The 136445-nt window shown below is 52.5% G+C and overlaps 10 protein-coding genes across 12 annotated transcripts; 5 read left to right on the forward strand and 5 right to left on the reverse strand.

Annotated features, from left to right (window-relative positions):
* Positions 1-838: 838 nt before the first annotated feature.
* On the forward strand, positions 839-8319 carry TMEM97 (transmembrane protein 97). The gene is made up of 3 exons (XM_026517692.4): positions 839-1069; positions 6068-6212; positions 6945-8319. Exons 1-3 carry the CDS (start codon positions 941-943, stop codon positions 7202-7204), a joined length of 534 nt encoding a protein of 177 aa, XP_026373477.1. The 5' UTR covers positions 839-940; the 3' UTR covers positions 7205-8319.
* Positions 8320-8426: 107 nt separating this feature from the next.
* IFT20 (intraflagellar transport 20) lies at positions 8427-14495 on the reverse strand. 2 transcript variants are annotated; one of them, XM_026517693.4, is made up of 6 exons: positions 14343-14495; positions 11420-11660; positions 11131-11259; positions 9921-10006; positions 9288-9391; positions 8427-8841 (listed from the first exon to the last, which is right to left on the reverse strand). In XM_026517693.4, exons 3-6 carry the CDS (start codon positions 11255-11257, stop codon positions 8760-8762), a joined length of 399 nt encoding a protein of 132 aa, XP_026373478.1. In that variant the 5' UTR covers positions 11258-11259; positions 11420-11660; positions 14343-14495; the 3' UTR covers positions 8427-8759. The 2 variants fall into 2 exon arrangements, with proteins under 2 accessions (XP_026373478.1, XP_026373479.1); XM_026517694.4 differs by lacking the exon at positions 11420-11660.
* Positions 14496-14658: 163 nt separating this feature from the next.
* On the forward strand, positions 14659-24487 carry TNFAIP1 (TNF alpha induced protein 1). Of its 2 annotated transcripts, XM_026517696.4 has the most exons (7): positions 14659-14853; positions 17884-18201; positions 18778-18947; positions 19366-19455; positions 19530-19582; positions 20359-20554; positions 21895-24487. In XM_026517696.4, exons 2-7 carry the CDS (start codon positions 17997-17999, stop codon positions 22129-22131), a joined length of 951 nt encoding a protein of 316 aa, XP_026373481.1. In that variant the 5' UTR covers positions 14659-14853; positions 17884-17996; the 3' UTR covers positions 22132-24487. The 2 variants fall into 2 exon arrangements, with proteins under 2 accessions (XP_026373481.1, XP_057174203.1); XM_057318220.1 differs by having other exon boundaries at positions 14672-14853; positions 20359-24487.
* A 179-nt stretch (positions 24488-24666) lies between these two features.
* POLDIP2 (DNA polymerase delta interacting protein 2) lies at positions 24667-33434 on the reverse strand. The gene is made up of 11 exons (XM_026517695.4): positions 33184-33434; positions 31711-31792; positions 30609-30706; positions 29815-29911; positions 29569-29644; positions 29230-29337; positions 28642-28778; positions 27826-27852; positions 27527-27652; positions 26246-26325; positions 24667-25732 (listed from the first exon to the last, which is right to left on the reverse strand). The coding sequence occupies exons 1-11, from the start codon at positions 33342-33344 to the stop codon at positions 25618-25620; spliced, it is 1107 nt and encodes a 368-aa protein (XP_026373480.1). The 5' UTR covers positions 33345-33434; the 3' UTR covers positions 24667-25617.
* An 81-nt stretch (positions 33435-33515) lies between these two features.
* Positions 33516-37918, forward strand: TMEM199 (transmembrane protein 199). The gene is made up of 6 exons (XM_026517697.4): positions 33516-33763; positions 34856-34929; positions 35230-35319; positions 35827-35869; positions 36082-36194; positions 36518-37918. Exons 1-6 carry the CDS (start codon positions 33553-33555, stop codon positions 36611-36613), a joined length of 627 nt encoding a protein of 208 aa, XP_026373482.1. The 5' UTR covers positions 33516-33552; the 3' UTR covers positions 36614-37918.
* A 2043-nt stretch (positions 37919-39961) lies between these two features.
* SEBOX (SEBOX homeobox) lies at positions 39962-42744 on the reverse strand. The gene is made up of 3 exons (XM_026517702.4): positions 41540-42744; positions 41211-41371; positions 39962-41071 (listed from the first exon to the last, which is right to left on the reverse strand). The coding sequence occupies exons 1-3, from the start codon at positions 41688-41690 to the stop codon at positions 40691-40693; spliced, it is 693 nt and encodes a 230-aa protein (XP_026373487.1). The 5' UTR covers positions 41691-42744; the 3' UTR covers positions 39962-40690.
* An 85-nt stretch (positions 42745-42829) lies between these two features.
* VTN (vitronectin) lies at positions 42830-46043 on the reverse strand. Its single transcript, XM_026517700.3, has 8 exons — positions 45581-46043; positions 45368-45487; positions 44971-45291; positions 44751-44890; positions 44362-44518; positions 44022-44174; positions 43263-43607; positions 42830-43026 (listed from the first exon to the last, which is right to left on the reverse strand). The coding sequence occupies exons 1-8, from the start codon at positions 45642-45644 to the stop codon at positions 42914-42916; spliced, it is 1413 nt and encodes a 470-aa protein (XP_026373485.1). The 5' UTR covers positions 45645-46043; the 3' UTR covers positions 42830-42913.
* A 1079-nt stretch (positions 46044-47122) lies between these two features.
* SARM1 (sterile alpha and TIR motif containing 1) lies at positions 47123-68145 on the forward strand. The gene is made up of 9 exons (XM_048212364.2): positions 47123-47862; positions 53196-53814; positions 55769-55981; positions 56231-56322; positions 56413-56648; positions 58439-58541; positions 58639-58828; positions 62954-63075; positions 63159-68145. Exons 1-9 carry the CDS (start codon positions 47393-47395, stop codon positions 63286-63288), a joined length of 2175 nt encoding a protein of 724 aa, XP_048068321.1. The 5' UTR covers positions 47123-47392; the 3' UTR covers positions 63289-68145.
* Positions 66631-72871, reverse strand: SLC46A1 (solute carrier family 46 member 1). Its single transcript, XM_026517701.4, has 5 exons — positions 72590-72871; positions 71323-72175; positions 69291-69374; positions 67754-67910; positions 66631-67211 (listed from the first exon to the last, which is right to left on the reverse strand). Exons 1-5 carry the CDS (start codon positions 72815-72817, stop codon positions 67154-67156), a joined length of 1380 nt encoding a protein of 459 aa, XP_026373486.1. The 5' UTR covers positions 72818-72871; the 3' UTR covers positions 66631-67153.
* A 38978-nt stretch (positions 72872-111849) lies between these two features.
* On the forward strand, positions 111850-135301 carry SLC13A2 (solute carrier family 13 member 2). The gene is made up of 12 exons (XM_026517703.4): positions 111850-112059; positions 126393-126521; positions 127511-127647; positions 127766-127980; positions 128683-128860; positions 128970-129092; positions 130869-131087; positions 131282-131370; positions 131652-131773; positions 133147-133308; positions 133951-134088; positions 134592-135301. The coding sequence occupies exons 1-12, from the start codon at positions 111958-111960 to the stop codon at positions 134760-134762; spliced, it is 1785 nt and encodes a 594-aa protein (XP_026373488.3). The 5' UTR covers positions 111850-111957; the 3' UTR covers positions 134763-135301.
* The last annotated feature ends 1144 nt before the right edge of the window (positions 135302-136445 follow it).

Genomic DNA, 136445 nt, shown 5'->3' on the forward strand with positions numbered 1-136445 from the left:
GCTGACGCCACACAAATCTACATCTCCAGACAGGTTGATCCAACCGCCTCCTAGACTTCTCCACTCAGATGCCGCAGAGACTGCTCATTGTCAACACAGCCAAAATGAGATTACTTTCTCTTCAACTCACTTCTCCTGTGTCCCTCTCCTTAGTGAATGGCTGGGCGCAGCAGAGAGTTAAAGATCAATATTTGTAGAATGAATAAATCCTCCCTCATTCTTCACAGCCAATCACCAAGCCTGCCCATCCTCCTACTATATCCCTGTGCTTCCTGCCTAATCGAGGCTGGCTGCCTCCTCGGCAACCTTCGGAATCTCCGGGACCCCCCAATTTCGGCGGGACAGGGACCTTGCCGGTGTGCCCACGGCCCGAATGCCGAGCCACCGCGCGGATCACAACGCGCTGTGCGGCCGGCCCTGGTCTGCGGCACCCCCGCTGCACTGGGAGCTCACCCCCACCAGCGCCCGTGGCCCGCACACAGGAGCCGCTCAGTCAGCGTTATAGGTCTGCGGTGAATGAACGGAGTACTGAGCCAAAGGGACCGCAACGAGGACGGAATCTGCAGCTAGAGGCCCGGCCGGCGTCAGGCCCCCGTACGCCGGCTCAGTGTGCACGCCGCACGCCCGCCAGCTGTCCCACGCGGCGGGCGAGGAGCCCCGCCCCCGTCCCACGCGGCGCCCCCGGCGGCCAATAGAAGTGGTCTGCCGGGCGCCGCCTCGACACGCTATGCACGGACGAGCCAATGGGCGCGCTCTGCGGCAACCGCCGCTCCCGCCGTGGCTACGCAGCCAGCCAATGGGAGTGGCCGGCGTAGCCCTCAAGGGGGCGGAGCCGGCGGCCAGGGCGCGGAGTCCTGGGACGCTGTGCGGGCGCGGGCCCAGTTCCCACGTCGGCGGTCCAGGCGAGTGCGGCCTCGGCTCTTGCCCCCGCAACCAACGGATGATGGGGGCTCTGAGCTTCCGGCGCGGCCTGGAGTGGCTGCTGGGCCTCTACTTCCTCTCCCACATCCCCATCACTCTGCTCCTGGACCTGCAGGCGGTGCTGCCGCGCGAACTCTACCCGGTCGAGGTGAGGGTGACGGTTGGTCCTGACCGCCAGTAGCCGAGCTTGGGGCCCCTCCGCGCTGCGGTTGTTGTACCGTGGCGTCCCCAAGACCTCCCCTCCTCCGCCCGAACCCCCCCCCCCCGCCCCGGGTTCTGGTTCTGCCGCCCTTTCCCCCCCCCCCGCCCTCCTTAAGTCCTGCCGGTGCCCGGGCCCCTCCTTACCGGTCAACTCGACGTCTTGCTTGGGGTTTTCTTTGCCCCAGAGCCTTACCCCAAGCTCTTTGGGGCAGATTCTGTGGTCCTTTTGAAGACAGCTTTTCCCTGGGTATGTGTAAGGCTCCCACCCCCCACCTCTGGTCAGTGGTCAGTATTTGAGGGAAGTAGCCTGGATGAACCAGTGTCTCAATCACGTATTGGACTTGTGTGAAAGAGCTCTAAAATACCGTCTAATCCCAAAGAAATAGTGCAAGTAGAATTAGACCCGTAGAAAGGGCATTCGCAGATCGACATTACTTAAGTGTCAGGATCCAGCAACTTCAAAAGCTCATAAGTAAATTAAGGATACCTTTTTAAATCAGCCCTTTTTATTAGGTTCGAGTAAAAACGATCACCTGAGCAGAAACAGAGGCGAAAAGCCCCAGTAAAGTATACTTTACCCCAAACTTTGCTTTAATGCTTGTCATTCCTTCAGAGCTACCGTTTTACTTTCCCTGGTCTTTTTCATGTCTGGACCCCATAATCTTTTTCTGTAGAATTCCTATCCTCAGTTCTGTGCTTCTCCAAATTATCTGCACAACTGTGGGCAAGACTGACTTGTCTACCTAAAGAGTTGATTTTGCCTCTGTTTCTCTTTAGATGTTTTTTTCTCTGTAGTTCAGGGGTTCCTAACCTAAGGTCCATGAACCCCTGATGGGGTATGCAAATTGTGCCGTGTATTTTCTGGGAGGAGAGTCTGTAGCTTCCATTAACTTTTCTAGGGGTCTGACCCTCCCCAAGAGGCCACTGCTCAACAATGTACCCCCCTCCATAGTTTTTTGTTTGCTTCTAGATCCTGATCATAACCGGGTAGACCTCTGACCTGCCTTTTCTTGGGAAAAGTGTAGGTAGTATGTGGCAAGAGCATTGAACTGCAGTCTGGGGACCTGGTTCTTTCAAGAGCCGCTTCAGTATCTTGGGCAAGTCAGGGCTCTGTAGCCTCACCTGCCAAGTTAAGAGTGAGCTGGGTTAACTCAGGAGCTAGCCCTACAGCGTGTGTGTGTTTCCTGTTGCCGCTGTAACAAAATACCAGAAACACAGGGGCTTAAAACAACATTTTTAATCTCAACAGTTTGGGAGGTCAGCAGTTCAAAATGCATCTTGCAGGGCTGGTTCCTTTGCAGATCCTACCAATCTGTTCCTTGCCTCTTCCAGTTTGTGGTGGCTGCCAGCGTTCCCTGGCTTGTGGCCATATCACCTCAATCTCTGCTTCTGTCATCGCTCTGCTGCCTTTTCCTCTAATAATCCTGTCGCCGTCTGCCCCGCTTTTGTAAGGATGCTTACGATTACAGTTAGAGTCAACCAGCTGGCCGGCATAGCCTCCCTATCTCAGGACCCTTAACTTAATCACACCTGCAGAGTCTCTTGCCGTATAAGGTTAGGTGCAGAGATTCCAGGGATCAGGACGGGGATGTCTTTGGGGACTGTCATTGCACCTGCCACACATACGCTTTCTAAGCAGGACGCCGTCTCAGCTCTGCACCAGCTGTTAGTTGCCTCGGAGAAAGGAGAGCCTTGTCCGTGGCTTGCAGAGTCTGTGTGGCCAACAAAACTCGGGCAGGCTGTCTGTTTACAATCTTTGATGTTGTGAACCCCTTTAATACCGAGCTCTTCTGTTACTCCAGGTATTCCGGACTTAACAGCGGGTACTTCTTGGTCTTTTCTGAATGTGCCATTCCCACAGGTCCTTGCTCCCCACTCACAAAATGCAGTGAAACTGTGTCCGGCATCATAAAGACCCCATTTAAGCTTATATATCTGGTTTGGTAAAGTTTTCTCACCTTTATAATGTTGACTTGCTGTAAAAGGTTAAGGGCCATTGCAATCAGGAACTGGCCAGAAATTGTGTCTATGTACGTGTGTGTGTGTGTCTGTGTGTGATGCTGTTTGAAGGTGTTAGCAACACAGGGGCACCCTGTTTTGGAAGGGCTGTGTCTCTGTTCACTCTTGTTCCTTTGGAGTGGAGTTTGATGGTTTTGTTGCTTCTTCATGGGGAAATAGTAATAAAATCCTTCAGTTATTCTCAGCTTCTCTTTGAAAAAATGGCAAATCTTAACATCTGTTGTGTTTTTCTTCCCTAAACAGAAGGAATTTTCCCCTAGAACTATCAAGTTTGTGGAGATCCCATAATGGTTGGGCTAAAATTTGCCAATTAAATATCTTCCTTGGTTTGAACCGATCAGCACTTGGAAAAGCTCTTACTATGAAACAATAAGGATTTAGTTTGACTTAGAGCCTGGAGAGGACGGGGAAGCATTTTGTGGCGTATTTGCGGCGTATTTGTAGCACTGCTTCTGTTAAAGTAATTAAAGTAAGGAAAGACAGGGGGCACCTGGTGGCGCAGTCGGCGAAGCGTCTGCCTCCAGCTCGAATCGTGATCCCAGAGTCCTGGGATCGAGCCCTGCGTCGGGAAGCCTGCTTCTCCCTCTCCCGCTCCTCCTGCTTGTGCTGTCTCTCTCTCTGTCAAATAAATAAAATCTTAAAAAAAAAAAAAATAATAAGCAAAGACGGGTGAGCATCTCCGTGTGAAATCAGTCTGTGCTGTCATTCTTTTTTTGAGAGGGAGCATGATCAGGGAGGGGCAAAGGTGGAGGGAGAGAGAGAATCTTAAGCAGGCTCCACTCCCGGCCAGGAGTCCAACACGGGGCTTGATCTCATGACCCTGAGATCATGACCTGAGCGGAAATCAAGAGTTGGACGCTTAACCAGCTGAGGCACCCAGGCGCCCCTAAGCCCTCATTCTAAGGTAGAGAAAGACAGGTTTGTTCAGTAGCAACTCCTGGTTTAGAAATCCGTGTGCAAAGGCCAGGTGAACAGTTCAATAGATAGTAGTGGTAAGTTGAGTCAAATATGAGTCAGGTATAAACCTTTTTTGGGGGTCTTATCTAACAAGAATAATTCTTACGACCAGTTGCATGCTGAGATTTTAATAGGATTAAGCTTGAATGTCTCTGAATGTGGGTTAATTACATTCAATTAAGTATTGGGAACATTTTGCTATGTGCTTGCCATTGTGCTAAAGACCACGTACGTTAAGTCATTTTATCTTAGTGAGGCAAGTACTATAATTGGGAAACTAGTTCAGTGCGATGAAGTGCTTTGCCCAGAGCCAGGAAGTGTGTCCCCCACGTCCCGTGCTCTTCACTCTGCCAGGGACCTGTGCTTTGCCTTCCATCTGCCCTTAGTCCAGGCCTTGTTCTGGCACCATGTGGCTGTTATGTGACTGTGGGCAGGTGCTTGGATCCTAATTGATTACTTCAAGATCTGGCTGATTAGATTTTAAATTTTGCTAATCTCATCCTGCAGCCCTTAGAAATTCCTGTGCTGTATAGAACTGTCTGGATTTATGAAATAGGTGGATCTGAGAGGTTGTATACAAATTGAATAGAAAATGAAATTCAAACAAACTAGAATGCCTTTTAAATTCTACAGTAAATCTTCAAAGCAGGTCATTCCCTTGGGGACCGTCACTGCACCTCCAATATTTTTTTTTAAGAAAATCTAGATAGCAAAAAAGGATCTTAAACATTTGGTCCAAGTTGCTTGTTTTACAGATGAGGCAACAGCCCAGGAGAGGTGCAGGGACTTAACCTTTATGAGTATTTTCTACCCCATTACCAACCTGAAAAGTGCCTAGAAGGAAGCTAAGGGTATTGCCCTGGATTTCAATTTCCAATCAAGTACAAATTCGATATCACTTGGTCAATAAACTGGTTATCTAGCCAGAGCCTTTCTGAAATTAAGGCCATGCTAACAGAATGTTTGTTTCTGGATATTTGCTTAAAGCTTACTTTCAGCAGTGAGGCCTCTGTTTCACAATCGTGAGCCTTTATCTTTTGATTAAAAATTAACAGGAAAAATATCTTTGGATTTTCCATTGCAGGCTAAATTCTTACCCTGGAAGTTGCGTTTATTCATCATAATATCAAGACATAAATTTGGCTTTGAAGGCAGGTGTGTCAAGACAGGATGTAAAACACGACAGACCTTCGGTAGTCCCTGTGGTGTGGGGAGCCCTACGCTTTGGGACCTTACAAAGGGCACAAAACGGGCCACCTCAGACCTTCCTGCTTCCTTCCTGCGCCAGCAGCCACGTCTTCACAGATCTGCATCTTTTGATTTAAGTGTAATTAGGAGGGTGGGCCCCAAGCTGGAACCGAGACTGCTAACCCTCAGGCTGATGTAGCCTAGAAGCTCCGTCGTCTGTGGTTTGGGCACTTTGTTCTATTAATATCCTACTGGTCTCCTAAAGGAACACTCTTCAGAACTAGTGTAGTTAAGAATGAGGAGGAGCTGGAGATTTAGGGATTAGATTGTCTAAAATTGCATCTTTCTAGAGGTTAAATGTATCTCCCTGCCATCCCCCCCCCACCCCCCCGCCCCCAAAAGACAAACTCGGTTCATTTCTGTCTTTGAGGCGGTCTGGCCCTCGGAGCCCGGTGTGCGGCCAGACGGTGGGCTGCTTTTCACAGCTGTCCTTTGCCAAGGAGATTGTTGACAGATCTGTTGCCGTGGCGCGTTTGGTCCGCGCTCTAAGCGTACTAAGTGCTAGATAGCGTTGCTCGCGACAGGGGGCGACCCGGCGGGCTGTGTGCTGTCGCGGAGTCAAGAACCGATGCTGGGTAGCCCCGAGGGCCCGGAAGAGCTGAGGGAAGCTTCTGGGCGGAGCTAGTGAGTTTTTACGACGTGACCGTCCGGGCTGCCGGGGGGCGGAGCTGCGAGCCTGTCCCGCCCGCTGGCTGATCACGCGCTCGGCGTCTCCCCCCAGCTGACGAACCTGCGGCAGTGGTACACGAGGGAGTTCAAGGACCCTCTGCTACAGGACCCGCCGACGTGGTTTAAGTCCTTCCTGTTCTGCGAGCTTGTGTTCCAGCTGCCTTTCTTTCCCATAGCAACGTACGCCTTCTTAAGAGGTTGGTACCTGGTGGGGAAATCCCATTTTGGCTTTTGAAATCAGGTCCCAGAAATCTTTTGGGAGGGTGTCTCGGAGAAGGGGAGCGGTCCCCAGTGTGCGCGAGGGTGATCTCGGCCGCGGCGGGGGTGGCAGGAGAGCTCTCGGAAAGGGACGTCCCTGTGGCTCAAGCCCGTGGTATTATTATTTTTTTAACCCCTGCAGAATTTTCCTTTTATCCTTGGCTTTTATCTTTCTCATTTGGGTAGCACCGGGCTGGCTTCTAAGCAGTAGCGTGCAGCTCACCCCTGAAGGGCTTCACGTCTCATTTATTCTTACGGTGTTCCCCTGTGACTAACGCTTTTATAAAGACGGTGGCCCTACTGATGTACCAGCTCATACAGCCGTTTCCCCCCGGAGCCCCCAACTCCGCGTCCTGGCAGAGTCCGTCGATCTTCTCACCTGTGTGCAGTTACTTAACAGGGGCTGTTGGCAGGCCCTCCCCTCTGCCTTGTGTAAATTGCAATGGCCATTTTACTGCCCCGGAGTTTTTCTGAGCTCAGTTCCCGCAGGCAGCGTGCTCGAGCCCCGGCTCCGTGGGCTGGGCGGTATTAGAGCACCTCCGGCTCTCCATCTGTCTGCACTCAGAGGGTAGGAGGACTCAGCGGAAGAGAGCAGGCGTGGAGAATATCGTGGGCACCCCTAGGGTCACGAACAGACCTAACCTTCTCTCTCTCTCTACCCCCGACTTCAGGAGGCCGCAGGTGGATCCGCACCCCTGCGATCATCTACTCCGTTCACACCATGACAACGCTAATTCCAATTCTCTCCATGTTTCTATTTGATGATTTCTCCAAAGCCAGTGGTTTCAAAGGACAAGGACCTAAGACTTTGCGAGAACGACTGGCCCTCATCTCGGTCTATGCCCCCTACCTTCTCATCCCTCTGATGCTTCTGCTTTTCATGTTGCGGAGCCCCTACTACAAGCATGAGGAGAAAAGAAAGAAAAAATGAGAGAAATAGTGACTGGCCCCGGGGGCGGGGGGGAGATGCCCATAGGGCAGTTTCCCTGTTGGACCCAGTACGAGGGAAACTGCGCAGAACCCATGATGTCTTCAGTAGCATTTGAAACACACCAGCAACACACAAGAGCAAGACTCTGGCAGGAGCCACATCAGATCCTCGCCTGTGAGGGCACTGGTGCAGACAGACCCATCACCGCAGGTGACGGCAGGGGGTGGGCCAGGTCAGAGGGAAGTGGTGCCAAATACCTCACCGCGTGCCCGACTTCCAGTGTGAGCAGGACCAGACCAGATCCTGGATAAACTTCCAAGAAACGTGGCCTGCCTGGCGTGCTCGTGAGTCACCTGACCCACGGTGCACGCGTGATTAAGCCCTTGACTCCTGATTCTCCGCAGCATATCCTTTAACAGCAAAATGAAGAGTGGGATTTTTCAGGTTATTTTTAAGTTTGAAATTATGCCTCTTTAATATGCATTAAAACCTGTATCATGTTTTTTTGTTTTGGGGTTTGTTTTTTTCCTCCACCCTTGGTTGGGGGAAAGGTTCTGTAAGAGGCTTAAACTTGGTTTTACTCAAGGGTCAGCTCTGGCCTGACTTTCAGAAATAGATTAAGCCAGAAGGTGTTTTGTTTCTGTCTTAAACAGGTCATCCCAGAAAAGATTTTTTTGTAATCTCGTGATTCATTTCTCTTCCCAAACCTTAGTTTTCTATGTTTTTACAGACCACCTGACGTAAGTCCCTTCCCTCTGAGGTCTGGTGTGTCAAACCTGATCTGGGAGTGTGCTTCCTGTTGGATAACTTCACCCTTCCTGAGAGTTTCATCACCGTCCCTGGCTTGTGCTCAAAGTGGAGGGGCAGCTGGGCATGACCTGTCCATTGTGTAAATGCAGGGTCTCTTCACTGGTGTTCCTCAGCTTTCTCTAAATTCGTACTCAAGGTCAACTCGAAACAAACACACACACACCTGTGAACACACATGGAAAATGATAACTGGTCCTGTTTGCTTCCCTCTTTTTGTCTGTTTTGCTCACAGGCCGTACTGGTCTGATTGCTGGGAGTATCCTCTGACTCGTGTGTCTGGTCCAAATAAAGGCACCTGCTGACCACTGCCTGGTTGGTTTTGTGGATGAGGGAGGGGCTCGAGAGTCCAGGGTTCTCTCAAGGTGTTACATGTACACTTCAGGGGCACCAGGAAAAGAGGTAGATCAAGCCATTTGAAAACAATAATTTATTGCTCGTCCTCTCCAAAGCTTTGTGAATTTACAAAAAAAAAAAAAAAAAAATCAGCATTTACAGACGGCTCAAGTCAGGCTGAGAATGCCAAGAGGTGAGAGCCTGGAGCCGCGTGGCCACGGGTGTTCACCAGCCACTGCGCACGGCCACCTGCAACGAGCTCCCCAGATTGCTGACTGCCTTCGGAGACGTGTGTTCCTTACACACCATCTCTCAGGACATACGTGGGTCATTAGTCAAGTCACTGGAACAGTACGGAGGGTTTTTTGGGTTTGGTTTGGTTTTTGCCCTTCTATAAAATGACATTTCCAGTTCATTTCTGAAAAATAAATTGGTCAATAAATTCATTTTGTTCTGCTTCCACTTTACACAAAGCTTCGTATTCGACCCGATACCTGAAAAACAAAATTGTCAGAAGCCCTAAAAATGGATGAAATAAACCATGGATTTAATTCTTCTAGAGAAGACTATAAAGGATTTAAACGATGCCAAGAAATGGTGTGAGTTCACAGCGCAGAAGCTGGGTCAGAAAGAACAGAGGCAAAGCCTAGCCTACGGCCGCCCGTGAGAAGCCTCCAGCCCTGAGCTGTTGCCCTTCAGAAGAACCAGCGAACACTGGACACTTGCTACCCGAGCTTTCAAGCTCTCAATATTAGCTATGGTTTTGTATTAAGAAATTTTCTCATCAAATGTAATTTTATTTTTTAAATCTTCAAATCGGGATGACGTGTGAGACACTATTCCTGGGAGAACAATGATGGAGGAGGAGGAGAAGTGACCGTTCAAGAAGGAAAAACAGAATTGCAGCTGAGTAAAGAACTTGCCTTACCTCGTAACTTACCTTTCAAGCTGCATTTTCTTTTCTGCTATCAGTGCTTGGAGTTGCTGCTGCTGGGCTTCTCTCTGTTTCGCTATAGATTTGAGCAAGTTCCGAGCACCAATGGCCTAGAAAAACAGTATCACCAAAGAAGGTCATGGCTTCGTTAAAACCGTCTTCAGCATTCAGTCCTCAGCCAAGGAAGGGCCACTTGGGGGCTATCTCTGTGCCCACCTGGCAAGACAGTCGAGCCCCAGAGCCTCGGGAATAGGAGGAGGAATAACTGCCTGACGAGACCCAGACTGCAGCTCAGGGGCAGGGCTGAGTATCCCTGAGTCTGGCACACAGGTGGCCGGTGCCTGTGTGGTGTGCCACTTAGCCCTGGGGCCTTTGCCAAGTCATGGGCGCCCTGCATGCCTGCACTGCTTCGCTTATAAAATGAGCATAAAGCCACTATCTCGGTGAGACGAAGATTCAAGGAAAGAATGACAAAGTGTACTCGGATATAAGAATTCAAAAGGAGGTTAACCGCACTTGTTACTAAAATCCTGTTTTAGATAAATAAAATCCCACACCTCCCTCACCAAGTCAAGATGGCAGAGGAAAAGCAAGAGAACCATGTCCCAGGCCAAGATTTAGAAGACATGCTGATCTTACCTTCATCTTCTCATTTTCTGCTTCTTTTGCAAGTTGGTCAACAAGCTCAATTAAACCACCAACTATTTTCTGAAACTGGCCAATTTCTTTTAGGGAAAGAACAGAAAAAAAAAAAAGTTTTATTTTCTCAGCATCACCTCTCCCTCAGTGTTCCCTTGTGGCAAGAGGGCAGGGCTAACTGCCCCTTCTAATTTGTGTCAAAACAATTTGGTGCCTGCTGACCTGAAGTCTTCCACCCTTGGTCTAAACCAAGAGAAAGGTGGCCAGGTGCCCAGAGCCGCACCGGGGCATACTCGGACCTTGAGTCCCAAATGAGCCAGCCAGTGACTATTAACCTTAGGAATGAGGCTCCTGACCCTCTGCGCACACTGTATCCTGCTTTCCCAGGAGTGACAGGAGGCACAAAGGGCCATGTTCATGGAAGGACTGACTCAGGACATGAACAGAGCCTCTTGACTAGCCCCAGATAAGGAACTAGATTTCAGTTAATGGTGGTTAGGGGGTAGGGGTTTGCCAACTGTGACCAGAGCTCAAAGCATTTAAGTGCCTAATCTCCCATTTGACTTTTCCAATGTTCTTGGGTGTGGTGGGACCTCATTCTACTGAGGACTGAACTAGGACCCAGGGAGGAAGGACAACATGCAGTGAGAAGACTGGCAAGGGAGGCCATGCTGCCTTTGACCAGTCAAGCCCTCTACAGACACATGGAGTGCCCAGAAGGCTCAGAAATCCCTGCTCTCCAACAACAACAGCAGAAATCCCTGCTGTAGCTAGAGCTGCTCTGTATTCAATGCCACTGGGCGGGCCTGCCTGCTGGGACAGGAGGTGTCCTGTAGCTAGCTAAAAAATGACCTCATTGAGTCTGTTGAACTTTGAAGAAATCAAATCATGAGTACGTAACTCTTCCCCACCCTCAAGCCATAGCGCTGCCCCGTGAAGTTCAAGGTTTCTGAGAGCAAAAAAATCAAAGATGGGATATCCTCGCTCCATTCCACCACTTGTCTTGATTGGTGCTCTGTGTTTGACTACACGCGAGCATCAGAGAGCAGGCAGACGAGGTGGTTGGTACGTGGGAATTCATAAAGGCCAGACACAACTTCAGGGAGCCAGTAACCCCGTTCTGGCCGAGACGACAGCTGCGGGTGGGGACGGGGCACAGCTGGAACAGCTCAAAGCCCAGTGGCACCACGTCTCCCCAAATGACACTCACTGTCCACAAAGTCCTTGCACTCTTCTTTGAGCTCTATGGTCTGCTGGGTAACCTCAGGGTCCAACACGCGCAGCTTGTTCAGCTCGTCAAAGTGCAGCCCTGCTTCACCCAGGATGTCCTTGGCCATAGCTGTGAAGAAAGCAGCCTCAGTCCCCGATCACGTCCCAGCCACCCAAGGAAATGCCTGCTTCCAGCCCAGCCCCACTCCTGCCCCCAGACACCAGTGCCAAACCCCAGACGTTCCTCCAAAGGCTCCCCTTCCCTCTGCCTCCACCTCTCTGAGCCTCACCTGTTCCCTTCCGGCTTCCCTAGAGAAGAGAAGCTCTGCTCTGAAGGGGTGCTAGTGGCAGCCAGGAGGAAGTGTGTCATAGGAGCAAGGGTCAGGAAAGAATAAAGTCCAGTTGCTTGTCACGGGCATCGTTCATTCAACACACATTTCTTGAGTGCCTACTACATGCCAACACCGCTAGATGCTGGGGTACAAAGATGAGTGCGACATGGTGCCCGCCCTGGAGGAGCACATAGTTTGGCTGGAGGAAGACAGACATGGAGACTGAGAGAGTATACTGTGTTAAGTCTTTTACAGAAATATCACTCAAGTGTTGCAGGAGAACAGAGCAGTTAACAGGGTGAGGGAGTCACATTTGAACTAAATTGTGAGAAGCCATAAGCATATTTATCCCCAATTATGTACCCAAAAGGACGTGAAAAAGCTTTTCCAGTACAGTTCTAGCATAACACCAAAAGCAGGGAAAAGAGGAAATCTGCATGACTTAAAAATGAGAGTTAAAAAATAAGCCAGGAGTAAGGACATTACCCACAATGTAAGCCAGAGGCATGCTGGCCTGAACTAGGACCAAAGTTGGTTCTGTCTCTTTCTAGCAGGAAACACAAAAAGGAATGAAGCTGATGAGGATGAAAGGCTTTCCAAGCGGAGAAAACAGCGTGGACAGGAGTGTGAAGTCACTGAAACGGCCAGAAGATGAAAGGACCGAGGATGGGGCTGCAAAGGTCAGCTGGGGCCAGATCAGGAAGACCCTGTGTGCCCAACTAAGGAGTTAAGGTTTCTTTCCCTAGGCAAGAGAATCAGCAGAGGTATCTTTTCCCTTCCCAGGCCACCCTGCGTTCCTGGCCCAAAGGATGCCTCAATTCTGGGAAGGAAACACTGAAAACTCACCCTTGTTCTGGAAAACACACACACACACACACACACACAAATTAAAAAGCACACACTCTGTCCATACAGGGAGGCAACGCTACCTAGGTCTAGCCATTGGCTGCCATACCAATTCCCAAACCCCAGAGGTTCCAAAGGCTACCACCAGCTGGCCCTGCGCCAGCCCTTTCCTCTGCTCTCATGTCCCCCAGCTGTTTCCCTTCCGGCTTCCTTAAAGAAGTTCTGTCCCAAATGGGGTGATTATGGGAGTAACTTCCCACAGCAGGTATACCATAGGAGAAGCAATGGTTAAAAAAGAATTAAGTCCCTGGCTGCCAGAACTGATTTTCAAGACACCCAAAAATCCAGATTTAGAGATGAAATGTGATTTTTAAAGGAAAGTATTGAATTCAAAATTTTAAAGGAGAAACCACATCCAACACTGTGGGCCAACTAATGCATGTCTTGTAGGCTGTCTGTGTATGACTGCGGCCCCGAGCCTTTGGCCTACCGAAGGAACTAGGCTAGCCTCTTCCTTTCGAAACATTTTAATCAACCCAAGCTTCCTTTTAATCGAGCTTTTTAAAAAGATGTCTTCCTGCTGTTCTGTTACATTTACACATATAATCCGAGCATTTAACACCTATCAGGTGATTAGTCGGACCAGCTGCTCTAGGAAGCTTCCAGTAACCTGAGGGAGCAGATACCTGCTTCCACTTCCACTCCCAGAGGACGCATTTATTCAGAAACATTTCTCGTCTCTGGACAGGCAGTAAACAAATAATCACAAATTCTGAGGGCCGTATGAGGAAAAGCACATGGTCCTGTATGAAGCTGGGGCAAGAGGACGTAATTCATATGGGGGGGGGGGTGTCTCAACAAAAGCTTCTGAAAATATGACACTCAAGCTGAGAGACCTAAGGAATATCCAGAAGTTTGCCAAGTGAAGCAGGGAGGAGGCATTCCAGGCAGAAGGAAAAGCATGTGTGAAGATCCGGAGGCTAAAAGAAATGTAATGCATTCCAAGAACTGAAAGGCTAGAGTGGTAAAAACCCAGTGAACAAGGGGGAGTGTGGAACAGGATAAGCCTAGGTGGTGAGGCCAGGGCTGGCTCATGGAGGGCTCTGAAAGCCGCACTCATGAGCTCGGATTTTATCACGAGGGTAGTGGGCAGCCAGCAGGTTCTCCGCTGAGAGGCACAGTCATATCTGCTTTTTAGAACGATCACTCTGACCCAGGATGGAGAATGAACTGGAGGGAACAAGAAAGTGGGGCTACACCTACCTTGTTCATCACGGTAACCCTAACATCTAGCAGGGCGCCTGCACATACTGAGCGCCTGCACTCAGTAAATGTTTGTGGAACAAATGACTGGAAACAGAGAAGGCTATTACAGTAACCAAGGCTTGGGGCTGAAGAAAAGTGTTCCAATTTGCGATGTTACATAAGCTGATGGCATCCGGTAACGGAGTGACTGATTGCAGGAGTTTGGGGATGAGGGAAGGAAAGAGGCGGGCAAGATCCCCATGTATCTGGCTTGAGCGCCAACTGTATGTTCGGGGGGCAGAGGTGAATGAGACAGACAGGACCAGAGAAGGAGGGCAGGGAGAGGGTTCCCAGCCCACTCTCAGATTCCCTTCCAACTCCCACCACACGTGCGTGTCTGAGCATCTGAGGAGCACCGAGCACAAGAACCGCACTGAGCTCCCTGAAGATGACGGCGGCGACACTCTCTCCACCCCCCGGCTCCCCCGGATCCACTCCCCGGCCCGCGAGCAGGCGCCATCCGGGGCGTTAGGGGAAGGGGCACCGGGCACACATTTAGGAAGACCTGGGTGATGGAGCTGGCTGTCCACACTATGTAAACGCCTTGAACTTATATGAGCCGCAGTTCCCTCACAAGACCGTTGCGAGCATCAACGCGTAAAGCTCCGGACCCAAGCTGGGTGTCACGCCGCTCGCAAAGAATCGCGCGGAACCCCCACGTTTCTTTCGGCCTGTCAGGTTCACTCGCCCCGAGTCCGCCCGCGTCCCCCGACCCGGAGTCGCTGCCTACCTGCCAACCCCGTAGCGGCGGCGCACTGCCGCCCGGGTGATTCCGGCAGGCCGCTTCCCTCCCCGATTAGCGGCAGCCGGTGCCTCGCCCGCCGGCCTCAGCCGCTGCCACGGCTACAGGACCTGTTTACCCGTAACGTCATTACCTGACTGCGGAAGTACTTACCCCTCCCGACTCGCAGAGCCTGCTGGGAAACAGGCCGGAGAGGAGGGACGGCTGCCTACAAGACCCAGAGGCCTTTGCGCCGGAAAAGCTGCCGGAAGTAGCTGAGCGCTCACCGCGGAATCCTCTCAGGGGCCCCTCCCTCCCCCGTGATTGGGTGCTGGGCCAGGTCCGCTTTAGAGTCCCAGGCTGCGGTGCAGGCGGGGTTGGGCCGCAGCTCAGGGCGGAGTCCGCGGGCGGAGGATGTGAGCTCACGGCCCGGGATTGCTGGCGGGCAGGCGGCCACAGCCCAAGGCGGCACGGGATCGGCTTGCAACCCAGCTGAGAGGAGACGCGCCCCCCGGGGACGGTGAGAGCCGGGGAGCGGATGCCCTGGGGGACAGGCTGGACGGGCCCCGGGCTGGAGCAGAGAGCCCCACCCAGTCCTGGGGAAAAGGCGTGGGACGGCGTAGGGGGAGATGGAGAGCTCAAATCCTCCACTGGGATGGGTGACAGAATCGCTCTCAGTTTCTCGGTGGTGAGGAGGGGTGCGGGCCGGGGAACACTCATCACGGAGAGGTTGGGTCTCGCTAAATCTTTCCAGACTCTTTGGGTGAAGTTTAAGATTTACACCTAGGATTTCTGCTAGATCCGCCCCCTGTACCCAAGATCGGTTACCCGCCCGCCACCACCGAGTGTGATGGATTTCTGGGTCCTTCTTCCTTTAGGACCCCACCTTCTTCCATGGCCGTGGTTGTTGTCCTGCCCTTTATTCTGCTTAGGTGCCCATTAGCCTCGCTGAGGGAGACTCGGATACGCCCTCAGCCCCAGGCATCCCCAAATATCCGTACACAAAGTCCGGAAGGAACAGCAGTGAGGCTATCAGTGGAAATTCATTCTCACTGGAATTACTTTCTGGGGCGTCACCTGCCACAAGATTCCTGCAGCCCATTGGTCTGGGAGGAATCTGAGCGGGCGGCATCTGAGCTGACGTCATCCAGGGGCTCAAAGCAATTGCTTTGTGGGCTCTGTTGGCCACCACTTAGCCTTTGAGTTCCTTTACTTTGGCAGAACATATGTGTGCTTTCTTTGATCCTGGGGAAATCGGGGCTAGACCCAAAGTACATTGGGAACTTGCTAAAACCTGTTAAGGGGTGGACTTACTCCTTTGCGGTGGGCGGAGGAAGGTGAGGTGATTTCATACTATTCATGTGTTACTTAGGGATTGGGCAAGCAATCTGCTGGTGAGGGTTCATCTCATCCATACTCCATCCTTGAGGCAAATGAGTCTCCTGGACAAGCCACCAAAGAAATTCCGTACTTGACAAAGCACCCGCTCCGGTCCTTCCTTGGACATTCTTCCTAGGGGCCTACGGAAATCTTTTCAGATACAGTTTTGGTCTAACAAACTGACTATATTAAATACTTGCAGATGTGCGTGGCATTGTGCTACGCACTGTTTTGGATAGCAGAGCAGTAACCTGGGGGAAGCCGGTCCACCGCTTCTGGATCGCACGTACAGTAGGTGACGTGCAACCTTAAACTTTTGCGTGTCGTGAGCACTACGAGGCAGTGTCACCTTTTTTCTGTCTCCGTTACCAGCGGCGTCGCCCAGGGCTTCATCACTTGCCTCACCTGCCGCTTCTTCTGCTCTTCCCTTGCCCTCGTGCACCCTTACGGTCCATTCTCTACCCGGCAGCCAGAGATCTTTGCAAAATGTGAATAACTCAGACCCTGTCGCTCCCCTGCTTAAAACCCTCCAATCGATGCCCATCACAATTAGTATAAAATGCAAACTCTTTAATATGAACTGGCCCCCACATTACCTGACTTTACATCAAGCCAACTTCCCCCTTCTTTCTATGCACCAGACATCTTGGCCTTATTTCTGTTCCTAAAACTTGTATCTAACTGAGAAACTTTGCACTTACTCTTCTGTCTGTCTGGAAAGCTCTTTCAGACTTCAGTGGGAATGTCACCTTCCCAAAGAGGCTTTCCCCGGCCCCTAATCCACCTTAGGACTTCTCCCTAGTCACTCTCATCACTAGCTTATTTAGTGCATTTCTTACTGGAACTGCTCGCTTATTTATTCATTTTCTTGCTTATTTTCTGTAACCTCCCCCTAAAATGTAATCTCTGTGAGGCCATGACTTACACTCTTCTCTACCCTCAGTGCCCGGCACATTAATGCTAACTGTTAGTATTTGTATTCTTGTTAACATTATGATTCTTCTTCGTACTCCTTGAAGGCAAGGTCCGTATCTTTCCATCTCTTTGTCCCTACCCCTTAACAGAGTAGGCACTCAGTCTTGTTTTCTCGCTGAATGAATTAAATGAGGTAACGTCTATATGAAGTTGCCTAGACCAGTACCTAGAACATGGTAAACGTGCAGTGAATGTTTGCTTTTTTTTTTTCTCAGTGAATGCATTTTAGTGATTCCTTAGAAAACCAAGACATGTAATAGAGAATCTAGCTCACGAGGGGTGACCTGGCTTTGCCCTCCTTTGCTTCCCTCGCTCCTCCCTCCCATGAATGCCTGTCAGTGTTTTAGTTTCCAGATCACTTCATAGTTGTTTTTAGATTTATCGTCTGGTCTTTTCGAGCCCTTTCTCCCCAGTCTTGTGAGTAGGGAAGAAAGGAAGAGATAGGGCTGGGCCTCCTCTCAGGAAAAAGCAGTAAAAATAGCCATCCTGTAGTTGTTCTGCCCTGGAAAATGGTGACAATTTCAGGAACTTGGGACAGGGCTGGGACCACAAAAGAGGAAGGTCAGGAAACTCCACTGGGGCCAGGGTGACCTCTGCCAGGAACACTGGCCGGCGCCCTCCAGCCTGGCCCATTCCATGCTCTCCTGAAGCTGCTTTTACTTTCCTTCCTGAAGCCAGACTGCGGGTGGTGCCCCAAGTCAGCACTGGCGCAGGCTGCTTCTGAGCCTGGAATCTTTAGAAAGGAAGTGCATCCTGTCCCTCTGGCTCCTGGGAATCTCCTGCGCTGGCAGGATGCCCAGTAGGTTTGGTGGGAAGTCTTGGGTCCTGGGAACCTTGAGAAGCAAAGAACTGGAATTGGACTGTGGTTCCCCAGGGTAAAGACTTCTGCTGCCCTATCTGCTCCTCAAGCCATCTCAGACTAACCCCAAGGGTTTGCTTGTCCTCCTTGCTGCCGAGAGCTGAGCCGAGGCTCAGGGAGGCTGGCGAGATGATGGCCAGGCTCTGGGAGACTGCGCTGGTTCCTGGTTCCATAAAGAAGAGCAGGAATGTCTTTTGCTGTTGCCTTGGGCCTTAGCCTCTGCCAGAGAGTCTTGGCTTGTCAAGGACAGAATGACCGCACGGTCCCCCCCGTCCCCACTCAGCTGAGGGCTCTCCTCTGCTAACTCCTGTCTTCTCTCCCATCTTCTGCTCACAGTGCTGAGAGTATGAGGCTCTGGCCTCCGCTGGCCACTCACTCGTGATCCTTCCACCACGGCGGAGCCTTCCAAGCCGACCTCCTGCCGTGTGGTGATCTACCTGCAGCGGGAGATGTCAGGGGATACCTGTCTGTGCCCAGCCTCGGGGGCTAAGCCCAAGCTGAGCGGCTTCAAGGGAGGAGGCCTGGGCAACAAATACGTCCAGCTCAATGTGGGGGGCTCCCTGTACTACACCACCGTGCGGGCACTAACCCGGCACGACACCATGCTCAAGGCCATGTTCAGCGGGCGCATGGAGGTGCTGACCGACAAAGAAGGTGAGGCATCGGGGCTCGCTGGGCCGGCTGAGGAGGGAAGGAAGAGACTCCGGGGCAGGGCTCAAGCCTGGCAGACCTAGACCCTAGATTCACTCTTCCCGTTCCCCGGTACAGGACTCCTTCACCTGGAGTCCTCGGTAGAGCCTCAGAATTCTGCGAGGTTGTATGCAGAAGGGTGTGCACGTACACATTTTCTAGGGCGAAGATCCGTACTTTTTAAACATTCACAAAGGACTAGATGGTCCTGAGAACCATCACTGTAGTGACCGGGCAGTGTACAGAAGGCAGGCAGGGCCTGGTGGTTTCTGTGTTGCCAGGCAGCGGCCTGAGCGCTCCTGAGCTTGGACCTCTGTGGGCTGTCGCAGAGCCTGGAAGGCCTCTGTTCCCCACCGCCCAGGCCATCCTTTGTGGCCATCCTTTGTGGAAAAGAACAGCCGCAGACCTAAGAGCTGGAGTGGCGTTCCCACTTCTGTTATCCCCTGCTGCAGGCTGCCACCAGGCTCGTCAGGTGGCCTTTGCCCGCTGCTTGCTACCTGGAGGCAAAGAGTAACTGTCCGGGCCTGTCTGAATCCCTAGGCTGGATCCTCATAGACCGATGTGGAAAGCACTTCGGCACCATTTTGAATTACCTCCGAGATGACACCATCATCCTCCCACAGAACCGGCAAGAAATCAAGGAACTGATGGCCGAAGCCAAGTATTACCTCATTCAGGGGCTGGTGAGCGTGTGCCAGACTGCTCTGCAGGTATGGAGCTCAGGTGCGCGCAGGTCCAGGAGGTTGGGAGTTGGGCCCTCCCTTCAGGGGTGTCAAGGTCCAGTTCCTGGAAGGTCGCGTGACCGGTATGGCTGGCGAGTCCGAACCTCGTTAGATACACCGGGTGCTGCCCAGGCCGAGGGTGCTGGCAGCCAGTCGGTTTGTCAGGTGACGGGCTCGGGCAGTAGGACTAAGGCCAGCTTCCGGCTTCTACACCTTGATATCTGGATTTGAGGTTTTCTGGGAATGGGGTTCTGCTTGCCAGCTGGCAGTTTCTATTGCCAGATGCCCCCTCCACAAGCAGAGGGTGGCCTTGGCAGAGGGGCTCTGATGGCTCCTGGGGAAAGCCTGGCTTAGCCTGGCAAGTAGCAGATCTCAAAAAAGATCCTCGGTCGTGTGTGTCGCCCAGGACAAGAAGGACTCCTACCAGCCTGTGTGCAACATCCCCATCATCACCTCCCTGAAAGAGGAAGAGAGGCTCATCGAATCCTCCACCAAGGTACTGAGACCCGAGGGCAGCGGGCGGGGGAGGATGGGCCCCTGGCCTGGCGCTCACGCTCTCCTCCCTCCCAGCCGGTGGTGAAGCTGCTGTATAATAGAAGCAACAACAAGTATTCCTACACCAGGTAGGGGTGCGGGGGTGCGGGGGTGCGGGGCCAGGGCGGGGGAAGGGTAGCAGAAGCAGCTAGAAGGACTAGGCAGCCGGCCACGGGGCAGCAGCCCCAAGAGAAGCCACCCGCACTCCTGGCAGTGCTGGCGAGCTTCTGGGTCTCAGGCGGGAAGGACAGAGAGGGAAGGGAAGTGAGGGCAGAGGCGTTTGGAACTTGGTGCAGGGCCCTGGCTGGGCTATAGAGCGCGCACCGGAACCCCCCAACGGGTCCTGTCGGGCGGCGCACCGGGTGTTTTCCAGCATTAGCTTACGAGGTGGCGGAGGGACCCTGGGGCCCCACGGCTGGGCCTCCCCCTAAGCCGGCCTCTGTGCTTCACAGCCGGGCCAGTTTCTCCCTCGCCCAGCGCCCCTCGGCCGGCCGCAGTTAGGTAGACGCGGGAGGCCGCAGGCTCAGGGAGTCCCTGTGGACAGACGTGCTGCCAGCGTGGCCCCTACAGCAAGGGAACGGGTCCTCCCGCCACGATGGCAGCGAGCCTCCTTCCTTCGGGGCCCCATGAGAGGAGACCGCCCTCCCTCAGTTCTCTCTGCTCTCACTTCAGACCAACTCCCCTCCTCCTCACAGGCCCCCAGACCCCGAGGGTGCCCTGTGACCCTTTTCCCTGCGGTCTCCTCCGGCACGTTGACTTTTCCTCAGTTCTGCGTGACAGGGAGGGGAGGGGGGACGCGCCCAGCCAGCACCCCCTCGTGCTGGGAGCTCATTCCCAGGCCCGCTGGCCTTCGTGGGTTTTTCAGCAACTCGGACGACCACCTGCTGAAAAACATCGAGCTGTTCGACAAGCTCTCCCTGCGCTTCAACGGCCGCGTGCTCTTCATCAAGGACGTCATCGGGGACGAGATCTGCTGCTGGTCCTTCTACGGCCAGGGCCGCAAGCTGGCCGAGGTGTGCTGCACCTCCATCGTGTATGCCACGGAGAAGAAGCAGACCAAGGTGCGGGGCTTCCCTCTGCGCGGGGGCGGCCCCAGCTGTGCTGCCGCCGCAGGGAGCAGGAGGGCGCTCGGCTTACCGTCTTCCGCGGACTCCCGTGGTGGTGCCGGGCAAGGACGAGCCAGGTGGAGGAGTTCGGGGAGTGGCGTGGGAATGCTCGGTTCTGGTCAGCTGAGGGGCGGGGGCTGTGGGCCAGCAAGGGACAGCGTGGTGCGGTGGGAAGGACCGGGTCTTTGGAGTTGGCCCAATTCAGGTCTGAACTCTGGTTCTACCGTGGACCAGTTTTCTGGCCGCGTACAAGCCATTTAAACCAGCTGGGCCTCAGTTTCCCCACCTGCAGACATGGGCACGATAGCGCGCAGGTAACGGAGCGGTTAGGGAAATGCGGCGCTTCCTGGGAGCCGCAGAGCGGGGTCTGATCGCCTCTCGGGCCGCTGCTGGTCGGGGTTCCTGGTCAGCAGCTCGGTGTCCGCAGGAGCGAGTGAGGGATCTGACAGGTGACAGCGAGCGCAGACTCGGCAGAGCCCGTTCTCCCAGGCCGAAGCAGCGGTGTCCCCCCAGAGAGGAGCTGCCCCCGTGAGTGTAGCGGAGGCGGCAGAGGCCTTTGCTGGGCCAGGAGGGCAGCCCACTTGGAGTCGTGTGCGTGAGGGGCTCGGAGCAGCCAGGGTGTGGGGCACCTGCTCGGCCCCCGGGCCCTGAGCGGCCTCCAGCTGCGCGGTCTGGGGGGAGGGGGAGGACGGCTTACAGGAGGTGGCCCCGCTTCCTCCTGTCCTTATGGGGGTGGGGACTCCCGTGTGCGTCTATAAGTGGAGTCAGGAGTCAGGAACAGGTCTCTGTGGCAACACCACTTGTCACCTCCCTGTCTTCTCTTCCACGAGCTTCGTGACTCCTCACACCACACCTGTGAGACAGGCGGGGCTGGAGCATTCTCCCAGTTGACAGGTGAGGGACTAGAAGCCCCATAGGCCAGAACCCAGGTGCCTTCTGTCCTTCATGTGGTGTTCAGCAACTCTCCGACGTAGATCTTAGCCCTGATTTTACACGGGCGGAAACAGGCCCCACAGCTCGTGGCTGGCGGGGCGGTATTTAAGCCGAGGCCCCGGCCCCCGCACACACTAGCCCACCGGTCTGGGGCCGGGCCGCGTGCTAGTCTTCGCACCCTTACGTCCACAGAGTACAGCCCCCCACGGCGCCTTCAGAGAGACCTCCCTCCCTGCCGGACAGAAGGCCACCCGTCTCGGGAGAGTTGAGGAGCTTACAGAGCCAGCACAGAGGCGAGGGCCCTGCCACGTCGCGGCCTCTGTGATGAAAGCTCATTCGGTCCTCTTGTCCCCCGACCCCAGGTGGAATTCCCAGAGGCCCGCATCTATGAGGAGACACTGAACGTCCTACTCTATGAGACCCCCCGCGTCCCTGACAACTCCTTATTGGAGGCCACCAGCCGGAACCGCAGCCAGGCTTCCCCCAGTGAAGACGAGGAGACCTTTGAACTGCGGGACCGGGTCCGCCGCATCCATGTCAAGCGCTATAGCACTTACGATGACCGGCAGCTTGGCCATCAGTCTACGCATCGCGACTGACAGGACCCTCAGGGAGTCGGGGCACAGGACACCCTGTCTCCCCTCCTGTGGAACCCTGCCCCGTTGGCCACCCCACGCTGCTGCTGGCTGGGTTTCTGCTCCAGCACCCAGAGGCATGACAGGAAGGCAGAGGGCCTGAGCAGGAGAGGGACCACATTCCTTTGCCCTGCTCCCTGAGCACTTCAAGACGACCGAGTCCTGGACCCTTTGCTCACCCTTCCTGACAGGGAGCTGCGTCTGCCCCGCGGTGAGTGGACTGACCTGCCCACCTCCCACGAGAACAGTCCCCTTGACCCCTTGCTGAGTGTCCTTTTGCTCCACTGAAGGGCTACCTTTAGGCCTCTGGGGAGGTCCACGGGGAATGGGCGCGTTCTGGTGCTGTGGAGGCCCAGTTTCTTACAGAAGGTGGGGCTCCTTTTTCCCCGAGGTGTTTAAGCACAGGCTTCATCATTTTGGTTTTTAAAAAATTATCTAGGAAATGAATAGTTAAGTCTAATAATGAGGGGACTGGGTATTTGTGCTACCCCTCTAGGCTGCCAAGACCCTGGCTAGGGCAGACCCTTGGCCTTCCCTGGTGCCTTTGGCATGTTTCTTTAAAGCACTTTGTACCTTTATTCAGGAGATTTGTATTCTGCCCCAACCGACATCATCTTTTTCTGACCCTAACTCCTCTTCACTGTAGAATCAGTCTGAGAGAGGGGCTAGAGGAGCAATAAAACAAAACATTGATTAGCTTTGGCTTTGCTGGGCTGGCCACGCAGAGAGCATGCAGGAAGGAAGGACATGTAAGTTGGGAACTGTGGTCCTAGTAGTGCCTATGAGAAAGGACATTTTAAGGTCACATAATGGACTCCTAGGGCCTAACGTGATTGTTCTTCTTGATTCTCTTGCCCTCCGCGCCAAGACATGCTTTGCTCTCCTTACTGGAAAGCCAAAGGGCCGTTACGGGGCCCAGGAGCATGAGCCACGGTGGGAAGGCTGTGGAGCCCGTGGGTGCTGCACTCAGATGCCCATGAGCCGAGGACAGCGAACACAGGCTCTGCATTCCCAGCAGCCCTGTGCAGAGGAAGCATGTGCTTGGCCAGAACTCCCCTGCCCGCTCCATACTATTGGTTTCGTGTCCCAGCTGGGGATAGTGGTTCTGCCCAGCACTGAGTCTGGACACAGGGTGATGGGAGCAGCGTAAGTCCCTTGAAAGGCCAGGTAATGTGGCCGTGGAGCTGCCAAGCCCCAACTCTTGGGCGAGGGTGCAAGTTCCTCCTTGGGGCTTTTTTTCACTACCTTCTGTTTGGCTTGGCCCTTGGGAGGCTGCTTATCTGAATTCTTTTCCAAAGGAATGCCATCGGGGAGGGAGCTGCTTAGCCAGCCTAAGAAAACCCCATAGCCGCTGAGCGGTAGCCACTCGGGAAGGAGCACAGGTATCAGGCTTCTGTCCCCTGACGTCGCTGTAGCTAAGTGGCCTGCTGGTGGCCGACCCGATGGAGCCTATGGGGCAAATGCCAGACCAGGGTTCGGAGACAACCACAAGGACCTGAAATGACATGATGGGGCATGGGAAGCGCGACTAACAGGCATTTTACGCTTCTCACAGCCTTGAATATGTAGACTTTCAGGTGAGGCACCCTGGTCATCAGCTCAAAACCCCTCCAGCCCTCACTGGAGCAACAAGATGAAGACAAATCCATTCCTTTGGCCAGATTCCACCTTTGGCTTTGTGGCTTTCCCAGAGACTGGAATGCTTCTGCCTGAGGCCACTGGCCTATTTCCTCTTGCCCTCCTGAGGCCCTCTAATACTCAAAGCCCCGGCTGCCCACTGAGGTATTTTAATGCCTGTCCTTTGACCTCCCCAGCCCTGCAGCCTCTTTGCTGCTTTGACATTAGATCCTCAGCTGTCTCAGTGGTGACTGTCTTTCTTCCTGAGAAAGCACAGTAATCCTGTACTGATCAAAAATACCTCCCTGGTCTTAAGAAAAATACTAACATTGAAATCACTGAAGTAATCTTAGCTTCTCTAATCAGAGTTTGTGGCATAAGGGTTGGGGGAATTTTCTTTGCGTTTTTCAGCCCCATTCAGAAAGCAGCTCTTGGCTGTGCGAATTTTTCAACTCAGAGCAGCAAACAAAGGAGTGTGGATGAAGGTCAAACCTTGTCGGTTTCTGAGAAAACTGGAAGCCTGCTGTTCACCACATGTACCAGATTGGGTTTTATTCCATTTCTCATCTGACCAATTTCTGCCTAAAGGATGGCCCAGGTTCTGCCACGAGACGAGGTCTCCTTTGTCACTTAACTGCAGTCTTTTGTTGCTCAGCATAGGTGATGGAAACACTAATTTCTAATAAAATTGTGTTACACCGCAGTGGTACAGAGCCGTGCTTGCAGTGATTAGAGCTGGGTCAGCTCACTGCTGTGGACACAGTTGTTCTTCCGCACCCCCCCCCACCACCACCTTGTGTTCTCCGCGAGTCGTAAATCCTGCCGCACTCAGTTGCCCTGCAACCCGGGCTCCCCCTGGTGGAGGATTAAGGACAATGCTAATAAGGGCTGGAACTGAGATTTAATATTAAGAATAAAACGACCTCTTTAACAATCACTATGGTAGTAGGGAAGCAGGAATCCCTAAGATTCAGGGGGAAATGCAGCATATTTCATCTCTGGTTCTTGGAGATCTGCAAGCAGCTCAGAAAGCGGCTTGGCTCAGTCCCCATGCATATGTACCTAAAGTCCTCGGCTGAGTTTCTGCATTGGCGGTCTGGAAAGGCCTGACAGATACAGGCTCATGGCTGGCAGGCCTATTATTCCAGGGAACTCGCATGGCTTGCCTCACTCCTTCCCAGGCCCAAGGAGGCCAATGATGTCAATGGGTGGCCAGTGCTGAAGGCCGAGCCTGACCTGGCCTCCTGCTGAGCACTTGGCAGACGGTAAAGAAAAAACAAGAGTCCAGTCTAGCCCCCACCCCACTGGCTAAGAGGCACAGTGACCCTGGGAGACGTCCAGCCAAGCCCCAACCTCAGGAGAGAAACAGATACATACTCCAGTAGATGGGGGCAGTTTCCTGGAAAGGCAGCGAGGACAGCAACCAAGGGCCCCCACTGCGTCAAAAAGGGAGCCTGAGACCCCGGGGGCAGAAATGGCGAGGGTGGCCAAGTGTGCACTGGTTTATTGACCAAACCTCATATTCCAAACAACCTGTGTGACAGGCCAGGAAACCCCAGGCCTGTGGCAGCTGAACACAGATTTCCTGGTGGAAGGGTTTACTGGAACACAGTGTAGCCAGGGCTCACGGGGGAGGCCAGCCTTGGAGGACTCCTACACAGGTCTTCTGGAGAAAACGATTACACTCACCCACCAAAAAAGAACCCCACAATCAAATGGTGCAAACGATAAAGAGATCCACTGTGGCCCATAGTGGAGAAAGAGTTCTGCAGCAATTGTGGGATGAGAGCTGTTCTTCAGGGGCCGAGCCTAGGCGCTCAGGCCTTAGCTGGCCTACCAGTGAAGGCCTGAGGGTGGCGTCTTCTCATCTTTATTGCTTTCCAGGGAGAAGGGAGGGATCCGGACATCGAAGTGGGAGCCATCAGGCCTCTCGAAGCGGAACGTGCCCCTGTGGGTCAGAGAGAAGCTAGGTTAGAGGGAGTGAGGGCTGAGGCCCTACTGAGGATCTTGAGAGCCCTAGGCCCTCAGCTCCAGAGCTGAACACAGCAGGATGAGGCAGGATGGGCTCTCTTCAGCCTGGCTCATGTCAGGATAACACCGGTCCAGAAACCCAAGAGCCCTTCCTGGCGCTAGAAAAGAAGAAACACGGCTGCCCTGATTCTGGCCCTTGGATGCACACTGCATAAGCTACCCAACCGGACTTTCAGGTTAAGGAGTGAACTACCCGGGGAAAACCAACTACGTGGGAACTCAGCGCAGTATTCGAACCCCCAGACCTCTCTCGGTCCATGAAATCACAGAAACTAGAAAATAGTCCAAAAAAATCAGACAAGTCCCACACAACAATGAAGAGCAGATAAGGCTCCATCTCAAGATTTACCCTGGCCCAGAATGAATGGCAAACTACGAGCTCTCGATTTTCGGAGCTGAGGCGCCCCCGGCCCAGCACGTGCTCACTCACCACATGTGCCCGCTGGAGGCCTGCAGGGAGACGTGGCTGCTATACTGGAATGCGGGCTGCTCCTTGGATAACACGGGTTCCTGTAAGGGTTCAGGCAAAATCGCTAAGGCCAGGCCAGCTCCCCATACCCCAGGGCCACGCACTGACTGCCAGTTCATCGGGAGGATGCCCCCTTCGGCCTCCCACGAGGACTGCCTGCCAGTACCACCTCCCACAGCACAGCCACTGACCCGGGCCTTTCATTCTGATTCTGGGAAAGAGAACCTCAGACGCAACATCTGAGGCCACTGGGCAAAGATGCCGGGCATAGGACCTCCTCTGTAAATAGCCCTCTCAGAGTCCATTCACTCAGTGCCTGGGTGCGAACGTCCTGGTAATTACAAGGTAATAGGTGTGGCCCCTTCTATCAGGAAGAAACTGAGACTTTTGGCTAAACTGGCCCGAAGTTATGTGGTGAGCAAACAACACACAGCTGACATTCAAAGCCACAGACGATCTCACTCCAAAGCCCCGTTCTCACTCAGTATCCCACCCTGCTTCCCCGGGCCCTGCTGATGTACATGTTAAATGTGGCCCCTGGCCACTTCTCGTGACTTTATTTCTCAGGGGACAGGGTGGGGTAGTGCAGGACTTGCAAAATGAGCTCTCTGTGGCCCAGCAGAGGCAGCTATGTAAGGAGGCAGAGAAAGGACAACCAGAAGCGGTGGTTGGGGCAGGTGGGGGGAGGAGCCCCACTGAAAGGCACTCAAATTCCTATTTTTTTTTTTTTAAGATTTTATTTATTTGTCAGAGAGAGAGAGAGCACAAGCAGGGGGAGCAGGAGACAGAGGGAAAAGCAGGCTCCCTGCTGAGCAAGGAGCCTGATGCGGGGCTCGATCCCAGGACCCTGGGACCATGACCCGAGCCAAAGGAAGCCACTTAACCGACTGAGCCACCGAGGTGCCCCATCAAATTCATACTTTTAATAAGGCTCTGTGCTGGCAACAGGAACTCTACACAAGCTTTGATGTCAGACTCCCTTGGATTCGGATCCAGGTCCTGCCACTGCCAGAAACGGGACCGTGGACCAGTTACTCACTTTGCGACCTCTCTCTTCATCTGTGAATCAGGCTGTAAGAAACCTATCTCACGGGGCTGTTGTAAGGTGTCACCCAAAACAGCCCAAGGCATTCACACACTAGCCTCTGTCCCTAGCCACAAAGGAGAGGAGAGCAGGCACTCAGCCCCTAGGGCTGCTGGGAAGGACCAGAAACTGGCCATTACTGGCCTTATGATGCTCACCCTTCCCACCACGCCTCGGCCTCGCACTGTCTCCAAGGTGCCGGATAAACTGAATATCCTCCAGTGTCGCTCCCGGAGCTGCACCACATCACTGTCGAGGTTCTCTAAGCGGATACAGTAGCGCCACTGTGGGGGGTGGAGGAGAGAGTTCACAGCTGAGAAAAACAGACCTCGGGCTAGCCCACCCGCAATTCCAGGCCAGCAGAAGCAACAAAGAGGGACACCTGCAGTGCACAGGCCCCTCCCACCAGAGGCAAACTTCGCCCCTTCCCAACCCACCCCCCCAGGCACACACTCACCCAGTAGACATGGGAATTCTGGGCTTCCTGGGGGAAAAAACAAAGAATTTAAGTCCCAGCGGGCAGGACCAAGTCTGTTCCAATCAACAGCTCTCCAACTGAGTAGGTGTATTCCAGGAAGGTTGCAGAGACAGAACAATGCCACAAGTGTCTGTGGGATGGTGACTGGACCACGGCCAACAAGCCCAAAGGAGGCAGCCTCTCCTGACCCCATCCCTGGCCTCCGTCCTCCTCATCCTGTCAAGACTACCAACAGAGCTGGGTGCCAACGGAAGTCAGCCACAAGGCCCTTCCATTTCTCACCAGTCTTCCAGCCAGCTGCTGCCCCCACCCCTGCAATCACTGCTGGCCCAGGCCACTGCTCTCCTCCTCTGCCCTTCCATAGCCCAATGCTATGACAACACTTGAGGTGCTCTACGCTAACCTCTCCCACTATCATGAGCTCCTGAAAGGCAGGAACAGGGTTTCATGTCTATTTGAGGCTCACAGCCAGGCAAGAGATAGCTCATTAAACATCTGACTGATGCATACAAAGTGTGAACATCAGCCTCTACTGATTCAAACAAGTCCGTGTGTGTTCCTCATAAACAGAAAGCCTTTGAACCAGAACGGAAGGAAGAGTCAGCCTAGAGGACCCCGTCCCAGAACCGGAGGGTCTCGCCGCTCTAGGAGTCCACCCAATACATGCAGCACTTGGAACCAGGACCACTAGGCACATGGTTTAAATGTGGAACCTACTCCACAGTCACCCTGGGGATACCACAAAAAAACGTGGGGACCCACCCCTGAGGGAAGGGGCCCAGGCCAGGCACATACCCTCATGCCCATGTAGAAGGGGATGACGGTGACGCGAATGTTCTCAGTTGTTTCCCGATGGACATCAGAGAGCTCCAGCCAGGGGTGATTCTTCTCTTGCCAGGCCCGAAGCGTCTCCCGGGCCACAAAAGGGGGTGCTGGGGCAAGAGATGACTAGTTAGTCCAGGCCAGAGTCCTGGGCGTTCTCCAACTGTCCCTCCAAGAAAACTCTTGCGAGTGCTGGCCCAGGTACAAGGCACCCAAACCTGCAGCAAAAGCACAGGCTGGAAGAAGGCACGAGGCCTCCAAGAATAAGCCCCGAAGAGTTATGGGACATCCTGGGAAGAGAAATGGGCTGGGAATGAGGAGCCCAGGTCTTCAAACCCTACCGTAACCTTGACCTTGCCACTCACTAGCAACCTTGAGCTCCTCCTCCTCATCCCTGAGCCGCAGGTTCCTATCCATCGGAAAGAGCTAACAGCCATCCGCCTGACACAGCTAACGGGAAGCTGAATAAGGCTGTGGGTACACAGCTTTGAAGCCACTTGCGTGATACTGTCTTTGAAGAAGGACCCTCCCATTCCAGCTTCCCTTCTTGAGAGAGCTCACCTTTTGTCTGGTCATACAGAAGAAATCTTTCAAATAGCTCATGCTGGATGGGAACCTGATCAGTGGAGGTATATGGGAGGATGTCTTCATGGCTGACATAGTCCAGGCCTGGCACAGAAAGGGAAAAGAAACAGAAGCTCACACAGGAAAAGCGAAGAACGAGGCTGAGGAGAAACAATGCCTGGCCTTGTCGCAAAGTGGGACGAGCCTGGTACCATCGTTCTCGGCTCCTATCATCCCTCCTAGCAGATTAAAGGACATCAGAAAAGCATGAGAATCTGCTCACTGAGACACACCAGACCTCTCATCAACAGGCATATTCAGATGCTCGCTACTCACCTGGGATGGCATAGAGGGCCCGGCTGTCATCATGGTTAGCCAAGAAAGTCACGGCTTCTGTCTGAGATCTCTGAGACTAAGGCAAGAAGCGAGTCAGAGATTTTCTTAGTCACTATCCAGGCCTGAGAACTTGGGGCCCAGTGCTAATCTGGGCTCTCTTTGACCCTTCTCCCTCCCTCTGTCCCCACCAGGTTCAGGCCTTTCCCATGGAGAGAAACCCCAGGCCCAGCCGCCTTGCTTACTTACTATATGTGGACAGTCTCGGGCATCAATCAGCACCTGATAGTAAGTGTGAGTTTTGCCTTTCACCTCCTTAGAGCCATGACCGGCAGGATTCTCTGCCCTAGAGGGTAGAAGAAGCCCAAGATGACCCCAAGAGAAACAGAGGCGGTGCCTGCCCTAGCTCCCTACCATCTCCTTACCTAAACAGACTAGTTAGTGCCCGATCTGAGGGGGCCTTGGCATAAGCTGGGCACCTGCTCAGCAACACCCGGGCCCGGCCCCTCCCCAGAGGCCGACGAGCGAACGTGGAGGACCCGTGGCACAGAGTCACCACTCGTCTTACTCTCTGGCTGCTTCTTGGAAGAAGGGGACCATGCTGAGAAAATCAAATTGCTGGTTCCATCCCTGGAGCCCTGAGTACCTTACTCTTCTCACATCCCTGGGGCTGTCTATGACTTAATGGAACTAGGCCTTTTTTTTTTTTTATGTACTCTAGTGATAAGAGATTGGAAGAAAGATTCTAACTGAACGTCAAAAAATCAAGAAAATTAGTCCCTCCACGCCTTCTGGGCTACTTGTAATGCAAATAGAGATCAGCTTGGGAAAGCACCCTGGGGAGGCCTGAAGGGACCCTCTGGCTTAAGACTGTCCCTGGCACTCAGCACTTTTGTCTCCATGGTGTCCGGGAAGTACTCTGGGACTGTTCCGATGGCCCAGGAGGATGTTGAACTCCCCCCTGGGACCCCAGTTACGTATGTCAGCCATGAGTCAGGCCTCCTCCCGAGGGTACCGCGAGGCACAGTGACAGGGGTACTTACTTTTCTGGAGCGGCAGAAGCCACATCCCGGTCATATAGTCTGGCCTGCCAGGGAAACAGGACGACACCTCGGTAGCCAAAAACACTATGAAGGAAGAGCTGGGAGGAAAGAGCCTCAGTGAGTGTGCAGTCCACAAGTCCTTCCAGGTGGGACTCAGACCACTAAGCAGCACCGATACTGCAACCCCAGCATGAGGTCCTGCTGATCTTTCTCTTGAACTCTATGATCCACTCCCACCAGCTTTGGAACACTCTTACCCCCTCTTCACCCAGCTGACTTTTGCTGATCCTTTAGACCGTCACTTAGAGCTCTAGGAAGACTTCCCTGACCTCCCCTCCACTCAGCACAGTGCTTAGCCACTGACCCCGTCATAATTCCTCTCTAGACGAAGGCACTGCTTTCTGATTCAAGCCCAATGTACACCGCCTGGTCTGCTGCAGGCATACAAGAACAAGGGAGTGGGAAGTTGAATAAACAAAAAGTCCGTACTTACAAGGGGCCTAAATCTATCTCAGTGGATCTGCACAAAGCTGATACGAAAACAAGAGCCTCACCCCCACAGCTTATATTACACTGCAATCAGTTCAACTATGACAGAGTACCAAAGGTTTGCTCTTCTTTTTTTTTTTTTTTCTTTAGAGAGGGAGGAAGGGAGAGGGACAGAGAGAATCTTAAGCAGGCTCCACACCCAGGATGGAGCCAGACGCGGGGCTCGATCCCAGGACCCTGAGATCATGACCTGAGCCAAAACCAAGAGTCAGCCGCTTAACTTTCTGAGCCTCCCAGGTGCCCCCAAAGGTTTGCTTTTCTGAAAGCTCCCTCCACTGGCTTCCCACCTTCCACTAAATTACAGGACTCTTCAACAACCTGGCCCTCTCCTCACTTTGGTTCAAACTATCTCTGTCCACGCTAACTTGGAAAGGGAACCCACTGACCATGGAAAGGATTCACATCCAGGAAAACAGAAACCCATCTTTAAAAATTTGTGATTCTGGTCCAGCACTAAACACCAAGGCAGAAAACCGTAACATTCAGGGACCAAAACTGACCCTTTCAGGAGGGCACACCTTGAAAATGAAAGATGGCCCAGTCCAGCACTCACCTGCCCGGTCTCATATTTTCCATTCTGTTTTGGCACCTCGAATACACCAACCGTCTCCAAAACTTTGCCCTCTGGTCGGTTTCTGATTAGGAAGGAAAAGAACAAGCAACTGAAAAGCTGAGAAGGTATTGGTACCTGTCCCATTAGAAAAGCTACTAGGAGATTGAGGGGCCAGGCAGTGACAGCAGAGAAGGGTCGAAGCAGTGGGGCAGGTGAAGCAGTAAGTGTCCTCGCAAACCACCACTCCAGATTCTGCCTTTCCCCCTATGAGGCCCAGCCACAGGCCCTGCCTCAGTTTATGTTATGTCTGAGTGCTCCCAGATCACTTTTTCTCTCTTCACTCTCAGCATTGCTCATATAATGCCTTCGCACTGTTTATTTGTACCCCTTGCCTCTGTTTCTTCCCTGACCTACCCTCCTGACCTCCCACAGCATTGTAACCGCCTTTCCCACCTTGCATTTCTGTTATCTGCTCCCCTGTCTTATCTCCACTAGAGACTGTAGGTTCCCTGGGAGCAATGCCTGTGTCTGATTAGCCATGTTCCCCCTCGGAGCTGAGTGTGTGAAATATTTGTTCTAATTCCATCTCTGTCTACCCCCCGAAACTGCAGCCTTCACCCTGCCCTCGAACGGCTTAGCCATCATCTCCAGACGTCCTACTGCACTCCCTGCATTGCACCTAGTAGTCTCTCAATCTGGTTTTTGTTCAGATTCACATCACATTTCACAGCGGTCTTAAACTGCAAATACTTATCATCTCTCCCCAATACCAGTGTCTAATTTCTGCCACAAAAAGGTCAGTTCTCTCAGTGGTCTCTCTGGACAGGGTTGCTCTTTCTAGGGGTCCTTCTAATTCGAAGGTCTGCTATTCTTAGTATTTTGGAGATGTGAACCTTATGCTTCCTCTCACTTGATCTTCCAGCCCCAATTTGACCTGTCTGTCCCATCAATAGAGACAATGCTCACACCATTCCCCATGGCCTCAAGCCCCCTCCCCAAGTCACACAGAAAGAACCAGTCTCCCCAAGGTCACGCTGAAACCCGGAACCCACGCGGGTCTCACTCTCAAGAGTCCTGTTTCCCACTCCGAGCATCTTTCTGAGGGAGGCTGTATCCCAATGCGGGGCTGGGGGTTCAAGTCAAGAGCCCTAGGGCTTAATTAAAAGGCTGCCCACTAACAACAGAGGTCGAGATCCCCATTTTGGGGAGGTAGGATTCTCTCCGGGAGGTAGGATTCTCTCCGGAAGAGTTACTAGCTCCCCCTCAGAGCCAGTCCTGCGTAACCCAGGGCTCTGGGCCGCGCTCCCTTCTCTGTTCCTGGCACACATCCCAGGCAGGGCAGGTCGGCTCCCGGCCGGGACCCTCTCCCGGGTCGAACTCCAATCACCCTCGGCCGGCCCGGCCTCCTGGCCTCCTCGCTGGCCGGAACACGCTCCCTGGGCTCCACGTACGGCCCCGCGCTCCGTCCCTCACCGGGACGAGAGGTGCCTCCGCGTCGTCGTGGTCGCCGCTGGTGGGAAGGCCCCAGTTCCACCCGCCGCACAGAGCGACCTCGGCCCTCGGGCCCCGGTTAGCGAGCGGGACCACCAGCGGCTGCCCACGGCCAAGGCCCGCCGGGCCACACAGCCCGCCATGTCCCGCCCGAGCGCCTGCTCGGCTGCTGACACTGGGCCCAAACCGCGGCCGGAGGCGTTCTGCCCCCGCCCCACACTGCCCCGCGCCGCGTCCCCGCCCCCTTGGTCCTCTGCCCCGCCTCATCCGCCCCTCGAACTTCAAAGCTCCTTCCGGTGCGCGATGGGCGGAAGTCCCGGCCCCCGGTCACCTGACCGTAGTCCGCTAGACATGGCGTCTTGTTTGCTGGCGGGCGAGCGGCTGGTTCGCGCTTTGGGCCCCGGTGGGGAGCTGGAACCAGAGAAGTTGCCCCGGAAGCTGCGGGCAGAACTTGAAGCCGCACTGGGGAAAAAACACAAGGACAGTGATTTTCCCAGTGGCTCCGCGCGCCTGGTTTCCTTCCGCCTGATCCGAGATCTACATCAGTACCTGAGAGAGAGGGGTGAGCCCCAGTCTACAGCCCGGACTCGCCTCTCTTTTTCCAGAGTTTTTTCCCTCCTGAGTCTTTTCCCACTTCTAGCATCGTTGTGAGGGGGAAAAATCCATCACTCTCTTTCACCCGGGAAACGGACATCTAGCCAACCCAAGCGTCACCTCATAAACTGTAGGACAAACCACTCCCTTAACAGGTTCCATGGGGATTTCTCGTGGGTGACAAAATTTACGTGTGCAGTTTCTGCTCTCTTGAGAGTCTCCTCTTCACTACCAGGCCCACTTAGGGTCGCCTGACCTTTGAGGAAGTCCAGTTCTAACCCAGTACCTCCGCACAAGTTCAGTTTCTTCCTTTTAAGCCACCTTAGAAAACAACTTAGAATAGTGAGCTTTATCTGTTTGGGAATCTGGATTTCTTTCCATCTGATTCTTTCTTTCTATTCTTTCTTTTTCTTTCTTTCTCTCTTTCTTTCTTTTTTTTTTTTTTTTTTTCCACATAAGATGATGGAAAGCTGTGTTGAAAGACCTGGACTGGGAGTAGCATCTGAGTTCTAGTCCTAGCTGTGCCACAAACTCCCCTTGGAGAAGTCGTTTCTCTTCCTTGGGTCTCAGTTCCCTTAACTGTAAAGGGAGGAACTAGGACACACTGGCTTGTAAGGTCTTTTGTCAGAATTAGCATAGTCTACCCAGAAGTACAAAGGGTAGACTGCTCAACTACTAGAACTATTAGAACTAAAAAGTACCTTAGAGATCATCTAGTACACTGTTCACTGAGTATTTAGCATCACTGTGACTTAAACCTATTTAGGGCAGTTCTGTTGTGGCCACAGCCTGACTTAATCTAAAGGCAAATTAAGTGGATTACTTGTTAGCTGTAACATTGGCAAGATAATTGAGAACTGACAGTCATCAATGTGCACTAAGAGATATTTATGTGGAGTTGTCCTCGATTCTTCTCAATTAATGATCTTGAAGATGAATGGAAATAGGGATGGCCATATTTTATTTTGATAGGAAAAAAGAGAAGAGCCACTTTTCTGATCTTAATCCTTCAACCTCAGTTCTATGCATCATTATGTTTGTAAAAATCTTTTCTTCCTAGGTTCCACACTATACCTTCATGAGCTCCTAGAAGGCAGTGAAATCTATCTCCCAGAGGTTGTGAAGCCTCCCCGGGTATGTAAGGGATATATTTGTGAGAATGGATGTTCGCCGAATTGGACTTACTCAGATTTATGAATCAACGTTTGGGCTCAAAAATTGTTTTTTAAATCCTTGAGAGCTGGGGTGGGGGAACCAGATATTGTCCTCCCTTGGAAAGGGAGCTTGGAAAACAGATCCAAAAAAAAAAAATTTCCAAGGCTGAACTACTACGTGGGTCTCTTGGCACCCTTAGCACTGCTTTGCCCTGAAACCAATGATTGTGACATGGCTTTCTAGCAAGCTGGGGATATCCTTCTTATTTTTCTGCCTCAGAACCCAGAGCTAGTTGCGCGTTTGGAGAAGATTAAGATACAGCTGGCCAATGAGGAATATAAGCGGATCACATACAACGTCACCTGTAAGGTAAGGGCCTGCTCTTCGGTACAAGGACAGAGTAGCTCCTGAAATCAGAGCCCTATACTGGGAAAAGGTACAGAGGGAAAAAAACATCGTGGAAGCTTGGTTTTTATACTAGTCAGGGACCATAGAAGCTCTGTGCCGCATACAAACCTAATATAATTCCCAAGTCATTTACTGAGACTCTGGGCACAGATGGTGACTGCTTCTTAAAGGTTGTGTAGGTGGAGATAAGCCTTAGAGCCTTTCTTCTGACAGGGCTCCCTGTTGTTCTGTGGTATGCTCCCATCCTGGAGCAAGAGAGCAGTAGATGGGTACTGGGAACCTACGTCCTTTTCTCTGAAATGCTTGATCTGTGGTTCAGAAAAAAAATCCAGCTCGTCCCCAACAACAGAATCCATGGAGAAGGCAGAGTTAATGTGTTGGGAAATAAAGAAAGCGGAGCCCAGATTGACAAATGGATACTCCCTGGGCTGCTTCCATTTGGAATCCTTTGTGTTTTCTTTTTCCCAGGATTCAAGGCATGGTGGGACTCTTAGTGACCTGGGAAAGCAAGGTGAGGTACTGGGAAATCGTATTGCTAAAGCCTCTCCCTGGGAGGGGTTGGTCATGGGACTTCTTTCCACCCCAGTGCTCTGGGTTTAAGCCTGAGCTATTCAGGCTTGCCGTTTGAGGGAACCCCAGTTGATGGGGGAGACAGCCCTGAGATAAGAGGGCTTCATGGAGGGTGCTGACCTAAAGGTTTCTTCCCTGGGTTCTTCCCCAAAGTGAGGTCAGTGAAAGCTCTGGTCATCACCATCTTCAACTTTATTGTCACGGTGGCAGCTGCCTTCGTCTGCACTTATCTTGGAAGCCAATATATCTTCACAGAAATGGCCTCAGTAAGTAGACACTGGGCAGGGCAGGTGCCCCAAGTGGGAGTGCTGGTGGGAGAGAGAGGACGTATGTGAAGGTGCCTTGAACAAGTTAGGAGTTAAACAAATATTTATGTAGTAAACAGGAGGAGCATTTGAGCTGTCCAGCAGTCATGGGAGTGCATAATAACCTCAAGAGAATCCAGATCCGATTTTCTTCCCTTCCCCCCAACTTATGGGCTGGGTTTTCCTCCCTTCTCCCCACTCCTCCCATCTTTACTAGAGGTGCTGGAGGCCGCAGAGCTGGATGCTGACCTGTATCCCCTAAGCCTGGTTCTCTCTCTCCCCAGCGGGTACTAGCTGCATTGATCGTGGCCTCTGTGGTGGGCCTGGCCGAGCTGTATGTCATGGTGCGGGCGATGGAAGGCGAGTTGGGAGAGCTCTAACTGATGATTCATCATCAAAGCCTGGAGCGGGTTTTGGGAGACTGCAGGCTCCCAGCTGCCAATCACTGACTCTCAGTCAACCTGTCAGGCGCTTTGTCCGCTACTCTGGTTAGTCAGAGGGCCAAGCCAAGACCACTTGCTGTTCCTGCTAGAGCCCAATCCTCTATCAATTTCCAGAGGGGCAGTAAAGGAGAGTCAGACAACAACTGAAAAGAACTGGTCTTTCAGTTCCTTCTCCTGAACCCAGTGCCCGTCTGCCTTCTCTAGTCCAAGTGGGCAGTGCTAGGGCTGGGTTTTTCTCCATCAGGAGTAAATAGAATCCAGGTCTTCTCAGAAGTAGACCATACTGCCTTGAACTTCCCCAAGTGCACAAGTCGACGGTCACCCTTGCTCCACACTATCCGTGATGCAGACCTGTAATTTAAATCAGTAACTTCCAAAAAACACAAAGGATTCCCTTTCTAGAAGCCAGTTTGTGTCAGAAGAGGAACTGATCACAGGACATCAAATAAGAGAAAGACAGGTTGGTACAGGATGGTGAAATGGGGAGCTAGGCAGCTACCTTTCCGGAATCTCAGTTTCGGTCTTCATCCTCTGCTTGCCTTTTTCACATTTTCTGTATGCTTCTGCCTGTTTCCACCACTCACCAGCCCTCCTTAAACTTCCCACCTTTCCATCACCCTTTGCTCTGCCTCCAAAAATGAAAACAATTCAGATGACAAAACAGTATGTCTGCTTTTAATCGAAAATCTCTTGTGCTTTGTGTGTATTGGTGGGAAGAGTATGCCTACTGTGGATTGTCTCAGCTAATAAAGGGAGGCGTTCTTTGTAAATAGGGACTGTTTCCAGAGTCAGCCATGTATGTGGATATGAGTAAGCACACACATAACATTATGAATACGTATGCACGTTATTGTACATAAGCCTAACGGAGGATATTTTATGTAGGTTCTTAAAATGTCTGGGTTTGGGGGAGTGCAGAAAATAGTTTGTAAATGTACACAGTTGAATAATGGCTTTGCGTGATTATTTTTGGTCTTCATAACAATGCTGGAGGTTGGAAGAGGAAACAGCTTTAGGCCCCTTTTCCCGAAGACAAAACTGAGGCTGAGAGAGATCAGATGACCAGCTGTGGTGCTTCCTCTGTTAAATGGAGTCAAAGACTGCTAGGCTGTTTTGAAGTCCCCATGTAATGTTAACCTTTCAAGAGCTTAGATTAGTGGTATGCTGATAGAATCTGTGTAAAGGTACTTAAAAACTGTCAGTAATAGTTATTTATCCAATAAATATCTATTATGTCTACTATATTCTTAATTCAAATCTTGTGGCAACACAGAAGCTTGAAGATTCCGTAGTTCTGATAATTGTTCAGGGTCTGTTCCTAATGATACAGTCCTTTCCATTTGCTCACACTATGAGCTCCTGTGCTCTTTTTTTCCCCCAGGGTACTCTTTTGTTCTTAGAAATTACACACTCGGGCACCTGGGTGGCTCAGTCAGTTAAGTGTCCAACTCGTGATTTTGCTTCAGCTCATGATCTCATGGGTTGTGAGATTGAGCCCCACATCAGGCTCCGAGCTCAGCGGGGAGTCTGCTTGAGTCTCTCTCCCTCTCTCTCTCTCTCTCTCTCCCTCCCTCCCTCCCTCCCTTTCCCCCTCTGCCCTCTCCCCCTGCTCACTTTCTTTCTGTCTTTAAAATAAATAAATCTTTTTTTTTTTTTTTAAACAGAAATTACACGCTCGCTGGTTCAGTAGACATTTGCTCTATAGTGCTTGCTGGTTGTTTTTTTTTTTTTAACTTTTTTTTTTTAAGATTTTATTTATTTATTTGACAGAGAGACAGCCAGTGAGAGAGGGAACACAAGCAGGGGGAGTGGGAGAGGAAGAAGCAGGCTCCCAGCGGAGGAGCCCGATGTGGGGCTCGATCCCAGAATGCTGGGATCACGCCCTGAGCTGAAGGCAGACGCTTAACGACTGAGCCCCAGGCGCCCCTGGTTTCTTTTTGATACGTAACCAGTCTGAACTTCCCCAGGCAGTACATGAGAGAGAGGGAAGGTTTCATTTCTTCTGTTCCACCATAGATGACTTTGTTGAGAAGTCTTAGAATTTCTGTTGTTGGTTGAAAGAAGTGTCAACTGTGAGAAAAAGTGCAGGTGGCATTTTATAACATTTCTAGCAACTCAGAGCACTTAAGACTGAGTTTAAAAGCTACACTGAATGTTTGTGGAGATTCATGGCTATACCTGTGCTAAACTCTGTGGGCCAAGTAGCCTGTGGGCCAAGTAGCCTTCAGCATCCACTCCCCCTCCCCCCGCCCAGATACCTGGATTGGAAGGTGGGAAGGCTTGCAAATGTTAGATAAAGAGCAGGCCCCTTCAAAGGGCTTCTGACCCAGGGCGTCTTCTCACACTGAGATTGGGGTCATTACACACACACACACCCCTTTCACTAGAATGGGGTCCTTATCTTATCCCAAGCCCCTCCTCACAAGTCAACAGGCTTCTGTGGCCTTGAACACTTACTGAGAGCTCCTTTTTGAGCCAAGTACTGTGCTAGCTTCTAGAGATCAAGAGGAAGAAGACCTAGTTCCTGCCAAGGAAATCTTCACCGTGCAAAGTGTTTGTCCATGTGCAGGGGCAGAGTTGGAGATAGCAATCAGGTGGCCTGTCCAGTTCTCGTCACAGAGAAGAGACTCTCTCTGCTCTCAGCCACTTCCTCCATCTCTCACCACCCCATACTTTTCTCCAGCACAGTCTGAACCCAGGGCGAAAGAGGAGTGCTTGGCAGGAGGCTGGAGGAACAAGAAGTTTGGGGTCCTCCCAGTTTCTCCTAGCCTGCAGTATGGAGAAGGAAGGCAGCTCGGTTGAATTGAGAGCTTTTATAGTGTGTCACACCACATGAAGCCCTTCACTTAACATTATTGCTTCTCATTCCCAAAATGGAGAGAAGACAAGTATTATCAGCCCCCATTTTGCAGGCTCATAGACTTTCAGAGAGTTGCAAGGTTACATAGAGCCAGGATTTGAATCCAGCCCAGACTAATTGCAAACTCCGTGCTTTTCTGGAGCAGAGCAGCTCCAGAAGTGGAGGCAGCTGGAGCATCCCGGAAGCCGTGGGAGCAGGAGCAGAAGGTGCCAGCAGAGGCTCCCATCTCCCTAGGGTCTTCAGCCAGAGCCTAAGCCCTTCGATGAACTGTCCCTCTAACTAATCCTAGTAGAAGCCTGGGTAATGCCTCCCACCTGGGATCTGTGTGGAACATGGCCCTATTTAGGGATTAGGTGATGGAGATACATTTCAAAAGCAAACAGCGCTTGTCCCCATTCATTTGCAGCACACAACAATCCAGATTAAGGTATAGAGTTTGGGTTTTATTTGGAGATTAGTTGGTATTACAGATGACAGTGATATGAAAACCCAGTGTCGGCAGCGTGCACACCCCCACCCCCTGCTAAATCTGTCAGGTTGTCTCCACAGCCTCAGGTCAGAGGGCAGCCAATCTGATCTTTGTGAAAATTAAATGAACATAAGCCCCAGGCTTCTCTTTTTATTACTTTAATATCACTTCCTCTTCAGATCCGTGGTTCTGATTAATTTGTCCAGGTGGTGGTAGGTCAGAAGAGGGGCCCTGGTTCCCAGCAGTCTGGGATTAGTTTCAGCGCTCTCCTCACCTAACTCACTTAGCAGTTAGTTAGCTAGTGGCCTGAAAGTGAGGGGTGGCTGCTCATTCTTTGGAGGCAGGAGGTGTTGTCAGCCAGGGTGAGAAGAACTGGGGGCCAGGCCTGGCTCCTGAGCGGTGGAAAACCTGGCCCTTACCTCATCTCTCTGAAGGTTCCTCTTGCCATGGCAGTGGGCATAGGCTCCAGGGGTAGGGTGCTGGGTAGTAGGAGCTGGGCCCTGGTGACTCCGGGCTGGCCTAGAGGACAGTAGAGGGGAGGGATGCCTGAGCTAAACTTCATTCCAGTAAGAGAGCTCCCTTGTGTAAAAGGAGGGACAGGGAATCTACTTCTGATGTATTCAATCCTAAGGGGCAACGTGGGCTGCAGAGCCAGAGGAGTGGTCTCGCGAGTTCTGGACTTTGATTAGGAGTGGTCCAGGTTGGTGACGATGGCGGAGGCATAGATGAGGTCAGATAAGCTGCCCAGTGAGGTCTGGGGAGTGGCTCGCTCTGAAGAGAGGTGGACCCCAGAAGCCCCAGCTGGCCCCCATGGGGTTACAGCTTTAGCCCCTGGCCAGCCCTGCCCTGGACCCGAGCCAGGAGCTGGGCAGGAGGCATGTCGACACATAGAGGCACACTGAGGTGTGCTGTTGGAGGGCGGAAGCTGGCCTAGTGTTAGGGGCTCCCGGGCCTGCTGGAAGGTGTCTGGAAGAGAACGGGCTCTCTGGGTGTGCTCAGGCCTGGGGCTTAGGCCTCCTGCCTTCCTATTCTTGATTCTCTTGGCCCGGCGGTTCTGGAACCACACCTGATAAGGGAAAAAGGAATCTCTTCTAGCTCCAGCACCCCCTTCCCCAGCTACAGGAAAGCAAAACCTGGAGGCAGGATACCCAGAGAAAAGGGACTGTGTGAGGGTACCCCCACCCTGAGAGGGGGTCGCTGCTCACCTGTATCTTGGCCTCAGGAAGGCAGGTGACCCGAGCCAGGTGCTCACGGGTGCCGATGTCAGGGTAGGGCCATGCTGCAAACACCCGCTCCAACTCCAGCAGCTGCCCTCTACTGAAAGTGGTCCGCTTTCTCCGGTGGGAGCCCAACCCACTGGCATGGCCTGTGGGCCAGGGTAGGAGTCAATCCAGGACTCCCTGCGAGAGCCTCCATCCCAGCCTCAAAACCCCCAGCAGACCTTGAAGCCCCTCGTCCGCTCCCTGGCTTCCATCTTCCCCCATCACACCTTCCCCACATTCTCCCCCTGCCCACCCTTTCCCCACCAGATCACCGGTTGAGGATGCATCCACAGGGCTGGCCATGGAGCTGGCAGAGAATGAGGAGCCAGAAGGCCATGCCAAGGCTGTGCCCACACCACACCCCTGCTGGGGTTTTATCTGCTCAGACGGCTGGCCCCGCCTCCAGGAGGGGAGAGGTTTCATGTCCAGTGTGAGGGGAATGGAGCGGTCCCAGAGGAGAGAGGGAAGGCCAAGGGCAGTGTTGGGGCTTGTGGGGGTAGGGGTGGGGCAAAACTTTTGCGGCCCCTGCTCCTCCAGGGCTTCGTAAAGGAAGCTGGTCCGAGCCCCCTCCTCATACCGCAAACTCTGGCAGTCTGTGTCTGAAATCCTGTACTTTGTGAAAATCTTCCCAGGACTCCTTCCAGGAAGCCAGAAAAAGCCCTCTCCCTAATGCTCCCAGTGCTTCCCCTGCCCCTTCTGGAGCCCTCAGTGCCCTGGTGCTGGCTGCCTTCGGGGGAGAGTGGGTGGGGTCCTGTGCCACTGCTGGAGGCTGGGCTGGTGAGGCTGGGCAGGATGAGGAGGATGACAGGGCGATGGCAGGTGAGCTGCTGTCACCCCACCCTCAGCAGGGCTGGGAAGCAGATGTCACCACCAGCTTGCCCTCGGGTCTGCTTTAGAGATCCGTCTGCATCCAGCCTGTCTCTGTGGCCCCTTGAAAGCCCAGCTGGGCTTCTTGGAGTCCAGGAACCTAGAATCAGGAGGTTCCATGGGTACAGTGGAGGCATTCTAAGGAAGATGTTTGTTTTTACGGAGTATTCATCCTCGTAAGTCTTCTGAGCCACTTTTCTAAGAGAAGAGGGTGCATTTGAATTTCCTTTGAGTTCTTGCCCTTCCCTCTCCTAACTTCCGGGGTAGGTTTGGGGGAGCACACCAGTTCCCTAGGCTAACCACATTGCAGGCTCACGATGGGCAGAAAAGCTAAACCAGAAGCCCACCCTGTCTGCCCCTTCTCTCTCCTCCAAGACCCTAATCAACTCCAAGAAGCAAAGCAAGCCCAGGGCTGGGAGGGGCACTTGGTAGCTGCTGTCATCATCAGTGGGGTTCGAGCTCCTGCTAATGTTGGTGGGTTGGTAGGGGCTGCTTAGCTCAGGAGGAAGGCTAGCATTCATGAGGCCCTCCCCACCCCAGAGCTTTTTGGGTTCACAGGGCCTGAGCCCAACATGGACTGGACACAAGGAGGCTCTCCTCCCTCAAGACATCATGACAGTCCAGCGTTCCCTCCTTTCCCCAAGGAAATCCTTGTCTCCTGCCTGTCCACCCCAGTCAGGACAGTGGTCTTAAACTCAGGGTCAAGGGATCTTTATTGGGCCGGGAAGAAGAGGTTGATGAAGAAGCAGTGGAGGGCCCAGCTGTGTGGGCTCAGATTCCTACTGGTGGCCAGAAACTGAGCAGCCCAGCCAGTACTGGGCGATGGAGCGTGGGTAAGGAGGGCTCACAGTGTCCACTCGCCGTGTGCGAAGGTTGACTCGGTAGTACTTGTCTGGAAGAGAGGTCAGGAGAGGGTGTGTGAGACCCAGCCTGGCCCTGCCCAATCCTGCCCTGAGAAGGAAGACGTGGGTCTCCCCTGGAAGGGTAAGTGAACATCCAAAATGCAGCTAAGGACTCCCGCCCTGGCTTTCTGGAGTCACCACCCAAGGGCCATGTTCAGCCCACGGGGAGCAGAGACATAGGGGAAGACCCAGCTAGAGCAGCTACAAGGATGGCAGAGACTCCCACCTCGTGAGAAGAAGTAAACACTTTGGATGGGCTCGCAGGTGGCAGGCACAAGCCAGTCCATGTCGTAGTCATAGTTGTAGGTGCCCAGGCCGCTCTCCTCACTGGAGAACCAGGAAGGCCAGGTTGAACGGGATTGCCGGTGGGGGTTCTGGCTGCGGCCTCGGCCACGGTGACGGTTACGGCGTGAACGATAGCGCTTACGGTTGCGCCTCTTGGACTTGGGTTTCTTGGCCCAGGATCGGGGAGCTGAGCCTGAGATGTAGATGCGGCCCGCCATGGCCGCATCCACCTGCGTGGGCACACCGGGCCAGTCCTGGCTGATGAACCGGGGCTGTCCAGCACCACCTGTGGCAGGGGATGGGTTACTGAGAGCCTTGGGGACCTGTAGAGTTGATCTGGTGCCCACCAGTGGGCTGTGCCTTGCCCAAAAACAGCAAGCTTGTGGCAGAGCACAGCACCCGGGCCCTCTGACTCCCTGTTCAGTGCTCTTTCTCCTGGCCTTCCTCCCCTACATCCCTCCCCACCTGCCTCAGCCACAACCCCTCCTCCTGCCAGCTGTACCCTTGGCTGTGCTAGGCAAAGTCCAATGTGTGGGGTCCAGGTGGACCTCCCCCCAAAGGTCAACAGAAACAAAGTCTGGCCTGAGCAAACAGCTTTTGATCCACAGCTCTGCAATCACAGTCCCCTCTGGCCAGCTGTGCCCTGCCCCTCCCCGGAGGGTCCCAGGAGGAGAAAGTGAGACTTGCCCTCCCTCCATACCAGAGGGTCTGCTCCAGAAGAGAAGCTCAAAGAGGCTCTCCCAGCTGTCCCTCTGCAGCAGGGCAAAGTGTTCAAACACGGCAGACAGGGAGCTGTCTTCACACTCCTCCTGACTGGGCTGCTGCTGGAACTCATACTCCCAGTACTGTCTCCCTGAGCGGGGAAGTGGGATTGGGGGAAGAAGGGAGATGTGTGAGCAAGGCTGGAAAGCCAGTCCCAAGGCTGCTGAAGATAGGAGCTCCTGGCAGGGGGTGAGCCTAATTTGACCCTGCCCCTAGAGGAGTGTGGAGGCAAACCGAGACTGCCCCACTGCCTGCTCTTTCTCCCACCCACTCAGTACCCTTGAAGAAGTAGACCCGCTCCCGGCCATTGTAGCTATGAGCAGGGAGAGCCAAGGCTGCATCCACGTTGTCCGGAATGCCCTTGAAGCCTTCAGAGATGTTGCGGGGGAAATCTGGGTCCAGGACACCATCCTCAAAGCGCCAGTATTGGTTACCCTAAGGAGTAGAGAAGGAGGAGGGAGTGAGGAGGTAGCTGGCTGGGCAGCAGTCCCAATTCTAGGCTTGTCGCTCAGGACCTGCAGCCCTGGGCTTCCCTGTCCTCAAGAGCCCCAGTCAGGGACCACAGGCTGAGATCCAGCCTTCTTGCCCACCCTAGTCCTGGGCACAGCAGCCCTCCACCCCTTCCTAGATACCCTTGACCCTGACCCACAGCCCCTGGGCCTGGTACCTTGAAGAGGTAGGTCTTCCCCTGACAGTTGATGCGGGTGAAGGCAGCATCAATGGGGCCCTCAACGCCCCAGACATCTCGGATAAGCTTGGGGTATCCAGGCCTCACTGCCTCTTCATCCAGCTCATAACAGTACTGCCCTAGAGTGCAGAAGGCCATGTGAGGGAGGGGATGTTTGGGGGGCAGACCCCTACCCCTCGAGACATGCCCCTGGAGTCACCTCGGAAGGCAAAGAGGGAGCCATTCTTGAGGTCAGTGAAGGCGTCAAAGGGCTTCCCACTGCATAGCTCCTCCTCTGCTGGGGACTCAGGGATGTCTTCATCATGCGTCTCGGGCCCTGAGGTCTCCTGCCCAGGTCCTGGAGCCTCTTCCTCAACGATCAGAATAGGTACCTGGGCAGGAGCCTCTTCAGGCTGGGTCTGCGGGCCAGGGCTCAGGGTGGTGCTCTCGGGCTCTGTGAGGTCGCCTTCTCTAGTCCCCTCAGAGTAGTCAAAGGCCCCGTACTCATCTTCTGGCAGAGTGAATACATCCCCACGAGTCACTGCGGGCAGAGTGGGTGGTGGTGAGTGTCCAGCTGCAGAGGGGACCCCAGGCCCACCCAGCCCCTCTGGACGCACCTTGGGGTTTGCACTCGGCCACGTAGTCCTCGCAGCAGCTCTGGTAGTAAGAGCAGAGCTCATCGCACTGACACTTCCTGTCAGCAGTGAAGCCCTCTGTGCAGCGGCCCTTGCAGGACTCTGTGGGGAGGAGGTGTCAGCTGGCATGGCCAAGCCCAGACCACCCTTGCCCACCCTTCATTAGCCCAAATGGCCACCAATACCCTCTTGCACCTTGGTCAGCCAGAACAACCCACGCCAGCAGGGCTAGCGTCAGTAGAGGCCTTGGGGATGCCATGGCAGGCCCCTAGCTTCTAGCCTGGTGAACTGGGCTCTGCGCTCCCGAGGTCTCCACTGCGATGCCTGCGGAAGGGAGGGAGAGGTGGGGACTGAGAGGGAGGGAGCCAGAGAAAAAGAGCTGCCTTCTCTGCTGCTCTGTTTGTTCAATCTCTGGCCCAGCCCCCAGTGCCCTGGACCCCAGAGGCTGCTGCAGCAAAGGGTCACATTCCTGGAACTCCGGGCCTGGGAGAGCTGTGAATAGGATCCTGGCCAAGCTCAGTGTCCTATCAGAAGGGAAATAGCACAGTGGTTCTGGAGGACGGAAAGAAGGCTCACTGTGCCACTCGCAGGCTGTGTGACCTTGGGCAAACTGTTCTACCTGCCTTGGTTTTCTCTTTGGTTAAGTGAGACGAATGATACTTGCTTCATGTTGTTTTGGGGGTTACACGAGCTCAAGCAGACAAAATGCCCAGTGCCTGGAGTAGCGCCAGCTTCATTGCCCATAAATGGTTATTTATCTGGGATCTGTTTGATCAGGCGCATCCCTGAGTGTCTCACCCGCCCATTGTGTATTTAGGGCAGTGAAAGGGGGGTTGGAGGAATGCTGGTAAGCACCCTGGGAGCATTGGGTTTTTTTAATCGTAAAAAAAACAGATTTTCATGTTTAGGTTCAGCTCTTGGGTGCATTGATTTCTGCAAGCTGGGCTTCACAGCACAGCAGAATTGGGTGAATGTTAACCGTTTTGACTGGCTTTGATTCCTTGGTCTCCCAGTAATTCACTGCTCCTTGGCAGGCACTGCTCCCTGTCTCCACCTTCAGTCTCCCTATGGGTAAAAATGGCCTTGTTCCCCACACTTTTAGACTAAGTAGCATCCCTCTTTCCAGAAAATATCCCTGGCACAGAAGGCCTGATTTTGTGCCCACTGTCAGGGGTCCATGGGCCTTCTGAAATCCTGCCACCACCTGGAAAAAATGATTCTCAGAGTTTCCAACAGACTTTTTCTGTTCCATAATCAGAGGGGGGTGTATGACTTTGGGCAATCTCTTTTCCTATGAGCTTCAGTCAGTTCGACTGTTAAATGGGAACACTAATCCCTACCCTGTAGGCCTGTCACAAGGCTTAACTGAGAACCAGGCATAAAGGGTCTCGAGAGTTGTACCGAATCGTTATTATGACTGCTTGAACCACTGTTAGGGGAGGAGGCTTGCTCCACAGCGTTGCCTGCACGCTGCAGTGTCACAGGGTTTGCGCGGAAACTGAGGCAGTCCTCCCGCTCTGCACCCTCTGCCCCTAGTCGCCGCCCGGACTTACCCGCAGGGCGTGGGCGTGGCTGGGGAAAGCCTGGGGGTGAGGCTACGCAGGCGGCTGGGGAAGAGTCCCACGTGACTGAGAGGCGGGGTGCGCTCCCCAGCTGCGGCTTCTCGGGGGCGGAGCTGCTGCAGAGCATCTCCTAGCTGGAACCGCGCTTTGTTCTTGCTGCCTCCTAGACCCGCCGGAGTCTGGGTCTATCCCTGGCTCCCCTCTCGCTCCTCCCGCCCACCCCCTGCATCTGGGCCCGCATCCCTTCCCCCAGAAGCTCCGTCCCAGATCCTGCCCTTGCCCCTCCCCCAGACTTCGGGCCAGCGCCCTTTCCTGGTAGGTAGCCTTCTATCCATCCCTCCCTCCTGCACCTTTTTCCCCTGGATCCCTCTCCTGTCCCCCTTTTCCCAAGTCCCGGGTCGCTCCGCCCCTCCGGACCGGGGATGTCCCCCGCAGCCCTGGGCCCATGGTCCTGACCCTGCTCCTCTCCGCCTACAAGCTGTGCCGCCTCTTCACCATGTCCGGTCCCCGGCCAGGCGGTGAGCGGCTAGCGGTGCCGGGGCCGGACGGGGGCGGCGGCGCGGGCCCGTGGTGGACAGCGGGCGGGCGCGGGCCGCGCGAGGTGTCGCCCGGGGCGGGCACCGAGGTGCAGGGTGCCCTGGAGCGCGCGCTGCCCGAGCTGCAGCAGGCGCTGTCAGCGCTGAAGCAGGCGGGGGGTGCGCGGGCCGTGGGCGCCGGCCTGGCCGAGGTCTTCCAGCTGGTGGAGGAGGCCTGGCTGCTTCCGGCCGTGGGCCGAGAGGTAGCCCAGGGTCTGTGCGACGCCATCCGCCTGGACGGCGGCCTCGACCTGCTGCTGCGACTGCTGCAGGCGCCGGAGCTGGAGACGCGCGTGCAGGCCGCCCGCCTGCTGGAGCAGATCCTGGTGGCTGAGAACCGGTGAGTGTGCTCACGGGCTGAGGGGAGAGCGCAGGTTGCTGTGGGGCAGCAAGGGCGGTCCACAGCCCGGGTCTCTCGTGCGGCTCGCACTGTGCCTTTTCCCGCCTCCCCTCACCAGATCCCCGCACTACAGCCCTGTTGGGTATCAGCGTGTCTATTTTACAAATGAGGAAAACGAGGCTTGGGAAACTTTCGTGCCTTGCCCAGAGTCACAACACAGTGTGAACTGAGGGTGCAGCCAGGATTCACTGCCAGGACTTGCGGGGTGACGAATGAGACAGGGAGATAAAGAATGGAGTGACAGGACAGGAATCTGTCCCTGGTTCTGAGGATGGAGCTGGGATCCTACTGCCTGGCAGTGCTTGTGCTAGGCTACCTTCTCTCTGCCACTGAGAAAGGAAGAGAACACAATGCTTAGGAAATGGGGTAGGAGGAGGGGCAATGATCACTGAAATGAGTACTGACCTGAGGTTACTTGCCCCCTTTATGTCAACCCCAATCCACCTCCTGCTTCCTCCTTCTCCATTTTGGCCCACGTAACAGGCCAGACATGATCTCATTCTGCGGCTGCTAATGGGAAACAGAAGGTTTTCTAGTGGGATCAATGGGTGAGAGAAGAGGAAACAGGTGAGGAGCTAGGCAGGGGCGAGTGTATGTGTTCTCTGTCCCTTCCCCACATAGAGCCAAGATACAGTAGGGGGGATCCAACTGGGGCCTGCCTGCCCCTCTCTTGTCTGCCTCTTGGGATCTCCCCTGGAATATGAGGACCTTTGCACTCATTTCCTCTCCCCTCCAATGCCAGAGCAGACCAAACTGTCGCACGGTAGTCACATGCTGAATTCTCAGGTCTCTCAGATTTAGAAGGGTTTGGGAAGGGTCACTTTCAATTCATGCAGCTTTCACAAGTGCAATGGCCATGGATTAGGGGTGCTTTCCTTACCATTTTCAAAAATTAAACAACCTTGTTGGTGGTGGAAATGATACAACTGTCAAAAATGCATGAATGAAGCAATTTAAGTTGGGAGAGCAAGTTAGGGTTCTGCTTAGTCAACAAGTCATTAATTTCCCATCTACTATCAATCATCAGTACATTTGGAGGGCTAGCAAACAGAATGGGTGCTTACTGGATTTGGTGGACACAGGGTGGCGGTATACCTGTTAGCCTGGTATGTGGGGTGTGGCAGCTGTAATTAGAACCCTTGGGGAAGTGGTGCAGCCAACACCCTAGGAAGAGGAGGGCTGCAAGATGCAAACTGCACTGATACTTTTCAAGGTTGAAAATAACTACACTCACCTGGTTCAGAATTACGGCGGGAGGAGTCACACCCACCATTGTCCCTGGTATGAGGAAACCATGAGCTGGTGCGGACAGCACTTCAGGACCAAGGACAGAGCTCAGCAAGCCCGGTGGCCATCAACTTTTTTTCCCCAAAGAAAGGCAGAATCTCCTCAACCTTTAGACTACTCTGGGCTGAGGCTGGAAGGGAGAGAAGGGAGGTGACACACTGAGAATTTGTGTTGATGAAATCTTGCCCTTCCTCATCAACCAACCTCCTCTTAAAGAAAGTTCCTCAATCAGTGCACCCACTCCTTTTCCCATTCCCTTCTTCTCAGGGTGCTACTACACCCATTGCCCAGGAACCTAGGTCACAGTGTCCCTCACCCCCAAATGCCAAGAGAAGTCCAACAAGGTAGGACCCGCTGAACTTGGTCCCATGACACCAGTGAGGGCCCCACGTGACTGCTAGCCTTTTAAATGTGTAGCCCAGAACCATTAGGAGACCAAAATTAGGTTAAGTGGTTTAACTCAGGTTAAATGGCTTTCCCAAAAATATGCAGTGAATAAGTGGAGGAGACGTGTTTAAAAAATAAAACAGAAAGCTATTGCATATAAATTCAAAAAGTGCAAAGGTACAAAAAAGTCACACACTTAAGAATTTTTCTTTCTACCCAGACCCCCTTTGGACACAAATGAGCAAAACAAGTTTCTTGCACAGTATGTGCTTCCAGAGAAATTCTATGCATACAAGGATTTACACATATATGTATATTATATATACATATATGTGCGTGTATGTGTATGATTTCCCCGCTCCTTTGGAACTGGGATATGAATCCAGACCCATAGCCTCTCAGGCTGCAGAAGCTGGGAGCTGAGTATATAGTTCTTACAACAAGAACATAGTTCAAGTTCTGTGAAGGTGCCAAGTGCATAGGGAAAGGGGAGAGCTGGGGGTCAATAGACTCAGAATAAAGTTCCTCTTTTTAAAAAATTTAAAAACGGGGCACCTGGATGGCTCAGTCAGTTAAGTGTCTGCCTTTGGCTCAGATCATGATCCCAGGGTCCTGAGATCGAGCCCCGGGTCGGGCTCCCTGCTCAGCAGGGAGTCTGGTTCTCCCTCGTGTTCTCTCTCTCTCTCAAATAAGTAAATAAAAATTAAAAAATAATAATAAAAATTTTAAGGAAAAAACAAAGCCAAAAAAGAATAAAGTCCTCTCTGAATTGATATTCCTGAGCAAGCCCTTCCCTTCACTGGTCCTCAGGAAATGAGAGTATTGGATTAGATTATTGCTTAAACACATCCTGGTTCTGGGGCGCCTGGGTGGCACAGCGGTTAAAGCGTCTGCCTTTGGCTCAGGGCGTGATCCTGGCGTTATGGGATCGAGCCCCACATCAGGCTCCTCCGCTATGAGCCTGCTTCTTCCTCTCCCACTCCCCCTGCTTGTGTTCCCTCTCTCGCTGGCTGTCTCTCTCTGTCGAATAAATAAATAAACTCTTTAAAAAAAAAAACACACACATCCTGGTTCTGATAGTCTCAGGGTTTATGTAGTCAGATTGTTCTGGAAATACAAAGTATAGATGAAGGATCTTGATCTTTGAAGACAGACAGATTCAGGCCCCAGCTGTGCCTCTCACCAGCTGTGTAACTCTGAGCATGTCATGTAACCTCCCTGAACTTTGGCCTTCTCATTGGTAAAAGGACCAAGTGAATGATTAGAACCCACCTGTTTTGGACTTCAGGGGAAGCTCAGAGATCAACTCAGCAAAGTTGTTGTGACATGTTATGGGCTCAGCTGGGAACCACAGTGGACACAAAGTCACAAGCGTCACTGTGATGCTCACTCGGCAGGGACTCCATGACTGGCTGCATCTCTTAAGTCTTTAGGGGTAATGTCAGTTGTGGAAGACATCATTTGTGGAGGTCAGGAGGACAGAAACCTTTCACCTCTGCCTGGAGTGTGGCGACTGTCTTGTCTGCTCTGCTGGCATCCAGGCTCCCTCCCTTGGACTTCCCTCCCAAGAGCAGTCAGAGTGTTTCCTAAAACCCATGCAAGAGCAGGTCACTCTCCTTCCTGAAGCCTTTCAGTGGCTCTCCATTTGCCATCAAGATAAATACAAATGCCTGGATAGGGCCCAGAAGGCCCCCAGTACTCTTTCCCTACTTTCCCCTTGAACCTTCCATCTCAGCCACTAGAAATGGCTTCACTTCAGTGTGGCTGAGGTGGGGAAAGTCCCCAAGAGCTCCCAGATACCTCCAAGCCTTTGCATACATCTGTGCCTAAAATACAATCTCCACAATCTCCCCTTCTCCTCTTCATGAATGTCCCACCATCTTTCCAAATTAATGCCCTAGTCACCCATCCAATATATCTAATGCTTGTCTTTTTATCTGTGTCCTGGTCAAATCTTTTTTCTTGTTTTGTGTACATGTATTTGTTCATTTACACAAATGGTGCTGTGTTATATAGCACATTCCAGTTCATACTTTCACCTGCTCAGTATTATGTTTTTAAGATCCTTCATGTGCCATGGTATCATCTGTTCAGTGCCTTGTAACTGCTCCATAGTCCTCCAGAGTGGGCACCTGCCCATGTTACTGCTCCACTCTCCCAGGCTTGACACCAGACTGCCGCCATCTTCCCCCACCGCAAACAACCCTGCAGTGAACAGCCTTTTCCGCATTCTTTTGTAGATCTGTGACAGTTCCTTAGGGATATAAACTCAAGAGCCCCAATTTCTGGCTCATATGGTACATATCTCTTTAACTTCACCCACGCATCCCAGCCTGCTTTCCAAATTGACTGCCCCAGCACGCACCTCTACCCACAGAACTTCAGGGTTTTCATGGCCCCACACCTCGCCAAACTTCTTTGTTACCCAGCTTCTGCTTTTTGCCTATCCAATACTCGTAAAGTGATAGCTGGTTTAATTTTCACTTCTCTGATTACTAATGAGTTACAGCATCACTTTATTTCCTCGTTAACATTTTAGATTTCCTCTTTTGTAAATTGCCATTTATATCCTTTGCCATTCCCTATTGAGTATGCTGCCTTTTTCTTGTTGACTATTGATATATTCTATATATGAATCCTTGTTGCTTTTTTATTTTTCCTTGTCGGTTTTAAACATTGCAAATATCTCTGGCTTTCTTTCTATTCCTCAAACATGCCAAGCTCACCAGCCCTCAGGGTTTTTGTCCTTGCAGTCCATTCTGCCTGTTATGCTCTTCTCCCAGACACTTGCAGGCAGGAGTCTCTGGGTATCGTACTCTCAGATGTCCCCTCCTCCTCCGCCCAGGCACTGTCCATTACATCACCCTTGCTTGCTAGCATTAGGGCCATATCACTCTTGCCCTGTTCACTCATTGTTCACGTGCGTATTGTTTGTCTCCATATTAGCTGTGTATAAGTTCCAGGGCCTCTTAGTCACCCTAGCACAGTGCCTGGCACACAGTAGTTCCTCATCTGTCAAGTGAATGAATAAATACACCCCAGTCACACCACATGGAGTGAGGAGAGGTTTGAGGGAAAGGCTAAGAGGGGTGTACTTCGAGTGATACTTGAAATGATAATAAGTTAACATTTAGTGAGTCTTCCCCATGTGCCAGGCCCTGTGGGAAGCACTTTACATGGATTATCACATTGGTTCTCATAATGACCCTTTGGGGTAGGTATTCCTTTTATCTAATTTATGAGATGAGGAACTGAGGTAGAAGGATAAAGGAAGGCAGTCAAGGTCCCACAGCTTTCTAGAAGAAAACAGCTCCCAGGGGATCTTCTCCAGAGTCAGGGCTCTTAACCAGGACACACACCGCGGGGGAGGAGACAGCAGTAAGGGAGTGTAAAGGTGTGGCCAGGATGGAGCACTCTTACAATCGGAGAAATCTGTTCCTTGCAGGCCAGGAGGTGGAAGGGGGAGGCAGGGAGGATAATGCTCTCCCTCATATCCTTTATGACACTAGTGAGGCCAGAGAGGTTAAGTGACCAGGGCGTGGCCAACCTCCCCGGAGGCACCACCATTCCATCGTCTGTGTCCCACTTTCTTTCGGTAGGGACCGTGTGGCGCGCATCGGGTTGGGCGTGATCCTGAACTTGGCAAAAGAGCGGGAGCCGGTGGAGCTGGCGCGGAGTGTGGCAGGCATCTTGGAGCACATGTTCAAGCACTCAGAGGAGACATGCCAGCGGCTGGTGACGGCCGGTGGCCTGGACGCCGTGCTGTACTGGTGCCGCCGCACGGACCCGGCGCTGCTCCGTCACTGCGCGCTGGCGCTGGGCAACTGCGCGCTGCACGGGGGCCAGGCGGCGCAGCGGCGCATGGTGGAGAAGCGCGCCGCCGAGTGGCTCTTCCCGCTCGCCTTCTCCAAAGAGGACGAGCTGCTGCGGCTGCACGCCTGCCTCGCGGTGGCGGTGCTGGCAACCAACAAGGAGGTGGAGCGCGAGGTGGAGCGCTCCGGCACGCTGGCGCTCGTCGAGCCGCTCGTGGCCTCGCTGGACCCCGGCCGCTTCGCCCGCTGCCTGGTGGATGCCAGTGACACAAGCCAGGGCCGTGGGCCCGACGACCTGCAGCGCCTCGTGCCGCTCCTTGACTCATCGCGCTTGGAGGCGCAGTGCATCGGGGCTTTCTATCTCTGTGCCGAGGCTGCCATCAAGAGCCTGCAGGGCAAGACCAAGGTGGGTGTGGGGGGGCGGGGGAGGGAGGGGCAGGATTTAGGGTCTAGGAAGGCTTCCCGGAGGAAGTGACATTCGACTGGGAGGTGAAGTACACATAAGAGTTAGGTGAAGCAAGGAGAAGGATGAGAGACCAGTCACTGGCCCTGAAGGCAAGACCAAGGGTTTTAAGCAGGGAACCCAGGCTTTTACACAGACTACCCTGGCTGCAGTGCGGAAATGGAATTGGCAAGGGTGAGGTTGGAGGCTAGGCAGCCATGACTGGGACTGTTGGGAAGGTGGGCTGGAGCATGATAGAAGAGGCAGAGAAGAGCAGACAGATCCCAGAGGTGCTGAAGAGACAGAATTAGGACTTGTGGCTGGTTGGGTGAAGGAGAGGGAAGAGCTGAGGGTGACTCCTGGCTTTGGACACAGGCAACCCCATGAGTGCTGGCACCCGGTACTGAAATAAGGTTAAATGGTGAGAGGTTGCCGTGGGGGAGGGGAAGAAAGTGAGTTCACTGGGACAGGTTGAGCTTGGGGTGCATGAACAGTGACCATTTAGGGCACCCCAGTGGGCTATTTCATCACGTGGGTCTGGAATGCAGGAAGGAGATGGAGTGCAGAGACAGAAGCTTGGGGGGGCAGGACATCAGTGTGTTGACTGGATAACTCCCACCTGTGTCCCAAGAGGTCTTCATGCCCAGGGCCTGATCTGAAGCTTTTGCCCTCAGCTTTAACTTGCTGTGTGACCGCGGCTAGCTGCCTTCCCCTCTCTAGGCCTCTACATGCTTCCTTTTTAGCCTCTGGAAAATTGAAGAAGCGGGACACAACAGTTTTACCCTGCACGTGGACCTAGTAATAGTTAAATTATCCAAAGTTTGTGGGTTTTGTTTTTTAAATATTACAGAATCAAGATTATCCCTATAACATCCCTCTCCCTCCTTTGCATTCCTCTGGGGGTCTGGGAGTTGGTGACAGCTGGGACACAGGGAGTGGTGGGCACCACACGGACCACCCTGGCTGTACCACAGCTGTCAGGTGGGCTGCTCAGAGGAGAGTGTCTCACAGATGATTGTCACCTATTGTATGTGTCCCCACAGATTAAAAAGAGACTGTTGTGTTAGGGGGTCTCTTAAGGCCGTTTCCAAGGTCTAATGTTCTAGGAGCTTCTGATTTTCCCCTCTATGCCCCAGAGTTGGGCCATGGGAGGACTGCTTTATAAATCAGATCATTCTGCTTTGGGAGAAAAGACTTGAAGTAGGGGGTGAGGACAGGGCCTGGGCAGCAGCCATGACCATTAGCTGTGGCACCCCTTTTCCAACAAGACCAAGTGAATGCAGTTCAGTAAAGAGATAGTCAGCCCCCACTCATTACCCTGCAGTGTGCCAGGTACAGGACTCCAAAGGTGACTAAAACATGACCTCAGCTTATCGTTCAGGGGACCCTGCATTATCAACTAACAACAGTGGCATTTAGAGTACAAGGCCTAATTGGAGGTATGGGCCAATCTGTGGGTAAATCAAAGCAGGCTGCATGGAGGGGTGCTAATCAATTTGGATTCCACCGGATGACGAGGATTCCCACAAGCAGGCTGGAAGAACTAAAGGTCTGGGAAAACTGAGCCCAGAGGTAGGGGAGCCTTACTGGGTGGGTGTCAGCCAAGTGTGGGTTGGAGAAAGGGGAGATGAGCTGAGAATGGTGGGCAGGGGCTGCACTGTGCCAGGCCTGGCAGCCATACTGAGAGCCCAGACTTCATTCCAGGGAGATGGAAGCTGTTGGAGGGGAGACATGAGGGCAAGAGTTGAGAGAGTTTCAGGAGGGGGAATTCAGAGAACTAGGTGATATATTCGATGAAGGCAGGGCTAGGGCAGATGATGGGAGTTTCAGCGCTGAGAAGAGGGGAGGGACTGGGCACATTTGGGGATGGCTGGTGAACTGGGGGACCCAAGACCCCTTCTCCCCACCCCACCGCCAGGTATTCAGCGACATCGGAGCCATCCAGAGCCTGAAACGCCTGGTTTCCTACTCCACCAATGGCACCACGTCGGCGCTGGCCAAGCGCGCGCTGCGCCTGCTGGGCGAGGAGGTGCCGCGACCCATCCTGCCCTGCGTGGCCAGCTGGAAGGAGGCCGAGGTCCAGACGTGGCTACAGCAGATCGGCTTCTCCCATTACTGCGAGAGCTTCCGGGTAGAGCAGCGCATCCCAAGGGCGCGCGGCCGCTAGGGGTGCCCTGGACAAGGCAACAGCGCCCCCTTGCGGCCCGCACGCCCGCGGCGCCAGGGGTGATTTTGGGTGTGGGAGCCTGTACTCAACCACTTTCGGGGTTACCCATCCGCCTCCCCCATCGCCGTCTCCAGTTCCCTTTCCTTGCATCTTATGCGTGGGGTCCAACGGCTGAGGAGGGGAGCCCTTCCTTACATCTGATCCCTCCCCCAGGAGCAGCAGGTAGATGGCGACCTGCTTCTGCGGCTCACCGAGGAGGAGCTCCAGACCGACCTGGGCATGAAATCCAGCATCACCCGTAAAAGGTATGGCGCCTCCTGCCCGCCAGGCCTCACCCTCTGCCACTAGCCAGTCCCAGGTGAGGACCTCAGTGTCCCCTTCTCCCCTGGCTGCAGATTCTTTAGGGAGCTCACTGAGCTCAAGACCTTCGCCAACTACGCTACGTGCGACCGCAGCAACCTGGCTGACTGGCTGGGCAGCCTGGACCCGCGCTTCCGCCAGTATACGTACGGCTTGGTCAGCTGCGGCCTGGACCGCTCCCTGCTGCACCGCGTGTCGGAGCAGCAGCTCCTGGAGGACTGCGGCATCCGCCTGGGCGTGCACCGCACCCGCATCCTCACGGCCGCCAGAGGTCAGCCTGCCCACCCGCGACCCCACCCCATCCTAGCCCTAGCCCTGGGAGGTGAGGGGAGACACGTGGTGGGGCCGCGAGCCTCACTGAGGGTGGATTGAGCACAGAAGCTGTGCCAGACTGGATTCCCAGGATGCAGAGATGAATATGGTGCACTTGGCCCTCAAGAAGCTCCTCGTCTGAGCTGCGTAGGAGGGTGGAAGGCAGGCAGGTATATCAACAGGTAGGTGACCACAGCAGGAGGCAGGCCTAGGATTCCAGGGGCAGCTGGGAGGAAGCGCTGCCTACCCGGTCTACCCAGGTCTAGGCATTTACAGGATGCCCAACCAGGTCCCAAAGGATGTATGGGGAGGGGGTGCAGCAGGAAGAGCCGCCCACCTGGCAGAGGGAGCAGTCTATGCAGAAGTGGAGCTAAGACAGCAGGGAGGGTGCTTACAGGGGATAGGGGTGGGAACACAGGGGACTTATGCCTTTAGCCAACAGCTCACCAAGTATGGGTTCTGGAGGCACTTTAGGGAGACCACTAGGGCAGAATGGATTCTGGGGCTCTAGCACCCTTTTTACTTACTAATTTATTATTTAGCTAAAATTTATTGCCAGTTACTATATGTATTAAGCTTTAAACATACTATCTCATTAATATCTATATTCATTCTAGCAGTGGGTGTTAATTTTTTTTTTAAGATTTTATTTATTTATTTGAGAGACAGGGTGAGAGAGCAAGGGGGGTGTGTGCAGAGGGAGAAGCAGAGTTACCATTGAGCAGGGAGTCGGTCATGAGGCTCAATCCCAGGATCCTGGGATCATGACTGAGCCGAAAGCAGATGCTCAACCAGCTGAGCCACCCAGGTGCCCCTGGGTGTTAATTTTTTTAATCAACTTTTAATTTATTTTATTATTTAAATTTTTTTGAGAGAGAGCATGAGCGAGTGAGGGGGGAGGGGCAGAGGGAGAGAGAGAATCCTCAATTAGACCCCCACTGAGCACAGAGCCCAACTAGGGGCTCAGTCTCACAACCCTGAGATCATGACCTGAGCCAAAATCAAGAGTCGGACACCTAATGGACTGAACTACCCAGGCGCCCCGCCATGCACGTTTTTTAAGTGGAGGCAGTGACCCTGGATTGGAGACTTGGATTTTAGAGAGACCCCTCTAGTGGCTGTGCAAACAGACTGGACTGGGCAAGGGTGGATTTAGGGAGACCCCTGAGAAGGCTGAGTTGGGGGCCTGGACATAGGGAGGGCCCTGGGGCTGGAGCCCAGGATGTTTAGTCGGAGGAATCCAGAGCATGGAGTCAGGTGTCGTGGAGGTCTGTCTGTTCTGTTCACTGCTGTATCCCAAGCACAAACGGTAGTGCCTGGCACACAGTAAATCCTTAGTAAATATGTGTGGAATGAGTGAATGAGAGGTAAGGGGTCGGGGCCCGGGTTCTGGCTGTGATGGGAACTAGGAAGGTGGGGCAGGGGGAGGATTTGGGATGTGTTGGGTTTACAGTGTCTGTGGGCAGCTGGCCATTCAGGTCTGGAGCTCCGGAGAGAGGGCGGGGCTGGAGGTGCGCATTCCTGTCCCTAAAACACGATGCCTGCCTTCTGAGAGGGACTCACCAATAGTGAGCAGCCTTCCTTCCCGTAGGCCCGGCTGTCTGTCTCGGTGGCTCTCTTTTGAACAAGCCAGGGAGCCTGCGCCTGGCTGGCCTGCGCTGAGAAGGTTGGGTGGGCAGGGGATGACGTGCCCCATGGCGAGTGATGAGGAGAGGCTGCCCTTACCAAGCTGTCACCTGTCTGCCTCAGAAATGCTACACTCCCCGCTGCCCTGCACTGGCTGCAAGCCCAGCGGGGACATCCCAGATGTCTTCATCAGCTACCGCCGGAACTCAGGCTCGCAGCTGGCCAGGTGAGAAGGGGCAGGCAGGCGGGCGCGCAGGCAGGGGGCCCCGCAGGCAGGGGGCCTCGCGGCCGGGCCAGGGCAGTGACGCGGGACCTCTCACCAGCCTCCTGAAGGTGCATCTGCAGCTGCACGGCTTCAGCGTCTTCATCGATGTGGAGAAGCTGGAAGCAGGCAAGTTCGAGGACAAGCTCATCCAGAGTGTCATGGGTGCCCGCAACTTCGTGCTGGTGCTGTCGGCCGGGGCCCTGGACAAGTGCATGCAGGACCATGACTGCAAGGACTGGGTGCACAAGGTAGGTGCTGGCCCCCATGGTCTCAGCACTGGCCTGTGGCCAGGGGTCAAGGTCCTCCTCCCATTCCGTCTCATCCGCGCTCCCCAGCCACCTCCGCGGCCCAGCCGCAAGGCAGGAGCCACAGTGTGGGCTGTAATTGGTCTTTAGCAAGTCCCTTAGGCTCTCTGGGCCTCAGTGCTCTCATTAGGAGAATGGGGATAACTTGCCTGCCTTATTCACCTTGTGGGGATGGTCGTGAGGGTCAGAGAAGGACAAATAACCTCAGTGAGGGAAGAGGGGCAAGAGAGCCTAGCGACAGTCACAGTGGGATCACGAAGGGCACAGAGCTGTGCGTTGGAATCCGAGCTCTGGCCTTGGGCAAGTTACGTATCCACAGTGAGCTTCACGTTTGCTGGTGTAAAGTGGGAGAAGTCTCGTCCCTGCCTCCCTAGGATATCTTTATAAGAATTAAAAGAGCTAAAATCTGTCAAGTCCTTAGAATGCCTAGTTCTATAGTAATTGGTCTATAATGGCAGGAATTATTCTTGTAATTAGTGTGAGTGCTTACCACTGTTTAATTAATGCCAGTGTGTCTTCAGTGCCTGGCACACGCTAGAAACTTACCGAATACTTGCAGAATGGATGGATGGATGGATGGATGAAATGGGTCCATATCACGTCTGCAGGTTACTAATTATTAATCAGTGAGGGATAAGGCAGTGATCTGAGATGGAACCCTTGTCCTGAAGCCGCTGAGGAACCGAGAGTTGCCCAGACGTGGCTAGATTGTATATGGGTTGGTGTCGCTGCTAGGCTATGTAGGTGAACCTCTTACTCACCATAGGAGCCTGGAGAAGAGGGAGAACAGTAAGGGCTAGAATAACCAGGGAAGGCTTCACAGAGGAAGCAGAACTTGAGAAGAGTCTTAGGAATTGAGGTAAGTGGAAGAGAAGGCATCCCAGGCAGGGCGACTGCACGAGCAGAGGACAAAAGTGGGGCCGAGGCAGGTGCAAACTGGTAATTGCTTACAGATGAAGAAGCTGAGGCTCAGAGAAGTAGAATGCTCTTTCCCCTGGCCCCGCTGGTATCGAAATCTGAAGAGCTGGGCTCTGAACTCCATCGATCTGACTCCAAAGCCCATGCTCTTTCCCAGCACCTGCCTGTGTCTGAGGCTCGGATCTGAGGGGGTGGTGGGATAGGGCGGGATTCAGCTGACACCAGAAATGATTGTCTGCATCTCTTCCCAAGTCCATGTCCAGGGACATCATGGTCATTGCTTGAAATCAGCCCTGGTGGGAGTATTTACACAAAGGAAATTGGTAAACACTACAAATCAGGGATTTGTTTGGTTGGTTGTCCCCCCCCCCCTCCCCGGCCCGCAGAGAGTTATTTGTTAAACATTTACCAGCACGCCCCTGGGGCGCTGGGTGGCTCAGTCGGTAAGCGTCCAACTCTTGACTTTTGGCTCAGGTCATGATCTCAGGGTCGTGAGCCTCTCCTGTCGGCTCCACACTGGGCATGGAGCCTGTTTAAGATTCTCTCCTGGCCTCTCCCTCGGCCCCTCCCCACTGGCTCTCTCCTTCTCTTAAAAACAAAAACAAAAACAAAACTACAGAACCAGTTTGCAGGCTACCTAAAGGCTGGGAGAAGACTTGTGTTTAAAGCACTGGGAAAAGGGATCCCACAAGGGCAGTGAGGCCAGGCCAGCAGTTGTCGGGAGAAGGGTCTGGCTGCACCGTGCATCCAGACCAACTGTGGGAAAGAGGGCCAGGCCCTGGAGGCCATGTTTTAGGGGCTGAGTACTGGGCTTGGTTGGCTGTTGGGACAAAGAGACACCTGCAGGATCATGGGTTGATGGCCCAGAACAGGTGGCAGGCGGCCTTCTGGGATAAAGAGAGAAATAGCTGACCTCCATGCGAGATCAGACCTTGCCGTGCTTACTCTGTATCCCAGATGCCTACAAGCATGTGTGGTATGAAGTAGGCTCTTGACGAGTTTATGGAATACTTGAACCAGTGGCCAGAGGAAGCTGAGATAACTGGGAAGGCCATACATGTCCACGAGGTTCACCAGGTCAGAACACTCGACTCTAATCAAGTTTTCATTCTTAGCCTGCTGGATGACCTTGAACAAGCCATTTTCCTCTCCTGGCCAGACTCTGAGTCTATGCAACGAGCATTCTGCTGTCTTGGGTTCTGGTAGTTCTGGATAAAACGAATGTCTAAAGGCTCTCAAATCAATTTGTGCAGGATCAGAATCCATACAAGTTCTCAGCAGAGAGGCAGAGGGCCTGGCGGACAGCGCCCTGGGCTTGGAATCTGAAGGCTCGATTCAGAAGCCTGGCCCCTCTTGGGCTGGGCATTTGTGTGACTTGGGGGCAAGCCCCTTCCCCTCTTGGGCTTCCTTCTTCTCATTCATAAAATGAGAGGTTCCCCAAAAACCAATCAAGGTTGGAGTTATGCGGGTTCTTTCCCAAGGGTGCTTGATACCCATGCGGCAGCCTGCATCGAGGGAGGAGGGGTGGCGGGGTCCTCTGCCTTGGACCAGTTCCAAAGGCTCCATCAGCCTTCCTTGGTTGTTGTTATGCTTCGTTGCCTCTGGTTTTAAAACTCCTTTCCCCGAAGCCACATTTAGCGGGTAATCAATATAGAAAACCACAAGTGAACTGCACTCAAGAAAGTGCAATCCCTGAGGTTCCCCCTTGAAAGGAAAAAACATTCAATAAGCACTTACCAGAGCACCCATTAATAGTAAGTAATATCCTCAGAACCACCTCGTGAGGGAGGTTTATTACCCCCTTTACAGAGGAGGAAATCCTAACACCTGTGATTGATTAAGCACACGCCACATGCTGGGCGCTGCTCTAACCACTCACCGCGGGACATGGCAGGTATCCCCCCACCAGAAGAGAAAACAGAGGCTTTGAGGGCCCATTGGTTGCCTCACGCCACAAAGCCTGTGTCAGAGATTCAGTGGGAACCCCAATCTCATGATTCCAGAGTGCGGCCCCTAACGACTGTGCTATATTGTCTCTCTCATTCATTCATTCATTCATTCGTTCATTCATTCATTCATTCATTCATTCCAGCCATCCAGCCATCTGTTAAGTATTTGGCAAGGGTTGACTATGGACAAGGCTTTGTGAAAGATGCTGAGATAAAAGATGGCTAAAAACCAGACATGATCCCTGTCTTTCTGTCTGGTGGGGAAGACAGATATTAAGTAAATTACTCTAATTAAGTTTGCCACTGGAGCGTGTGCTATAGAGCCTATGAGAGCCGAGCTGAAACCAAGAGTCTGATGCTTAACGACTGAGCCACCCAGGAGCCCCCAGTTCAGTTCTGATACTGACTTATCCAGAGCAAGTGTCAGACTACAGAGAGTTAAGGGCTCAGTCCCACATGTCTGTGCTCACTTGAGATGTCTGAGAGTCCTGGGTTCCCAGACTACCCGCACTTCTGTCTGACCTGGCTAGCCATTCAGGAGTTCCCGTGACACACACATCCCCGCCCCCCCCCGGCCAGTTCAATAATTTGCTAGAATGACGTGCAGAGCTGAGAAAGCACTTAACTATTTCTGGCTATATAACTCAGGCACATTCAAATGTAAGCAATGCATAGGGCAAAGGTATGGGGCGTGGGGCACAGGCGGGGAGGCACAGAGCTCCCATGCCCTCTGCAGGCCACCCTCCCAACACCTAGATATGTTCACCAACCCACCCCATCCTTGGGGGATTTGATGGAGGTTTCATCATGGAGGCATGATTAAGTCACTGGCCATTGGGGAGTGAACTCAATCTCTAACCCCTCTCCCCTCCTGGGAGGTGTGCGTCTGTGAATGTATGTGGGATACTTAAAATTTCCAACGTTTTCATCATAGCTTGGTCTTCCTGGCAAGCAGCCCCAATCCAGAAGCTAGCTAGGCACCTGCATCCCCAACCTCCAGTCATCCGGGGATTCCCAGCGTTTCAGGAGCTCTATGCCAAGGATCTGAGGCAAAAACCAAATATTTGATTTTTATTAAAAAACAAGGGGTGAGGGAGAAGTCAAAGCGGACTTCAGCACCAGCACCCCTCTCAGTGTCTGTCTGGCCCCAGGGTCACATGGGGACCCAGGTCTCTTCCTCCTCCCCCGTTTCTTTCTGCAGGAGATCGTGACTGCTTTGAGCTGCGGCAAGAACATCGTGCCGGTCATCGATGGCTTCGAGTGGCCTGAGCCCCAGGACCTGCCTGAGGACATGCAGGCTGTGCTCACCTTCAATGGCATCAAGTGAGGAGGGGGGCGGGTACGCAGCCCCCAGCCAGGAGCTCCCCCTGCGCAGCCCCCTGACCCACCAGGCCCTGTGCCCACAGGTGGTCCCACGAGTACCAGGAGGCCACGATCGAGAAGATCATCCGCTTCCTGCAGGGCCGCTCCTCCCGGGACTCGTCGGCAGGCTCTGACACCAGCTTGGAGGGGGCCGCACCCATGGGCCCAACTTAACCAGTCCTTTGTTCCCAAGCCCTGCTGCGACCCCCATTTCCATCGTCCCTCCCAAAGAAGCAGCTCCTCAAACTGGCCTCTCTCAGCTGCAAATACCCCCGCCCCAGTCCCTTCTCAGGAAACGGCTGTCGCTGTGCCCGCACCCTCGCGGTCCACCTCAAACCCAGCCTCCCCGGCGTCTGGAAAGGGAAGGGAAGCCAGGCATTGGGGGTGCTCAGGGCCAGACCCCACCCCCTGGGGCCCTGCCATCGGGTTCTCTATCTCAGGTCTGGAGACTGAGGGTTTGCGGCACACGACAACCCCTCCTGCCCTGACAGCAGCCAGCTTGAGTGGAGGAGGGCGGGCAGCCTCCCTCTGACAAGAGTTCGGGCAGCGCCCACCCCTCTGGGCTAAGCAAGGGCCTGGGCCCAACAGCCAGCCGGAGATGGGGGTCCAGTGATGGCTCTCCACCTAGATCGTGCCTGGCTTCTGGCCTCAGCGCTTCCTGCCACCCTGTGGCCTTGACCTATAACCACTGTGCCCTTAGCTGGCCTGGTCCCCAGTCCCCTCCCAGCCTTCCTGAGGTGCAGCCCTCTTAGCCACACCTGGGGTCAGGGTCGGCCGAGCCAGCCCTCTCTCCGGCTGGCCTGCAGCTGCGGTCAGCTTTGCTGCACGCGCCGGTGCAAGGGAGCCGCCTGCAGGGGCCTGGGCCTGGGCCGCCGAGGCTGTCTCAACAGGCAGCTAGCCACCGTCCACATGCCTTGTTGCCGTGCCTCAGTTCCTGCCGGCCCGGCTCAGCTGGTGCCCCAGCCCCTCCCCACCCACCTGCTCAGGGGGCGGCCAGGGGAGGCACCCCCTGTGGCAGCAGCAGTCCGCTGGACAGAGCCCGCAGCAACACGGGAAGAGACAGGATCCTGAACGAGGGTGACGGGTGCGTTGGAATCACCTGGGAATTTTGCTAAAACTGTGTTCAGGAGACCTGGGTGGGGCCTGGGTTTCTGCCTTTCCCACAAATTCCCAGGTGAGTGGATGCGGATGGTCAAGGAACGACACTTTAACTAGCGAGGCTCTAAAACGCAAATCCCTCCCAAATCTTTGCCATCCCCCACCCCCCAGGCCACTTCATGGTTCCTGCAATCACCCGAGCAACCCCACCTGGTATTATCTCCCTGTACAGAGAAGGAATGCCATTTCCCAAACCACCGGTGGCAGCCCCAGGACCCAGCCTGGTCTCCTGGTGTTCAGTCCACTGCCCGTCCCGAGAATCATCCTGGAGGCTGTACCCTGGGCAGGGCTGTGGCTCTACCCACAGCTGGCTTCTCCTCTGCCCCAAGGGTCTGGCAGTGGGGGATAGGTTTTCACCAAAAAAGTCTGGCCCCAAGAGCTATACAGAAATCGACAAGCAGCCATGTCCCTCTGCCCCTTTCTCCACTAGGGCAGGAGAGCAAGAAAGTACCCTCCCTCCTGGAAACCCAGGCTTTAGCTAACGGGGTCAGCTGGCCTGGTACCTCAGGCTGGCTCAGCTTCCAGAGTCGCCTCCCACACGTGCTGGCCAGCTCACGTGCAGCTCTCCAGCCACATCGTCAGAGAGTCAGAGGTCTCACTGCAGGCTTGGGATGCCTTTCTTCTACGCCCCCTCCCACCGAAGATTCGGTCTTTAGCAGGTCCTGGCCCCAGCTCCGGCTTTCACTGCTCTTGACCCTGCCTCCTTCAGGCCACAGGAGCGCCCACCAGTGCCAGGCTCTGGATGCGGAGGTGATGGAGGCGGACTAGACATCGCCCTCCCAGAGCAGCAACAGCAACAGTACAGTGGGATGGGTACCCTCCAGGGGAAGCTTTCTGTCGTTTTGTCCCTGATCAGTCCCCCTCCCTCCGCGGGCAGTATTCAGGGAGGTTGCCAGGCCCTTTCTTCTGTTCCTACACCCCACCCTCTACTGCTGCCCCTTTCTGTTTCTGGGGAATTGGAGCCCAGCCTCCAACCCTGAGGTGATGACCCCCCCAGCCAGGCTTGGCCCCATAGGGCTGGTCCTGAACCAGGGCTGGTCCTGAACCAGGGCTGAGAAACCGCCTCCCCCCCCCCACCCCCCAGCCTGTGACCTACTCTGATGTGGGTCTGCACAGTCAGGGTTTTCTGCCTGGCTAGGTTGTAGTTGCTGCCCCCAAGCGGGGGCTGAGTCAGCTAGGTCCCTACCCGCCTCACCCCAGCCATCCCCGGGTGCTAAGGACTGCTCAGGGACACCCAGAGATCAAGAAGTCCAGCTCCAACTCCTTCATTCTTCTCTCCTGCCCAGGAAGAGAGGCATCTCATTCTAGAACGTATGAGGTGGGAAGGGTCTCAGAACGTCATCTAATCCAGTGTTTCCTAACTTGTCCACCTGTGATCAGACAATTCAGGGCACTGCTGACTTAGCCCTTTGGAGGAGGGCTTGCTGAAGGTCACAAGCGAGCCAGAGGCAGTGCCCAGAGTAGAGCCCAAGCCTGAGGCCAGCCCAGAACCTCTTCCCAACCCTCCTCACGGCCTCATGCTGGGACAGTCGGTGGAAGAACCGTATTCCTGTCCTTGCTTTGGTCTCCCCATGACAGAGACCGTGAGATGGGAATGTGGCAACAGGCCCAGGCTGCAGAGGCCGCAGCTGACCCCGGTCTGCCCTGCACTGTCCCCATGGCACCTGTGTGATTTCCCGGGCAGGGGAGAGAGAACGAGGGTAGCAGGCAGACAAACCCTGTGGCCAATTCACATCCGCAGTCGAGTGCCACATGATTTGGGTCTGTAGTGGGGCTGGCAGCCCTCATCAAAGCCAGTGCCTCAATACTGAATCCAGTTCCGCCTTTCAGCTTCTGGGCCAGGCTTCCCTAACAGCCTGGAAAAGGGCCCCTCGTTCTCTGAGAAGCTGGGGCCCCTGGATCATATCGGGGAGTCAGGCCCCTCACCAGGTTCCCGTTGAGCGGCAGACGCTCATGGACTCAGCACATGGCCCTGCTGTAATGCGAGGCAAGGGGAGCGCTGGAGGGCTGAGCGCTAACAAAACCTGACTGCACCTGGGCTGGGGGAGCCGGGTCGCCCTGTAAGGTGCCTTCAGGGAATGGATCTCTGAGGGACCCTCGGGAAGGGGCTCTGCCCCGAATCTCTACCAGCCTGATGCCAGCCCAGCAACCCTTCAGCCCCTCCAGCGGCTCAGGAGAAGAGAATGAGCAGTCAGATGAGGTGTGGCTGGCCCTGCCTGGCACAATCTCATGGCAGCTCAGGGGGCTCCTGCCCAGCCGGGAAGCTTGCTGCTATCTGACCTCTGGCGGGCAGACTGGGAACGGGAAAGCAGACAGCCCCAGAGCCCAATGCCCTGGGGGCTGGAAGGGTCACTGCAGTGTGATTTATATGGCTTTATTGTGATTGGCACTGCTAAGCTCAGAGGATCAATTCCCAGCCAGAGACGGCAGCACTCTCCCTCCAGAGGGCACCCAGCCCCTCGCACAGCCTTCCCCCTCAGAACCATCCAACGATGCTACACCCGAAACAGCGCTGTGAGCGGTGCGGTTTGGGCTGAAGCAGTGATGCCAGCCCTCGTGCTTCCACCGGTCCCCGAGGTGTCCCTCCATCGGGACCTCTCCTCTCCCCTGGAGGCTTCTCCGGGACTGATGGTAGAAAGGGCGCACCAACCCCTGTTCCGAACGGCGCCCCCACCGCCTCCTGGAGGAGGACTGTCTGGGTTAATTCTAGATTAGAGTCCTAGGCTGGCAAGCCGTCTAGCTGGACCGCTCTGTCCAAGGTAGACACTTGCCCTCTGAGGGGAGGTGCCAGTGTCGCTGTGGGCTGGGATCCAGAAGCATACTTTCAGTTGCTTAGTGTTCACTTCGCTCCCTTTGCCCTCTGTCCTCCGGTCCAGGCAGATCAGGGACTCTGAGGAAACTGCTGGAATTCAGAGCGAGGATTAGTCTTTTCCAGCACCCTGTGAGAGACCAGAGAAAGGGTTCAGATTTGACGTGGGGAGACATCCTCAACTCTTAGAGATGGGACACAGGCTTTATGGGGTGGGCAGGTACAGGTAGGTATTCCCTCCCAGAGCTACGAGGTGGAAGACAAGGCAATGTCCAGAGACAGGGCTCTGGAAAGCCACTCTTAAGGCTACAGGGGAAGAAGTGAGTCAGGCTAGCCTGGGGCCCAGTTGTAACTAGCTGAGGAAGCTCTCCAGGCTTCCCATTAGCACGTTTCTGCCACCATACTTCCATCTGCAAAATGGGAATGGAGAAAGAGGGGAGCTGAGGGAGAGAGCACGGCCTTGCCAGCATGCAATGTTAGCCTGACCCTTCCCCTTCTGCCCCTCTGCCCCTCTGCCTTGCCCCTGGGGAATAGCTCCCAGATGATTAGACAGCTGTCCGCAAGGGGAGAATCAGGGGGCATGGTCCCAGGAATGAGCTGGTTGGGAGGAGGAGAAAGAGGAAAACTTTGGGATAAAGGGCATTATGATCATGGGTCAGAGCCCTGCATTACCCAATCAGAATGGCTGGGATGAAGAGGAGGCCGGCTCCCAGAAGGAAGGGGAACCCCTTCATGAAGTTCAGGGTGGCTGGGTAGAGCGAGTTGAAAATGCCAGAAGCCATCAGCATGGCCAAGCTATTGGTGCAGGCCACAGCAGAAAAGAGAGCACCTGTGAAGATAAAAACATCACACTCTGGGGTGTGAAAGACCTAGATTCAAATCCCAGCACCCCTAGCTCACCGCCGTGTGACCTGGGGCAAGTCACTTAACCTCCGAGTCTCACCTTCCTCAATGATAAATCCTACATTGTGTGTTGTGATACGGATTCAGTGAGGTCCCGCATGGAGAGCAGTTGGCACACGGGCTACCACACAAATGGCTGTTATTAAATCCATGTATTCAAAGTATATGTGATGTCTTCTACCAAAAGCCGCATAAAATGGGTTTTGGTTAATCCCCTCTGGGAATCATCTCCTGTTTGGGATGAATTGCTGGCTTAATTCCCAGTTCCAGCACTTATTATCTGTGTGATCACCAAATAAGTTGCTTATCCTTCCGGGTTTCTGTCCCCATTCTGTTAAACAAGGATAATACCTACTTCATAGATTGGCAGCAACATTAAATTCACATGTAAAGCATCCCTCACAGGCCCGGGCCTCTCTGGGTACACTGAAGGTGCTAGAAGAAAAGCTTACTGAGTGAATGAAGGTACATGGGTTCTGGGGGGCAACAGAACGAGCCCTCACTGGGCCACATATGGCACCAGATCCTCCTTCCAGGGCAGATGAGGGGGAAATGGATGAGCCAGATATTTCCAGACTAGAGTCTAAAGACCCAGGGGCCTGAGAAACTATTCCCTAGAGATATGCCAGCAGAACCCAAATTTTGCAAAATGAGCAACAACCCAACAGAAGCTGAGTTTGAACTCTGTCAGAGCCGGAAGGGCCTCGTCATCAAGAGCAAACCACTCATGTTGCAGAGACAGAAAGGGACCTGCCCAAGATCACACAGCCAGTGGGTGACAGAGCCACGACCAAAACCCGTATCCCCGGACCTGCTGCTCTTAAAAACAGAGCTGGGTTTGCATCCTAGCTCCACCACTTACTGAGGGACCTTGGGTGACCCGATTTAACCCTCCGGGTGTCTGCTTCTTCACCTGTCACTCGGGGACAAGGAAATATCTAAAGGTTGTTTCTTCCTCTGAGCTGGCACACGGGCCCTAGTGCAGTAGGGAACCCTGGCATCATCACGTCCTTTTTACAGACGGAAAAGCTAGGGTCTGGAGAGAGTAAATCCTGTGCTCGGGTTACCCAAGAGAACAAGTGTGCTCTGACAACTGCAAATTCCAACCCTGTGACCCAAAAACCCAAGGCACTGTGGTCCTCCCCCAGCCCCACGCAATTCGACAGAAGTGCGTTTGTCTTGGCTGTTAGCTTCTCCGGGCTGGGGGGGAGGAAGGTAAGCTGCCTCCTGGCTCGCAGCTGCTCCCTGCCCAGGTCAGGCAACACTGGGCATGAGGAACCAGACACAGGTTGACCCTGGCACTCACCGTGCTCTGACTCGCCCACCAGCCTGGACAGTTTGGCCCGGATGATGGGTGTGGTGACTAATGACAGGAACAGGAGCCCATACCCTGCAGAGAAAGAAACAAGAAAATGGGGTCAGGGAGAGGGGGGCCCAAGCACCCTCCATAGCAGAGCTCCTACACATCCGCAGCCCACGTGGGACTCAGGCTGGACACAGGAAGAACTTCCTTACTGGTGAAGGACAGTGACCAAGGAGGGACGGAGACCACCTTTCTCAAGGCTTGACCTACCCACTACCTCTTTCATGAATGAATGCTGATTTCCCACCAATTATGTTCTTGCCAGAACACCTCTTGTGGTCACAGCAGCCACCACCCACCCACCTTGCACTTCGAAGAGAGAGGGCAAGGCACAGAAAACAGGCATGGGCTTTGGAGTGGGCCCCGAGTTCCTAACCCGACCCCATCGCTTACTAACTGTGTGGCCTTGGACATCACTCTTATCTGTGAAAGGACAACAAAGCCTTCATCACAGGATGGTCTGGGGTGTACAGGAGGCTGAATAATGGTCCTCCTAAGATATCAGGTCGTAATCCCTGGGATTTGTAAATGCTGCCTTATTTGGAGAAGATGTGATTAAGGATCCTGCGGTGAGGCGATTTTCCTGGACCGGATTGGGCCCTAAATGCAATCACATTTAGAAGTGGGAAATGGAGGGAGGTGTGACAGAACAGAGAAGGCACACAGAAGAGGAAGAGGCCATGTCACCACACACGCAGAGATTAGGGTGACGCGGCCACAAGCCACAGAACGCCGGCAGCCGCCAGAAGCTGGAAGAGGTGGGGGAGATCCCCTCCCAGAGCCTCCGAAGGCAGCGTGACCCTGCTGACCCCTTGACTGGGGCCCAGTGATACGGACACTTCACTTCCGGCCTCCAGAACTGTGAGAGAATACATCTCCATTGTTTTAAGCCATCCAGCGGGTGATAATATGTTACAGCAGCCCTGGGAAATGGATAGATGACGTAACATCTGTGCAGAGCGCCAAGTTAATGCAAGTTCCTTTTCCCTTTGCAGTTTACTCATGCGCTTACAAGGGTTCTTTCCTAACAGTTTCTCTCCCTCGTGTGCCCGCTGCCTCCTAGAGGACGGGATCCTCGAAGTGGGTACGAGGCAACCCAGGGCCCCTTTAGGTGTCAGCCCTGCAGCCCCACTCCGATGAGGCTCCCCAGAGTAATGACAGTGTCTCATCATCTCTGCACCCCCGAGGGCACTGAGCCCAGCACCGAGGCCACGGGAGATGCTGTGAGCAGAAGAGGAGGGTACCTGGTCCCCTGCAGCCTCACTCTGCAGGCAAGCAGCCAAGTTAAGATATCTGTGATTACTGATCCGCTGACTTTGTAAACAACACATTTTAGGGCTCTATCAAAATTAATCTGTCCCTTTAAAAAAAGTTAACTTCCTCATTCCTGGCCACCCTTCTCCCACCAAAAGAAGAAGCGGGAGGAGGAGGAGGGACAGGAGAAGGAGGAGTGGGGAGGGAAGGGGAGAGGAAGAGGAAGAGAGGGAGAAAGAAGAACTAAGGCAGGCAGGAATTTGGTATCTGTGGTCTAAGAAGACTAGCTTTCTTTTTAAACTCAAAGAAGCTGACCAAGGATAGTTGAGGTAGGGCCTGGGATTCTTATCAGAGAAGTGAATATTAAGGCATTAGTGGCACGGACTTTGTTTAAGAACACCATAAATATTGGCTGTGGGAGGCTAAGGAGTGAAGCAATTAGTGTATGAGCCGTACTTGTGTCTTTTGCTCTATCTTACTAATGCTGTTTACAGTTGACATCGTGGATTAATTACCGAGGCCACTGAAGGTCTGTGTTTTCCGTCTAACAAAGATAGCATTTTTACGAAGTTTCTTCGTTGTCTGTCCTCCAGTGCAGGCAAGGAGCCTAACAATATTTCTAGACACAGGCACAAACCACATTTAGGGGCAGTGAGTGTCTAACCCCCAATTTTCACCCAGCACCTTTGGGACAAACTGTCCCTGAGCCCACACACTTTACCTGTAAACATGAGGGGGGTGATAGTAGCAAATGCAAAGACCACCATCCCCAAAATGTTGAAGGCCAGGCCAATCTCGGCCACCCAGGCGTCAGCCAGGCAGTGCTGCAGAAGCCGCAGGCCCAGCAGGCTGGTGAGGTAGGGGAGGTGCTGAGCCGCAGAACCGTAGCCGATCAGCTTGGAGTCCCAGCAGAGGGGTTTGCTCAGCTCATAGAGGGTCAGGATGTCCTGGGCCCCAAAGTGTACAGTGACTACCGTGAAGACGGCCAATGAATACAGGGCCAAATGCTTCCTGGACTTCTCTGGGGCTGGAGTCACGTACAGCTGGACGATGGATCGGTGGTGACGGAGCGTGAAGAGCCGGGCAGGCGTTGGCTCCTTCACCGTCTCACCAAAGCAGAAGGCTGCATAGAGAGTCATGGCTATCAACAAGGCCAAGGCCAGCCAGAAGGGGTTGGCATAACCCTGGGCCCGGAGCCAGTGGCCCCCCAGGAGGCTCGCCAGCATCCCTGCCACCCCGATGCACGCTTCCAGCAAGGCCATTCGCATGGTACGGCTGCGGTTGGAGCTGACATCTGCCACGGAAGCAAAGCTTGCGGCCAGAAGGCCACTGAAGTCCCCAAGGAAAGCGCAAAGGATGCGGCCCAGCACGAAGTAGCCGACGTGGAGCTGGAGCTGCACCACAAAGATGGACACCACCGCCTGCAGCAACAGGCCCAGGGAGGCCAGCACCAGCAGCGGGCGGCGGCCCACGCAGTCACTCCAGGCACCCAGCAGGGTGGATGAGAAGATCCCCACCAGGAAGCCGCCCAGGTTCATGTAGAGGGTCCAGTGGGAGGTAAGGGTCTCCACTTCCTGTGGGGACATGAATCTTAACCAGGTGCTCTTCTTCACTCTGGGTTGCCCACCCCGCAAACCATCACCATCCTAGGAGATACAGGGATGGGGACTATCTTTGGAGCCCTAACCCTCTGAGGCTCTTTGTAAAACTCTCAAAAAACCGGCCCTGGGTGATGGGCGATGGACCACGATCCCATTCCCTTACTTCTACTCCTTTGTGTTAATCCTCACGGCCTCGCCTTACCTAGAGAACTTTAAGCATCCCCCAACCTGCAGTGGTCGCCCAGGCCCCAACTTTGCTCTGGCCCCGCCCACTACCCAAAATCCAGCTGGCCCTCTCCCGGACGCAGGCCCCGCCCCCTCGGCTGCCCCCAAGCTCCAGCGCTGGGCCCACCCGGCGGCCCGCTCGCGCTCCTCCCGCGCCGCTACCTTCATGATGGGGTCCGCGCTGTGGTTGCTGCAGCTGCCCCTGTCGCGGGTGCCATTGTAGCCGAGGTCCGCACTGAAGCGGTGCCACAAGTACTGCGTGGTGAGCGGGCCCTGCAGGACCAAAGAGAAGTTGGCGAGGAAGACGAGCGGCTCCACGGGGCCGCGGCACAGCACCGCAGGCCCACGGCGCGCGCGGGCCTCGCCCGGGGGGCTCGCGCGCCCCTCCATGCGCGTGCGCGTCAGGGTCTGCGCCGGACGGCTGGCTGGGCTTTTTGCGCCTGCGCCCAGCGTCCCTTTTTAAAAAAGTCTGGCGGGGCGGGGCCGCTGTCCCCCTCACTCTCGCCCCGCCCGCTCTGGGCCGGTGAGGGCGGGAGAGGGGCCCCACACCCCTGGCTCCCTGAGTGACCTCACCTGCAGTCTGTGCAAGGATCCCGCCCTGCAGCCCTCCTTTCCAGGCCCAGAAACGCTCCAAACGATAACAAAAATATCAATAATTAACATTTATTGATCATTTGCTGTGTGCTGGGCACTGTACTAAACTCCGCGTGCATTATCCTCCCAGCAGTCCTATGGCTAGCCATTATTAATGGGCACAGTCTACAGATGAGGAGGTAAGGACACGAGGCGCTCAGGTGGAGCCCGAAGAACACCTGACCTCTGATGCCCATGCTGGTGTTGTGCGCGGCCGCAGAGGCAATGCAGAGTGGCTGAGAGCAGCCTTGGTTTTGTTACCTGGGCTCCGCTCCGGTCTTGGGCATGGCACTTACCCCCTGTGCCCCGTTTCTTCATCTTTAAAATGAGGGTGCTAATAGGACCTGCTTCAACGAGTTGCTGTGGAAGAAGAGTGTCTGGTACATTCTAAATGCTGTTATTGTTATGAATAGGCTGTCACTTGCTCCACTCCTGCCGTAGGATCTTTTCTTGGGAAACCGGTCTTGTTTCAGAGGCTCAGGACTGGCTCTGCTGTTGGGGGAGCAGAGGAGGAGAAGCTGGAGGAGGGCCTTGGAAGCCATCGGGTGTGGCCCTATGCTCCTGGGTACTCCTGCTGTAGGAATTGGGCCAGAAGGCAGTCACACCTCCTGTCTGGGCATGTTTTATTGCCTGTAAAAGGGAAAAGCATTACCTGTCTTTCTCCTTTATCATTCACTCACACGATCCACTTCTTGAGCACCCTTATATGTCAGGGACCATGCTGGGGGTGCTCCAAGAATGCCTTTACCAGGCCCCGTAGTTTTTAGAATGGTGGGGGAGACCCATCAAAGAATCCTACTAATGTCCGAAAGAGTTCAACTGTGGAGAGAGCTTTAAAGGAGAGGAACTGTGGGACTCCAAGGCTGCCCTTCGGGGTCCTGGCCAGGTCTAGGAGGGGCAGGGCCAGAAAAGGCCACCTTCCCTGACAATAGCGCAGCTGAATGGATTTCTGGAGGCAAGCTCTGTGCCGTGACCCACAGGCCTGAATTTTGGGGCGGTGGAGCTCCGTTTCTGGCTACCATGACTATGTGTGGGCTTGTTGCTGGCTAATTGACCATCCCCCACCTCCCCTGAGCCAGAAAGTGTCCTAGGTTCACAATGGGTAGATGCTGGCTAGATACTGGTGGACTGAATGAGGCCTGCACCCGTGCCTCTAGAACCATTACCACCCTGTGGTCATCCTAGAGGTAGGAAATTCCACATTAAACATACAAGCCCCCTGGGTTGGCTCCCTCCCCTCCCCACTAACTACACAAAATCTTGGCCTGTATATCGGCTACAAGAACAGAAGCATTCCTAGCTGAAATGGTATTGTTCTTTCCTGGAGAACGAAGAACGACAGACATAAGGCCAAGTTCCTTCAGCTGGGAATGGGACAGGGTGTAGACCATTCCAGAGCTGGAGCCTGTGGTGCTCACTAGACCAGAGGCCTCTTGTTCGTCTTCTTTTAAAATTTATGTATTTGAGAGAGAGAGAGAGAGAGAGAACATAAGCAGGCTGAGGGACAGAGGGAGAGGGAGAGAATCCCAAGCCAACTCCCTGCTGAGATCATGATGCTGAGATCACGAGCTTAAATCCAGAGTCCAGTGCTTAACTGACTGAGCCACCCAGGCATCCCTAGACCAGAGGCTTCTTTTAACTCCTTTAAAACCTAGCTACAATCTGGTCATCGCTCTGCACAGAGCCATCCAGGGGTTTCCATTTCATTCAGTGAAAGCCAAATCATTAAGAGGGCCCTAAGACCATGTGCCCTCTCTGACCCTTTCCCTACACCATCCCTTGTGCTCCTTTGCTCTGGCCATCCTGGCCTCCTTGCTCCTCCCATCGGTCCAGCAGGCTCCTGCCCCCAGGCCTTTGCATTTGCTCTTCTCTCTACGGGAAACGCTCTTCTACCAGATATCCGTGTGACTGGCTTCCTCACTTCCTTCACACCTCTGCTGAAATGTCACCTGACCCTTCTAGATAGAATAGCAACTCCCCTCCCCCACCTCCTGGCACTCCCTAACCCCTTACCTCGTTTATTTTTTTCCATTGCATTTGCACTATGTGAATTATTATAACTTTCTGGTTTCTTTGTTGTCCATCTCTCCCTACTAGAAGTGATGGCAGGGGCTTTATTTTCTTTGCTCCTGTATCCCCGGTGCCTAGAATAATGCCCAGCACAGGGTAGATCCTCCAGAAGGACTCTGGAGTCCAGAGTCCAGGAATCTACACCTACAAGGAAGCCCAGAGATCATATCTTTGCCTACTCACCCTTTTAAAAGGTGAGGAGGGGCGCCTGGGTGGCGCACTTGGTTTCGGCTGAAGTTGTGATCTCAGGGTGGTGAGAGCAAGCCCATGTCGGGCTCCGTGCTCAGCGCGAAGTCTGCTCAAGACTGTCTCTCCCTCTCCCTCTTGCCCCTCCCCCCTCAAATAAATAAATCTTTATTTTATTTTTTTTAAAGATTTTATTTATTTATTCGACAGAGATAGAGACAGCCAGCGAGAGAGGGAACACAAGCAGGGGGAGTGGGAGAGGAAGAAGCAGGCTCACAGCGGAGGAGCCTGATGTGGGGCTCGATCCCATAACGCCAGGATCACGCCCTGAGCCGAAGGCAGACGCTTAACTGCTGTGCCACCCAGGCGCCCCATAAATCTTTAAAAGTAAATAAATAGGGGCGCCTGGGTGGCTCAGTCGTTAAGTGTCTGCCTTTGGCTCAGGGCATGATCCCCAATTCCTGGGTTCGAGCCCCACATCAGGCTCCTCCGCTGGGAGCCTGCTTCATCCTCTCCCACTCCCCCTGCTTGTGTTCCCTCTCTCGCTGGCTGTCTCTCTCTGTCAAATAAATAAAATCTTTAAAAAAAAAGTAAATAAATAATAGATAAGGAAATTGAGGTCCAGAGAGAGAGAGAGCTAAAAATTCCTGCCCTTTCAAACCTTTAAAGGACAGAAGTGATTGCAGAGGAAGAGCTATGTAGGACTTAATTCCATCAGAATTAAAATCCTAAATTAAAAGGTCAACAGAGGGGGTGCCTGGGTGGCTCAGTTGGTTAAAAGGCAAACAGAAAACAAAATATTCCTTTTAGTTAATATTTTAAGTATATTTGATAACAACTTAAGATCTCTCCCTCACCCATCAGGCAGCTAGCTAAAAACCAAGCGCCAAGAAGCTGGAACATGGAACCGTGTGTGAAACGCACATGTGAGCTCTTCTCTGGCTTTTGAATAATGAAGGAAATGCTGTGCCTTCGCTTTTGTTTTTTGGGGCCAACACATTAGCAGAGATTTCGTTTTAAGGGAGAACGCCCAAAGCTGGTAAGGCTTGTGTGAAGCCAACACAGCTGAGGGAGTGTAAATGTACCCTTTCAAGAAACAGGTGGCTAACATTGCATCAAGATCCTTAAATTCTCTAGTTTCTTTGAGGCTCTAGCCTAAGGAAATAATCTGAAGTACCAAAAGAAAAAAAAAAGCCTTATGAATCAAGACATTCTCCATCCCATTATTGGCCATCGTAAAAAAATTGTAAACAACGTATTTGTCTAACAAGCAGGGAATTCGCAGAGAAATTATAATAGATCCATTCAATGGCTATTCACCATTAAGATGATATATTCAAAGAGATCGTAATAATATAGAAAACTGCTCATGTCACCATTTTTATGTGGAAAAACTAGAGAACTTTTTGTCCATATGGTATAGAGAAGTATGCTGAGTAAAGACGGGAAGACACTGCACCAAGATATTCACAGAGATTCTCTTTGGGGGAGAGGCAGTGAGGTCATATTTTCTTCTCTTCTTTCTTTTTAAAATATTGTCAACTCTTCTAAAATAGGCATGTATTTTAATCATGGAAAATATCACATTTTAAAAAATCTGATGACGTTCCTCTACTTTAAACCCATTCTGGGTCAGTTGCCAAAAATCAATTTCATGCCCATTAGCATTCTGGAAGCATCAGTGGGAGCTGCCTTTCACTGAACCGGGCACTGTGTGAGATAGCTACATACACTATCTTTTTTTTTTTTTTTAAGATTTTATTTATTTATTTGACAGAGAGACAGCCAGCGAGAGAGGGAACACAGGCAGGGGGAGTGGGAGAGGAAGAAGCAGGCTCCCAGCAGAGGAGCCTGATGTGGGGCTCGATGCCAGGACTCTGGGATCACGCCCTGAGCCGAAGGCAGACGCTTAATGACTGAGCCACCCAGGTGCCCCATTATATACGCTATCTTATCCAGCCCTCAACACAATCTTAGGAGGTAGGTACTATTGTCATTTTTACAGAGGACATATGTATGGCTTAGAGAAATGCAAGAAAGAGGTCCTTCCCACATTGAGTATAGACTTTTTTCTCCTTAACACCCATTCCAGTGCTTTCTGAATCTCAAGCCTTAGTATGTGCTAGTCCCTTTGCCAGGAGCGCCTTTTCCACCTTGCTTGGCCTATTGAACTCCTCTTCATCCTTCAAGACTCACGTCTATGTCGCACTTCTAGGAAGAATTAGTCATTGCCTTGTATGACCTTCCACAATACCATGTTCATACAGTTAACCCTGGTTTTGTATGTAAGCTGGCCATAAATATGTGTTCACAGTGTTGCCTGCTCCCAGCCCCTACCCATATGTGACTTGAGGGCAGAGACAGCACGCTGTTCATCCCTGCATCTCCTAGCAATGGGCCTGGCATGCAACGAGATGAAATGTTGAATAGGTTTGTTGGTGTGGACCCACTCCAGTCAATTGGTTGCAGCTACTTGGATTGCTGCCTGGATGGGCTATTTCTCTGGCTTGGTGGGAAGGAGTCCTGTGGTCCATAAGTGATGTCTGCCATGAGCTCAGGAATGAAAAATCTTGACCCTAATGACAGTGTTGTCCAACCCTGGGCTGTGTACTCAGAAGGTTTTGTTGAGCAGCTTCGGAGAAGTTCTTGGAAGCTGTACTGGCTTCTTCACGTCCATTTGGGTGATGCCTGTAGAAGACTGTCTTACAGCCACTATGAGAGAGATGATTGCAACAGGAATCCTCATTCAAATGGCAGTCTGGGGGCACCTGGCTGGCTCAGTCGATTGAGCGCCCAACTCTTGATCTCAGCTCAGGTCTTGATCTCAGGGTCATGAGTTCAAGCCCTGCAATAGGCTCCACGTTGGGTGTGAAGTCTGCTTAAAAAAAATCAAAAACGAAAAATAAATGTCAGTCTGTCGTAGCTTCCACCCAAAGCCTGTACTTCCTTTCCACAAGTCACCAACCACAGCTTCTGAAGAGTTATTTATGCTTTGGGGTATTAACAGGGAGTGCAGAGAGAGCATGAGGGGAAAGCCATTTCCCGTTTTGAGTTGTGTTTCTCACATGCCAACTCTCAAAGTCAAAGTAGCGTGCATGTCACAACCACGGGTGTCCCTAGCGCTGATGTGGATGGCGGCAATTATACCTGTCTCCCTGCGAGACTTTGGCCAAGTGCCTTTCTGGCCGCTGTTTTCTCACCGAGGAGGTCATTTCTGGCCTCTGTTTCCTTGTCTGTAAAAAACGAAGTCATAACATCTGCCTACGGGGCCGTTGTTAGGGTCACATGAGAAAATGCATGGGGCTGTGTCCCGGTGCCAGAGACGGTGGTTTCTGTGGAGCTGACTGTGAAGGTGGGGAGGGATTTCACCAGAAAGAAGTGAGGCTGTCGCAGGTGAGGGGACCAGCTGGCCGGAGTCCAGAGAAATGCAGGGCTGGAAGGGCAGCTCCCCAACCACTTACCCCACGGGAGAGATTCCCCAAACTGCTTCTCGTCTGGGGGCTCCTACTTTTGATCTCATTTTTTTTTAAATTTTAAACAATATTTATTTATTTATTTATTTATTTATTTATTTATTTATTTGAGAGAGCCTACGCCCACACACACACACAAGGCGGGAGGGGCAGAGGGAGAGGGAGAGACAATCCTCAAGCCGACTCCCCGCCGAGTGTGGGTCCTGATGCAGGATTCGATGCGGGGCTCCATCCAGGACCCTGAGATCACGAACTGAGCCAAAATCCAGAGCAGACCGCTCTACTGACTGAGCCAGCCGGGCACCCCAACGCTGCATTCTTGATAGAGCTTCTCATTCTCCTTCCCTCCCTCCGTTCATTTAACATCTACAGCCTCACAGGACCGTGCTAGGCGCTGGGGTTACAGACAAGAGTTTACCCAGTCCCTTCCCTCGAGGCGTTCCCAGGCCAGTGGAGGGCGCACCACAACTCCCACATTGCGGTAATAAAGTATGCAGCGCGTAAGTCAGTTCAGAGCTTCCTCGAGAGGAAGTCAAAGGAGTCACAGCAGAGGAGCTGAATTTTGAAGCAGGAAATGATGAAGAGACGTCAGCAGAGGAACAGAGAGAGGAAGTGAAGAAGGGCTTTGGGTACTGTAGATAAGGCAGGTCCATCTAGGTATCCATGAACAGCACGGTTAAATAGCATTAGTGTGTGTCTGTGTGTGTGTGTGTGTGTGTGTGTGTGTGTGTGTGTTAGAATGTGTTAATTTGTTAAATGTAAATGTTTATACTATAAAAACCTGTCTTGGCAAGTGTTCTTTTTTTTTTTTAAGATTTTGTTTATTTATTTGACACAGAGAGAGACAGCCAGCAAGAGAGGGAACACAAGCAGGGGGAGTGGGAGAGGAAGAAGCAGCCTCCCAGTGGAGGAGCCTGATGCGGGGCTCGATCCCAGAACGCCAGGATCACGCCCTGAGCCAAAGGCAGACTTTTAACAACTGAGCCACCCAGGTGCCCCGGCAAGTGTTCATTTTTAATTTGCCTGAGTCCTCAACGAAGGGAAGTGGTCGCAGGTCTCTTGACCTCTGGGAGACCATGCAGGTGCACCTCACGGCTGACACAGTTTGGGGGTGACAATGAGGGTCATGGCTAGGGGTTCTCCGGAAGGACGTCTTTTGGCCAGGCCCTCCCTCCAGTTCCAGGCTCAGAACCCTCAGAACCCAGACCAGCGCTGATGGTCCGGAGCACCTGGCTTTTCTAAGTGCATCGGAGAACAAAACACAAACAAGGCTGGGGTACAAATCGTAAGGGGCAATGGAATTACTGAGCAATGAGTGCTTGTGGCTGGCCCTCCCCTTCCTCGGTGGTGTTCGTATCCCCTGCTGTCCTATGCTGACCACGTAAATATGTTCTTTTTATATACGTGTCAGTCATGCTGATGAAGTGAAATTTGACTTCCGGGCGCCTGGATGGCTCAGTCAGTTAAGCGTCTGCCTTCAGCTCAGGTCATGATCCCGGGATCCTGGGATCGAGTTCCGCATCAGGCTCCCTGCTCAGTGGGAAGCCTGCTTCTCCCCCCACTCTTCTCTCCTGCTCCTGCTTTCTCTCTCTCTCTCTCAAATAAATAAAATCTTTTTAAAAATTGACTTTCATTTAGGGAACTGCTTTGGACTAGCCATTTTGCAAATATGATCTCTTAACCTCATTACCACCCAGGGAAATATTTGAGTTGGTGTCTTTCTGACTCCCAAGCCTCCACACCCACACCTTCTATTCACAGACCCAGAGCCTGCGGGCTAGATAGGGATATGGTTTTGTTTGATTCACACGGTGTTCTTAAAAAATTAGTTGGCTCACATAGTATATTTTTGATTTTGAATTAGTTGCCACCATTTAACAGTTGGAAGATTCACATGAAAATCCAGATTTCTGGATTCTCTTGAAAACTCAGAGATTGTGGCAACATTCACACAAGCGTACAACCCACAGAAGGAATGGTCCCTCCCTTTGAGGTGGGGCCCGTGTCCTCCAGTTCACCACTGCCCCGCCACTCACCTTTACTCAGGAGAAGGACACCTGGCCCCTTTTGGGGTGCTGCCTCAGGGATCTATACTGGCAATGGGATCCTAAAGTTTCTATGGGATCTATACTGGGGCTCGCTGAGCATTAAACAGATGGAATCACTGTGACACTATGCCAAGCTGCTATTCTAAGGGTCTGAAAACATTCTGTTGCCTTCCATATTAGGTTGATTTAATTAGCTATGAGGCCACGTTCGTGCTGAGCCCACCACAATCTGCTAATGCTATGGAGAGAGAGTGTGAGGCCAGAGACGTCAGCAGGGACCAGATTATGCCTCTAAGGAGTTCAGTTTGGATCTGACGGAGTTTGAGGTTCCTGTGTGACATCCTGGTGGAGGGGGGCTCCCGTGGGCATCTGTCCCCAGATTCATGAAGAAGGGCAGGGCTGGGAGCCATCCGAATTTGTTTGACAGAACCATGGGAGTGAACAGACCATCCTGAGAGGACACAAGTGACAAAGAGCTCAGGTCAGTGGGGAGCCGGCCACTTCAGATGGACCGAGAAAGAGGGAGAAGGCAGAGAGTCAGGAGGAGGAGAAGCAGAAAAGAGTGTTGGGGAAGCCAAGAGAAGAGAATTGGTAGGTATGAGTGGTGACGTGTTGGTTACTAAAGAGACGTCTAGGGAAGTGTTGGCAATTAGGGGTCAGTGCTGGGCACCCCGGAAGTTCTAGCAGCTGAGATAAGGGAAGGGAAGGATAGAAAGCAGAACACAATGGGTTAAGTAAGTACCAGCTGGACATTTAGTACAGAGGAAGGAAGCAGAGGTGCCTCTTGATAGGCTCACCCTTAGAGAACGTAACAAGCAAGGTGCAGCGCATTGAAGTGAGGCTAGCTCGTCTCTCAAAGGTGGAACTGAGAAGCCTAAGAGACAGGCAGGCCTAATGTTGGTGACCAGTGCAATCTCAGAGAAGCATATCTGAGGCTGAAACCTAGTCAGGGGGAGTGGGAAAGCGAGAGGTGCGACCTCAGCCAACCCTAGCCGGCTACACGGATGACAGCAGCAGACGCATTCTCGAATGCTCCTCGGCATTCACCTGTCAAGGCAGCCAGCTGCCCTGGAAGGTCCGCACGCTGACCCTTTCATACTTATGCTCCAACACTCCAGGGTCACCTGTCGGAGGCTAAGCTGGGACACCTTCAGAGCCCTGCCAAACCGACACTTCAGGCTGTTCCACGGTGCCTTCCCCACTTGTAGCTTTCCTATGCGTTTATCTTGACATTTGGTTGGCGTTTGCTCTTATTCTGTAAGACTGGGTCGGAAAAGGAAAAACATGGGGCCGACTCCAGTGCTGTGCACTTTCAGATGAAACCTCAGTGGCACCTGACAGGTGCTTAGGGCCACAGGTGAGCACTCATGGCCCTGATGGTGAGTGACAGGTGTTCAGCGGTGAAAGGAAGAGGCGAGTTTAAAGAACACTTTTGAAATGATGGGGCTGGGTTTCCAAGGGTGTGTCTACCACATGAAGAAATGGGATGTCTCTAAAAGGATGGATTAAGGATCAAAACACCCATCTGGGTAAAGCCCCCTAGGACCACTGGTGTGACTGGTGATGAAAACCAACCTAGGGTTCTTGCAGGATTCCTCATTTTTCCCCAGCTCTGAGATGTAATTGACCTATAACATTGTGCAGACTGAAGGTATACAACATGGTGGTTTGATACATGGATATATTGCAGGAGGACTACACAGTAAGGTTAGTTAACACATCAGTCCCTCACCGTGTGTGTGTGTGTCTGTGTGTGCACATGTGTGTGTGGTGAAAACTTCAGATTTACTCTCTTAGCAACTTTCAAGTATATAATACATATTATTAACTAGTCATCATGCTGTATATTACATATCCCAGAACTTACTCATCTTTTTTTTTTCAAGATTTATTTATCCATTTTAGAGAGAGAGAGAGAGAGCAAGTGAGAGAGTGGGGAGGCAGAGGGAGCGGGAGAAAGACTCCCAAGCAGACTCCCCACTGAATGAGGAGCCTGACACAGGGCTCGATCCCACGACCCTGAGATCATGACCTGAGCCGAAATCAAAAGTCAGATGCTCAGCTGACTGAGCCACCCAGGAGCCTCTCGTGTTTTTTGCTTTTTTTTTTTTTTTTTAAGATTTGATTTTTAAGTCATCTCCCCACCCAACGTGGGGTGAAACTCATAACCCTGAGACCACGAGTAGCGTGCTCTACCGACTGAGCCAGCCAGGTGCCCCGAGAACTTACTCATCTTAAAAGTACGTATTCATCTCGATGTTTGTAGCCCTTAACCACCCATTTCTCCCACACCGCACCTATCTACTTGCTATTTCTAGGAGCTCGGTTTTTTTAGATTCCACATAGAAGTGAGATCACACAGCATTTGTCTTTCTCTGTTTGACTTCTCTCACTTAGCCTCACGTCCTCAAGGTCCATCCATGTGGTCCCAAACAGCAGGATTTTCTTCCTTTTTCTCGATGAATCCTATTCCATTGCATATGCGTACCACATCTTCTTCATTCATTCACCCATCGATGGACATTCAGGCTGCTTCCGTATCGTGGCTGTTGTCAATAATACTGCACTGAACACGGGGGTGCAGAGAGCTCGCTGAGATAGTGGTCTCAGCTCTTCACGTATATACCCAGAAATGGAACTTCTGGCACGATTCCTAATGCTTGACCTCATTTGCAAGGGCAGTTCGCCACTGCCAGAAGCTGGCTCTCCTTTTCACAGGTCTCACCTTGTTCCCTCCCTCACGGGTCTCTCCGTGTCCTTAGAGCCTAACGAATGGACAGGTATAAATATGGGGCTTGTGGGTCCTCAGAGAGAGGAAGATGAGCTTCCCATAATCAAAGCACATGATATCAGACCTTCTAAACGTCAACAACACTGAGCGAGAACCGTGCCTTTCTTTTCAAACGTGTATCTGAATTTCCTCCTAGATATGTACTTTATCTATGCTCTGTAATGCCTCTTGTTTTCAAAATGTATAGCTGAATCTCTTTTCAAGTCTGTATTTACTTTACTTCACTCCCCCTGTTGTCAAAGTGTGGACTTGAACTACTTTCCAAATGTGAATTACTTTCCAAACTTACTCTAAGTAAGTGTGTGCATTGAGAGTTCAAGGAGAAGGTAAAATCCCTCCCCACAGATCATACACCGATTTCGATTTCCGTCAAGCTGGCCATGGGTTGGAGAAGTCACAGGTGAGCCCCCTGAGTGAAAGAGAAGCTGTAAAAACTGATGTGGGCAGTCATCCAGCTTCTGGAAAGTGGAAATGCCCCCCCCTTTTCTTCCTGTATGCATGTTTTTTGAAAAACTGCAAAAGTCATACTACAAAATAATAATAATAATAATAATAATAATAATAATAATAATAGGGGCACCTGGGTGGCTCAGTCGGTTAAGCATCTACCTTCAGCTCGGGTCGGGATCCTGGGGTCCTGGGATCGAGCCACGCATCAGGTTCCTTGCTCAGCGGGGAGTCTGCTTCTCTCCCTCCTTCCCGCTCGTGCTCTTTCTTGCTCTTTCTGTCTCTCTCAAATAAATAAATAAAATATTTAAATAATAATAATAATGAAATGTCAGTCACCCAAATGCAGCAAGAATAATACTAGTAGTTAACAGTTATTGAGTATTTACCATACGCCAAGCATAGAAATATCTCAACTCATGCTAACAGAACTTTACAAGGTGGTTATTGTTGTTCCCATTTATAGAGGGGGAGACTGAGGCTTTTCGAGAATGAGTGACTTACCCAAGATTCTGTGGCTAATGAAGGGTCAAAGTGAGGACTGGAGCCCCATGTGTCTGCTTCGAAAGCCAGACCTCTCACTGCTGCCCTCAGCAGGCCTCCCAGGTCTGGAGAGCTGGACAGTGAGCTCATCACAGAAACCTTTCTCAAGACAAACAACTAATATTCAATTTCCTCTTGAAATTTTTCAAGAAAAGTCACTCAAATGCAGCCATACCACAATCTCCTACTTTATCTTATACAAAATTCCTGTTGAAAAATCAACATCAGCAAACCCTTAAAATGAATTTTTCCTGGGGTGTCTGGCCGGCTTGGTCAGTGGAGAGTGTGACTCTTGATCTGGGGGTGGTGAGCTCGAGCCCCACGTTGGGTGTAGAGTTATTAAAATAAAATAAAATAAAATAAAATAAAATAAAAAGAAATGTTCCTGTCTCTTAAGTGAGATGAGAGAATGAGAATTGGGGGTAAGAAATTACCCTAGGGGCACCTGGGTGGCTCAGTCAGCTAAGCACCCAACTCTTGGTTTTAGCTCAGGTCATGATCTCGGGGTGGTGAGATCGAGCCCCGTGTCTGGCTCCACACTGAGCAAGGAGTCGGCTTCCCTCCTTCTCCCTCTCCCTCTGCCCCTCACCCCACTCCCGTGCATGCACATGTGCTCTCTCTCTCTCAAATAAATAAATAAATAAATAAATAAATAAAATCTTTAAAAAAAGAAATTATCCTAGAAACTTAATTTTATTGTCACATATATTTAATGTTATTATGTAATCTATCTTTAACTTTTATATGATTATGAAAATGTACACACACGCACAATAGTCGTGCAAAGAACCCCCACACACTTATAACTTAGATTCAACAATAATCAAATCTTGCCACAGATTCACCTGGTTTTGTCCTTTGCTCAAGTATTTTAAAACAAATTCCAGACATTATGATGTTCTGTCATTTCTAAAATATACAGACGTTTTCTCACATAAGCACAATGTTATTATCACCCCTTAAAATGTAACAATTCCTCAACATCCTTTAATACTGGGTACTCAAGAACTGTTGCCGAAAGTGTCTTTTTACCACCGATGTGCTTGAATGAGATTTCAGACAAGCCCACACATCGCATTTTAAGGGCATGTTATGGCTCTTCAATCTCTTTTGTTCTGGAACAGTCTCTTCGCTCCTCATCGTCCCCCGTGTCTGCTTTTACTGAGTCGTTAAAAAAAAAAAAAAACCATAAACATTTATATAATAAATAGGGGTTTTAAAGCACTTGTGGGCTCCAGGAATGGGCTCCACCTTATGACATGTAAATTATTTCTCAACTTTTGCACCCTTAACTGCCACAACGTGTAAGAAATAAGGCAGGCATTCCTTATAGTGGAAAAATGTAATCAACAGAAAAGAGTGGCCCAAAATAGGATGGGAGAAATGTCCAGAAAATGGAGATCAAAGGGAAAGACATAATTTGGCAATTTATCCACTCCCGGGTGAGAGGCGTTGGATCCAGCGGACACGGGCATTCACTGCCCAGGCAACGTGCATCAGTGGACAGCAGTCCTCACCAGCAAGGTGCCCGTGGTTGTCATAAATAGCCTCACAGTGACCCCACACACCCCCACCCACATCTTCATTCTCCTGCTCCTTCGAGGACCTCTGATGACCCGTCCAGCCTCCCGGGAGAGCGCATGGAGGTGCCCGGTGAGTGGCACATGAACGCTGTCCCTCTCGGAAGATCTATTTAGGTTTATGGAAGTTTGATTTTCTTTTTTTTCCCCTCAAGATTTTATTTATTTACTTGACAGAGAGAGAGAGCACGAGCAGGGGGAGCAGCAGGCAGAGAAGAGGGAGAAGCAGACTCCCCATGGAGCAGGGAGTCCGATGTGGGACTTGATCCCAGGACCCTGGAATCATGACCTGAGCCAAAGGCAGACGCTTAACCCACGGAGCCACCCAGACACCCCAGAAGTTTGATTTTCTACTGGGAGTTAACACGTTGGTACTTGAAACTTTGATGCAGTCCCTTATGGGTTTGGTTACTGTGTGTCAGCCTCTGAAAACCAGACAGTCTGGCTGTTTGGTATTTGACCGTCCAAGCTTCCGTTGCCATGGCCAGGTTGGCTCTTTGGAACACCACCTGCCACCCTCATCACTAAATGTCTTACCTGGTGGACGGGCCTTCTCTGAACTCATCTTTTCCTAACCTCCCCCTTATGCTGCTGTCCCTGTAACCCTCCAACGATTCCTTCCCTGTCCCCACTGCTTTTCCCCCAGCCCAGACCCCTTCCCTCCTCGGACCGTTCCAACCAACTCCTGGCTTGTCTGATATATTCCAGCCTTGCTCTGCTTCCAAATCTTTCCCACAATGATTTTTTTTTTTAATGCAAATCTCATTTGGTTGCTTCCCTCCTTAAAAACCTTCAATGATTCCCTTGGCATGACATCTGAGGCTGTTTTTGCTCTGGTGTCCACTCCCTCACCCTCAGTCTCCACTCCACGCAAGACACCATGCCCGCTCCCCATACAGCCCTGGAACAGCGACTCCCCTCTCCCATGCCCACCAGCCCCCCCGCCAGGGGAACTCCTTCCTATACATCTTTCTAGACTCACCTTAGATACCCCCTCCTCCAGGAAGCCCACTCCCCATCCAGAGCAGGCACTACCATAGAGCCCTGTCCTCCCCCCACGGCGTTACTAGGCTGTTAGTTCTCTGATGCAGAATATGCCTTGCCTTATCCAGCAGCGCCTGACATGCCAGGAATTACCATCGGATGACTGAAAAGGGGACATTTTAAGATTGCGTGTCTTCTGGGCTCCGGGCTGAACCACCTGGCTCCTTTAAGTTCTCCTCCTTTGATGGGGTGTCCAGATCCCTCCCCATAGCGGCCGTTCTTGCAGGAACAGAGCACTCTGCAGGATGCTGCATGAGCCTCACCTGCCTGTCCAAGTTCAACGCCCCATTAATGAAGCCACAGCTGGGGGAGAAAGGGCGTTCTCACTGCCTTGCTGGCTCTGCTGTGCTGCTCCTGGGAATCCCCAAGCTCTCACCTCACGCTCTACTCCTGGGTCTGCTTTCACCTTCTGGCCCACACGCAGGTGAGTTTCGGACCCATCATCAGGCTCATACTAGTATCCCTTACATGTGATGTCACCTTGTTAGATTCGGCCCATTTGTGTCACTTAGCATTCTCTAGTTGCAAGGAAAAGAAATACAATCTGGCTGTCTTTTTAAAATGAATTTAGTTGAAGTCCCTGGAAGGGTAACTCTCAGAATACAAAGAATGCTGAAAGGCCAGGTCACAATCGGGACAAGAAGCAGGTCATTTCTGGGAATCTGGGCAGCAGGAACCATCAGACACACTTACAGGACATTGCTGTCAGGAGAAATCAGCTATAACCCATTTCTGTCATTCTCAAGATTCTGGTTCGCAGGAAACAGGCTGACTGGCCTCGCGGGGTCACACTCTCACCCTTTGGCAACAAGGGAAGTGCCTTGATTCTTCCATGGCTGCACCCAGTGGGGCAGCAAAGCAAGATACAAGAAGCTGAGTTGATTCCTAGTCGGGGGGGAAAACACAGATCTCCATGCTGCTGGCCTTTTGCTATAACCTGGACAAATTCTAGAGATCAAGGAAGCCAGGATGGGGAAGATTCAGTGCAATGTTCTAAGGGTAACCTTGAGTCAGGCTTCAGCAGGGTCCACCCAAAGCTCTCTTCTGAGTAGCTCAACACTGTGGTAGGTGGTCCCAAGGGCAGCTGGGCGGCTAGTGTGGCTCTAGGGCACCAGTCTGTTCAGAGCCAACCCCACCAAGGGACAGGCTAGGACTTACGGAGTATGCATGGGCTCAGCGCTCACCTCCCCACAGTTAGCACTAGGGACCAGCAGCAAGACAATCCAATCTCCATGGCCTAGGAGGTTTTCCTGCTTTGTGGTGACTGAGAGCCTTAGCTGCCTTCTTCCATTCCTCGAGTCCTCCTTCTAACAGATTTTCTCTCTAGACCCCATCTCAGCTGCTCTTGCTTGCTTCCTGGTGGCCATGCCCGGTATGACAATGCTCTCCAGTCTCAGGGATAAAGTCCCCAATCTACAGGGACCTAGCTGTACATCTTGAAAGTGAGCCCAACAGATTAGGCGAGCATATTTTCCAAAAAAAGAACCGTCAAGACAGAAGGGATTTTCCCCAATGGATTGACTTACGTAATGACAATACTGTAAAGGTATGAATGAACAATTACATCCAGCAAGCCACAATTTAGTCACCTACACTAAAACAAGAAGAAGTGCATGACACCAGGACTCTCCTGGAAGAATGTTGCAACCATCAGAGAGACCAGCCCTCTTGGCTCTGTAGGGCTTTATTTACACTGGGGAGAATAGTGTACACTGCTGAAATGTTAGCCTGTCAACACATCACATGCTCTTCTACAGAAACTTCCTTCTCAGCACACACACACCCATTTCCTGGCTTCCTTGATCACACAACTCCTCTCGCTCCCTTGGACCTGACCGCCAGTATTTCTCCTCTGGATCCCATCAGCCTTTGATCCACAACCTGCTGTTTTCAGCCCACGTGCATTAGGCATGCCCAGAAGATAGGCTATACCTCATTGTCAGAGAGAAGAAAAAGAAGGAAGAGGACGAAAAATGGAGGAGAAGGAGAAACAGATATTGCACAAAAGAGAATGTTCAAATGTCCAATAAACATGAAAACTTGACCAACTGCATTTGTCACCAGAGAAGCGCAAATTGAAGCCAGAATGCAGTATCACTACAGCCGGATGAGCTCCAAGGAAAAGGAGATAAATATCAAGTCTTGACTCAGGTAGCCAACTATCTGGAAACAACTCAAATATACGTCAGTAGAGCAGAAAATTTGTGGGTATTCACACAAGCGAATATTAAAGAGCAAGTACTACAGACCCACGTGATGACATAGTGAAAGAAATCAGACACAAACAGTCCACCTACGTGGCCTTCAAAGAGCCTGTAAGGACAAATCTATTTTGTTAACTGTCTGGACAGTGGTTCCTCTTGGCAGGGTGATAGCGGGGGGTGGTAACTGGGAGGCAGTTTAAGGGCAGCTATGAGGAGCTGTTAATGTCCCTTGATGTGAGTGCTGGTTATATGGGTTCACTCCGTGGCAAGTCATCCAGCTGAACACTTAGAGTTTCTGCCTTTTTCTGTATGGATATTTTATATCAAGAGAAAAAAATGTTAATCCCCTTTCCTCTATTACTTTGCAGCTGCCCTGATGTTCTCCATTTCTGCCTCCCAAACTGCTCCTCCCCCATTCTCCTTGACACCAGTCACTCACTTGGGGTCTTTTCTTTCCTCCCCTCTCTCTTTTCAACCACCCCAATCTTATTTTCCTTTGCTCTCTCCCAGACAACCTCACATCATTCCTACAAAACTCCCCACCTCACCTCTTTTCTTCACTCATTGATTTATCCAGTTTTCACACGGAGGCCAGGGGCTGGAGGGAAGAAAGGTACTGATAAGGTAGTCCTCCAGGGACAAGGGGAGAAGGGAAGAAGGTGCAAATAGTTTTAACATTTTGATAACTTGTGTCCTTTTAACAAGTAAGGAGTCATGTTCTGATGTTTCACACCCTTAGGAAGACCTTTCTACTACTTGCCTTTTGTTTTGTTTCATTTTAGGCAAAAGGAAAAGTTATTGATTCCCCACACAGTAGAATGTAGGGGTAGCATGTGTCAGGCATGACTTGATCCAGAGGCTCACAGACATCTTCCTGACAAAGTATCTCTCCATCTTACTTTTGTTTTCCTCAGTACTGATTTCACTGATGCAGGCTTTGCATACCTGGTCGTGGCAGCCTCCAGCTTAGATCCCTCCCTCTCTACCCACGCCTGGCAGAAATAGAACTCCTCTTCCAATAAAAGTTGGTTCCAGCAAAAGTCATCATTAGTCGTGGGTTATGGACCTGTGAATTCACCTCCTCGTTTAAATGTATTTATAACCCCCCAAATCAATACCAGGCACTTTTACCATGCTCTCGAGGTCATTTGTAGACATGTGTGGAGATGAAAATTTTGAGTCACCCAATGCACTGGTTCTCAGCTGAGGTCCAACAAGCCAACACTCTGCCTTCTTGCTTTAGGTCGCCCTGTAGACAAGTGCCCCTTTTGCAGTCTATTTAGTGCCATGTCTTTGGCATCGTTGTGCTTTTTCTTGCTGATTTCACTATTTTAAATGGCCCCCAAGGATAACACTGGAGTACCGTCTAGTGTTCCAAATTGCAAGCAGACTGCTGCTAATGTACTTTAGGGAGAAAATGCATGTGTTAGATAAGCCTCCTTCATGCATGAGTTATAATGTCGTTGGCTGTGAGTTCAATCTTAATGGATCGATCGTATATTAAATAGGATGTCTAAACGGAAACATATAAACCAAGGTTATGTATTGATTGTTGATGAACATGGGAGCAGAGGCTTATAGGAACCTAATCTTTTATTTCCCCTAGGAACAAGAGTTCTGTATCTGCTAATTTGGTATTTCCGCCAACTTTATAGAACATAATGATCACAGATAATGAGAACTGACTGTACTCGCATTAAGTGTCATTAGCATGGTTAGTGTATTGTGTTGTGAACAAATCACCTGAGCAGGAGGAGGGAACACTCTGATTGGCTAGGCCTGCATCATCCCTAGGCCTACTTCACCCCCATTGCTGAGGCTGAACGGGGGGAAGACAGGAATCAAAAGGAGAGGAGTGGAACCTAGGCAAACAAAAAGACAAATGCCCTCTACTCCCAGCCTCTGTTTTGAATTGTCTTACTTTACAGACAGCAAATTACATTAAATGATTAGGTAAAAAGTAGGACCGAGGTGGGTATGAATCCGTTGGCAGCAATAGACACCGATGTTAGCTAACTTAAACAGAAAGGCTCTGAAAGGTCGTTGAGGAATTCAGAGAACTGACTAGGAGACTGGAAAACCAGGCTTGGAGAATTATCAGAAACCACAGCCATGCCTTTCCCAAGAACTGTCTGGTTGGGACCCAGCTAGTCACTGCTGAGGGCAGGACACTGATAGACGTGGACCTTGCTGTTCAATACCACTAGTGGACATTGACCCCATGCTCGGAAATACACTGTGCTTCTCTTATCACCAGACATCTGCATGGCAGATGCTATAAACTTGGTTTACTCAGTACCATTCCAAGCCGTTTCTATCTTGCCTTCCTGTATTGTAGAGACCAGAAAAGTCTGCACTTTCTAGACTCCCATGCAACTGCAGTGATCTAGTCACCCTCCAGCACAGGAGAGCAATGTGAGCTAGGGGCCAGAGGCCGGGAGTCTGGAAATTCTGCAAAGTACAATGGTGCATCTATCCTTTACTTTCGGGGATAGCTAGAGATAAGGCTCCGGGGTCCAAACTTCTCATCAGCATGCAAAGCAGGTACCATCTTTAAAAAAGTGCTTCAGCCATATAGTCTCATATACCTCTACACTCTCTGACTTACTCCAGATAAATCAATACATACAATTGTCTTGTTTTGCTTCTTTATAAAAGTAAACCAAATTCAGAGCACTGGCTAAACATTTATCTGTGCTGATTAGAGGTTAAGAAACCCAGAGAATAGGGGCGCCTGTGTGGCTTAGGTTGGTTAAGCGTCTTCCTTTGGCTCAGGTCATGATCCCAGGGTCCTGGAGTCGAGTCCCACATCGGGCTTCCCACTCAGCGGGGAGCCTGCTTCTCCCTCTCCCTCTGCCTCTCTCCTCAGCTTGTACTCTCTCTCTCAAATAAATAAATAAAATCTAGAAAGAAAGAAAGAAAGAAAGAAAGAAAGAAAGAAAGAAATCCAGAGAATAGAATAAAATTCGAAGTCTACCATAGGTCTAATCTAGATTCTGGGAGCAGAGTCTAAAGAGAATGAAAAGAGACAATTTTTGAAGAGATATGGGATGAGTTCCCAGAAATCAGGACACAAATCATCAGAATCATAATGAGTTCAATTTAGGATAAATGATCCCCAAAAGCAGGTTTGGGATGGGAGGAGTTGAATGCCAATAGCGGGAAAGAAAATGTGTAAAATCAAAGCAAGCATTAACTGTATGTACAAAGCAATATTATGATGACTATGTTTAATTTGGGAGGGAAGCAGTAAAAAAAAAAAAAAAAAACCACACAAATCAAATAATGAACTACAGTTACATGTATAAGAGGAGAGAGTGATTGGTGTTAAGGAGAATGGTAGAAATACTAAAGAATTCTAGATTTTATTTTATTTTTTTTAAGATTTTATTTATTTATTTGACAGAGAGACAGCCAGCGAGAGAGGGAGCACAAGCAGGGGGAGTGGGAGAGGAAGAAGCAGGCTCCCAGCGGAGAAGCCTGATGTGGGGCTCGATCCCATAACGCCGGGATCACGCCCTGAGCCGAAGGCAGACGCTTAACGACTGAGCCACCCAGGCACCCCAAGAATTCTAGATTTTTAAACAAAGCATGCCTGTTAAATGGTTCACAGTCTAAAAAAGGGAAATAAGAGCTTATAACTTCCAAATGAAAGAGGGGACAAGAGGGGTTGATGTTGAAAAGTGACTTACTTCCAGGTTAAATGCAGATCCAGCTTAACGGACTTATCTCACCTGCACCAAACTCCCATTAGAAGAACAGTTATTATATTTTAAAAGATAGTTCGCTTTTTAAAAGTAAGGAAGGGGGGAAGAATTCAAGAGAAAGAATAACAACAGCAACACTCCCAAGACAGTCAGCATATGGACCAGGTGACCTTTTTTTTTTAATGATTTTATTTATTTATTTATTTGACAGAGAGAGTGAGCACAAGCAGGGGGAACAGCAGGCAGAGGGAAGGGAGAAGGAGGCTCCCCACCAAGCAGGGAGCCCAAGGCAGGGCTCGCTCCCAGGACCCTGATATCATAACCCGAGCTGAAGGCAGATGCCTAACCAACTGAGCCACCCAGACACCCCTGGACCAGGTGACTTAACAGAATAGAGAAGCAGAAATCTGAGACAGCAGTAGGAAGCAACCACATTTTCACTGTGGAATCTTCCAAATCGTTCCTAACCAGAAGCTACAACTGTACCTGGAATTGGAGAGAGGGTGGGAGGGAAATTTAAAATAAGGAGAATTGGGCAAAAGCTGAGAAGTCATTGCAACCCCAGCAGATTGAATGGGGGGTTATTCCTAGTTGAAAGAATAATGAGGTCTTTGCACGGGAGAGGTCTACTGGTACAGCCGAGGACTGCGCTGAAAGGTGGAATTATGTATTGCATCTATGAATTACATGTACATGCTGAAAGCTGAGACCTCCATGCCTTCCCCCCGACTGCTTTCCCAGAACGCTAGAAGTAAAACCTATGTCCTCCAGGCAGAAGATTAGAAGAAGCTTTCCTGAGTAACCTGAACAGCCGAAGAGGAAAGATCTAAAGATAGAGACATCTGGGATTTCCAAACAAATGACTGACCCAGGTCACCACAGCAAAACTTACAGTGGACTGAGAGCATCCAATTTGCTCTTTGTTTCCGCACTCTTAACCATAACCAAATGCATCTGAGATCACCAGCATCCAAGAAAAGCCTCTAACATTGATGGTAGAGACTAAAGCAAACAACCAGGAAAAAAAAAAAAAAGACAGAAGAAATAGGAACTATGCAGGGAAATCCCAATCATTAATATCATCAGAGATATGAGAAGATCCATGAAATAGGAACAGGATGCTATGGGGGGGGGGGAGCATTAAAGAAACAAGAAACATGAGAGTAGAAATGAAAGCTTGGGCACCTGGGTGGCTCAGTCGTTAAGCATCTGCCTTCGGCTCAGGTCATGATCCCAGGGTCCTGGGATTGAGTCCTGCATCGGGCTCCCTGCCCCGCGGGAAGCCTGCTTCTCCCTCTCCCTCTGCTGTTCCCCCTGCCTGTGCTCTCTCTCTCTCTCTGACAAATAAATAAAGAAAATCTTAAAAAAAAAAAAAAAAAGCTCAAGAGGAAGTTGAGGAAAACCCAAGATCCTAAAGGGGTGAAAAGAAACAGAAAATATGAAAGAAAAGATAAGAAATTTAGAGAGACTGCCCAGCAACCCCCAAAATCAAATAACCCAAAAACAGAAAATAGAGGAGATTAAAACATCAATAAATTATTCAAGAGAATGTCTCAGAGTCAGAGGGTGTGTGCTTACAGACTGACAAAGCCCACTGAATATCCACACAATTGTTGAAAACAGACCCGCTCCAAGGTATACGTTGTCACATTTGAGAGTCTTTCAGAGACAAAGAGATGACCTACGAGTTTCCAAAGAGGAAAAAAAAAACAACACAATTTTCATAAGATCAGAAATCAGAATGACTTTGGGGCACCTGGCTGGCTCAATCTGTGGAGCATGTGACTCTTGACCTTGAGGTCGTGAGTTCAAGCCCCATCTTAGGTGTTGAGTTTACCTAAAAAAAAAAAAAAATCAGAATGACTTTATTTTTTTAAAAAGATTTTATTTATTTGAGAGAGAGAGAGAGAGAAGGCACAGAAGGAGAGGGGGAGGGAGAAACAGACTCCCCGCTGAGTGGAGAGCCAGTCACAGGGCTCAATCCCAGGACCCTGAGATCATGACCTGAGCCAAAGGCAGAGGCTTAACCAGCTGAGCCACCCAGGCGCCTCCGAGTGACTTTAAATGTCTCAAAGGTGTCACTGGAAGCAAGAAAACCAATGGAGAAATGGCTTCAAAATTCTAAAGGGAAATTATTTCCTATCTAGAATTCTATAACCAACCAAGCTGTCCTTCCAGTGTGAAGGGGCAATCAGGCATTTTCAGATGTGTGGGTTCAAAAGGCTTTCTTCATATATCCTTTCTCCATGAGCTACGGGAAGTTGTCCTCAACCCCAAATGAGGATGTAAATGAAGAGACAAGATGCATGAAAGAGGAGATTCAACACCGAAGAGGAAGAAGGGAATCTCCAGAATGATGATGTAGGGAGATTCCAGGATGACGGTTGTGCCCCAGATGATAGAGGGCAGCCCCTCCACGTGGGAGGGGTTATGACCACCCTCAGTAGGAATGCCTCGTGAGTCACCCCATCGGATGGCGGTCATAACAATGCCTGATGCTGAGGAGGGATACTAGGGGACTGAGAAGGGGTGGGACCAGAACGTGTGCCACCCAAAGATGGAAATAAATCGAAGAGGAAAGCCTAAGACCCAACTCAGGAGAAAGGCAAAGGAAACATCAAGAAAACGACAAAGGAAGTCCGAGGGGGAGAGCTGTGCAGCAGGGCGGGGAGCAACTAGCCTAGACTGAAGGAGACTGGAGGTCTCCAGGAGGGAGGAGAATGAAGATCTCCAAGCAATGATGTGAAAGTGACGTATCACCTAATGTGAATAGCCTTTCGGAAAACTGTGGTAAGAAGAGGCGTTTAGATGGCATGAGAAGGGTTAACAATGTGTACAAAGGCACCTACGCTAACAAGGCAATTATTTTTTTTTTTTAAAGATTTTATTTATTTATTTGACAGAGATAGAGACAGCCAGCGAGAGAGGGAACAGAAGCAGGGGGAGTGGGAGAGGAAGAGCAGGCTCCCAGCAGAGGAGCCCGATGTGGGGCTCGATCCCATAACACCGGAATCACGCCCTGAGCCGAAGGCAGATGCTCAACCGCTGCGCCACCCAGGCGCCCCTAACAAGGCAATTATTAACTTGAGTAAAGATAAAGGAATCATAACCATCACACACCACAATGCCCAGCTATGAATAGTTTCGTAACCATTCTAATGTAAACACTGAATATTGATTCAATTCTAAATTATAATATAAACAGGAGTGCCTGGGTGGCTCAGCCAGTTAAGCGTCTAACTTCGGCTCAGGTCATGGTCCCAGGGTCCTGGGATCCAGCCCGATGTGGGGCTCCTTGCTCAGCAGGGAGTCTGCTTCTCCCTCTGCCTCTGTGCTCTCCCTCCCTCTCTCTCTCAAATAAATAAATAAAAATCTTTTTAAAAATAAAAATAAAATAAGTAAATAAAATCTTTTAAAAAAATAAAATCAAATATGGATATAGGTATTCCATTTAGAAACAGGGATTATAGAAATGCCAAAACAAATGGCTAACGGATTTGAAAATGTCTGATGCTGAGGAGGGATACTAGGGGAGTGAGAAGGTGTGGGACTGGAAACTTCTATATTTTTTTAGTCTTTCAGAATACTTGGCTATATGAATGTATTATATTGTATTTGGCTATTGAGATGTGGTATTTTGATAAAATAAAAATTGACTTAGGGGCACCTGGGTGGCGCAGTCGTTAAGCGTCTGCCTTCAGCTCAGGGCGTGATCCCGGCGTTCTGGAATCGAGTCCCACATCAGGCTCCTCCACTAGGAGCCTGCTTCTTCCTCTCCCACTCCCCCTGCTTGTGTTCCCTCTCTCGCTGGCTGTCTCTGTCAAATAAATAAATAAAATCTTTAAAAAAATAAAAAATAAAATAAAAAATAAAAATTAACTTAGAAACTCCATTTAATCCTAAAGACAGCAGGAAAACAAAAACAAAGCACAGAAAAATCAAGAAAAATGTAATTGCAAAAATAACAGGAATATTTCCAAGTATATATATTTTTAAAGATTTTTTTTATTGGGGGGGCAGAGGTAGAGAATCTCTCAAGCGGACTCCCCACTGGGCGCGGAATGCCACATGGGGCTCCATCCTAGACTCTGAGATCACGACCTGAGCCAAACCCAAGAGACAGACGCTTAACCAACTGAGCCACCCACGTGCCCCAAGTATATTTTTAAAATATGTTTGCACCTAATAACAGATGCAAAATATATGAAGAAAAAGTAGATATGAAAAACCGAATGTAGGAATACACGAATCCACAGCCATGGCTGGAGTTTTTACACCCCTCTCGTAGTATTTGATTAGAACAAGCAGATACTAAATCAGAAAGCATACAGCCAATTTGAACAATACCAACAACTGACTTAACCTATTTGACATTTATGAAAAACACAATATACGGCAACTGCGAAATACACCGTCTCTTCAAATACACACAGAACGTCCACCTGTATTCTGGGTCATGGTGTATTTAATGAGACTCAACAAGTTTCAGAAGAATTTTTTTTTAATTTTTTTTAAGATATTATTTTTTAAGTAATCTCTACACCCAATGGGGGGCTCAAACTCATGACCCTGAGATTAAGAGTTGCACGGTCTTCCGACTGAGCCAGCCAGGTGGCCCTTCAGAAGACTTTTTAAAACAAGGTCCCGGGGGGTGGGGGGCGTAAAGCCAACATGGCCCTCCCAGGGAAATCCATAGCTTTAAGTGCCTCTCTTGGGAACCAAAAAGGTTTATCCAAAGCTAGGTCTTAAACTAAGAAATGAGAAAAAGAACAATGAAAAAATCCAAAGAAAAGGAGAAATGCTTCCATCAGAGAACACATAGTGATTGCGCTGAATCGGAGGTGAGACTGTCACCTGGGCTTTTGTGGGCTTTTAATGCCACCAGATATCAGCCAAAAGATGGGCTTGCAGTGTTAACTTAGACCACTGATTCTACTTTCCAAAGTGAAATGGGTTGTTGTACAATCAGAGCAAAAAAGAACTGTCTAGAATCCAGAGGGAAGTCTGGGAGATGCCTCCTAAGGTTGCACGAAGGACTCACCCTGGTGTCGACTGCTCAGTGTGATTGGCGTAATGTCTGTGTGTGATGTCTGTGCCCAGAAATTGTGGCAGTGCGGTCTTTTCTCAAGAAGTCTTCTGGTCTGGGTTGAATATTGTTCCTGGTGGTAGAGCCTCTAAGCCTCACCTCTGGCTATCCCAGGGACTTACCAAAAGCCTTTAATGAGTTCTTTTCTGCTAAATTATTTCTGCTAAAACTAGCCAATTAAGAACCCTAACTGATATACGCTTAGAGTTTTCGTTTTTTGTGGCTTTTAATTACAAAAACAGGATCACCTTGCTTTGTTCATTTCCTAGTAGACTGCGATCGTTTTTCCATGTTCATTCATATAAGTCTTTTTTTTTAATGGCCGCATAGTATTTCATTGTATGGATACTTCATAATTTATCTATGTAATTATTAACTATTCAAAATAAATTTTTAGTGGATATCCTTGTACAGAAACATTTGGACACTTGAATAATTGTGTAGGATCGATTTCCTAGAAGGAAGATTGCTGGGCCGAAGGGATTTGCACTGAAAATTTGGATGGTTACTGCTACGTTATGTCCAGACGAGTTGTACAAGTTTTAAATTCCCACTCCTCACTCTCACCAATTCTTTACAAAATTTTCCAATCCGATGGGCAAATGATGCTTTATTTGACTATTTATTTCCTTTTGCTGAATTTCAGTAGTTTTCATGTTTATTGGTCATTTGCTTTCTTCTGCAAATTGCTGGGCCTTTTTCTTAGTGATTTGTAGGAATTTAACATAATTTTAGGGGCGCCTGGGTGGCTCAGTCGATTAAGAGTCTGCCTTCAGCTCAGGTCATGATTCCAGGATCCTGGGATCAAGCCCCACATTGGGCTTCCTGCTCCGCTGGGAGCCTACTTCTTCCTCTCCCTCTGCTGCTCCCCCTGCTTGTGCTCTCTCTCTCTATCAAATAAATAAATAAAAATCTTTAAAGTAATTTTATATGGGGTGCCTGGATGGTTCAGTTGGCTAAGTGTCTGACTCTTGATTTTGGCTCAGGTCATGATCTCAGGGCTGTGAGACTGAGCCCCCCTATTGGGCTCCATGCTGGGTGTGGACCTGCCTAAGATTCTCTCTCTCCCTCTCCCTCCATCCCTCCCCGCTCCTGTGTGCTCTCTCTCAAATACAAACTTTTTTTATAGAGCAATCGGTATTTGTTACAGATGTTCCATATATTTTTCTCCTCAGCTAGTCACCGTCTCTCCTTTGTTTATAGTCTTTAACCTTCCAGAATGTCAAGTGTTATTACATAGTTTAAGGCTTGAGTCCATTTATTTACTGTTTCGGAAAGAACTTGGAGGGCTTGTAAGAATGTATGTCATTTAAAAAAAAAGAATGTATGTCATAGGTTAAAAAATGGAGAATAAGATCAGGACAACAGGCGGGATACAAAGATGCGACCGCGAGACCACTTAACAGCCACAGATGCCTACGGTTGGTGTCAGCGCGAGTGCAGGCAGGGGCCAGGAGCCGTGCTTGGGGCTGACGCTGTGGGGCACGTCCCCACCTCGGGGTTACTTCTCTCTCCAGTTCGGTGGACAGGCTGCCCAGCTCCTCCTGCCCCCCACCCCCCACCCCAGAGCTGCCGGTTGGGGAATTCTGTGGTCACCCCTGCCTCTGGTCTGAGCCTCTGCAAAGTCACTCGCTATCTGGGGTGACAGCATGTCCCAGGAATCACCTGATTCTTGCATGGGGCCCTGGAGGACACACGGTCGCCTCTAGGAGGGGAACACAACTGGATCCTGGAGGAAGTGACTGCTGGGACCCGAGCCCCCCAGCGCTGGGCTGCTAGTCCAGCAAGGGTGGCTCCTCCCGCTTGGGTGGGCTGCGGGATTCTGTCCGCAGAGGGGCCACAGGAGCCCCAGCGCCAGCGCCAGCTGAAGGCCCTCCTTGCGCCAGGACTTCTCATTTTCCGCTGTCCCACTTAACCTTCCCTATTAAGAAAGATGCGCACCTCACGGTAAACAAACTGTACACACTGAATTGAATTGCCCGACAGGTTACTTTTGCGGGAAACATATAATGAATTGTTAAGTGGTTAATTTTTATTTTATTTATTTATTTTTAAAGATTCTATTTATTTGAGAGTGAGAGACAGAGATAGCGACAGAGAGCACAAGCAGGGAGGAGAGGGAGAAGCAAGCTTCCCGCTGCGCAGGGAGCCGGACATGGGGCTCGATTCCAGGACTCTGAGATCACGCCCTGAGCTGAAGGCAGACGCTTAATTACTGAGCCACCCAGGCGCCCCTAGTGGTTAATTTTTATTTTGCACTTCGATTTTTGTATTTTGGTGCCACTGTAAGATTATTTTCAGGTCTCAGAGTTCTCATAGACTGTCGGGGTCTCGGTCCTAGGCACCCTGGATAAGCTCTCCCACCCACCAGGGCTTACCCCCCTCCCATTTGGTTTACGTTACCAGAGATCCCCTTCCCCATCTCCAGCTACCGCTAGGACCTTGACCTCCTCCCCTTATGGTATTTACTACGTGGGGCTTCAGTGGACTCATTTGAGGGAGGGAGCTTGGGAAGAGAAATAGGAAAGCTCTGACTCTCTGTGCCTCCAACCCCAAATAGATCTTGGGCTACAAGGAGAATCCTAACAGCTGAAGAGGCTCTTCAGGAGGCTGGCCAGGAAAGGACTGGTGAATCCAAATTTGAAGGGGGCACTTCTTTGACTTTAAATAGTCTGTCAAACTGTAGACTCTATGATGACCAGGGATTCCCTCCCCCTCCACGGCCCAGCAGGGTTCCTGACCCAGAGTAAGTGCTCAGTAGATATTTGTCGAGCAAATGGAAGTTGAATTGGTACATTTTCTCCCCATGTAATTTTGCTAGACTCTCGGTGAAAAAGCTCAGGGCCGAAATACCACCAGGAACACACCTGTAATCCAAGTTAGGTTTGCTGACGTGACAGCAAAGGAACACACACACCGTGGGGAACGATGGGGATGTCACTAAGCGATCGTGAGGATGAGACTGTTACAGGATTTGGGATTGTGCTGGGCCATTTCGGAGAGTATTTAAGGAATCAAAAGTTTGTTCTGGGTGCGTGCTGACCAGAAGCAAGGGCAATGTGATGACTGGGGTTCTTCATCGTTTTTGTCCAGGGGGCAGGGGGAGCAAAGCAGGGCTAGCGTTGTCATTGGTCATGAAACAGCCATCACTCATGTCAGCTGGGAGGGAAGGATGTTTGGTCGTTTCTGAGTTGCAGAATGTCCTTGTGTTTGTCCCGGTCACAGCGTGACCCCCCGGGATGTTGGGCGTCTGTGAAATTGCTTATGTCCCGCCGAAACACAACAGCCTGTTGTTGGACAAGCCAGTAGAGTGACCAGCCATCCCAGTTTGCCTGGGACTGAGGACTCACCCAGGGCACAGGACCTTCAGCGCTAAAACTGGACAAGTTGCAGGCGAACGGGGACAATTGGTTACGCTACAGGCCAGCTACCAACCATCAGGATTTTTTCTTTCTCCCTAGGTGCAACGATACTTCGTGGAGTACTTGACAACCCCTCCCCCAGTCACTGGACTATACACAGGTAGGCACACCTGCTAACATCACATGCACGCATCCTCCACACACACGAACGTCTATCAACACAATCCCATAAGCACACGTATTACACATACGTACACACTAGACTCACCGTGGGTGCATCTATACATCACAGACCCCGTATACGTGCAAATACATGTATCTCGACACCCACATAAGAGCACACACCCGGACGCGAGCATATACATTTAGGCCATTGGAGAGACCGGGAAAATGCAGAGGGGACCGGTGAGTGGGCTTCTGTGGGTGAAGCCGGGATTACAAAGGGAAATCGAGGCAGGTTATGAAGGAAGGACTTTGAACAGCAAATAACAAGAATGTTGTCATGCATGGAGAGAGACCAGGATCGGAGCTGGGTAATCCTGAAACTAAATCACAGCTCTGTCATTTGCTCCATGTGGGACCTAGAACAACTGCCCTAACTTTCCTGTGCTTCAGTTTTCCTGGCTGTAAAACGGGATGATGTAAAGCTGTAACTCAATTCCAGACGGTGGAGGTGCGAAGGCACAGCTTGTTATTACGAGATTATGTGGGGACTAAAGGTATCTGAATGGAGCCTTCACCTCCACGAAGTGGAAGTGGTGTTTCAGGGGGAAAAAAAATGACAACAAAAAACCCTTCATTACAGGAGTGCCTGGGTGGCTCAGTCGGGTAAGTGTCTGCCTTTGGCTCAGGTCATGGTCCCAGGGTCCCGGGATCGAGTCCCACATCATCGGGCTTCCTGCTCAGCTGGGAGCCTGCTTCTCCCTCTCCTCCCAGCTCGTGCTCTCTCGCTACCTCTGACTCTCTCTCAAATAAATAAATAAAATTAAAAAAAAACAAACCCTTCATATAGACCATTGTTATCATCATCCCTCTTGAGACCAGGAAATCAAGGCCCAAAGGAACGAAAATGACGGGCCGAGAGCAGGGTGTGGATGATGCCTGCGCTGTGGGACGTGTCCAGCAGATGGGAGCTGCATGAGCCAGGCCTGGGCTGGGGGTGTGGGACCCAGCCGCTATCAGGAAACCCTGCTTGCTGGGACCTCGCGTACTCTCAGCTGTACCGAGCCAGGGAGCTGTCCTGCAGCATTCCTGAGGACTTTGAGGCCTGGTTTGCTTGTTATGCAAAGCAGGGCCATAGTCTGCCCGAAGGCCACGGGCCTGGCCCCTGGCCATCATTCTTTGGCACCCAATGTCTCCAAGGGGCCTAAAAACTTACCCTTTCCTCTCAGCTGGGCACGGCTGCCCAGTCCCCCAGTTGCCTTTCCAGAGTGGGCCAGAGGGACTGCAGGCTTGGTAGAAAGGGTACTGAGCTGGGGAATCCAGTCCTAGCTTGGCTACTTACTAGCTGTGAGGTCTTGGGCCAATCATTTCCCTTTTCTGAGGTCTGAGTTTGCCCCTTTGTTCAATGATGATAATACCAACCTCAAGCAGCATGGTGGAAATTAAAAGTGAGACTGAACGTGAAAATCCTAGCTAGATCTTGGTCCAAATGAAGGGGTTTGGGAATATAGATGAGATGTGGTGGGCTGGCGTCGGGAGCCAACTGGCCAAGAAGAATTCTTAAGACGTCTTGGGTGCAAAAAGGTGGTTTTATTAAAGCACGGGGACAGGACCCTTGGGCAGAAAGAGCTGCTGCCCCGGGGTTGTGAGGGTGGCTGATTATATACTGGGGAGTTGGGGGAGGTTAAGGAAAAGGGAGGTTTCAAAAGGATTTTCATATACTAAAGACTCACAGGACACTGGAGGCCTTGCCATTGTCAAGCTAAGGTTGTTTTTCCCTCTAGCAAGGTATTAACATGAAGATAGTTCGGGAGCTTCTTGGAGGAATGTCACACGTGTCCCACCCAGGGGTTAGTGGGGGCAGGTTGCAGGGTGTCAGCTTGTGTTTGTCCTCAGGGAGCCTCTGCTCCCTCACCACCTGTGGAGTGTGAAGGGTGTCAAGGTTGGGGACAGAAACAGAGGGAGGTCCCTTCTCCCCTAGAGACCTGTATGCCTTGCAAATTCAACGGTAAGGGGCTCTGTTTTGACATCTTGTTGAGGGAAAGAGGTCAGTATGTGGGGGGTGGGGGGAGGCAGGATTCTGGGTGCTTGGGCAGGGAATCCAGTGGGTCCCTCTGGCAGCCCCGTATTGGCTGTCTGGCAGCCATCAGACCTCTGTTCTGAGAAAAGCGCTGGGCTGCACACTGAACAGCTAACCAAAGGTGGGCAAATGGGATCTCTGCTCTGTTCCCCAGGCTCCCACAGTCTAGTGAGACATGCCGGGGACAAACGGAACCACCTGAAGTACAGTTCGTGCAGGAAACCAGAGCGGCCGATAGGTCCCCAAAGGAGTGCTGGGGACAGTGGTCAAGATGAGCCATGACATCAGGCAAGGGTGACAGGTGTGAGCCGGTCTTGTGGGACAGGGAGCGTTTTCATGGAGTGGAAATGGAGGTAGGCAGCATATGCCAGAAGTTAAAGCTCTGCTCTGCCCAGTGGAGGGGTGGGGGCGTGGGGTGCCCTGAGGATGTTCCGCCTGGAAGGGTACCCCCCCCCATCTGCAAGACCATCCCCACCATCCCCGTTAGAGAGCCCAGCAGGAAACAGAGGCTTAAGAGGAAAGGGAGGAGGAGGAAGGTAACGGTTGCCTCAGGACCTCCTCTCACGTAAACCCCATACCAACCCCTCCAGGTGGGTTTTTCTTGGGCTCGTTTCACAGATGAGGCAACTGAGACAAGGACCAAGCTGGGTGAACGGCGGTGAGGGGCACACCTGGGACTGGAAGCTGGGTCCAGAGCCACAGACCCTCCTCCTTACCCTTGGGAGCTGCTTTCTATGCTTTGAAAAGCTGAGGATTCTTTAGCAAGAAGGGAAGACGGTTTCTCCCCAGGAGGACCAATCAGGCCTCTCTCCTCTCCCGGGTGGCCTTCCAGTTGCTCTCAGAGTCAGAGTTCTAGGATCCAAACAAACACTGTTACCAGCTCTATAGCCTTATCACCACTCCCCACCCAGAACAATCTGATTAAATACTGCTGTCATCAGTGAAAGGTCTTTCACAGAAGTCTTTGCTTTCCTCAAACACAGCCTCCTTGCCAGATGGAACCCACTCCCTGCCTCCCAGCCTCCAAGGTCAGGACAGAAGGGAAACTTTGTCACTGTCACAGCTGGGAGAGGCTTGGTCAGGCAGAGTCCTACTACATTTGTCAGCAACTAATCTCCTGAGCAACTAAACTGACATTGAACCCTAAGAGATCATTGGTTCCTGGATCCCGAGACTCAAGGGACCTTGGGGAAGGGTTGCGTTACCCAGTACTAGCCACTAAGAAATAATAGCGCCTGCCTTTGATGAGTTCACACCCTGGTCAGTCTCTTTGCACACAGTCCTTCTAGCTCTTCCCACAACCCAGCAAGGTAGATTCAGGTGTTCTCTTCTGGCTACATTTTCTGTTTCTTTCCTGCTTTATACAGACAGAACTGAAGCTCAGAGAGGTTGTTCTGTCCAAAGTCATGTAGGGACTAAGCTTACAAAGGCAGGATTCAAACCTAGGTTTGTTTGATTCCAAAACTCTGCCGTGCTCCCCTGTAAGTGTTTGCTGAATGAATGAATGAATGAATGAATGAACGAACGAACGAATACTGGATGGATAATGAATGGATGGGATCAGGTTCAGAGACCCAAAGATTGGAAGCCAACATTAATCTTACCATCTCCTACCACCTCTGTGGCCTCTGCACGATATTGAGATAGGTGAAATCAGGTGGAAACAAATGTCAAAAGAAAGTTTAAATGAGAAAACAGAGAGGCCTCAAGAGAGCTGGGTATATGTATCTAAGGATGCAATCAGCAGAATGGAAAGGCAACCTATGGAATGTAAGAAAAATATTTGCACATCATATGTCTGACAAGGGGTTAATATGCAGAATAAATAAAGGACTCCTACAAGTCAGCAGCAACAAAAACAACAACAAAACCCAAATACCTTGTTTTAAAAATGGGGAAAGGGTCAGTAGATATTTCTTCAAAATATACAAATGGCCAACAAGCATATGAAAAGACGCTCAACATCACTCATCATTAGGGAAAGGCAAATTAAAACCATGAGCTATCACCTCATACCCATTAGGATGGCTGCCCTGACACAGACAAGCAAAAAAACACAAAAAACACAAAAACAGAAAATAACAAGTGTTGGCAAGGATGTGGGGAAATTGGAACCCTCGTGTACTTGTTGGTGGGAATGTAAACTGGTGAAGCCATTATGGAAAATAGTATAGAATTTCCTCAAAAAACTGAAAAAAGAATGAACATATGATCTAGCCATCTCATCTCTGGGTATATAGCCAAAAGAATTGAAATCAAGTTTGGAATGATATGTTTGTAGCAGGATTATTCACAACAGCCAAAAGGTGGAAGGAACTCAAGGGTCTGTGGATGAGAAGATAAACACAACCTGGTGTATTCACACAATGGATACTAGCCTGAAAGAGGAAGGGAATTCTGACACCTGCTGTAGCATGGATGAACCTTGTGCACATTCTGCTAAGCGAAATGAGGCAGTCACAAAAAGACAAATACTCTCGATCTTGGGGTCATGAGCTTGAGCCCCACATTGGGCATGAAGCCTATGTAAAAAAGAAAGAAAGAAAGAAAGGAAGAAAGAAAGAAAGAAGGAAGGAAGGAAGGAAGGAAGGAAGGAAGGAAGGAAGGAAAGAAAGAGAGAGAGAGAAAGAAAGAAGAAAGAAAGAAAGAAAGAAAGAAAGAAAGAAAGAAAGAAAGAAAGAAAGAAAGAAAAAGAAAGAGAAAGAAAGAAAGAAGTAGGACCTATGGAAGCGGAAGGTAGAACGGAGATTGCCAGGGCTTGGGGGGAGGAGGGGGTGGGAGTTATTGCTAAGTGGGTATAGAGTTTCAGTTTTGCAAGATGAAAAGTTCAGGAGACTGGTTGCAAAACAGTGTGATTATACTTAACAGTACTGATCTGCACACATAAAAATGATTAAGATGGCAAATGTTGCCTTATGTATATTATATCACAGTTTTTAAAAAGAGCTGGGCATGGAAACTTGGAAGACAAGGGGGTAGGCTTGCTGCTCAGTAATGCAGGGGGGAGGTTCTTGGGTTGACTGTATCTAAATGAGCCTGAGGTCCTTACTAGCATCAGAACATTCTGTAGATTCTTGCCCAGGCCCAGCTTCCAGAGTAGGTGGGCAGGGCCAACCCTGGAAGGGTTATTCCGTATCTCCTCTTCACAATCTTGATGGTGATAAAAACCAGTTGACTTCTTTACCTTCTTACCTGACCAATGGCCCCCATTGTTTTATCGAAAGATCCAGAGACCAGCTCCAGAACATGATGGAAAGAGGGCTTGACTCTCTTGGCATGAACCTTATAAATTATCACATGGTCACATTATCCACCCACCCACCCATCCATCCATCCACCCATCCATCCTTTCAACATGTATCTGTTGGGTATTCACTCAAGAGGTTGAAAATGTATACAGGGACAGTCATACAGGACAGATTCTACCCTCACGGAACTCAGAGTCTGGTGGAGGAGAATGAAATGCAGTGTCCTATGTACTTGTGCTGTGATAGTGTCTTCCAGAGCATTCGGCAGGGGACCTGTTCCAGCTGGTAATGAACATTTGCAAAGGAAGTTCAGTCTTAGGCTGAGATTTGGAAGGTAAACAAGATTTAACCAGCAACTCGGGGAGAGGGAGGCAGGGAGAGTATGTGTAAGAGCGAAGCAAGAGCATAGGCGCCTCCTGGGATCTTAGTAAACGCAGGGCCAGGTGAGACTCTGGAAAGAGTGGAGTCATGGCAGGAGTGATGAGAGCTGAGGCAAAGAGGAAAGCAAATGAGACAGGGCATCTAAAGGGACCATGTGAAAAACTGCTGTTTTGACTCCTTTTCCTGCTCCGAGTCTTCCCAGGACCTACACCCCCGACCTCATGCATACCTTACAGCACGGATAACGCATGTCAAGGAGGTCACGATTTCTCTGGAGTCTTCCGGCACAACAGGTAACATCTAAGGAGTGACCTGACGGGGTCGTCGGTCATCCATGACCGTTTTCCAAGACCACTGACTCGCCAAGACCCCTGGCTCTAGGGCATAAGTCACTTCTGGAGGACACTTAAAGGCTCGTCTTTGTTCCTGGATAACTGAGACACGGGTGCGCTGGACCACCTTCCTTAATAAAAACCCCAGGCCCCGAGCAAAGACAAGAGTCACTCCCCTCCCTCTCAGGGCCTCCCTGATGCTCTGCTCGTACGCTTTCTATCTTCAATAAACCGTATCGCTTCCTCTTGGCTCACGTTTGATTTCTAACCTGCGCGAAGGCAAAGACCTTCTTGGCTGGTTCCGCAGGACCCCCTCTGCATCCTCAACCCCGGCCAGCCTGCATCGCAAGGATGAGGTCTCATAGGGTCGTTTAAGCACCTTCTGAGTAGCCTGCAAGGTGCTGAGAGGGGACAGGAACACGTAAAAGATAAAACGAACGTGCCCCGGTGGAAGGGCACTAGAAGACAAGGGCCGCTGGAGTCAGATTCTGGGTCTGGGATTCTCAGAGCTCTGAGCAAGATGCCTGCCCCCCACGCAGTGCTGGATCCCCTCCATCTCTCCTTCCTGCCTCACAGCAGGCTAGCCACCCAGGAGGGGCCCTTCCAGCCCTGGGACACATATCACCTTTCACCAGGCGACCCTCAAAAAAGCTGCAGTGTGTTGTCCTACCTTGCTCCCCGCGGTCCCCTCTGTCCGTGAGAACACTCACGCCCTCTGCTTCAGCCAAGGATCTGATGCCCCCCCACACACCCTGTCTTCTCCCTTTAGGCCAGGCAGCCTCAGCCTTTACCACTCCTCTCTGGTGCTCCCCGCCACGTCCAGCCTTTCCCACCTTTCCGGGACCACTTGGATTGTGCCCCTGCGGGCTCCAAGCCCTACTGCTCAACCCCGGTTGTCTCAGGGGCCTCTGAATGCCTGCCCCTGCGTCCTGGTCCGAACTTCCTAAAGCCCACCTTTGGGCCCCAGCCCCAGCCATGGCTCTCTCCTCCCAGCTTATCTGCCTCTTGATTCTGAGGATAGACTGGTTCTTGTAGGTCGGGGACCACCTCCTATCCGGCTAGGACCTTCTCAGCTGTTCTCAGGTAGTCCTCTCCAGAAGGGACAATGGTCCAAGTGCAAGGTCAGGACTCCTCCCTGAGATCATGCACAAGCCTGTCACAGGAAGGGTCCCACAAAGACTGAAGAGACAGTCACAGCAGCCCGCCCCAGCTGTTTCCAGTACACTAGGCTGCATGACAAAACAAAACAAAACAGTTATTTGCAGCATCCCCCGAAGGAAATGATGGGGGGCAAAGTGAGCAAGGCTGGGGGAGGGGGTCCTGGTTGTGACCGCCAGGTGGGGGGGAAGTCCTCCTAATGTAAGTGTTGAGGGGAGACTCCCCACTGGTCTCAGGACTCTGCCTTTTTTTTTATTATGTTCAGTTAGCCCACATATGGTAGGTACATCATTAGTTTCTGATACAGAGTTCAACGATTCATTAGTTGCATGTAACGCTCAGGGCTCATCACAACACATGTCCTTGTCAATACCCATCACCCTGTCACCCCCTCCCCTCTGAAACCCTCAGTTTGTTTCCCAGAGTCCATAGTCTCTCTTGGTTCATCTCCCTCTGTGATCTACCCCCCCTTCAGATTTCCCTCCCTTCCCCTGTCGTCCTCTGTGCTATTGCTTACGTTCCACATAGGAGTGAAACCATATGATAATTGTCTTTCTCTGCTTGACTTACTTCACTTAGCATAATCCCCTCCAGTTCCATAGGACTGTGCCTTTAAGATGAATTGATCACTGATGGGGCCTGGCTCCTGGGGATGCAGCAAGGGTCCCGAGGGTCTATGACTTCGAAGGGGGATGCAAGTGTGAAGCCTGGGGTGGGGGTGGGTGTCTCAGGGAAAGTGACTCTCTCACTTGGAAACGCAGAGTGTTGTCACAGTGTCATCACGGGGCCCAGGGCACGGAGGGCTGGGCAGAGCGTGCACGGTCTCGGATAGGAATCTGGATGCTCTCTCAGTGACTCGCAAGCTGTGTGACCCTGGGTCAGTGACTTCCCTGCTCTGATCCCACATCACACCTCCTACAGAGAGCTGGGTAACTGGGTGCAGACTACACACAGTCTGGATGTCTCCTGTCTGCAGGAGACCCAGCCCTGCTCTGCCTGGGGCTTCTCTAGAGCCTCAGGCCACAGGAGAGGCCACCTCGGGGTTAAGACAAATCGAGGTATTGTCTTGGGTATCTGACACCCTTTGTCCTGTGCCTCCCGGCTGCTCCTCACCTTGCCCTAAGCAGACGGGCGGGGGGGGGGGGGGGGTGTTAACTGAGCGGGAGGGGAGAAGCCATAACCCGAACAGGGGTGGAGGGTGGCCAGTCTGTCCGGTCTACTGTAGCTCCCCACCAGCCTGGCCCCAGCAGTCCTGTGACCCGATTCCCTCCATAGAGGGACTGGGGGTCTCTCTCCCACAGACCTCACTGGCTCCAGGAGTATCTCATTGGCATACCAGCCCAGGCCAGGCCGTTGAACACCCTGGAAATGTGGCTATCGGCTCTCAGTCCTGCCCCCCACAAACCCATATTCCAACCACAGAGATCCTTCTGTTCTCTAAACTCCTCCACGGTTCCGCATCTTTGCCCAGGCTATGTTTACATCCTGAAACACTTTCCCCGACACCCTGCCTTCTTACCCAGGCACACAGGCATCATCAACAGAATCGTGGAAATATGGATCGAATTTCTCCTGTGTGCAGTTAGGGGGTGGGGGAAGGGTGACGGCACCGGGAGACAGAGGCTCTGGGTGCACAGACGCCAGCAATTCCTTGCAATCCACAACCCGCCCCCTCCAACGCAAACACCTCTATGCACACACCACCCTGCAGGCCTTAGCTCGCTCTTCTCTGCTAGTGATCTTTCCTTCAGAACCTGGCGACCAAATGAGACAGCTTCGAGGGCATAGCTCACAGGTCACCTTCTCCGGGAGCCCTTGCCCCACGCTCCTCGTTCTCTCCTTTCACCTGGCGCCCCCGGATGCCTTTGGACCTCCCCAGGGCACTCAGAAAGCATGTTCGAATTCTGGCTGGCTCTGTGTCCTGGGGCCTCAGTGGTCCCACCTGTAAAATGGAGTTACACCTAATTCATTGCGTTGGTTTACAGAGTAAATGAAATAGTACACTAACCAGTTTGTACCAAATGCTAAACAAATATTCACTATTACCAGCAGCATCTGAATTTCTGCACCCTTGGCACTGAATACAGGGCTGAATCTACAACTGGTGCCAAATCCTTGTTTGGTGAATGGGATGGGTGAATGCATGGACGGATGATGTACAAATGGAGAGAGAAAGATCTCTCTGGTCTTCTATGACACTTTGGGGTGGGGGTGGGGGACCAGGAAGAACTTTAAAAAACTGATCAGCATACCATACGATCAACATACCACAGGTTGTCTCATTTATGCCTCGTAATAGGAAAATGTTCCAGCAGAACAAGGAAGTGGTTATTCAGAGAGGTTAAGTCGATGGACTAATGTCACACAGCAAATAAGAGATCGTCAGGACGGGTAACTTTGACAGTTTCCTTGATCCCTGGGAGGAGGAGGGGGAGGGCTTGCTTCAGATTGGCTGGCCTCAATCTGAGACTGGAAACTCCTGGAGGGCAGGCCTCTCTGGAGGCAGGCTTGCCTCACTGGGCCCAGGAGGAACTGCTCTGCGGATAACCAGCTTTGGGGGAATAAAGGGAGCGAGCAGAGGCTGAGCTGGCGAGGGGGCCAGGGGTCTTGCCCCGCAGAGGCCTGCTGTGGGGCTTCCCAGACACCCTTCCTTCTCCAGCTCCTCCAGAGGCAGCCCCTGGCAGCCTCCATGCACAGAAGGAGTTAACTTTGGGCTTAACTTCTTGAAAGAACCCTGAAGTTGTTTTTATTCCTTGATCTTGCCTGCTTCCTTTCTTTGCAAAGTCTTCCTGATCTTTACACCTCCCGCAGGTCCCTCCTCCTTACTCTCACCTCCTGGACTCCAAAACAGTCTGATTGCCAGGGTGGGTCAATGGTTAACACTCAACCAGCTTTATATAAGCTGGCCCTGGCCAGCCGCCTACCTGCGGCATCGCTCCTTCAGCTCCGTGGATCCCGGAGGCGGCGGCTCCGGCAGCCCTTGCGGGTCCACACCATGGCCACCTGCTGGCAGGGCCTGTGGGCCTATCGCATCTACCTGCTTGTGTTCCTTCTGCCCATTTTACTGCTGCCCCTGCCCATCCTCGTCCCCACCAAGGTAAGGACTCAGGGTTTGGCTCCAAAGGGGTGGAGGAAGGACAGGGGAGGGCAGTCCGGACGAGGGCTGGGCATCCTTGGGACCAGCAGAGTTTCCTCATCCCTCCCTGTCCTGAAAATGAGGCTGTGACCTCCTGGCCCTCCTGAGACTGAGGGTTAAGAGGTCAAAGGGGGCTTTTGCTGGGCACCCAGGAGTAGCAGCCCGAGGTGAATTGCTTCGGTGCAGTCGAATCTGCTGCCTTGGAAGATAGGGAGCCAGTTCCGTAAAGGGGGTGCAGGTGGAGGCGGCTGCGGTTATCTGCCTACTGTATGCTCGGCCAGCCCTGCTGGGCTCCGCGGGCCCTGAGTGGGGCTGGCCGCTGGAGCCGGGTGGGAAGGGAGTAGGAGGAAGCTGGCTTCCGGCAGTTTGTGCCTTTAAGAGTGTAAACACAGGGGCGCCTGGGTGGCTCAGCCGGTTAAGACTCTACCTTTAGCTCAGGTCATGATCCCAGGGTCCCGGGATCGAGCCCTGCATCGGGCTCCCTCTTCCTCTGCCGCTCTCTCCCCCAAGTAAATAAATAGAATCTTTAAAAAAAAAAAAAAAAGAATGTAAACAGAAAGATAAAGAGCTCACCCTTGATCCCAAGGGCTAAGTCAGCTGAGGGAGAGGGGTAGGAACTGGACAACGGGACCACTGCCAGTGGGCACCATAGACAGCACACCCTGGATGGAGGGAGAGGTCCCGCAGCCTCCTGCCTCCCTCCACCAAGCAGCAGAAGCCATAACTTTGGCTCCCATTTACTGGAGCCCCCACCGCATACCCTGGGCCGTGCACCCAGTAACCCTTCCTCTCATCTTCCCCCTTCTCCCGCTGGATCCTTCCTCTCATCTTAAGAGGCAAGCCTGACTATCCCATTGTACAGATAGGAAAAGTGAGGTTAAGTCACTTACCCAAATCCCAAGGCAGATCCGGGTTTCACGGAGCTTGCCTATAATACCCTTTGGAGGCCCCCTTGTAAGTAAAGGAGCATACAGTTATGAATCTAAAATTATGGGGTTTTGGGGAAGGGTCAGTTCAGGAAGAGGGTCTTGAAGCTCAAGCTTCAAAGTGCAGGTCCCTCTGGTAGGTCACAGAAAGTGGCAGAGCTGGGGGTGCAGTCTAGCTCCGAAGCCTGCGCTGTCTACCGACACCCTGCTTCCTCCGGGCTGCGGAGACAGAATCCTGGCCCTGGCCCCACCCCACAGCCCCAGGACTGCCCACTGAGCCACTTTCATCCTTTTGTCACAAAAAGGGAAATCGAGGCAGGCTTTTTGTTCCCGGTAACCCAAAGGGGTGAGAGAATGGGGGATGCCGTGGCACAGCTCCTGAGCCCCTGACACTTGGAAAGTGACAAGGCCTGGCTGACCTTTAAGATGACCCTCTTCTCTGGCCTAAGCCAGGGCCAGCTCTGTGCTGGGGACCCATCCGACGGGTTTTCAGCCACTATGGGCCAAGTATGTCAACCGCAGGAGGAAGGACAGACAGGGACCCTGATTCCCATTTTCCTCAGGGAAGTACAGCCCAGCAAGAGGAGCCGTTTGCCCAAGGTCACACAGGAAAGCCTGAGGCAGGAGGAGAAGTCAGGCCTCCTGGCGGGAGGGCTAGGTGTGGGGAGCCCCTGTTTGCCCTGTGCCGCACCCCGCCCTACTGCCTGCTTTGGCCTCACAGAGGCCACCGCCCCTGTCCCGATTCGGATGAACTGTTCCCGGTCCTACCTGTGGAGTCCAGCCCCTCCGCCGGGCCCTGGAAACCAGCTCCTCTCAAGGACTTTGCTCCCGTAATTATCCCCTCTCCAGCCTCATCAATTTTCCCCTCTCCCCTAATCTCTCCCATCAACACACACAAGCTGCAATCTCTCCCCGTAACAAACAAACAGACCCTCCTTGAATCCCACACCCCCTCCACAGAGGCCGACTTTCTCTGTCTCAAGATCAAAGGCCTTGAAGTCTGCGTGTCTTTCCTTAAGACAGCTCCAGGCTCCAAGAGGGTAACGTCCACACCCCCTCCACCCCTCAGCTCCCTCCCTATTCCCACTCTCCCCCTAAGTGACTTTTGCTGTCTCCATAGGGACAACTCCGCGGTCTTAACCCCAGCCCTAAACTCAGTATTACCCAGCTAACCCAGGACATTTGCTCCTGAATCTTCTCTTTTAAAGAGCCCATGTTTCTACACTTACCACCAAAACAACGCTGCTTTGCTCATCTTTTCCAACTGGCTCTTCCTGCCGTCTTAGCAAGATGTGGTTCAGCTGTCTACTTCTGAGTCCTTCTTTCTTTTTTTTCCCCCAAGTATTTTATTTTTAAGTAATCTCTACACCCAACGTGGGACTCGAACTCACAACCCCGAGATCAAGAGTCGCATGCTCTACCCACGGAGCCAGCCCGGCGACCCCAGAGCCATTCCTGACTCCTCTTTGTCCTTCATTTCCACATGCACCAGCAGGTCCTGTTGACTCGAGATCCACGAAATACTCTGCACGGAAGTGCTTGCCACTGCCTCCCAAGTGGGTCCAGGCCGCCATCATCTCTCTCCTCTCCCTATCCCTCCCCAGACCATTCTTCACCCAACCAGTACCCTGTGGAAGCCCTTCCGCAGGCTTCCCGTCAAACTCGAAATACAATCCAAACCTTTTAGGGTAGGCAGGAGTCCCCAGGGCCCCAGCCCTGGAGCCCCTGTGGTCCCCAAGGCCTCAGATCCTCCTTCTCGTTCACTCTTCTCCAGCCTCACCAGCTTTCTCCGTGCTCCTCAAATTGCTCATCCCCCTGCCTGGAATGTTCTTTCCCGGAGGACTGCTTCTCACTCCTTAGGTTTTAGCCTCAATCCATCCCCTCAGAAAAAGCCTTCTCTGACCACCGCCAGTCCTGCCCTATTAGGAAACCCTGTTGTTCTATGTGAAGGACTTTCACTGTCAGAAACAGCGCCCTTGTCTCTTTTCCATTTACTCTCTGACCCCCCTACACTAGGGCAGGCTCCCTGACAGCAGGGGCTCTGTCTTTTTCCACGCGGAATTCCCAGGACCTGGCACACAGCAGGGGCTCAACAAACCCTTGCCGAATGAATGCGTGACTGTGGGCAAAGAGGACCCTGTGTGGAGTCCCTGCTGTCCGCAGTGAGTCCCCAAGCTTACCTCCATGCCCCCCACCCCTGCAGTGGGAAGGAAGAGTCCCAGGCAAGGCTCAGACAGGTGTCTGTATTGGAACGGTTCACATTTATTGAGTATTTTTTATGTACTGGTCATGGTGCCAAGGGCGTCAAAGCACTAACCCATTTCAGTCTCTCAATAACCTCTGAGTTACTGTGAGGGTACTACTATTATCCCATTTTACAGACATATCAATTGAGGCCCAGAGTAGCAATTTGTCTCAAGTCCCAGCTAGAGAAAGGCAAAGTCTAAACTGGAACCTGGCCTTGGGGGTCTCTGCCCGAGGCTGCGCAGAGATACAGGCTGCTGGCCCCGTTGTGAGTCACCTCTTGCGAGCCACCTACCCTCACGTCCATCCAGCCATCAGCCAGTCCTCCCACTGCGCTGCGGTCGGGGATGTCTGTTGAGCTCCTTCGCTGTGCTAGGGGGTACGGAAAAGGAATACAGGGTTCTGCCCTCAGGCTGTTGTCAGAGGAACATGTGTTTACAGAAGTACAGCCAGAAGGCAGAGGAGTTCAGAGGAGGGAGTGAATTCTTCCCACTGAGTCCCGGCGAACCCAACGCAGTGCCCTTTGAGTTGGGCCTTGAGGGCTGAGTGAGACGCCAACAGAGCATCCGTAGTGGGCAGGCCGGGTGAAGGCAACTGCAGGAGCAAAGGCGTAGGGGCTGGAATCGTCGGGTGTGTTCTAGAAATAGCAACCGAATCCTGGAAATGTTCGTCGTCCTCTGGTGGTCCCAGGGGATGAGGTACAGCGGGGCCCGAGGCCTCCTCACTGCTCCCCGAGCCCTGCAACCGGACGGCGAAGCAGCGCCGTGGCTGGGCCCTAACCCTCACACGCATCCGTGCATTCGCCCCCTCGCTCACCCATCAGGGAGCAAGAACTATGTCAGGAGCACTGTTTAGGTGCAGGCGGATGGGGCTGGAAAGACACGCAGAAGCAGATGCTGTGAAAACCGTAGGACAGGCTGTGACTGTGGCTTAGGGACCGGCTGCTCGGGACAGGGTAGTCAGGGAAGGCCGCCCGGAGCAAGGATATTTACCCTCGGACCTGAGTGACAAGTGAGAGCCAGTCAAGCACAGCTCTGAGCACAGAGCCGCCCAGGCAGAACACGGAGTGCAAAGGCCCAAGGCCAGGAGCGAGCTTGGCAAGCTGGAGGGATGAACAAGGCCAGCGTGGCATGGGGAGCTGAGCGAGGAGAAGATGGTGTAGAGAGGCAGGGGGGGAGGGGGGCAGCCAGTGTTGTCAGCCCTGCAAGGCCGGGGGAAGGAGTGAGGGTTTTTAGGGTCAAAAATGCAGGTACCCCCTTCCATGGGACCATCTGGAAAAACAGTCTCCTAGGGGCACAGGGTTTGCCAGGACAGAGCTTAGCTGCAATCCAGATTGTATTTACAGGAAGCACAGAAGGCAGAACTACTTAATCTGAATCAGCCGCTGCACTCCTAGACTCTGCGAGCAGTACGCTGTGTTGCCTGCCACGTGAGCTCTAAGACCGTGTAATTAAAATACCCTGACTCAAAGCTATTCCTGAGCCCCAGAGACGGAGCAGGACTCAGATGATTCACTTTGGGCATGAAGACCGAACGTGGAATCTGGACCTCCGTTCTGGGGTCCGCCTCTATCTTTTGAAACTCCCGGCTCTTGGTCCAGAAGGCAGAGTCCAAGGAACAGAACAGGGATTTGGGAGCCAGACAGATGTGAGTCCAAATCCACTCTGTGGCACGTACAGCTGTGTGACCTCCCCAACCCTCTCCTCTCCTCTCTAAGGGGCTGCTCGTAGAACCAGAGAACCTGAGTACGGAGGGTCCCCGATACCCAGGGCTCGGTACACGGTGGCCCCCTGCGCCCTCTGCCTCCCCTCTGAATTCCTAGCCCCGGGAAAGCACAGCTAGCCCCAGGCACTGCGTGGACTCCTGATTTGTTTTCCAGAGACGACTTCTGTTCGCAGGGGCTGTTGTCTAGGTGAGGGGGGCTCGGTGTTCCCACCTGCGAATCAGGAAGGTAAGGTGCAGCTGGTACCCGCACGAGAGCAGTGAGGTATTGTCTCTCCAGTCCACCCAGAGACAGGTTTTCTGGCCTCTAGGGGCCCTGGGAGTAGGATTAGAAGGACCCAGCCTCCAAGGCCAGGGGCACGCCTGGAGGAGAAAGACGTTTCTCCAGTCTGGACTCTGTTCCCAAATTATCTAATTATGTCCTTGCCCATCCAGCAGCGAGGCCTGGGCTGTTGTGGGGATCGAACCCACGGAGCATGTGAATGCTTTGCTCCGTCACTCCTGCCGCTGTTTTGCTTTTCAGTGGGCCCAGGCAGGCTGGCCCCAGCCCAAACTGTGAGGTCAGGACTCTTCCCCCCACGTTTGTCTTCTCTGACACTCAGAAACCTATTGTTTCCCTTTGGCCTCTTAGACGATGATGCAACAAACTCATTCACATCGCGGTGCAGGAACAAACAAAGATCTCGGGATGAGATCGGGCAGAGGAAAGGCGGGCAGGGAGCCACCACCGCTCGCTTTCAGCAGAGCCTCACAGGCGGGCGGGGCGGGGCGGGGATTCTTCGGGTGCGCCCGACGGACTGGAGGCTGTTGGCAGGGGAAGCCGGAGGGGCCGACAGACAGAAGCAGGGCATCCGGTGTGTTGGTCAGGGATGCGTATTTGGCTTTCACTGGCTGGTCCAGAGTTGGAAGTGGGGGTAGAGATTGGGGGCAGAGAGTGGGGGCAAACTGAGGAAAGCCGGGAGTCTCTGAGCAAATCCGGACTGTTTGGGCCAATTGCTCTAGAGGTTGCGGTTTGCCTACCGGGCTGGCTGCTGCAGACTGTAGGACATATTTTTGTATACGGACTGGCCACCGTCCCCTTTGCATAGTCAGTCTCTTGAACTGGTTGGGTATTTAGCACAGGCCTGTTATTCCTGGAGCGAATATCACACACCCCGGCGTACTCTGCATCTCCTTCCCCAAATCCTTTCAGCCCTCCCTCTCCTTGTGGTCACTGCCGTGTGTCTAGACACCCAGGGCAGGCACGTGGGGCTGTCCTCCTCCCATTCCTCCTACTCAAGCCATCACCCATTACCCAAACCCTGTCTTCTCCTACCATCTCTGGACTCCGTCCTTCCTATCTCCACTGCCATGACCTGCTCTGAGCCCCGTCACCTGCCCACTGGACACCCAGGACGGCCTCCTAGGGCCTCCTGGGGCCTCCCAGCCTCTCATCCTGTGTCTTCCAATTCATCAGCCACATTATAGCGGGTATAAGCTCCCTATTTTCATCTTTTTAAAAAAAATTTTTTAGATTATTTATTTGAGAGAGACAGACAGATATAGCATTTATTTATTTGAGAGACAGACAGACAGACAGACAGATATAGCGAGAGAGAACACGAGAGGGGAGGAGAGGGAGAAGCAGGCTCCCCGCTGAGCAGGAAGCCCAATGCAGGGCTCTACCCCAGGACCCCAAGATCATGACCTGAGCCAAACGGCAGCCACTTCACGCACTGAGCCACCCAGGCGCCCCCCTGTTTTCCTCTTTAGATGATGTACGTATTTAATCAGATGGCACACTCACATCGTTTGACATCTGACAGTACCGAACAGTGAAACGGAGAGGTCCTGCTCCCACCCTCGTCCCCGTGCCCCTCCAGGGGGCAGCCTCAGTGGCAGCATGGGGGCCACCCTCCAGAGCAGGGACCCTCATCCTTGGGAATCTGTGGGGAGAATTCAGGAACTCTGTGAACCTGGATGGAAAAGCCCTATATTTTATTGTCAATAACCTCTGAAGAAAATTTAGTACTTCTTCTGTTATGAACGTAGATAACGAATCACAGTAGCATTAACCATATCTTTGATTTTGCCGCCAGGAGAAATCACGGACACTGTCCCATTGCATTAAAGCTGGTGCAAGTACCTCGAAATGCTGTTTCTGTTCCTCGTGGCTTTGCGATTACAGTAACCGTTAGCCAGTGAAGGTCTTATTAGCTGAGACAGGGTAACATATATCATCACTTTGTCCATTTTTCATATTTTAATAACCGTATTTCAATATAATTGGTTTCCTTTATAATTCTATGCATTTTAATGCATTCTATGCATTTCATGTATTTAAAAACATTATTCTAAGGAGTCGGAGGGCTTCATCAGGCTGCCAAGGGGACCCTGGTACGGAAAAAGGGTAAGAATCCCTGAATCAGAGATGTTCCCACATATATACAAACACTTGTGCACATGTTTTTCAAAATCACATAGGGGATGGGGCACCTGGGCGGCTGCTCAGTCGGTTACGCATCAGACTCTTGGTTTTGGCTCAGGTCATGATCTCAGGGTGGTGAGACTGAGCCCCGAGTCGGGCTCTGCACCGGCATGAAGCCTGCTTAGGATTCTCTCTCTCCCTCTCCCCCTGTTCATGTATGCTCTCTCTCTAAAATAAATCAAATCTTTTTTTAAATTTTTTCCCAAGATTTTATTTATTTATTTATTTGACACAGAGAGAGCACAAGCAGGGAGGCAGAGGGAGACAAAGCAGCCATCTCCCTGCTGAGCAGGGAGCCCAATGAGGGGCTCCATCCCAGGACCCTGGGATCATGACCTGAGCCAAAGGCAGATGCTTCACCAACTGAGCCACCCAAGTTCCCCATAAAATATATAAATTTTTTTTTAAATCACATAGAGTAGCATTAGAGTAACCTGACTGTGTCACTCTCTCCTCTTAAAACCCTTAAAGGGCCTCACTTTTCAGCACTGTCTTCCAGATCAAGTCCTAGATCTCCCCCAGGGCAGACAAGGCCTTTTCCAAGCAATACGCCCCTCCAAGAAGGCATCAAGATCTTTTATGCCTGGATCTGTTGCCTCTCTGCGCACTCCCCCACCTCAGCGTTTTGCCCACCCACCTACTGAACTCCTATTCATCCCTCAACACCCGTTCAGTGTCCCCTCTGGAAGCCTTCCTCAGCCCAGACAGACGGAGGCTCGGGAAAGGAAAGGCCCCTTCTCCTCTGGGATCCACTCCAGTCTCGCCTTTGCCATGGTTCTTGGCTGGCTGCCACCGAGTACCTCACCTCACTCCCAGGCCTGGGAGTGCTCACTACCAGCGGCATCCCTACTTACCGGGGACACAGGGGCAGTGGGGGTCACCCCCTGTGTGCCAGGCCATCCTCCCTCCCTGGGTTAACCTTCAATCACCAGGAGGGTAAGTCGTGATAGCTCTGAGACTACAGGCATATTTGCAGCTGCCCAAGAGCCCAACAGCCACAGGCTGCTCTGTGCCCGTCACGGGTAAAGGCCATGATGCCCACAGGTCCCACACCTTGCCCACACCCCGGGCCCAGAGTCTGCCCCAGACTCTCTGGAACTTTTGTCTCCATGCATGCCTCGTGAATCCATTCTGGCTCCGCAGGGGCCCGGGGAGTACATTCATCTCCCAACACTAACCCCACCATCTGCTCACTGCCATCGATGGCCCCTCATGACATATTCACATCCTTTATCCTTGTACAGCCCAGTGAGGCAGCTGTTTCTTTTATTCCCATTTGCAGATAAGGAAACCATATAAAAGAGGTAAACGTGTGTACAGCTGGAAATGATCAGTGTTGCTTACCAAAAAAAAGAAAGAAAGAAAGACAAAGTTGAGAGAGGTGACATAACTTGTGCAAGGACACAGCCATAAAGCTGGGCCTGGGCACACGGGTTTGCTGACCTCTGACCTGTGTTTCCCATTACAGAAGCAGCAAGCTGCCAACCCTGGGGTTTGGAAGCCCTCTGAGCATTTCTCTCTTCTGTCCACTGTTGGCTTTGCAGGGCAGCCTGCCCACCGCGGGCCTAGGGGCCAGCCCACATGGGGGCACTGACTCCCAGAGCACCAGGGCTGAGCCTGACTCATGCCTCATTCATGCATTCACACTGTCAACTCCGTGTAGGTGCCCGATGGGGTGGGCAGACATGGACTCGGGCCTAGCTCCCTAGAGAGTATGGTCTGATGAAAAAGGTTGATGTTCACCATATTCATGAAACGAACTGTTTAATTATAGCCTGTGATGAGTGCTATGCAGAACCGGTACAGGGGAGGTACACAGTGGGTGAAAACGGGGAATACAACTGAGTCTGGAACCCATGAAGGATTCCCTGAAAAAGGAATACTTGAGTTGAGATCTCAAGAATGAGTAGACATCAACTGGGCAAAGTGGGAAGACAGGAAATTATGTGTGTGCAAAGGCCTTGTGGCTGGGAGGAGGATGGAGTATTTGAGGAACTGGAAGAGGGTTAGTGTGGCTGGAGCAGAGAGCAAGGAAGAGAGGCTCAAATGAGCCCCAAACTTCTCCTGAGAGCAGTGGGATGGATACTCTGCAGGTATCTGAGCTGCTCTAAGGTGAGTGTGTCCATGCTGGAGGATTGGGGTGAACTGGGGAGGGTTGGTGGTGACCCGAGATCACTCTGCAGGCAGCAAGGAGAAGAGATTTCTTGGGCAAGAGAGGAAGAGAGGTGAATGAGGAGATCTTGTAGGAGTCTTGGTGACAGATGCTGGGGCTTAGACAAGGCTGGTGGCTGAGGCTGGAGAGAAGTCAATGGGGGCATCTGAGGAATAGAACCAGCAGGACTACAGACCTGGAGTGGAGAGGGTATTTGTCCAATGAGTGCCTGATGAACAGTTGAGGGGCCCAGGGCTTGCCCCCCAGGGGCTCCCAATAGCAGGGACTTCCCGGGGTGGGGGTGGGGGTGGCACAAGTGAGAAAGGAAGATTTCACACTCGGGTCAGCACCAGCCAAAGAGCCAGGGGTGAGACAGAGAGGTGAAAAGACTCACTCCCTGTCCTCAGGAGCCTGTAAACAGATACCGAGAGAGGAGCAAATCCTCAGCCAAGGCACAGAGCTGGGGAGCACCTCCCCTGCTGGCCTGGGCAAGGGGGAGGGAATGACAGAGGGAGCAAGAAGCATTAGCTGCCAGGGAAAAAAACTCTTCCCTGCTGCTAGCTGAGCCACCACGGACAGCAGTGCAGGCTATGCGTATCGGTTGGCGTGTGGAGTTGTGTGCTGCCAGCAGCCCTGGGGAGCTGCCAGTGGCCAGAGCGTAAGCTCACAGGGTCCCACGCCATAGGCTGCCAGCGAGGCTTGGCCAGTCCAGGTTCCTCCCTCAGCGGCAGGAGCGAGAACCACTGCCCCACGGAGATGTGAGGAGGAAACGAGAGAGAAGGTAGGCAGAGCGCCCACCCAGCTACGCATGCCTGACCTCTGTCGATTCCTCATTCTGGCTCACACTGCATCACTGGGCCTTGTAGACCCCTGCTCCCGGCGAGAGGAATTCCACTTGGAGATGGACTTGGAAGTTTAGGAAGTTCCCGAGGTGATTCAGAGAAGCCACAATCGCGGGTGCTAGGTCATTTTTTTCTTTCCCTTCACTTTAAGGCAGGGATGTAAGTGGGGCCCAAGGGAGCAAGAGCACCTGGCTGTGAGGGCCCCAAACAGACCAGGTGGGGCCACCCACCGCCGACAAAACCCAAAAGCAGAGAGACGAGTGGTGGCGAAACGAGGAAGGAATTTATTTCAGCGAGGCCGGCACCCAGAAGACAGCGGACTAGCGTCTCAAAGACGGTCTCCGAAGTGCTGAACGTACCTCCAGGTTTATATAAGGAACACGTGGGACAAGGGAAAGGTCCTGCAGGTGGGCGGGAAAGGGCAGATTGACCACCATCTTGGGGTCAATCATGAAGGTTCTTGCTGCGGCCGGGGCAGTCCCCGTTGCCTGGGGGGGGGGGAGTTTTGGGCCGGGGCAGTCCCCGTTGCCTGGGGGGGGGGGAGTTTTGGTTTCCATCACGGGATGCTTTGCCTGCATCTTTTGCCTGAGATAAGAGATAAGCTGGAAAGAAGAACTTAGGGGCACCTGGATGGCTCAGTCGACTGGTCATCCGACTCTTGGTTTTGGCTCAGGTTGTGGGTTTGAGCCCCTCGTAGGATTTCATGCTCAGCGCAGAGTCTGCTTGGGATTCTCCCTCTGCCTCGGTCCCTGCCCACCCCCCGTGCTCCCTCTCTTTCTCTCTCTCAAATAAATAAATCTTTTTTTTTTTTAAGAAGAAGAACTTAATCAATTAGAAAGTACAGATTGAGGTCAAAATGGAGGTAGCTGAAAAGCTTGTCCAGGGATTCTTTTTTTTCCTTAAAGATTTATTTCATTCATTCGGGAGAGAAAGAGCACAGAGGGAGGGGTAGAGGGGAGAGTGGCACTGCGTCGAGCCCAACGTGGGGCTCCATCTCACGACCCCGAGATCACAACCTGAGCCAAAACCAAGAGTCTAAGCGACTGTGCCACCCAGTCGCCCCCCTCGTTTAGGAACTCCAACCCATTTCTGAACTATGAACGCCTCTGGCCGTCTGGTGAAGACTATGGACCCTTCTCAGAATAGTGCTTTAAAATGCACAAAATGAAGTGTATGGGATTACCAAGGAAACCAGTTACTTTGAAATACAGTAATAAAAATATGAAAAAGCCAATATAGGTGATTACTCATGCATTAAGTAAGATCTAGTGTTGAATTGCTACCATAAGGCCAAAACAAGTGGATAGAAACAATATTTTGAGATACATTTTGAGATAACAGCACCAGCCTATCTGTGCACGTACCTGACAGCTGATGGCCACGATCAAGGGCCTTTGTGACAAAATCACCCATCGTACTACTCACCGCAGTATGGCTTTGGTGCCTCTGTTTAGAGCCTGAGTTAGATGTTAGTGTAAAGATGAAATAGTTTTCCCTCAGATTCCTTGGAATTCCATGCCCCGGTGAAGAACCCTATGACCCAGGAAGAACAGGTCAGCAAGTTATGCTACAGCCGGACAAGACTGCCCAGGAGGATGGGTTGGAGACACGGGGCCACGGCTCCCGGGGCCAGAGGAGGCTTCTGGATGGGACTTCGATACCGGTTTTGGGTTTGATCCAGAGACCGGGGATGAGGAGAGGGACTCAGGGAAGTTGTAAAAGGGGTAGGGGAGCCACAGACTGGAGCTTACAGGGGCGGGTTAACTATTAACAGCTCTCTCTGGAGCACGGAAATGGGGGCTCAAAAGGTTTGGGGTTTGGGTTTACATGCCCGGAGCTTGATGGCAGAAAAAAGCAGGCCCCAGGGAAGACAGCTCTGTTTGAATCTGGAGCCCCAGCCCGTGCCCATACACCCCACTAGTCACAGTGAACCTGAAGCTGGAGGGCACCCCCAACTGGAGGGGATGAAGCTCAGGGCAGAAAGACAGAGCTGAGGCTTAAGAACCACACAGCCTGGCTTCCCTTGAGGACATGTGACGCAGAGCCATTGACTTCATTCATTTGTGCCTTCTTTTCTCCATCTGTGAAATGGCAACAATAGTCATTACCTCACCAAGCCATGAAATGCGACAATTCCCCGAAGCATGCGGCGCCCAGGGCCTGGCACGAAGTCCTCAGGATACTTCTGCTGTTGTTAGCAGCTCTTTCTTCTTGAATCAGCAGTGACTGTGCACCCCAGCCCCCTCCTTGTCTCCGGCCAGAGAATTCCGAGTTAGCTGGGGGGAGGGGATGCCAGGGTCCAGAAGGGCCGGCCTGCCCTTAGCCCCGGGGAGATCAGTAACCAGCCCCGCAATCCTCGCAATCGCAATCGTAGGTGAGGAAGTGGTTGAGAACAGCAACCTCAGCAGAGCCGGCCTCCCGCTGGGGGAGAAGGAGGGCTGGGTCTCTGGGCGAAGGTCAAGGTGGCCCCACCCCTGGGGCCAAAGAGTTCGCTTCAGGGTGAGGAGAGCTGGTGGAAGTTTTCTGATGAGAAAGCGAGCCTGGTGTCCTGCAGGCGTGGCTCCACAGCCCAGGCTGCGTCCCCTTCCACTCCAGGTGCCCTCTCCGAGAACACCGGGGAGACGCCCTTGGAGTTCTGCAGTTTGGATGCCTTGCATGGGTTCTGTCCCAGCTCTGCCACCCCCCAGTTCTGTGACCTTGAGCAAACCGCTTACCCTCTCAAGCTCCTCTGGATCCTGGGCCCACCACACCCACCTTCAGGGCTGTTTGAGTTACTGGTAACACCAGCAGGAAGACACCCAGCTCCTAAAAGTTGCGCCATAAACAGCAGCTGCCTCTTCCCCCAGGCTACCACCAGGGACCTTCCCCAAGCGCCAGGGCACGAAGGGCAAGAGGTACTCTGGGGTGCATACAGCCCAGAATCAGGTGAAAAAAACAAGAAGGGGCAGGGCAGTTGAGACAGGTGAGAGAGGAGAGGCCTCCCAGTCCATTGTCCCAGTACGAAGCCCCGCAGCCCCTTCGGCAAAGAGTGGGCCGGTGCCCCAAAAGGCCTCCCTCTAGCTAATGATTCACCTGCCTGCCCTCCGGTGGCCCCATGACACTGGAGGCTGATTGTTTGACTTCCATTTCTGCCCCAGGTCCCCTCCCAGGTCTGAGGTCAGGCCTCTCTAGACTCGAGGGCCCCGTGAAAGAAAGGAGAGTTTCTGGTACCCCAAGACTTATAAGACAATGACTCAGGGTTTCCCCCCAATTCCCTGCACAACTCGGGGATTAATGAACCTTTCATATATTCTGTAAATGTGTATGGCATCTTCCGGAATTGTGTGATGCTGTGGTCATGCCAGGCCTCCTGGGAAGGGGACCTCCCACTATTCCAAAACTTCCCATTGGTTCATTCATTCAGAAAAGATTTGCTCTGAAGCCTGCTGGGTCCTGAGCTCTAAGCACCCAGTGGCCACAAAACCAACTCTGTCCTCTTGGAGCTCCCCTTCTGGGAGAGGGGACTAACATTAATTGCATCATCATACAAATAGATTCTTACAGGCGCTGACAAAGCCAGGGAAGCCCAGGGTGCCAGGCAGGAGTCCATCCACATTGGCCAGGCCCCAGTCTCATCTAGGGGATCCTCACTTTGGCCCCCTGCAGTCCCCTCGGGCTGGGTGGGTCCTGATACCCAAATCTAGGCTCTCCAGTCCCTCCTGTGTGGCTGGATTATAATGTCTGGCCTCCCCAAGGTCAAAGACAAGGTGGTGAGTGCCTTGCTTTGTTTTTTCTTTCCGTTTTGAAATGGGACCTTGGACTCAGGAATCAATGACTGTGGGTTCTGCAGCTCTCCCCACACTGTTGCAAATGGCCTGTTTTCTCTGGGGGCAAGAGGTGCCATGACCCTGGGACACAGGCCTATCCCTCCAACCGCTCTGCTACTCCCCTCCCGCCCGCAGGAATCCTACTGTGCCTACTCCATCATCCTCATGGCGCTCTTCTGGTGCACGGAGGCTCTGCCCCTGGCTGTCACCGCCCTCTTCCCCATCGTCCTGTACCCCATGATGGGCATAATGGATGCCTCTGAGGTAAGGCTCCTGGTATGGAGGGGTTCTGCCCTAAAACACCAGTGATGGAGAAAGTCTCATCACAGAGCACACAGAAGAGGAGTCCTTGCCTCTGCTTGGCAGGTCAGGGAGCACTAAGGGAGGAGTCAGCTAGAGGATGACGGGGCTAGGGGCGGGTGAGGGTGCACTCTAGAAATGCCAAGTGCATGGTCGGTGTGGAGAGTTCGTTCAAAGTGGATCAGGTGTAGGCCAGGGAGGTAGAAAGGCCTGGTGACTCAGGAAAGGGGTCCTTGAAAGTCAGCTAAAGAACTTGTATTCTCCTGGGTCAAAGGCTCTGAAACGTAGGCATGAGCGTGCCTGTCTCAGGACCACCTGCGGGGCTGGTGAAAACACAGACTGCTGGGCCCTACCCCAGAGTTTCAAAGTCAGTAGATCCGGGGCAGGGCCTGAGCATTTCGTGCCCAGCAAGCTCCAGGTCGGGGACGATGCCGGCTTCTGGACCACACTCGGAGACCCGCTGCTCTACTTTGTAGAGTCGGCACTAAGTTCTCTATCCCCCAGTCAATGGCTTGAGACATGACTGGAATCAGGCTAGCTTATCTCCCACTCGTTTCTGAGGGGAGAAAGAAGGGGTTTGTCGGGAAGAGAGGAACCTGGTTAATTTTTTTTAAAGATTTTATTTATATATTTGACAAAGAGAGCGAGCACAGCAGGGGGAGCGGGAGAGGGAGAAGCCTGCTCCCCGCTGAGCGGGGAGCCTGACGTGGGGCTCCATCCCAGAGCTCTGGGATCATAACTTGAGCCGAAGGCAGACGCTTAACCCACTGAGCCACCCAAGCGCCCCAGAACCTGGTTAATTTTAAACGGAAGATAATCCAAAGACCATTTCCACTTGGTTCCGAGAGCCCAGGAGCCCAGCCCCTGTTCGTGGGAATGTCAGCGACTGTAGCCTGTGAGGCCAGGGGCAGGGAGAGACCCCTTCCTGCCCCTCAGCTGTCCCTGCCCGCCAGGTCTGCGTCGAGTATTTTAAGGACAGCAACATCCTGTTCGTCGGGGGGCTGCTGGTGGCCATTGCCGTGGAGCACTGGAATCTGCACAAACGCATCGCTCTCCGTGTGCTCCTCATCATTGGGGTGCGGCCCGCCCTGTGAGTTCCCACCAACCAGGGCTGGAGAGCCTGGAGCGGGCAGGGTGCGGGGGACCCGGTCCCTGAAGGGGCCCCGGAGCCCCAGCCGGCGCGTCCGACGGTCGCCGTCTGTCCCCAGGCTGCTCTTGGGCTTCATGTTGGTCACGGCCTTCCTGTCCATGTGGATCAGCAACACGGCCACCACGGCCATGATGGTGCCCATCGCGCACGCCGTTCTCCAGCAGCTGCACAAGAGGCCCACCGGCAAGGACGTGGAGGAAGGCTGCGACAACCCCACCTTCGAACTCCAGGAGGCCAGCTCCCAGAAGGAAGAGCCCAAGCTGGCTGAGAAAGGTGAAGCTCGACCCCGCCCTGCCCCAACCGCCCCCCTCGTGCCCAGCTCCTGGGGAGGGTCTGAGGTGACATCCATGGCAGGGTGGTCATCTTGGAGCGTTCAGGTGCAGCGACCAACTTGTCCTGGTTTGCCCAAGACTATCCCTGTTTTATTTTATTTATTTTTTAAGATTTCTTTTATTTATTTGAGAGAGAGAGAGCACGAGAGGCAGAGGCAGAGGGAGAAGCAGACTCCCCACAGAGCGGGGAGCCCCATGTGGGGCTCAATCCCAGGACTCCAGGATCATGACCTGAGCTGAAGGCAGATACCCCACCAACTGAGCCACCCAGGTGCCCCTGTCCCTAGTTCCAAAATGAAAAGTCCCACGTTCTGAGACTCCCTTCAGTGCAGGGCCAAACAGGATGCTAGGTCACCCGGGGAGGCAGAGAGCTGGAGTCTGGGTGGGCTGTCAGGGACCCAGGCTCCCTTCGTCCTGCGTACTTTGGGTGATCCTTTCACATTCTCTGTGCCTCAGTTTCCCTCTCTCAAGAGACAGGTTGGGCCAGATGCTGTCTGAGGGTTGACCCAGCATGAGATTCCAGGGAGTGCAAGCCCTTGCAGACCTGGACGCAGCCTCTGCCCCCGACCCCCTCTACCCCCAGCGCGGGTCTAGGCTGCTCACAGACAAGGCCCACCCCCAGCTGAACTGCCTTCGTTCCCAGATAGCGGGCAGGTCCTGCCTGCCCCGGCCGCGTCTCCAGAGCCCACGGGACAGCAGCAGGAGCAGCTCCGCTTTAGCCAGGGCATGAGCCTGTGCGTGTGCTACGCGGCCAGCATCGGGGGCATTGCCACGCTGACCGGCACCACGCCTAACCTGGTGCTGCAAGGCCAAGTCAACTCGTGAGTGACTGCGGGCAGAGAGGGGCGGGGGGTCTGCCCTTGCGCGGGGAGGCACCTGGGGCTGGGCGGTCACAGGCCACATCGTGCGACAGCCCACATCCCTCTTCAGGCTCTTCCCCCAAAACGGCAACGTGGTGAACTTTGCATCCTGGTTCGGCTTTGCCTTCCCCACCATGGCCATCTTGCTGCTGCTCTCCTGGCTCTGGCTGCAGATCCTCTTCCTGGGGTTCAAGTGAGTGGCGGCGTGAGTGAAAGAAGCCCAGGGGCCTGCCCTTACCCTCTGGGAGATTCCGGCTGAGTAACCAGGTAGCCACTGTGGCAAAGGGTATAATCACCGACCCATTGAGAAGGCCTCTCCCTCCCGACGCCTCTCTGGCCCCCCGTATGAGGGATTTACTGGGTGGAGAATATTACCCCATTTAGCAGATGAGCAAACTGAGGCTCCAAGAGTGGTCTACAACTAGATTTGTCAATGCTGAGATCGAAAACCAGGTCTCCTGGTGCCCAGGCCAGATCCATTCCATAATGCTCCACGGTCCTTTGGTAAATGCTTGGGGAGCACGCAGTGAGCGTGGCCAGTTACAAGAGCATTTGTTGTGCTCTTACTGGACATCTGGCCCTGTGCGAGGCACCGAGAATACTAGAAGCTATTAGGCACAGCCCCTGGCCTTGGAGCTCACCATCTAACAGATGGTGGTGTGGTGGGGGCCGTGACAGAGGGAAGCCCGGGGGCTGTGGGAACGCAGGCTGGGATAGTGGAGATCCCAGAAGGCCCCCTGGGGACACGATGTCTGAACCGAACCAATCTTGTAGAACAAGAAGCCAGCCCGGTAGAGAATCGGGTGAAGGCATTGCAGGCAGCAGGAACAGCTTACCCAAAGGTGCAGAGGCAAGAAAGGGCATGTGTTTGGGAACACTCTAGTTCTGTTGGCTGAAACGTAAAGAGCAGAAAGGAATATCAGGAGTTGAAGCTGGAGAAGGAGGCAGGGGAAGATGATGGAGGATCTCGTGAGCCACGTCAAGGGTGGGGACCTTGTCCTTGAGGCCAAGACTAGTGAACAGGTTTTATTCTTCCTTCCAACCCTGGGTTACTGGTAGTGACCAGAGGTCTCAGTTGACAATCTTGTGAGACCCTGCTAGAGCTCAGATGGAATTGAGTCTGGGATCGACTGGTGATGTCTGCTACCAGTGCGGGTTGAGAGTAGTGATAAGGGTGGTATTGTGGTAGGAGTTATTTGCCATTCCTGCCCAGGTTGGGTGGGGAGGAAGAGAGGACATTGAAAGTTTTTAAGTGTCGTTGCTCTACTTTGGAATACTCAGCTGGGCAGGTGCAAGGCGACTGGATCGAGGCTGGGAGCTGGTCCAAGGCTAGGCGGTAGTCAAAGAGACCACCATATGCAGGACACCATGGGGGATTCAAAGACGTGTGAGGTAGATGTCTTTGCCACTGAGGAATTCACAGTCCATCAGGGGAGTTGAGATTCGCCCAAGTGAAAAGTTGAAAGTCAACCTAAGTCGAGCAAGGGGCACACTGACGTGGGTGGCAGTCCCCTGCGCCTCCGAGAATGATGCGGGTGGGGCTCAGGCGGGCAGGGAGGCCCAGAAGCAGGAAGGAGAGGGAGGGAAGGATTTCCTGAAGGGCTGCTGGAGGAGGGGAGTGGCGAGTCGGGCCAGACCTCCAGGTCCAGGCCTCCAGGTCCTCCTCACTCTGGGCAAGGGAGGGCTTAGCACAAGAGAATCTCTGGAGGGAAAGGGGGCCGATGGGGCAGATGGAGCAGGGCTAAGCATGGGGAAACCCGTCCCTGCAGCCCCAGCCTTGCCTCTGCTAAATAAGAGCCACGAGCCCCGAGAATCTCCTTCCAGAACCTTGGGTGGTCCAGGGCCAGGGCTTCGTGTAGCAATCCTGAGGTGGCCTCTGCAGGCAGCAGTGTATCCCCTGTGCTCAGAGTCCCTTGCTCCCCTGCCTGGTGCGGGGTCCTCAGGAGCTGCCCCCCCCTTCTGCCTGCAGCTTCCGAAAGAACTTTGGCTTTGGGGGACAGGCACAGGAGAGAGCGCAGGCAGCCTTCCATGTCATCCAAACAGAACACAAGCGGCTGGGCCCCATGAGCTTTGCAGAAAAGGCTGTCTCTGTCCTCTTTGTCACCTTGGTGGTGCTATGGTTCACCCGGGAGCCAGGCTTTTTCCTCGGCTGGGGCAACCTGGCTTTTCCCGACGAGGAAGGAAACAGGTGAGCATTCCTGGGGAGAGGGGGATACTTGTGGGCCTCCCCTGGCTAAGGGAGCAGGGTAGGTAGCAAGGCCCCTGGTGCAGACCAGGAGGTGACATGGTAGGGAGGACTTGCTGGGAGGGACTCCTCTCAACCGCCATTCCACCCTATGACCCTGAGCGGCCCTGAGCCTGCCCTCCTTGCCCTGCGCACAGCATGGCGTCCGATGCGACAGTGGCCATCTTCATTGGCGTCATTCTGTTCTTGGTGCCCTCCGACATCCCAGGGCTGACTCAGGATCCAGGTAAGAACCTGGACTGGGCAGGGAGGGGCCTCTGGGCAGCCCCCGCCTTCCAGCATGGAATGTTCCTTCAACCACACTTGACAGGAATAGTCAAAGCCCAGAGAGACTGGGATGACTTGTCAAGGGGTCAGGGACTCAGGAACAAAGTAAGGGTGCTGCAGAACTGAGCTCCCTCTCCCGCATGCGGTAAGCTCTGAGAGGGACCCACAGAGAGACCCAAGTGGAGGGGAGGAGCAACCCGTTGGCTCTTGGTGACCCGTCCTCCTCTGTTTGGGAAATAGAAAACCCGGGGAGGCTGAAGGCCCCTCCTGCCCTCCTCAACTGGAAGACCGTGAACGAGAAGATGCCCTGGAATATCGTGATCCTGCTGGGGGGCGGCTTTGCCCTGGCCAAGGGCAGCGAGGTGAGGGGCCCCCGCCCCCTCCCCAGATTGTGGGAGGGGGACCCTGTGGCAGGGAAAGAGGTGCCCTGCTTCTTTTTTTTTTTTTTTTTAAAGATTTTTATTTATTTATTCGACAGAGATAGAGATAGCCAGCGAGAGAGGGAACACAAGCAGGGGGAGTGGGAGAGGAAGAAGCAGGCTCCTAGTGGAGGAGCCTGACGTGGGGCTCGATCCCATAACGCCAGGATCACGCCCTGAGCCGAAGGCAGACGCTTAACCGCTGTGCCACCCAGGCGCCCCATAGAGGTGCCCTGCTTCTATCCCACCCAGGGATTCCCCACTTAGGAGCCTCCTGGTGGGCAGAGCCTTGGCAGCAGCTGGAGAGACAGGTTAGAGCCCCGTCTAAGGGAGCGGGAGGAAACACAAGGCATAAGGACCCCTGCTGTTCGGGTTCTCAAAGCCAAGGGGAAGGCAGGCTTCTCTGGCGGGCAGGGACTGTTCTCAGTGCCAACCCCGCCCCACCCCGCTCCACCCGCCTCTCCCTCTGCCTGGCGGAGGGTGCAACAGCCTTTAGCACCAGGGAGTAGCTTGCACTGGCTGGACGCCGTTGGCCCCCTCAGGCCACCAGGGGGCGCCATGATCACACCCAGCCAGGCTACAGGGACCGGAGAGCGCATCCTTCCCCAGAGCCTCCATCCAGTAGGGAAAGCCCTGAACGTGCCTGCGCCCCTGGGCCTCCGTGTTCTGGCTAAGCTCGTTCCCTGCACAGACAGGAGGCAGCTTCCCTGGGTCAGGGATCGGTGCAGGGTCTCCTGGATCTGAGGTTAGTTTTCACGGGCCATGCCAAGCACTGGGCAGCATTGTATGAGATGAAGTCCCAGTGCCCTGGGACTCACAGTCTGGCGTGACACACATGGACAGGGAAAGACCTTGGAGCCCTCCTGACCCTGTGGACTGTTCCCATTCTCCTGTCAACCTCTTCCCAGCATCTACCCAGGGCCCTTCCCCCTTCCCTCTCCTTGCCAATCTACTGGGCTGGAGGAGGCTGGGAGAGGGCGAAGGATGGCCAGGGAGCTCCCCAGAGCGGTTGGGAGAACAGGAGTAAAAGGAGTTAAAGTCTTTACTCCCACCAAGCCCCAGGCTTCCCAAGGAGGCCCTTTGGCCCCATCTCCTGGCTTCTCATCCGACCCTTCTCCCCGCACCCAAGGGTTCTTCAAAATCACTATAAAGGGGCCTCTTGGTTCTGGCTGGGTCTTATCTTCCTTCCCAAGCAGACCGACTCTGAAGACTCTAGAGAGGTAGAGGCAGGAGCAGGACCCTCCCAGAGCCCCAGCAGGAGACTCTGGAGCCCCAGGAATCCCAACCTCTCATACACTGTCTTCCTCTGCTCGCAGAAATCAGGCCTGTCTGAGTGGCTGGGGAACAAGCTGACCCCACTGGAGAACGTGCCGCCTCCTGCCATCGCGCTCATCGTCTGCCTGCTGGTTGCCACCTTCACGGAGTGCACCAGCAACGTGGCCACCACCACGCTTTTCCTGCCCATTCTGGCCTCCCTGGTGAGCTGGTCCTGCAGACACACTTCCTCCAGGCAGCCCTCCTGCCCACCGCCCCCCCCCCCAGGGACCCTGACTGCAGGTCAGAGTGACCTGTCTGCACCTCCTCTCGCTTCCGGGAGAAGACCCCTGAGCTTCCACCCTTCCCCCAGACTCTTCAGCTACCTCAGGCCCCAAGGCCCTCTGGTCCCTGACTCACTCCATCCCTGGTGACGTCACCCCTTGAGTATCCTGATGGGCCTCCTTGGTGGCCTCGCCCACCTCCCTGGCCCAGCCCCTGTTCTGGTCAGTCCTGAGGTGACAGGTTGAAATGACTCCCTAGAGCGTCCCCAGCCCCTTCCTCCACTGGCGCGTTCCCGCAGCCTTTGATGACACTCTGGAGCCCCTTTGAGATCCGTTTTATGGGCCCCTCCCCTCACCACGCCCCGCTGGGCAGGGCCGCACACTCATCCCCTCCAGAGAGGTCAAGGGGCCCTTCCCAGGTCACCCAGTGCCTTCTGGCAGAAGTGGTGGGTTCATGACCAGAGCGTATGTTGTTGGCAGGGACGTTGTCTTCCAGAGAGGGGAAGTGGGAGAATTGGGGGCCGCATCTTCCTCTCCGGGATGGGGACTGAGATCAGTTCTGCCCACTATCTCCCCATCCAGGCGCAGGCCATCTGCCTCCACCCTCTCTATGTCATGCTTCCCTGCACGCTGGCCTCCTCCCTGGCCTTCATGCTGCCTGTGGCCACCCCACCCAATGCCATCGTCTTCTCTTTCGGAGGCCTCAAAGTGTCCGATATGGTGAGTAGCGGGGGGGCCTGAAAGCTTCAGCGCTCCTTCCTGCTCTCTCCTTCCTTCTTGGTGGACCACGAAGTAGCCGAAAGCAGCCGAGGTTCTCAGAGTTAAGAGTGAACCCTGCCTGGGCCAGGGGGTGGGGAGAGGACAGCGGGGACGTTGCACCCTGACCCCCAGCTGGAGCATCTCCAGACCCTGCCAACCCCAGACCACGGGACAGGGAGAGGAGGTGGTGAGGAACTGAGGGAAGCCTCCCGGGTGCGAGGCACCTACACCCAGGGAGACGGCCTCAGGGAGAACAGAGCCCGAGGCCCTGAAAGCTCGTGAAGGGCTTCCTCTTCCCTCCTTAGCACCGGGGTGGAAGCAAGGGGCAGGGGCGCTCAGAGCCACAGGGGGACTTCTCAGGGAGAGTTTTGCTAGTAAGAGGGCTCCTGAGCCCCTGGGAGCCCCCGGGGTAGGTCCTGACCCAGCTCAGCCGCTGGTCGCTCACACCGGCTCTCCTGCGCCAGGCCCGGGCGGGCTTCCTGCTCAACGTCATCGGCGTGCTGGTGATCACGCTGGCCATCAACAGCTGGAGCTACCCCATCTTCCGCCTGCACAGCTTCCCCGCCTGGGCCGACTCCAACAACACAGCCGGCTGCCTGGCCATCCAGGCAAACGCCACAACACCCGGCCCCTAGACCAGGGTACAGTCTGGCCAAGACCAGGAAGACCCGCCTGTTCCAATTCCTCTGAGCCAGGAGGGGACACCCAGGCTCCAAGCCAAACATGGAGAGAAAGGCACATATATATAGAACGTCGTGTGTGTGTCCGTAAGGAAGGGTGTGTGTGCTCAATGCTGCGGTTCTGAGGAAAGTGTGTGTGTGTGTGTGTGTGTGTGTGGACGGCGTGTCACGTGAGGATGCCTGCGAGGGGGTTTCTTGTGTGTGCACGTGACCCTCGGTGTGCGTGCTTGGCAGTGCGCATGTGTGAGTTCCCAGACCATGCAACATGCCCTCTCTGGCATTCCAGGTCCTCGTCTCCCAGCTTCGTGGGTGACCAGACCCCACTGCACTATATTTATTGAAATTTGGGGTTGGGGTAGCCTGGGGAGCAGGGCCTACCAGCAGTTGCCAAGGCAACAGCTTCTGAGAGCAGCCCAGCTACTGAGGTCTCTCCAGCTGCTCAGGTTTGGGGAGAGGGATGGAATATTAGCCGCATTAAAGTCTTTTTTTCAGTAGCATCTGCTGGTTTTTTCATGGCGCTTTCCGGGGCTGGTCCACAACATGGTTCGGGCCCCAGGTTGGGGAGTATGGTAGGAGGGGACTTGGCCTCTGTCCTGTACGGTGGCCCCCTTGGCACCCCTCCCACCCAAGGGAGAAGGTAATGGCCAGGAAGCCCTGCCAAGGCCGACTGGAGTGGGCGCAGCCACCCAGGAAAGCGGCACTGACATCACCGGCCCCGGCTAATTGGGAGCTGCCAGTCCCTGCGTGTCTTTGGGAAAACCGGCCTCCCGGTTCCCAGAGCACTCCCTGGGCATTTACATAAAACCCTCTGCCTCTGCCAGTTCCTCACCACCGACCCTTCCTCCGGCTTGAAAAACCAGTCCCACCAGACCAGGGAAGGCCGACTGACCCAGGCTAGGTGTCCAGAAAGATGGACCCTCACCCAGACAGGCAGCCTGCCGCGAGAGGGCTGCAGGTGAGACTCACAGGAGCGGGTTCAAAGCCGGCATGGACTTCGGAGTCCAGGGCCGGACAACGCTCTGGATCATTCTACCTCCCTACCTCCCCGCCAACCCTCCTCTGCTTCCCCACCTTCCTGAACTCCAGAGTTTTCACTGGTCCGGCAAGGTGGGGGTAAGGGTGGGGAAGGATGATGCCACACCCATCATGCATTCTAGCAGCTCCACGGCCCTTCCTGGCTGCAAGTTCATCTTTGTATCAACCCTAAGTCTCTCCCCCTGGACACTGGCCGGGAAGCCTTGAGTTGAGTTCATCAGGATGGAAGTTTCCAAAAGTCTCATCTAGTCCCCTCCCACCGCAGTGGGAGAGAAAAGGGCGTTTACCCTCACTCTCATGCCCACTAACAAAGGGGGCTGAGTTGTGAAGACAGAAAACCAGAAAGGATTCAGTTCTGGATTCCCCCTCAGCTGGGCCGTCACTCTGTCCTCCCTGAGCTGGAGGTTCGAGGTACAGATGGGAGGGGGCTGCCGCATGTGGGAGAACATGGCTGTCCCCAGGGGACAAGAGAATCTTGACAGGACATGGCAGACATCCAGCAGAATGAGGAGTGTCAGGCAAGAGGCTCCGCCCCCCCCAGCCCCCCAGGCTGGCATTCCTCACTCGTGAAGCACCGTCATAAATCACAGCTCCCACCCAGAT

This window comes from Ursus arctos, unplaced genomic scaffold (assembly GCF_023065955.2).
Source record: "Ursus arctos isolate Adak ecotype North America unplaced genomic scaffold, UrsArc2.0 scaffold_24, whole genome shotgun sequence".
NCBI lineage: Eukaryota > Metazoa > Chordata > Mammalia > Carnivora > Ursidae > Ursus > Ursus arctos.

Coding starts and splice junctions, on each gene's coding strand:
- IFT20 (XM_026517694.4), bottom strand. CDS start 11,257: ATGGCCAAGGACATCCTGGGTGAAGCAGGGCTGCACTTTGACGAGCTG. Junction 10,007..11,130: donor GTGCAAGGACTTTGTGGACA/GTGAGTGTCATT, acceptor TTTCCCTAAAAG/AAATTGGCCAGTTTCAGAAA. Junction 8,842..9,287: donor AAGAAAATGCAGCTTGAAAG/GTAAGTTACGAG, acceptor TTTGTTTTTCAG/GTATCGGGTCGAATACGAAG.
- POLDIP2 (XM_026517695.4), bottom strand. CDS start 33,344: ATGGCGGGCTGTGTGGCCCGGCGGGCCTTGGCCGTGGGCAGCCGCTGG. Junction 29,912..30,608: donor GCTTCTGCCGCTCCAGAAAA/GTAAGTACCCCT, acceptor TCTACCCTCTAG/GGCAGAGAATCCTGCCGGTC. Junction 29,338..29,568: donor GGCCCTCTATGCCATCCCAG/GTGAGTAGCGAG, acceptor TTTCTGTGCCAG/GCCTGGACTATGTCAGCCAT.
- TMEM199 (XM_026517697.4), top strand. CDS start 33,553: ATGGCGTCTTGTTTGCTGGCGGGCGAGCGGCTGGTTCGCGCTTTGGGC. Junction 33,764..34,855: donor TCAGTACCTGAGAGAGAGGG/GTGAGCCCCAGT, acceptor TTTTCTTCCTAG/GTTCCACACTATACCTTCAT. Junction 35,870..36,081: donor TAGTGACCTGGGAAAGCAAG/GTGAGGTACTGG, acceptor TCTTCCCCAAAG/TGAGGTCAGTGAAAGCTCTG.
- SEBOX (XM_026517702.4), bottom strand. CDS start 41,690: ATGAAACCTCTCCCCTCCTGGAGGCGGGGCCAGCCGTCTGAGCAGATA. Junction 41,372..41,539: donor TGTGGATGCATCCTCAACCG/GTGATCTGGTGG, acceptor CCTGGCCCACAG/GCCATGCCAGTGGGTTGGGC. Junction 41,072..41,210: donor TTCCTGAGGCCAAGATACAG/GTGAGCAGCGAC, acceptor TTCCCTTATCAG/GTGTGGTTCCAGAACCGCCG.
- TMEM97 (XM_026517692.4), top strand. CDS start 941: ATGATGGGGGCTCTGAGCTTCCGGCGCGGCCTGGAGTGGCTGCTGGGC. Junction 1,070..6,067: donor GCGAACTCTACCCGGTCGAG/GTGAGGGTGACG, acceptor GTCTCCCCCCAG/CTGACGAACCTGCGGCAGTG. Junction 6,213..6,944: donor AACGTACGCCTTCTTAAGAG/GTTGGTACCTGG, acceptor CCCCGACTTCAG/GAGGCCGCAGGTGGATCCGC.
- SLC46A1 (XM_026517701.4), bottom strand. CDS start 72,817: ATGGAGGGGCGCGCGAGCCCCCCGGGCGAGGCCCGCGCGCGCCGTGGG. Junction 72,176..72,589: donor GCGCGGACCCCATCATGAAG/GTAGCGGCGCGG, acceptor ATGTCCCCACAG/GAAGTGGAGACCCTTACCTC. Junction 69,375..71,322: donor CACCCCCCTCATGTTTACAG/GTAAAGTGTGTG, acceptor CTTTCTCTGCAG/GGTATGGGCTCCTGTTCCTG.
- SLC13A2 (XM_026517703.4), top strand. CDS start 111,958: ATGGCCACCTGCTGGCAGGGCCTGTGGGCCTATCGCATCTACCTGCTT. Junction 127,648..127,765: donor ATTGGGGTGCGGCCCGCCCT/GTGAGTTCCCAC, acceptor GTCTGTCCCCAG/GCTGCTCTTGGGCTTCATGT. Junction 133,309..133,950: donor TGCCCATTCTGGCCTCCCTG/GTGAGCTGGTCC, acceptor CTCCCCATCCAG/GCGCAGGCCATCTGCCTCCA.
- SARM1 (XM_048212364.2), top strand. CDS start 47,393: ATGGTCCTGACCCTGCTCCTCTCCGCCTACAAGCTGTGCCGCCTCTTC. Junction 56,323..56,412: donor TCCAGCATCACCCGTAAAAG/GTATGGCGCCTC, acceptor CCCTGGCTGCAG/ATTCTTTAGGGAGCTCACTG. Junction 63,076..63,158: donor CTCACCTTCAATGGCATCAA/GTGAGGAGGGGG, acceptor CTGTGCCCACAG/GTGGTCCCACGAGTACCAGG.
- TNFAIP1 (XM_057318220.1), top strand. CDS start 17,997: ATGTCAGGGGATACCTGTCTGTGCCCAGCCTCGGGGGCTAAGCCCAAG. Junction 18,202..18,777: donor GGTGCTGACCGACAAAGAAG/GTGAGGCATCGG, acceptor CTGAATCCCTAG/GCTGGATCCTCATAGACCGA. Junction 18,948..19,365: donor TGTGCCAGACTGCTCTGCAG/GTATGGAGCTCA, acceptor TGTGTCGCCCAG/GACAAGAAGGACTCCTACCA.
- VTN (XM_026517700.3), bottom strand. CDS start 45,644: ATGGCATCCCCAAGGCCTCTACTGACGCTAGCCCTGCTGGCGTGGGTT. Junction 44,891..44,970: donor CTCCCTCTTTGCCTTCCGAG/GTGACTCCAGGG, acceptor TCTGCACTCTAG/GGCAGTACTGTTATGAGCTG. Junction 44,175..44,361: donor GCGGGTCTACTTCTTCAAGG/GTACTGAGTGGG, acceptor TTCCCCGCTCAG/GGAGACAGTACTGGGAGTAT.